Raw genomic sequence first — 144179 nt, 5'->3', positions numbered from 1 at the left:
TTGACTTTTCATAAAGAGGACCAAACTGAGAAGACAACAAAAAGAAAAATAAGTTTGGAGAAAACGCAAAAACTTAAACGTGGCAAAAAGTAGACATAGAGCTAACAAAACTTCAAGTAGCACGCAAGAAAACACTGAATTCTTTCTGGTGCCATATTGGAAAAAATGGCCCGTTCGCACGGTAAACAAATCATCAGACAAAAAAAACAAAAGTTAGGGTACTGTTACAAAGTTCTGTAAATTTTTCAGAAAACACCTTGTAAACACATTGGGCTCAACATATAAAAGCATTAACTTTCCATTGACAGATTAAAAACTACGCATAATGGTAACATTTTTAGATGAAAAACAAAAGCAGCAAAAACGAATCGAATTTTTTTCATCCCCCATCAAGATATGATTACATTCTTCAGCAAGACGATTTCAATGAATATATTTAGCCAGTAATCAAAAGAGTCAATTGGTAATTAAAGTAGAATTTATGCAGCACCGTTTCTCTTATCTTACGAATCGGATATTTCCTTCAACTGAAAAAAATATATATAATGAGTTCATTTGTGTTCTCTACAAAATTTCTCTGCCGTCTGATCTTTTTAGATACTGAAACCCAAAATAAATTTGTGTATTAAGTGATTTCAATTATTGATTTCCGTAACTCATCTAAATTACACGTTTTATTGAGATTAAGAAAACTGAACAAATCAAAAGCAAAAATCGAATAGGATTTTTTTAAAAAAAAAACACTAATTGACGTCTATTATCGTTAAAAAGATACCTTAATGTTTCGAAGAAAATCTATATAAACAAGGTTTCTTGAGATGATGTGACCATGTAACAGAAAACAAGCGAAATGGCACAGAAGTTTTTCAAAAAATCCATGTCTGTTTCGAAAACAATTGATTTCAATGGATAAATCAGTAGCCATCAAAAACTTACATCTCTAAATCTGTCATTGAAAACCATTGTGATCTGTAATTAAGGACACTAAGTGAAAGGAAACCAATATACGGCCAAAATTCTGAATTTGAAAGTGTTTTAAAAACAAATGGATCTAGAGTTATGGAAATCAAAAACAGCAACTGAAAAACGAAAATGAATTTTTTGCTCTCCACTATTGGATTCGCGCAGAAAACTTTTTGCTCTCCACTATTGGATTCGGGCATTGACAATTCTGTGTTTTAGCACACAATCATTACAATTACTAGCTATCTTGTAACATTGACGATAAAAAAATTTTTTGAAGAAAAAAAACGAAAATCTCACTCCACTTATGCAGCTAATTGAAAAAAAGAAAGACAATTTAAAGCTAACCCCAGTCGATTTCGAATGGTTATCTTGTAAGATTCTGACAGATTCTGCCAGAATCTTGCAAGATTATGCATACTCTTGCAAGATTTCTGCCAGAATCTTGCAAGATAACCAGTCATTCTGCCAGAAACTTGCAAGACAGTCATTCATTCTGCCAGAAACTTGTAAGATAACCATTTTTCTACCAGAATCTTACAAGATAATCAATTCTCTGTCAGAATCCTCTAACATATCCACTTTTTTTGCACAAGATCCTACAAGATGAATTGATTAATGCTAGTAATTCTGATAGCAGGAGATATGCACGAAATCTCTTCTAAAGTCCTTCGAAGCTCAAAAAAATGGCAAGTCGTGAGTAATTACATTTTTGGGGCATTGACAAGAAAAATTAAGCGTAAGGAGGTGAACTAAATGAAAGGAAGCTGTTTAAGATGCAAAGAATAATATCACACAATTTTTTCATCAGAAAAGGTAATATAGACGTGTAGTTTTGTAAATCTTGATAAAGTTGAAGGATAAAAGTTTTTAATAGTAATTTATTTTGGGTTAACAGTTCTCAAAGGCACACTTTAATTTGCTTTTTTCAGTTAATTCATATTTCCAGATTTAAAATCTATTCAAATGTATTATTTTTCTTAAAAAACACGCAACTGATTCTTAAGTAAATTTTTGGTCGAAATGAAAAGTGTTGCATGAATGAGAGCCAATAAGAGGACAGCTCGACTGGAACGAACCTGCAAGAATCTTGCAAGATGACCATTTTTCTGGCAGATCTTGCAAGATAACCGATTTTCTGCCAGGTCTTCCAAGATGACCATTTTTCTGCCAGATCTTGCAAGATAGGCAGTTTTTGAAAGATTCTGTCAGAATCTTGCAAGATAACCATCTGGTCTCGACTGGGGAATCGCTCTTTTTTGCTCTGAATGATCCCCAATTGACGGGACCACCAATCTCGCGAACATATCATAAGAAACGAAATTGCTCCTTTCCGATTGTAAAAGTAATCCCACTGAATACAATAGTTGTTTTGCTCTCAATTCGCTGCTATTAATTGAAGAATTATATTTTATACTGCTGAGGAGCTAATCACTTTGCAAGCAGCGAAGTATTGCTTCTTTTCTTTCCCGAGGTCAACTATGGTTTTCTTTGCACAAAAGTGTGATAACTTGCGTTCGGAGCATTACGCACTTTATTACATAGCGTCCTTTTTAATTTTTGCTATTCTTTTTATCGAGGTCTCATTGAAATTGGCTTTATTAAAAGAAAACTATTTTTCTAAAAATATAAAGAAGCTAGCAGATTCAAATCACACGTCAGAAAAGGCGTTGAGGAATTTAAAAAAAAAACTAATTTTCAAATCCCAGCAAAACAAATCGTCGCAATCGAAGAGTTTGTTGGTTTTTTTACATTTGTTTATTTTAATCTTTTTTGAAGGATCTGATCGCTTTATGGTTCGTGTTATCAGATCTTACACAACAAAACTTTTGGAAAGATGACAAATTATCTTTTATGTTGTCTAATCAGATCTCACAAGATGCGGATTCCACTTATGAGAATTTTTATTCTGTAAAATATGATCAGCGGAATTTTTATCGGATAAAATTTTATCAGATCTTACACGATAAAATTTCAAAAATCATTCGGGACCATAGAATAATTCCTACGATTTAATTACATTAAAAAAATTATTTAACAGTCATTTTTTAGTTGAACACAAAAACAGAAGAAAAGCCTTCAAAATCAACTGCTAATCGAATATTTGCTTGCATTTATGCCTATCAAACTCTCAATGCAGCTCAATTTTTCAATTCAGAGTTGAATGAAGCTTGCGTATTTTTGACTTGTTTTACATGCTTTTGAAAAAGACAACATTAATTGTATTAGGCACGTGGTATCATATCTAGCTTTAAATAACTTAACTTGAGCATGCATGCTAGGCAAAAAATTTTCTGGTTTCTTCTGACTTATTTGACGTAAACAATCTCTATAACATCAAAGAGAAAGTTTTAAAGTTATTCATACAGCTGAACAAAAACTAAAATTAGTTGGCCTTTTGGCACTTAAAATTATTGACGTCAAACATCATATACACGTGTGTTGAGGCCATAGTCTAGAATACATAAATTTAAAAAGATATTTTTTATTTGATAGATATTAGTATACACGACCATCTTTGCATTTTGAGACACAAAAAGGTTCGTTTTAATTACTACTTCTGACTGTTTTTTCATCGTTATTTTTTTAGTTTGCCGGAAGCATTTTGTTTAATAACTCAATAAGTGACTGAAAAAATTGTTTTCCGCAAAAATTTGTTTTTACCAAAAAAAACATATATTTGAACGTTTGATATTTGTAACTTGGTTCAATCTTGTATGTAATGTCTTCAAGCAAAATTGAGTAGGCTCATTTAGTATGGGCATATAATTGAGAAAGCATACCTTGATTGATGTTGATGTATTCAGCCTAAAAGAGGAATTTGGTTATTCCTTTATGTACTCAAAAAGATTTCCAAGAATGTAGCCCATTGTAAGTTACAACTGGGAATTGGGAAGTAAACGAATCAATTATGAGGCCGTATAGTTGCACGGAATCACGTTTACATTCGTATGAATACCCAGGATGAGGTCTCAGGCCAAAAGATGATGTCCAAACCGAAATGAAGGAACCAGGGGGTGTCGCACGCACAAACTACGCTGCCTCAAACACTAATTTATCATATTACGAAATTCTGAAAAAAGAAAACATGGAAGTCTGGAGATAGGCCGTTTCTGCCTGGGAGGGTCTGGAGATAGTATTGACTTTTAATCTGGGACCTCAGCCTGGGTTTCATGAACTTCGTTTGTGCGTCATAACAATGAAGATATCGAAAGAGGAATTAATTAGTACTTTATTGTTCCGTTTTGTATTGTTCCAGCTGTAGTATTTGATCAAATTGTTGACATAACATGACACAGCGGTCAACTTTCGGCCTTGTGGCCCTGTGTGCAGCAATCACACTTATCCCAACCACATTGGCGGGTGGTTCACATCGGTGTGTAACCGACAGTGAGTGTGTCTTCTTTCAACAGTTGTACGAAACCCAACAGACTTTTAACCCCTCCAGTAACATTTATGAGAAACCCGATGGTCTCAAGTGCTGCTCAGATGACCAATGTCACGACAACTGTGATTGGTAAACTTAAACTATTATAACACAGAAATGCTCCGTTCAATATCCAATAAAAAAAATTCATTTCAATTTCAGATCAAAAACGCTCATAGCATGTCTCAATCCAGGTGTAAGAAACGATTAGTTGTCACAATAATACTTAGCATATTCTTAGTAACCTTAATATCAATCATGGCTCCTTATACGATATTACAAGAATCTTATTGATGGTCTTGAAATGTTTTGTAGGATTCATTTCTGGTCTTTGTATCATCAGTATGAACCATATGTGATCTTTGTACGAATAGTCACAAATGATTTTCGTTTGACGTGTAACGAACATAAGTAATATTTCATGGTTGCGAATTTTCATATATCCATGGTTCTGCTTCTTAATGTTTTTTTTTTCGTGCTGGTGCTGCTATTGCATCACCAATAGAACGCTAAAAAGCGTTCCCAGAAAGCAATCCTCCTTAAAGATAACAAACGATGTTCATACTATTGTGATTGATAGTAAAAAATCTTGCTTTTCTTAGTTTTTGGCAGATCTGGGTAAACCGGATTACAATTTTAACAAAAGTGGAAAAAGCGGGCAGATCTGAGGTACAGATTAATGGCATTGACCTAATTTAGTACACTGAACATCATTTTTTTTCAAAAATTGCTTGCTTTGCGAGACACATAAAAGCTTTCTGAGCGGCCTGACTAAAGTATACGTCATCAATTTGTTTATTATTAAAAGTAACAATAACGTTATTATTTGTAGGTAAAAATTCTCTCTAAAGAGAAAAGTAAATATTTGTAAAGCGGCATTTAGTATGATATTTGAGATATAAAATTTTTCTTTTGGCGCAATGATTATTAATATAGCTTTTTTTCTCCATTTCCTTCTCCGGCTAGTTTTTCTAAGGTGACTTAATGTTTTTTAAAATTCATTATTTGTAAACGCGGTATGTTTAGATATCAATTGCATAAAATTATAAGCAATATATTTGAATTTATATGATTACTACGAATCAGATATGACTTTCTGATGTCGCTAGTCCTCCCGTGTTGAGGACAACGACGAAAAAACGACACTATTTTGTAAGAAGCTGTCGTTTTTAGTCGTTTTGTCGTCGTTTTCGTCGGTTTGTCGTCGTTTTCTTCGTTTTCATTAGTTTTCGTCGTTTTAGCCGTCTTCTACGTGTAAGAAATGATCGTTTCTTCGTCGTTTTTTCGTCGTTTCTTACGTCGTTTTTTTTCAGTTAAGATCGTCGTTTTTTGATCGTTTTTTCGTCGTTTAATTGCTCTTGAACTATTTTTTCTCTATTAGATCGTTTTGGCATAAAAGTATTATCGCCTGATAGCGCAGAGCGCAGTGCATCAGGTAAAAGTATCAGGAGTTCAATGGTTCGAATCCCAGAGGGTACCGTTTTTTCGTCGTTTTTTTTTGAAAAACGATCATTTCCTACATAAAAATAACGACGAAATAATGAACAAAACGACGATTACCACGTAAGGGCTTTGTTCGTTTTTGTCTAATGAAAACGATTAAAAACGACGATTTCTTACAAGTGAAAAACAAAATTCCTCAACACGGGCTTCTTTGAAGTTTTTGTCGTTTAGGCCGAAAACTGTCACGAATAATCATAGAAAGCAATCAATTATGCTGTATATTGAAACAAGAGCATTAAAATCCGGAACAGAACAGTAAAATCTAATTGCAAAAACAGTAGAAAATATTTTTAGGAGGCTCGTAAAAAATTTTGTTAGGTCACACACATATTTCAGTAAGTGATCATTTAAAAATTTAAGAAAAAAATTTACTGTTTTCTGTCATAATATTCCAATCTGTTCCCGGTCTTGCTGTTAAACAGCGTGTTTAATTGTGAGACAAAAAATTTCAATTCGCACCACTTTGTTTTGGTTATTTACAAACCGAATGCTTGAAGGCAGTTTGCCCCCTTTTTTGAAAATACTCAACAACAATTGTACTGAAACTACAACTTGTTTTTACTGTCGAATAGAGCATTTTCATTAATTTAACAGAATATTTGTTCCGACCCCCTTTTAGTGGTGAGGGAGGAACTATACACTCAAATGGGTTTTTGTTTTTGTTCAGTCAATTTATATCGATATATTCATAGCACAGAATTGTGAGTGGTATCATTAAAAAGCATGTACATCCTAGAATAAGGAAATAAAAAATTTTTTCGATTTTATTTACAGGGAGTCATCGACCATTAAAGTTTTGTGAACATTCAACTGTTTTTGTTCACTTTATCAGTAATTTTTGCTAAAATTTGGCATAATTTCGGTAATATAATTTAAAACAAGTTTAAACTTTTAACGGCAGAGTGTTATAGTTACCGTTAGAGGCAGAAAATCCGTTGCTGAATTCTTTTTATGAAGTTTTCTTGGGTAAAATTTTTCGATAAAAATTTCAGAATTTGAGCTTTTTTCATCGAAAATTGGCACTAAATATGCTTTTTTGGTCCACTTTGTTAAAGTTTGCCAGACGTAGTGACCTAGAAACCTCAACATAGATTTTCTAACATCCAAAAGAGCGCTAGTTGAATTTAGGTGCCCTATGAAAGTCTTCTGGAATTAAAATTTTGCCGTTTTTTTGCTTATTTATCTCGATAATTATACAATATGCATCTTTTTTATGCACGTTTTTTATGCTTCTTTTTTATACAATATGCACGTTTTTTTATATTTGAAGAACTTCACTCAATAATTCGTCTTATTCGAAAACACTTGGAATACTTGGGCGGTTTGTTGGGCGTGCGACACAATCGGGGATAGGCTCGATATTATCATATACACCTAGAATCAGAAACTTTCGATTTTTTTAGTGCTGCCTTCTTTCAAAAAATTTTGCTTTTGTTCTTATGTTAATTATGGACAAAGAATTTTTTATTCATGGCTCCATTAATGACAGCTCCCACTTAAGTAAACACGAGGCTGAATGTAGATAGGGTCTGTTTTCAGAGAACAATAGGGTTTTTATGGCTTTGATGAAAGTATTTATTTTAAGGAAATTTCAGTGATTTTATTGAATTTCTCAAGTTCTTATATTTTTTGTCAATTTTTGCGTATTGTCAGTAAATAGAGGTAAAACTATCTTCCCTATGGAGTACAATCTAATTTTTTTTTGCGGATTGTTTTAACGTTATATTTTCTTGCTTTTGGTACTACGGGTTTTCATACAAAATTTTAAGATTTTCGTGCATAATTGCCAATTTTTGCTGTTGTTTTTGTTACTTGGGTAAATTGTCACAATAGTTGACAGTCTAACTGAAAAAAACCTTACAACATTTGCACTTGAGTTTTTCCATTTCATCTGGTTTTAAGGGCTGCGACACCATTCTCTTGCAGAATTTGGTAGAATTTTTTATTTTTGCCCTCTGTTTGTTGTCGTATGCCAAATGTTTGGTAATGAAAGGTCTCAGTGGCCAACTATAGATAATTCATTGAATTTAATAGCTGATAACGGTAAATAGAAAATGGTTTTATTGACTTTCGAATTAAATTCCTAAACAGAGAGTAAAAGTATTCTTCAACTTATCCCTTTTTGTTCTTTTGTTCAGATTCGGGTTTGTTTTCGCATTTTACAATGTTGTATCTTTTTCGTAATTTCGCATTATTTAAAATTCTTATTAATGTTTTGTTGCATCAAACAAAAATTTCTCTGTTGTGTAAACGTTTTGACTGATGTCTTCAGGGCTTAGACAATTTGTTTCAAAAGAATTTTGTGAAATTTAGAAATTTTTCATTTTTTGTGATTCTTTTGCAGTCAATTTGTGATAGTCGTTTTACAAAAAAACTTTATGATGATCAAAGGAGAGGCAAATGAAGATTTTTAGTTCGCCTGGATAATTTTTTGAAAAAATTCAATGGTTTCACAATGTGGTTCCTAAATTTGTGTGTGAAATTTTTTAGTTCAGCTTGTACTTATTGTTATTTTGTGGTCCTAAGATTTTGTCTCACTACTAACAAGCACAATTAGTTGTCCAGTTTATTGCAAGACAAACTGTCAACTCTTTTAGTCGAAAGCTTTTGTTGTCTATGAAATTTGAAATTTTTTAAAAAAAAAGACAATAGATTTTTGAGAATTGCCAATCTTATTTCTGTTAACTTGTTAACTTGTAGATTAGCGTCACTAATGACAGGTCTCCTCATTTATCTTTTGAAATACAATTTGCTCTTCATAACTGTTTTATTTTCCTCAAATGGTCTTTTTGCTTGGTACAAACAGTTTTCATACAATATTCGTGATTTTTGCATTTTCGCCCCCTTTTTTGTAGGTTTTTGTTTTCTCTTCACAGTATTTCAATGATGGGCCTCATTTGATTCACAATTGTTTTACTTTAATAAAACGCAATCGACGATTTTCAGTGTTTATATTGAACAGCTTAATGTTAATTGGCTGGGACATCGTTTTCGGGCAAATTTTTTGTGCAACTTCTCCTTTTTGCCTGTAGTCGTCGTTCTTTTTAGCGTGGTATGACATATCCTGGACAGTGAAAGGTCTCAGTTGCTCTGTGGAGATATAAAAGAACCTGTCAATGATTTCATTTGATGCATAATGTTCCTAATCAGTTCGAATATTATTCTTGTCAAAAAAGCAATGTTTCATTAATTTTTGCCCTTTTGCTCATTTCTTGTCGACTTTTTACTAAGTCGCATTGAGGATAAGTTCCATATTTTGTTCTGATAAAGTACAAGTTAACCTTTTTAGTAAAAGTTTTATCTGATGCCATCTTGATTTGTTTATTAATGATTTTCAAAAAATGGTCTACGAGTTTTGCTCGTAATTAATATTTGAAGCTATTTGATTTTTATCGCCGTCTTTTCTGGTAGTCAATTTATGGTAGTCACAGGTCTCATAGGCCCTCTAAGGTAGATTGTTTTATCCATTTATTAGTTTGTTGAAGGACTTGTTGCCGTGTTAAATTTTTTTATCTCTTCCTCATTTGGTAGACAATTAAGTGAAAATGTAGATGAGCGCTGTCGGAACTTAATGTGCAAACGCACATTACCGAGCCTCCTTGTTTCCAAATGTTATCAATTTAAATTATTAACAAAAGTTTCATTGACTATGTTTGTAGCAAACCATTCTGCGCTCAGTAAATGTTCATATCAAAATTGGTAAGTTCATTTAAAATCCTGCATATTGGTAAAAAGTATTTTTTATGGTAACACACACAGATAGTTCGGATCAGTTAGTTTCTGAAATCGGATCTCACCAGAATTTTATCAGATCATGCACGATAAGCTGTCACCAAAACTGGAAATTTTAGCGTTACGTATCAGCTTAAAATATCTTAAAATTGGTTTAAAGATTGTAAAGTTTATCTTACCAAAAAATCAAAAAAGGGAGGTCCAGTTGATTTGAAGTAACAAAAGAATTGGAAATAAGCTAATTTTCGCTGAGAAGATCTCCATTTTGCTCAAAAACCTTCGTTTAGATGGATTTCAACATCAAGTTTTTTATTGTGAACTTTCCCAGCTCAAAGATTAAGTGGCTTTAAGGAAATAGATTGTTTTCATCACACACTCTAAATCATGATGCTTAGCTTAATTCCCTACTCTCTAATTTTCTTATGAACAGAAAAGTTGCTCTTTTAAAAGAAAAGCCAAATTTGTTTTCAGGGAAGTGGCTTTTGTGATAATCTTCTTCGTGGTCATTCCCCTTGTCAGTCTCATCTGTTGTTCAGTTGTGATTGGCCTCATCGTCTACTGCGCCGTAAAACAGAGTAAGTTGCAAAACATTGCACCGATTATTAACGATTTGGCATAACGGTTCCCAGATTTAGACCTCGACTTCTAAAGAAGTATCCTAAAAGAACTATTAGAAACGATCAGTTTCTAAATTGACAAACCAAAAACGATCGAAAACGATCAAAAACGATCAGTTCCTAAAATTAATTACAGGTCAAAAACGCTCGAAACCGATCAAAATGGTCACTTCCTGCACTAATTTGACCGTTTGTCATCGGTCTGGCCAACAGGGGAGAGCACCCCGGGCAAGTGGCCAAACATTAAATCCGAAAATCATGTTTCCACTTGATTTTCCACTTTAAAGTCCAGCGTCAACTGTGGGTAGAGCTAAAGTGCAGCATCAAATTTTGCTCGAGCAAAAATTCCAACATCAAACTTGGCTCAAGCGAAACTCCAGAAAAAAAAATGGCGTCGAGATAAAATGCAGCAGCAACAATTTAGGTCAGTCCAAACTAGAGATTAGATCTAAAGTCGAGCTAAAGTTTGCAGGTTTGCAGATGACACAGCAATTTTATGTCATGAAAAAACGAACAGTGTTTAGAAGCAAAGGCTAAAAAGATATTGCTGGAAGCTGAACAATATATGAAACAAAACAAGTTAACTCTAAATGAAGGGAAAACAGAATAATGGTTTTCAATAATGGTTTTCAAAAATGAAAAGATACCAACTGCCAATTGCGTTGAATTTAAGAGTCATTCATTGAAACCAACAGATGAATGCAGATACCTAAGTGTTATTCTTGACAAAGAGTTGAAATAGCAAAAACAACTTAATAATGTGATCAGTAAAATGGCTTCAGCTATCAGATCAATTTGTTCGGTACGCAATCAAATACTTTTAAAAGCTCGAATAAATCTCTTTAGATCACTTGTTTTATCGCATATAGAATTTAGTGCAATATTTTTTCAAAGTTTGCCGTCCTACTCAATTGACAGAATAAACAAACACAATAGATGGGGCATAAAAGTTTGCTTTTTTTGAACAAAATACTACAGTGCTCATAAAATACTTCTTGAAAAAAAAATACTTCCCGCAGAAATTCAAATAGCAAAAACTTCATTAAATATGTTTTTCGATATTGTCCAACAGACAAAGATAAAAGACCAACGAAAATTCAGAAAAATTGGAGACGTTGAAATTAAAGTTAATATGATTTTTTTCTCATAAAAAAAATGTAAATAAAAATTGAGTCAAAATTCATTTATAAGAAACTTTTTTAAGAAATGGAATAAGCTTACAAGAGCTCTAAGAAAAGAAAAATCAAAGAAAAAAGTTAAAAAATAATTAAAGGAAGAGATGCAAAAAAGACACGAACGAGCTCCAATTAACAAAAAAATTGAAGGCTTTAAAAGTTTTATAAAATAATTCACGAAAACTACACACTGAACCTTGTATTTTATTGTTATGATGTTTAGTTATTCAAGGAAAAGATGTTGTATGTTTGATTTATAATATTACAACATGTAACTTTAACCTTGGGGTTATTCGAATTTACATGTTTGAGATTTAAAAAAGGATTTTATGGACTCCTTGAGAAAAGACAGTGTCTTATTGCAACACTTTTTGGTCGAGCTTGGTCTTTTCGTAAAACGAGGGCTAAACCTGTGTTGTCGCGCTTTAGGAGCAGGTTTGATCTTTTGTATAATCTTTCTGTGACTAATAAGAAACCATACAAATCATATATGATCTGATATGATAACTAATAGTCATATATGATCTATTTGAAATCAAAGAAAGTGGCATGCTGGGTGACTGGGCCAACACGCTGACAGTTTTTGTCCCCTACGAACATTTTTGACTTGAGAAATTCCACAATGGTTGGATGATTTGAAAACCTATACGCTCATTGGTTGAAAACTTGATACATTTCGTCAAAAAGGTCCAACATCTTTATTTTGTTTTAAAAAGTTGTTACAGCGAGGTCAAGTTATGCTTTTCATTCATGTCTTCATGATATATTGACATGTCTTGATGATAAATTGACAATTGCCTGCCCGCTTGAAATATATGCTATGATCCTAAAGTCCGTACCTGTCTTTGGATTTGGATGAGCACGAACTATCGATTATCAAGACTTTTTATTTATTGCATCGTTGGTTGGCCTTATTTAGCTCTCATTTAAACTTCCTAATAACTTAGAGGAAAATCATAGCTACGAATAATAAAGCAGGAAAAGGCAGAAATAAAATGATTTAATTTTGCAGTAATTAGGTATCCGATTATTCAACTTCAAAAAAGCTTTGAGGCTTGAAAGGTTTATCTGCTTCAAAGCATGTTGCAATTTTAGGCATTTATTGCGTCAGGAGTTGGCCATCATAAAAATTGCTTGCACAGCAGCATCTCCATTGTTCACTGGACGAAATAATTAGGAATTAAACATAAAAAAATAAAAAATAATTAGGTGTTAACTTAAAAATAAAAAATAATTTTTCCTTTCTATTTGCACTTTTGTGCTTTGAAATATGTCACAGAAAATTTTTGCATATGCAGGGCATTCCATTTCTAACAGTTTAGTAGAAACCATCTGAACAACGCGGATATCATAAGAGAAAAGGCCAGAAAATGTAATCATTTTTTAGCAAAAACTTGAACTTTACATTGATCAGAGTTTGAAAATTTTCGTGAATTGTTAGCAGTTTTTGTCTTATAGCAAAGAATAAGCAACCACAAAACTATTTTTTAAATTAAATGTCTGAATTGAATCAAGTTTTTTTGGAAATAAAAATTTACAATTAGAAAATCTTGGTTCATAAACGATCATTGTTATCAGTTCAACCCAAGAAATCACCCATGCAACCACAATAGTTTCCCTTTTGGAAAAAACGTTTGAGGTAAAACTTCCTGTTCTGGGCAATCACATTTCACCCGCCATTGAGGTACAACTAGTATGATAATTCATTAAATTTGGGCTCCCCACTCATTGGGTGAGTCAAAAACTTATCACTATAGATTGTCCCAGCTCATGGATGACACACTATTCAAGGCCGACTCGCCTCTTAACTTCTGCAACAAGGATTCAAAGATCTGCTCCCGTTTCATATGTGTCTGTAATGTCGCATCCCTTGCAAGGAGCATGATTGCAGACCCCCGAATTGCTGTAACAGAGACTGATTGAGATAACCTACTGATGGCTACCGACAATCCCGCCAGCTGCAAATTTCTGTTGTCAGCCAGAGTAGCGATTCGTTTGAGGGTCTTACGAGCTGTCTCTGAAAATCCTCCAAACGTTTCAAAAGCCAGAGGAATGAATTGAATTCCAACTTCAATACAATTCTGGGCGTACTGTTCGTACTTCCTGTCCTCAGCAGCTGACAGTGCAAAACAACTTTTCTCCGACGCATTTATAGTGAGGCTTGACTGCAAGGGAGAAGTGACGGTAACGTCTAAAGCTGCTGGTTGACCAGCGTTCCATTCAGGTAAGAAGATATCGCCCGGTCTGGAGTTATTGTCGGGTAGTAAACTGTTCTGTTCAGAGATGGGTGACAAAAGAGCTCCCGAGCAAGCTGATATAATTTTGTCTCGTATACGATCTTGACGGGAGATCATATCACCGCGACCATGGCATGACACCGCATGGTCGCCGATTACATCTAGTCCCAGATTTACAAAAAGGACATTTTCTCTCGTTCTCGTACAATTTTACACCCAGTCGATATTTGAGAGCAACACGCAACTCATTGGAAAATAGTTGTAGTCCCAGAGCCGGAATGGGGGCTGCGGATAACCAGGCACCAGACTGCGGTAGAGAAAGAGATTGTAAGCGAGCTTTTTCTCATATGGAACTTTGTTTTCCTAACAAGTTGTCAAAGGCTGAGTTATCAAGTTCCTCCTGAATTTTTCTTTGAGAGGGATATGTCGTCGCAATTTTGCTCAATTCTTCAACTGCTTTAACAAATGAGATGTCTTCAGTTGGATTATGGCCTGTTAATTTTTCTACAAGAACAGAGGATTGCAAAAACAGATCCAACGTAAGCAGCCTGAAATTGATCTGCTGATCGTCCTATTCCTACACCGGTTTTTTTTATTGGAAGCCATGCTTGTTCCAAGAGGTGTCTGACAACAAAACTCCAAGAATTCCTTGAAAGGTTGCACGCTGAACCGAAACAATTTTTCGAAGGATTTTATTTGATTCCTCCAAAGGACAATTGCATCGCAAAGAGTAGACCATTTTGGGAGCACCAAGGCAAAAACGCAAAATACCAAGAGCACATTGAGGATCGTCTACATATGCTAAATTGTCTAGAAGTTCCTCTGATTGTTTTTAAAGCGTTTGAGTAAACAAGAGGAAACAGAAGCATCAAATCCTATAGCAACTCCTAAAATATCAATTTCATCTACACAGTTCCTCTTGATCAAACTGTCAATTTTTGTCATGCTTTCGATTGACCATAGCTCGCACTTATCCTTCCTGAGTTCCAAACCAAATTTTTCCCCTGATTCTGAGAGAATTTCTAACGCTTTACAAAGTTCGATCTCGGTTCCCACAATAGTTCCGTCATCAAGATATCAGCAATGTTGCAAGAGATTTGGTATTTTGCTTTCGATTTCTTCAATACGAGGCCAGATGGCCAATGAAAACAAACGTGGACCTAGTGGATCACCTTGTTGCACTCCTGTCTGACTGTCAACAGTTGAGCTATTGAAGAACAAATCACTATGTTTCGAGCAACAAAAGGATGCAAATGAATTGTACTAGGCATCAAAACTTTAGTTGAGCTAAGTAGATGACTGCGCTTTACTGAATTAAATGCGTTTCTGAAATCAATTTGAAGTATGCCCCCACTTTTTACTCTTTTCATTCTTTCTAAGGTTATTTTTGCGGCACTCTGCTCCCGGCACCTCCCTTGACAGCAACTCCCAACTGCTTTGAACCAAACAACTCAACCGAATGGCTGCTTCTTTTGCAATGCACTTGGCAACAAGGCGCCGGATAACTTCACCCACAGCAATAGGTCTAATGCCGGTTTCCTTTTTATTCAATGCTGTTAATGTAGCACTACAAAAAGCTGGAGCCAAAAAACTTGGGAGCTGGCCCCTGCTGGCCAAGTTCACTAATTTGGTTAGGGAACTCATTGCCCTCTTGGATTGATCAGAAATTGAACAATTGATTGCGTGGAGAAGATGCTCTGGGTACATTTTGGGCGGCCCAGCTGCTGTGAATTTCGAAAAAGACCGGAGCTGCAAAACAACCTATCCCTCAACAAATTGATAAGCTTCGCAGCTATAGTCTTCCAACGGCTCAAGAATTTCGATTTCCTCTGGATGCAGTTTTTTGAGTTCAATGAGTGTTTTTTTGTAGTCGGGTGCTACTCCCTCCGATGATAAAATTTTTGCCGCACGATCAAACTGTCCTTGAAGACAATCTGTTTTCACTCGGGAGGCAAGCACTTCAATTGTGCTGTTACTTTTATTTTTTGTTTGCTTCATTGAAGCCGCTCCGTACCAAAGGTCAGCATACTCACCCGATCTCCATCGCTCAAATCTATTCATCATTGAGTTTTCCTGCTGCTGCTCATGTTTTCTACCCCCTCTGTTGGAAGCACGCAAAACACATTTGCTAACTGCGAAAAACTTCTTCCAGTTATCAACACAATCAAGATTTGAGATGCAGTCCTCTATGCTGGACGTAATAATCCCGGACCATGGCATACGAAACTTCACGAGGATTTAGCGGATCGTTGGAATATTTCTACTGCAAATAGTTTTCAAATCTGGTAATTTGCTTGGATTGTCACTGGGGCCTGATGGGCCACTGCACAGTGTTGCAGATTGAACCAACTCGTCTGTGCGGGCAGATAGATTTTTCGGTATCTTTTTCATTGTTGACAAAAGTTGAGTGAATTGAGAATACGACCAAATTGATTTCGAGTACACCCATTCATCGTAATTTGGAACCCAATGCAAGTACCTCACCTTGGACCTGACCAAGTCGTGCTCCAAGATGGAGACTTCAAATAGGTTATCTTTTCTGTCGGGATAAAAAAGGATATTTCCAACTGGAATCAGGAAACGAGATATGTCGTCGTTTATTGTCAGTTCGGTTATCTGCTGTGTTAAACCAGTTGAGGTGTCTGACATAACGTTTTCTACTGAAATGCTAGTGGTTTGTTCCTGTGAGTAACTTTTGACGGGAGATATAGAAACTGGCACTTTTTCAATGATATTCAAAGAACATTAAGTAGGGGGGATGAATTGTTATCGTGGTTTGCTTCAGACTGGACCAGATCTTTAGCTCTTAGGTTGTATTTCATGGCCAAAACGCGATAACGATTCAACTAGCAAACCGCTCCATGAATTGTATGTTTCGATCACCTGAAAGGCGTCAGGGAGGATGGGGGGGGGCAAGGGTGGGCTGTAAAGTTTGGATTTAACCGGTTTTGACGACCTTCCTTGGCCTCAACTCGATAGTCTGGATAATCTCCCTTCAGACATCCACCCCACAATGTAATTTCGAAGAAAAAAAAGGAAGGGGTTTTAAGATGCATAGAGTTGCAAAATGTTGTTTACAAAATTTGTTTTTAAAGATGGTCTATTCAGAAAGTTGTCGATAAATCCAGAGCACGTGCTGTTATAAAAAAGTTAAATTAGAAAAAAGTTAATTTAAAAAATATATTGATTTCAAGTCGCTTTGACAGCCTTGGTTTATGATAGAACCGTGATAGCCATGATATGTATTTTGACCTGTTTCATAATAGCAAGTCAAGCGAAAAAATGTGAAGATAAATTGTCTGAATTTTCCGGCATTGTTTCAATTCTTATATGCAAATACGGTAATTGACATGATTGTTTGTAAATTTTAGGGGTGAAAATTTTGAAAGTTGTTTCTTAACATGAGACTTATTGTTGCTCCCAGATTTGAAACACTTAAAAAATAGCAGCAATTGTGCTGGCTGGGGGAATGGAAAATAGGGAAAATTTTTTTTACTTCAGTTTGCTTCTCTTCCTTGACTTTACAATTCGAACACAGGAGAGGTCATATTGGATTCAGCTCTACTGTTTTTGCAAATCTCTTTCTGAATCAAAATTGACGAGGTGAGAACAACTTCACGAGGTGACGAGAGGGATTTTGACAACTTAATTCTCTTATACTATCCAACACTTTGGCATTAAAATATAAATTTTGGTTCTTGTGGCTTTTGAAAGGTGTAATTTTTAGAAAGAGTTTTTATAATGAAAAAAACATCATGTCGCAATTAACGGCTGCTTTCCTTTTTTGATGATCTTCAAAATATTAAATGAGTGGCGAACGCATTAGAATGTACGTCAACTTCATAAATTTTAATTCAGAATTTAGAAAATGAACATTTTTTTTCGAGCAATTTGATTCCAAGATCCGAACAAATAAAAATCTCTTGAACCCTCTTTGTAAGATTCTGCCCCGTTTGACCATTTATAACCATGTTTCTTATCAAGGCTATCGTGGTTCGTTTCATTGGGAAAGCCGTGTCGGAAACAGAAGCAAATCTTGCATGATCTTGCAAGGGTCCTATGAATACTAAGAAGGCTTTATGAGCTCTTTGAGTCAGTCAGTGTAGCTATTCTGTGTAGTATATTTATGAAAAAAATTATATTATAAAATTTCACTTTTTCTTGATTGAAATACGTTTTTTTTCGCAAATAATTTGATTGGATTTCAGATATTTTGTTTAATTCTGTCACAATTCTAATAATTACACAGTGAGCTTGCAGTTGACTGGATTGCAATACACTTCGTCAACAAATAATTGAAGCTTAAACAGAAGAGGAACTTATTTGCCTGTTTTAGAAAAATAATTTGCATCGACGACGTTCTATATCAATTGATTTTGTTTTTTCCTTCTCAAAATATAAACTGAAGTTTTTTCGTGCCAAAAAGGTTAATCTTCCGTGATTCTTGCAAAAATCTAGCAAGATTTAATCCGTCTTGCTACATCTTGCAAGACTAACTCCTTTTGCAAAAATCTTGCAAGATCTTGCAAGATTAACGCTTGCTCTTGAGCTCTTGACTAGGGAATTCATATGCTCCAGGTTGAGGTCCTCGTTCAAAACTCCTGATGAAAATACCCTTCCAGACCAATTTTGCCTATGAAAATACCTAGGCAGACCAATAATGCTCATGATCCAGACATTGCCTCGTTCAAAATTTGGCGCGTTCCTGTGCTCGTTCGAAAATGCTTATGAAAAGACCTTTCCAGACCAAAATACGATATGATACAGACTTTGGCTCGTCATTTCCATTTTGACCTTTTGGGGACCATCTCCCACGTGCTGTAGGTTAAATGTGACTTAATATTGATTTTTTTAGGCTGCCAGAAAAAATCGCACAATTTTTCTTGTCGTCTTGGACGGTAAAGAGAGCTCGAGAACGTACAGACTGCGCTGGCTTTGCATATTGATTTTTTTTCGAGGGCCAGTTTTTTCTTCTAATTTTTTGTTTCAATTTAGACGGGGATGGTCGCTTTCTGTTGAATGTGAGTTCTTCTTGTCCACATTATTTAATTCGTTACTTAAATCTTCCGGCTCGAAAAGCTGTTATATCTTGCTTCCAGATAAGTTTTTAATCACACCCGCAACTCAAGTTCACTTCGAAAGCGCGTTCATATAGTTTTCGATTTTTAAGTCATCTGCTAAAACTCATGCTTATTGTTCCGACTCCACTTGTGGTTGAGGGAACTATATACTCAAATGGGTTCTTTTTTGTTCAGTCAATTTTGGCCGATCGATATATTCGTCGTAGAGAATTGTGATTGGTATCGTTGAAAAGCTCGTCCAGCCAATAATTTGAAATTAAAAAGATTTTTTTGATTTTTGTATTTTTCGAGGAGTTATTGAGGATTGAAATTTTGTGTGAACACGTGATGTTTGGTATGATTTCGTTCACTTTTAATGTAAATTTTCTTCAAATTCGGATCTTTTCTTTAAAAATTTCTCATTCAAAATTACATTTCACGTCACAGAGAGAAATTAATTTTTATTCCTATTACACGAAAGGTGATAAAAAAAGACAAGTTCTGGTCTCATAGGAAAGTTTACTTTAAAAAAATTTCGAATTCTATTTGAGAGCTGTTTTCTTTTTTGAAATTTTCATAATTTTTAGGTCACAGAAGGACTGGTCATTTTTCATATCGGTGTTTGGTTAATGATGAAAGACATTTACCGTAAAATGGCGCCTAATGTACAAAAAACACGTTTTCAAGGAATCGCACATGTTATTTATGGCTTCGACTCTGAGCTTTTGTAATTTTTAATGAAATTTTGATTTTCATTTGAGGTTTAACTGAATTTTTGGAGACCTATGGCGTAGATTAGTTGACTAAAAGTGCAATGGGTTTCGTAATGAGCATTAGTGAAGCTATTCAGTTCTTTGATTAGACATCTAACAGCTGTTAAGTCTGTATTTATAATTTTTCGAACATTTTTTTTAAATAATAACCGATCATAAACATATTTCTGTAAACTGTTAGTCAACCTCAGTACTGCCAGGATCCATTTCCTTTCTAATGCAAACAAAACTAATCTGTTCAGCTGTTTTATCTTCTAACTATTTTTTTTATGACTTCGTTGCCACAAGATTTCAAAAACAATTTTAAAATTTTTTTTGGATAATTTCGTATTTTTGAAAACTTTTGATATTTTTTCACATTATTCTAAATTGAATAGCTCCCGTTGGTTTAAGGAAGACATTCAATGGGTCATAGATAAAGTTTTCAGAGAAAAGCTTATGGTTTAAATTGCTTCGACACTTCCTTCTCGCACTTTTCTACTGATTTTTTGGTTTTTGCATCTATTTGTTGTTGTTTTCATAGTCATAAGACTTTTTGTGATATCTTATTGATTACCCAAGCATGACAAACATCTTTGTCCTTCTATAGATTCATTATTGAGCTTAATTCTTGACTTCTGTTGAAAGCTATTGAACTTATTGTCTATTAAGTCTTTATAAATAATTTTTCAAAAAATTTTTTTGAACATTAACCAATTTTAAACTTATTTACATGATTTGCAAGAATTTCTCAGTAATGCCCAGAACCCTTTCCTTTTTTCTACAGCAACCTAAATTATTTTGGTTGCCATTTTTTCTAACTCCTAGTTTTATGGCTTCAATGCCACAAGACTTCAAAAAAATTAAATTTTTGGATATTTTTGTATTTTTAGTTCCTTTTGAAATTTTATCACATTATCCTAAAAAAGGTGGCTCCCTTTGGTTTTGAAAAGACGTTAATTTAGCATAGATAAAGTTTTGAGATAAAGAGACATGGTTTAAATGGCTGCGACACGTTCTTCTCGCTTTTTTCTACTGAATTTTTGGTTTTTGCCTGTATTTGTTGTTGTTTTCTTACTCAATGGCTTATTGTAATGTCTTATCGTATCGACGAATTGTCAATGACAAACTTCATTGTCGTCTCACCGACGCATAACTCTTATGCTCCCATCGAGCGCTTTTATTGCTTTTCGCTAAAAGCAATTGAGTTTAATGGCATTGATACTAACGGTTTTCTCAGAAATTTCGTGGTTTTAATGTAATTGTTCATATTTATTGATATTTTGAAGTCATATTAAAAAAAATCTCAATCTGCTAAAAAATTAATGGATAATAGAAAAGTCATTGCCGAAAAATTATTTTTTAAAGGCTCCGACACTTTCTCGCTCAATTTTTGTTCGAAATAGCAGATTTTGCCTATTTTTTGAATCTTTCGAAAAGCGTAAAATGCTGACCGTTCTCAAAAGCTTTTAATTGTTTTTTCAAGGATTGATGTTACCCAAGGCAGTTATTTTATAGCGAATAGTCTTGAAGTTTACGATATTATACATTATCAATGATTTTTTAAACTTTTCAGTTTTTGTTGTTTTTTTCGTCACCGTGTAGCTTATTCTCATCATTGAGAGGTCTCATTCAATTCCTTGTATTCGGAAAAGTTCAGTAACCAGTGATATAATGTTGTAACTGATGTTTTGTTTGTGGACAATATGCGTTTAAATAAAAGTTTCAGTGGTATACTTGTGTTCCTTTTTCTCTTCTTTTAGCACATTCGCGTAATAACAGATCCCAATGATTTTCAAATGTGGCCCAAATGCACTTAATTAATCGTTCAGTGTAATTTTAGTTGCATCAGTATGATTGAAAATGGAAGGAAGAATACAGTATTCAGATAATAGCTAAATATTTTAATGGCTTCAATAATTTGTGTTTTGGCGAATTGTTTTATTTTTTGAGTTTTTCTGCTTCTGTAGTCAATTTCTATGGTTTATTCTAACCAAAGACAGGTCCTATTGGTTTCCTGATGAACGTTTAGCAAAATTATAAAGAGTTAATTTGTTAAAAGCTAATGATTTTTAAGACTTTACGAATTATTTGAAAAAAGTTGATTGCTTTTTCAATTTTTCCTTATTATTTCCTTGTGTCGACTTTGTTACCTAGTTTCATTATAGAAAATTGCCTCTGCTGTATAGTATGGACAAAGTAAATTTGTGCAGTTAAGGTTTTATCCGATTGCATTTTGGGGTTGTTACTGGGTGCGTTCATATTTAGATACATAGTTTTTGCCGTGAAATTTTTGTTTCTGCTTCTTTTATTGTTTTTTTTTCTCGTAGTTTTTTCAGTGAAAGATCTCTTCAGCGCTGTAATGAGACATGGCATTATGTAACTCAATGAGTAGTTAGGTTTTTAAACGTTTAAATTCAAACATCTTTTTTTAATATCTTCATCTGGTTAACAATTAAGTCAAAAGTGTAGATGAGCTCGGGTCGGAACATCATGTGCGAACGCACATTAACGAGCATCTTTGTTATAATAGCATCTTGAATGATTGGACAGAATCTTGAATCTTGAAAGAAGAACTTTTGATTCAGATCATCTCGAAATATGTTTGCTCTCAGGATCATTTCAGAATAAAATTTGCAGGAATCCTGCAAGATCGGGCAAGATAACGTTTGGCCTCGACGAGATTCCCTTCCGTTTTACAATTTTCAAAATTTGTTAAGTTTATTTGACGTTTTCGTTTTCTTCGAAGTTTACTTTGAAGGTTTCCCTTCCATCTTTACTAAGGATGTTTGTATACCAGCGGGTTTTATAAAAGAAGCATGTTATTTGATTGAGTACGGTGCAAATTGAACACTTTTATTTAATAAAATTTATCGAAAATGTAAGTTGTAAGTAATGTCTTGACACCTGTTTATTACGTTCTAAGTTGTTGTAGGCGCGCGGTTTGGAGTTCCAAAGAATCTCATCGATGGATCATAGTAAAACCATAAAAATTCAATCCGTGGTTCATCGGTGGTTCATTACCACCTTTTCTCTGATCATAGGAAATCCATCGATGGGAAATCACTAGATCATAGAAAAACCATAGAACCTGAATTTTCCCCTTCTGTAGGATCGGCTAGTTTGACTCCATTTTTCCATTTTTCCATTTCTCCATTTCTCCAGTTTGATCGTTCCAGCAATGGAGATGCTCTTTTTAGTGACACGTTACTGACAACAACAAAAAAGTGCATTTAGGGACACGTAATTCCATTTTATTAAGAAAATTGACAAACTTGTGAGATTTTCGAAAATTTCATTTTCATGGATATTCTATGATTCAAAGATGGAAATATGGATAATCTATGATCCATCGATGGAAAGTTTGGTTTTATGAAATTTAACTGACCCATCGATGAATCTAGAAGTTACTATGAAATAACAATGATCCATCGATGAGATGCACTGGGACTCCAACCCGGGCACTTGTGCACAACCCTGTGACTCTCAGCTATAGTATTTTCGATTGTTTTGAAATTGGAAATATATGCCACTGTTTTACGTGCCTCTTATTAAGCAAACATGGGCCACAGTGTCTAGTTCAACTCCCTCGATAGTTAACAACCTGTCAATAAGAACGAGAAGAAAGAAAGCCTAATTGATTTTTAATGAAGGAAAAGTATTACTTATTGTGGATCACCAGTTCAATTTTCAGATTTACTGCTACCCGGATCATAGTAAATCAGCGCTGAATCAGAGTATTCTCAGTCTGTATTTTTACTATGAACAGATTATGATTATGTCACTTTTTACACTGTTCAGACAAAAATCATAGTAAAAAAAACCGGCTCTCTGAAAACACGCTGAACAGTTTTTGACATCCATTCCGTCGTTAAGATTCCCTTCTGCGGATGGGCGATGCAACTTTTTGTGCTCAAGTGTTTGCCATTTATTTATAGTCCCGGACCCTAGTCCCATAGCATATCAGTCCTGAAACACTGTATTCCATTTATATATCGTCGGCCCAGAACTGTATCTGTTTTCGGAGCTAACACTAAGACATTCAAACAAAAATCCATTACAATCTGAAATAAAAACCATAAAAATCTGCAATTTTGGTCCCAATTTGGCAGTTTCCAGGTTCCCGGCGTGTATTTTCTGGTTTTTGCGTGTTTTTACTGGTTTTGGCGGGTTTTTTTGCTAATCTTAATACGTTTCTTGCAACGTTTTAAGATTGTAAGTCGTCGTCATGCTCAAAAGGGGCATCGCCCAAAATTTCAAATTTTTTTCGAAATTTTCACAATTTTTCATGATTTTGCTATGAACATCATGGGAATCAAAACCAAGGATGTACAGTTTTTTTTCAGAAAAAAAGTATCTATGCGAATAGACTGCACATAATGGGGTAGCAACATACTCTTAGGATACACTGAAACAGTACTGGGCCGACGATATACAATTGGAATAAAATGTTTCAGTACTGATTTACTATGGGACTAGGGTTCGGGTACCCAGATCACAACTACCCAGAACAATTAAGCCTCTGAATTGAGTCCAAAGTAAAATTTACTAAATGAATTCGAGTTTACACCGTGGACAAGGAAAATGTTAAACATAAGTTAAAATTACAAAAGTATATTATTATTTACGCCATAATTTTGTGTGAAAACAGTAAATTTTTTTGATCTATGAGTTTGCTTTTATATTCCACAGACAAGAAATCAGGTGGAGTTGTTCACCCCACTGCGCACTATAACAGCCCACCATATCCAGGCACCCATCAACCATACCCAGCCTACCCTGTTCCTCCCCCCGCGTACCAGCAACCCCCACCCCCCGCTGCTGCACCTTCTCAACCAACAACAAGCTCAGGAGCTGCGCCAGTTACGACAGACAACCCGAAAAGTTTCGGATTTGTTCAGAGCTGATATGTAAAAAACGAAAAGATTCGCTCGTGAAAAAAAAGCGACTAAGCGAATAGTGAACGTAATTAATATTCAGGCTGCCATGACTGTAAATTTTAACATCATTGTAAATGTAGCATATATTGTAGATTGAACAATAAACTTGCTGAACTTTGCTAACTAATCGAAATCCAAAAAGAAATCAAGTGCGTGTTATTAGCTGGAAAAAAAATAATATTTAGCTATAAAATATAATGCATAGATACTGTTAGGCATGCTAATTTGTGACAAGTATTATTTTTTAATGAAATCTGATGATAGCGCTAATCTTTTATGTATAAAACAGCTGAAAGCATCTTTCACAATGAAAGCATCTGCTCAGTGTAAAGCGAATCATTTTTTGGACGGGCAATAATTGCAGACAGAATCTCAACAGAATCCAAATGGGTGCTTTAACAAGAAAAGATTTAATGGCGTTGCATTTGAATTAAAAAATCTGTAAAATTTGTAAATTTAGTTTGTGTCTGTATAATAATTTTTACATAACACAACCATACTGCAATCAGATTAGAAAAACAATTTACCTAACTTTACTTCTATTCATCAGGAATACAAGGGTTGACAATGTTTTAGCTGATATACAGTTCTGAATCAGTCATCTTTTTGCTGATTTTGTCCTCTCTAATTTTGTTATTAATTTAGGGAGGAACTATATACTCAAAAGGGGTTTTTTTACTCAGACAATTTTGGCCGATCGATATATTCATCGCAGAGAAGTTTGAGTGGTATCATTAAAAAGCTCGTCAGCGTAGAATTGGAAACTAAAAAGACTTTTTCGAATTTCACTTTTTTCGAGGAGTTATCGAGGATTGTAATTTTGTGTGAAAAACGGGATAGTTGGAATGATTTTGTTCACTTGTAGTAGAATGTTTCTTCAGATTAAGATCTTTTTATAAATATATTAAATCAAAATTCCATTTCACGCCACAAAATCAATCAATTTTGAGTTCCTAATAGACGAACGAAAGACGATAGAAAGACTAGTTCTGGATTCATAGGGAAGTGTACTATCAAAAAATGCAAATTCTATTTGAGAGCTCTTTTTCATATTTTTTTTTCTCAAGTTACCTAAAGACGAGTCGATTTTCATATCAAGGTTCCGTTAATGACAACATAATATACAGTCTAATGAAACCCAAAGAACAAAAATTTCGCTTTGAAGGTATCACCCGTGTTTCTTTCTTTGGCTTGGAATTTGAGTTTTCGTTATTTTAAATGAAATTTTGATTTTCTTTTTACTAAATTTTTCTTTTTGTTTTACTAAGTTTTTGTTTTACTAAATTTTTTCTTTTTGTTTTAATTCTTTTTTGTTTTACTAAATTTTTGGGGTCCTATTGCATAGACTCATTAACGAAAATTCCAATAGGTTTCCAAATGAGCGCTAAGTGAACCTATCTAGAGCTCTGAGTGGACATCTAATGGCTCTTAAGACTTTAAATCTGATTTTTCGAGAATTTTGTTTTAACATTAACTGATCATAAACTTGTTTTCGTGAATTGAGGGTCAGTCTCAATATTGACAGGACCTCCATCCTTTCTACTGCAACCAAAATTAATCTGGCTGAAGGGATTATGTTCTTACTAATTGTTAAATGACCTCAATGGCACAAGATTTCAAAATTTTAAAAAAAAAGTTTTTTTGGATATTTTTGTAATGTTGGTTCTTCTTGAAATCGTATCACATTATCTTGATATTGATATCTCCTCCAAATATTCTTGTCCTCCAATCAAGTCCTAACAGAGCGTATTTATTGACTTCCGTTCAAAGCTATTAAATTTAATGCCTGTTTAGACTTTTAAAATGATTTTTCGAGAAATTTATTTAACACAAACCGATCTTAGTCCTTTTTTCGTGAACTGTATGTTAGTTTCAGTGATGACCGGAAACGCTTCCGTTCTACTTGATCTTGATTGCCTGTATTTGTTGTTGTTGTTTTCATAGTCAACGTCTTATCGTAAAGTCCTGTTGATGAGTTGCGAATGACAAACATCTTTGTTGTCTCATCTAGGCGTAACTTAGCGTACTTATTAGCTTCTTTTGAGGGTTATTAGATTTAATGGCTTTGAGACTACGGGTTTTCTCTAAGTTTTCTTTGTTTTAATGTACTTGTTCATGTGTGTTGAATTATTGGAGTCAAATTGTTAAAACGAGCGATCCCATTGCCGTTAAAAAATTAAGTGGAAGTAGAAAAATTTTTACTGAAATGACCATTTGCTAATGACTTCGACATTTTTCTCCCTCATATTTTTTAGTACGCTGTTGTTTTTCCGTTTTTTTTTGCATTTATTAGATAGCCGTAAAATGCTGACCAGTCTCACAAGCTAGTAAAAGAGGATTGAATGAGAGTTTTACCCAAATCAGTCGGTTTTTAGCGAATAGTCTTGAAGTTTAGGATAATATACATTTTGAAGATTCTTCAGGATTCTTCATTTTGAAGATTCTTCATTTTGAAGAAGTAGTAGTAGTAGTAGTAGTAGTAGTAGTAGTAGTAGTAGTAGTAGTAGTAGTAGTAGTCGTAGTAGTCGTAGTAGTAGTAGTAGTAGTAGTAGTAGTAGTAGTAGTAGTAGTAGTAGTAGTAGTAGTAGTAGTAGTAGTAGTAGTAGTAGTAGTAGTAGTAGTAGTAGTAGTGGGGGACAAAATCCAACCTCTCCTCCCCGCGGCGTCCCCTGGGGTAAGTGGTGCAGCAGCTGTCCCTAGGGCAGATGCTTAGTAACACCGAGCTAACGAGGCAAGGGTCCTCTAGTTGGTGGCGCGACTAGTCGTATATCAGCCTGAAAACCCAATGCAATGAGTTCAAAATCGCTGAATGGCTTTGGGACATTGTCAACAAGTGCTGGACTGAAGAAAATCTTCCACAAGACTGGAAGTTAGCAGAAGTTGTCCCGCTATACAAAAGCAAAGGAAAAAGATCTGAGTGTGGGAACTATCGCCGAAATTCACTGCTCTCGGTACCTGGAAAAGTTTTTGCTTCAATCATCCTGAATAGATGCAAAGACGCACTTGATCAAGTGCTAAGAGAAGAACAATGCGGATTCCGAAAAAGCAGGGGCTGCACTGACCAATTGTTTGCGTTGAGGCAAATACTAGAGAAATGCATGGCCTTCCGATTGGACGTCAGTTTTTGTTTCATTGACTTCCGCGCTGCATTCTATTCGGTGGACCGCGAGATGATTTACAAGATAATGAAACATTACGGGCTCCCACAAAAAGTTGTGAATGTCATCCGCAACAGTTACGAAGGCTTCAAGTGCTGCGTCAAGGCAGAGGGCGAGAAGGGCCAGATGTTCGACGTAAAACTGGTGTTCGCCAGGGTGATGTATGGTCGCCTATTCTCTTTGGCCTTGTGATATACTATGTGTTGGCTAATTCAGTTCAAGGAGGAATCGACATTGGACGCTGTCTTGCTGATTTGACTTCTCCGATGATGTTGCCCTATTGGGCGTCTCTGATTCCGAAGTTCAAGCAAATCTACATAGAATTGAATCTTTAGCCGAGGCTGTTGGCCTAATGATCAATGTTGGGAAGACAAAGAATATGGGTGTTAAAAGGGAAAAACCCGGAGCCAGTGTACCCATTGCTCAAAGGAACGTGGAAGTTCTTACAGGAAACCGCAAAGGCCGTTTTGGGACTCTCATTGAGGCCGGAAACCAATCCCGACTACTCATTGGCAAAGAGGTGCTGGTGGGCAAGAAGAAGAATGCGGGCTGGTTCGAGACACTAGCTGGTGAGAAACTGAGACTGAAAAGTTCAGCGGAGGCTGAGCTTGTGAGAGTTAGCAGCGACGAGAGGTCAGTGGTTGCTGATCTAGTGTCTATGGCGAATGCATCTGCGGTCTCTGATGACGATAGTTGTGTATGTTCAGGTTGTAAACCTCGCTTCGACACTGCAAGAGGCTGCAAAGTGCATGAAGCCAGATTCTGCAAGTCTAAGAATTCGAAGAGGGTCGAAGACAGCGCGTCAAAGTTTGTTGGGCTAGAGAAAAGCTTCACTTGTCAGAAGTGCACTAGGAAATTCGCAACTGTGAAAGGCCGACGAATTCACGAGTCACGATACTGCGGCAGAGAAAAGGCTGGAAGATCTCTCATTTTCTCCTCCAATGTCCACGATCGAGATGGAGTGGAGTTCGAAATTCTAAAAGCTTTCAAGTATCTCGGTTCTTTCGTGAGCTTGCAACATGGTGACCTAAAGGAAATCAGTGCCAAGCTGGCGGAAGGGAGACAGCGATTTGCGAGCTTTCAGAAGCTTTGGAGGAGCAAACAACTTAGTATTCCCTTAAATGCAAGTTATACAGAGCTCTCGTGTTATCAGTGGTCTTATATAGCTCTGAAACGTGGACCATGAATAAATCAACGCAACGGAAACTTGAGAGTTTTCACACCAGTTGTCTGCGAAGGATACTATGTTTTTTCATATCTGGAGAGGGTGACAAATGAAGAAGTACTGGCTAGATCACGTATGTCGACACTTTCTGCAATGGTCATGATTAAACGGTTGAAATGGTTTGGCCATATCTTGAGGATGAATGACGATCGTCTAGCGCTCCGAGTTTTCAACTGGGAGCCGACAGTAAAATATCGATACGCTAAACGAGCTCCAGGGGGTCAACGCAAGACGTGGATGGATCAACTTGAAGAAGATTGCTCAAGGAACAACATGAGCTACATCACCTTACGACAGAAAGCGAAAAGAGAGTCTAAATCCCGCTTCAACAGTTTTGTCGAACAGCATTTCCTGGATTAAATAAAGCCAAATAAGCTCAAACTTATATGCATTTTATTAATTGTTTGTACTTATTGTCATTGTTCCTTTATTTCTTTATGGAATTTAAGTGTTCAAACAGTAGTAGTAGTAGTAGTAGCAGTACTAGTAGTAGTAGTAGTAGTAGTAGTAGTAGTAGTAGTAGTAGTAGTAGTAGTAGTAGTAGTAGTAGTATTAGTAGTAGTAGTAGTAGTAGTAGTAGTAGTAGTAGTAGTAGTAGTAGTAGTAGTAGTAGTAGTAGTAGTAGTAGTAGTAGTAGTAGTAGTAGTAGTAGTAGTAGTAGTGGTGGTAGTAGTAGTAGTAGTAGTAGTAGTAGTAGTAGTAGTAGTAGTAGTAGTAGTAGTAGTAGTAGTAGTAGTAGTAGTAGTAGTAGTAGTAGTAGTAGTAGTAGTAGTAGTAGTAGTAGTAGTAGTAGGGGGGCAAAATCCATCCTCACCTCCCCGTGGTGTCCCCTGGGGTAAGCGTTACGGGGCTCAGTCCCGTAAGCTGAGCTAACGAGGCAATGGTCCTCTAGTTGGTGGCGCGACTAGTTGTATTATCTCCAACAAACCTATAACAAGATTTCAACTGATGAGAAAGGCCCCGAGTCCCGGGTAAGGGGTGCTTAGAATCTCCCGCGGAAAAAATTGAAGATTGGATCCCTAAATGTCCGGACGCTTGCTCATGCTGGTTGTCTGCAGACGCTTAAAATGGACTTTTCAAAGTACGATTTAGACATTTAGGAATTCAAGAAACCAGACTTGACGAACAGGAGATTGACCTTGGAACGCACAAACTCTTCTTGACCAACTCACTGAGTTCTTCCAATTGTTCAAAACAAGCAGGTGTGGGTATTGTGGTTAAGAAGACACTGCTTGTTTGCATAATCGAAAACGTGACTGTGAATGAACGCTTGTGCTACATCAAATTTGCTGTGCAACAAAGAACAAATTTGATTGTCATTGTGTGTTATGCGCCGACAAATGAAGCGGATATTCAAACAAAGGAAGATTTTTGGAACACACTAACAAGTTTGACAAATGGCTTCAGAGAAAGGGAGCGCAAATGTCTTATCGGAGACTTCAATGCAGAGCCAGGCAGTGATAAAGAGAATGAACATCTATGCATTGGCTCTTTTGGTTTCGGCGAAGAGAACGATAACACAGAAAAATTTCTGAGTCTCTGTGAGGCAAACAAACTACTGATTGGAGGAACATGGTTTCGTCACCGTTTGGTGCATAGATACACTTTCAACCCGCCCGACAAAAATTGTCGGAAGAAAATGTTGGATCATGTATTGCTATCAAGTCGGTATCGCAGTTGTTTGCAAGATGTCAGAACAAGAAGAAGAAAACTTACTTTGACTGACCATGAATTATTAACAGCACAATTAGATCTTAAACTGCAGAACTCTAAACTTTGTAAACCTGCAAAAATTGACCCGAGGAAATTGCATGACGAAATGGTCCGAACCGAGTTCAACAAAATTGTGAAAAGAAAAATAGCACGAGAATGACGACATTGACGACGTTGAACAATCGTGGCTCATCTTTCGCAGTGCTCTTAACGAAGCTGCCTCAAAAGTTCTTGTGCAGGATAGAAAAGAACACAAGCCTTGGATATCTAAAGAGACAATCGATCTAATTGTAAAGAGAGGCAAGTTACAGTTAAAGAAAAACTCAAGCAAAGCGGAGACTTTGTCTGAGTCCAATTTGAATACTGACACTAAATCTAACAAAGCAGAGGCTTTGTCAGAATTTGAAGACTGTTGCAAACTTGTGCAAAAAGCTGTGCGGGCGGATAAACGAAAATGGCTCAATGAAAAGGGTAATCTGATTCAAGAACTTGCGGATAAAGGTAGCATCAAGGAAATGTTTGGCGAAACACAACTTGTTTGCAGAAAGTGGTGTCCACAAACAACAAAGCTCATGTCTAAAGACGGCCAAGTGTTAGGAAGAAAGGAGGAGAGGTTGGAAAGATGGACAGAACACTTCAAGCAACTCTTGAATCCGTCCAATAGATGCAAAGCTTGTCCATCACCAATTTTTGAAGCCGCAAAAGACCTTGAGATTGATCTTGGTCCCATTCGCTTGAAGGAAGTTATTGATTTTGTAAGAAAACTGAAAAATGGCAAAGCTAGTGGACCAGATGGAATATCAGCTGAAATTTTAAAAGCTCATGACGGCATTGCGCAGGTGCTTTGGAACATAATAGACAAGTCGTGGGAAACAGAACGTCTACCAGAGGACTGGAAAGTTGCGCAGATTGTACCACTGTACAAAATTAAAGGAAAACTAACAGACTGTAGCAATTATCGTGGCATCTCCCTACTGTCAGTGCCGGGGAAATTGTTTACTGCAGTAACTTTAAACAGATGCAAGGAAGCTCTTAAAGGTATTGAGGGAAGAGCAGTGTGGTTTCAGGAAGAGCAGATGTTGTACCGACCAACTTTTTGCGCTGAGACATATCATTGAAAAAGCGTTGTTGTACCAAGTTGATCTTAGTCTCTGCTTTTTTGACTTAAGAGCGGCCTTTGATCATTTGAGAGAGACCGCATGTACGAAATACTGAGGCATTATGGACTACCCGTAAAATTTGTGAACATTCTCAAGAATAGCTATGACGGCTTCAAATGTCGAGTCAAATCTGAAGGAGTGGTAGGGGATACCTTTGACGTCAGACCTGGAGTTCGTCAAGGTGACGTATGGTCTCCATTCCTGTTCGGACTTGTCATCAATTACGTATTGGCAAACTCGGTGCGTGGTGGAATAGACATTGGCCAATATGTTGCAGACCTTGACTTTGCTGATGATAATGCCCTTGTGGGAAATTGTGATCTGGATGTTGAGGAAAACCTACATAGGATTGAAGAAACTGCTCAGAAGGTTGGTCTCCTGATTAACGTTAGCAAGACCAAAAACATAGGAGTATCGTTTCAACGCCCTATGGCCTAAACATCAGTACAGCAAAATGAAGTCGAGATTTTAACAGGATGTTACAAAGAACAAACTGGATTCCTCAGGGAGATAGACAAAGTCTGGAGTTTATCCATTGGCACGGAGGTGCTCGAGGGAACGAAGAAAAAAGCAGGCTGGTTAGAAAACCTGAGAGGAGACAAGATCCGTTTGAAACATTTGACATGCGAGACTAGTCTCAATGGACCGCCGGAACCTACAAACTAATCGAAAGTATGCTTGAAGTGTAGGCGATGTTTTGATACTGTGGTTGGACGAAAAGTAAACGAGTCAAGATATTGCAAGAAAGCTGAAGAAAACACAAAGCACGAGTTAGTGAAGCCTATTGGCGCAAAGTTCGAAAACCTTGAAAAGAGCCTAAGATGCAATAGATGCCAACAAAAATTCAAGTCTGTTAACGGTCGAAAAGTACATGAAGCGAGATATTGCGGTAAACTGAAAGCCAGAGTTACTAAAAGTTTTTCTAGCAGTGTGAAGGACGCTTCGGGTACTGAATGTGAGAGCGTTCAGGCTTTCAAGTACCTAGGATCCCACGTCAGTTTACAGGACGGTGATGCAAGAGAAATTATCTGTAAATTGGCTCAAGGTAGGCAACGCTTCAGTGATTTTTAGAACATCTGGAAGAACAAGCAATTAGCGACGACATTGAAGTGCAAGCTTTACAGAGCGTTCATCCTGTCAGCGGTGTTGTAGAGCTCAGAGACATGGACGATAAACAAAGCGTTGGAGAAAATACTGGATAGCTTTCCCCTCAACTGCCTACGTCGTATACTTTGTTTGTCTTACATGACAAAAATAACTAACCAATCTGTGCTCAACAAAACACAGCTGCCGGCCATATCAAAAATTATCATGATTAGACGCTTCAAATGGTTTGGACACGTCCAAAGAATGGAGAACGACAGACTGCCAAGGAAAGCTCTGGAATGGAACCCCACTGAGCATTATCCAAACGCCATGAAAGCTGTTGGAGGACAGCGAAAGACATGGCTAGATCAACTACAAAACAATTGCAAAAGAAACAAGATAGATTTTCCAGTGGTTCAAGTAAGAGGTAAAAGCAATTCAAGATCAGTCTTCAACAAATTCGTCAACGAAAAGTTTCTAGTTTAACTAATAACTAGATGCTGATTTAATTTAATGATTGTTACATTCATATTCTTGTCTTAAATCCATGTTTGATTGTCTTGTAATAGTGCCTTTATTTCTTAATGGAATTCAAGTGTTGTATCAGTAGTAGTAGTAGTAGTAGTAGTAGTAGTAGTAGTAGTAGTAGTAGTAGTAGTAGTAGTAGTAGTAGTAGTAGTAGTAGTAGTAGTAGTAGTAGTAGAAGTAGTAGTAGTAGTAGTAGTAGTAGTAGTAGTAGTAGTAGTAGTAGTAGTAGTAGTAGTAGTAGTAGTAGTAGTAGTAGTAGTAGTAGTAGTAGTAGTAGTAGTAGCCGTAGCCTAACTTGAAAATGGCCCATTTTTGGCCCATTTTCAAGTTTGGCTACAGAATCTCAGTACCCAAATTCAAGTGCCCATTTTCGAGTTAAAATCGTCGTACCCGAATTCCAGTTTTGGGATGCCCATTTTCAAGTTTTCAAAATGAGACCAAATTACAGTTTGGCCCGATCCCCATTTTCATGTCTACTCATATGACTAGTATGACTCGACAAAAAAATGGGTATGGTTGATTTTTTGTTGCGGCCAATACAATAGTTTAACTTAAAACACTTAAATTTAACTTAGAGACATAAATCCTTCTCTAATTTTTGAAAAACTAATATATTGTTTTTTTAAAAAAACTTTTGTTATTGGACAAATTTTCTGCGGGGCTGTCAACTGGGGAAGATCCCCTATTTTTTGATCCACCTGAAAATTTTTTTTGCCTTTTTAAAACGAAAGTTTTATTGCTGAAATTCACACGTATTCAGTCAGGTGATATACAATGTGGAAAATGATATCTGCTATTTTTTTTAGCAGAAAGTAAGTTTTACTAAACTTTATGAAGATATAACTAAAAATTATATTAACAATTGTCTGCGATTCGATCAAAGTCGCATTTGTTACCTATTGAGTCGAGTAGGAGTTGTTTTGAAAAAAAAGTTGAGTGAATAACGACTTTAAAATTAACTAAAAAAACTCAAATTGAAGAAATTAGAAGATCATCTCGAGCTGAAGTCTCAGCTTGAACTTGTCGTTACGCAAAACATACAATTTTAGCTTCTGTCACTTATGTGAGCGATTTCTAGCTCAATATGCCATTGAAAGTTGTTTTTTGCGTTATTTGATCTCTATTTATATTTACTTCAATGTAAGTCTCTCGAGACCTTATTATAACGTTCTTGATGCCGACTAAAATTTTTTTTAAATTGTGTAATAAATTCAGTAGAAATAAGGTTCTGCTGTTTTAAAAGCATAGAAAGGCTAATAAAATTGACCATTTACGATTTTCAACTTGAATATTCCAACTTTATAATTTTGGATTATAATCAATTCCTGCAGGGATCCACTATTACAAGTGATAGGGATGTTGCAAAATCCAGTTTTTAACAGAAAGTGTGCTGAGTTTTAAAATGAGATTCATTTGAGTTCTTGAGGACCAAGACCTATCTTATCTCGAACTGAGTTCAACATTTTACGTTCTTGCAGTAGACGCTGCAAGAGGCCCGTAACGTGCCTAAACGATCAAAAACTGGCAACTGCTTTGGTTTTGCATATCTGCATAACTAGAATTCTTCAAATAAATAGATGAGTGGGTATAGTGTTTAAAGAACTAATTCAAAATGTCCAAAATGGCTACTCATCGATGTCATAAACATGTTCAGTCCGAAAAAAAAATTCAATTTGTAGTTTCGCAAAACGTTTTTTTTCTGCGACCTTCATGTGACACCAATCTTCTCCAAGCCGTTTACAGGCGGAATTGTTAACTATCCCGTGGATGAGCAGGTGTTTTGAAAAAAATGGAGGGCCCAAAGACTTTGACTTCAACCAAAAAAAAATCAATTTGAAAAAAAAAAGTAGGGGATCATCTCGAGTTGAGGGCACTGACCTTCAACTCGGGGTGATCCCCTTTTTTGACCCCCCTAGAAATTCCATTTCATATCCGTTATTTTAAGCCCATGTTTGTTTACGGTAATTAACTCCTAAATAGGCGATAGACTTAGAGAAAATTGAAATCCGAAAAAAAAATTTAAAAGCTCCGGATTTTGCAACTCTAAAACACTTATTTTTTATTACTATATTGTGATGCCAATCCTCTGCAAGCCGTTCACAGACAGAATTGTTAACTATCCCGTGGATGAGGTGTTGTTTTGAAAAAAGGAGGGGCCAAAGACTTTGACTTTTCGCAAAAAAAAATCAATTTAAAAAAAATAGGCGATCATCTCGAGTTGAGGGCTCCGGCCTTCAACTCGGGATGATCGCCATTTTTTTGACCCCCCTAGGAATCCTTTTTTTGTCCGTTATTTTAAGCGCATGTTCGTTTCCGGTAATTGTCCCCTAAACAGGCGATGGACTTAGAGAAAATTGAAATCCGAAAAAAAAATTAAAGCTCCGGATTTTGCAGCTCCAAAACACTTTTTTTTCTTATATTGTGATACCACTCTTCTCCAAGCCGTTTCAGACAGAATTGTTAACTATCTCGTTTAACTCTGAGGTTTATTTGTTCAATTTTAGCTCTGAAGGTGGTGTATCTCTCCTCTACGGTCATCTGATACGATTCTTTTTTTTTTAGCTTCAACTCCTTGAATAGTGCACTGATTGGACTCATTTTTTTATTTTTTTATTATATTGTGATAACAATCTTCTCCAAGCCGATCACAGGCATAATTAATAACTATCCCGTGGATGAAGAGGTGTTTTGAAAAAAAATGGAGCGGCCAAAGACTTTGACTTTAAGCAAAAAAAAAATCAATTTGAAAAAAAAAATAGGGGTTCATCTCGAGTTGAGGGCTCTGGCCTTCAACTCGGGATGATCCCCTATTTTTTTACCCCCCGAGAAATCCAATTTTATGTCCGTTATTTTAAACCCATGTTTGTTTCCGGTAATTAATCCCAAAACAGGCGATGGACTTAGAGAAAATTGAAATCCGCAAAAAAATTTACAAAAACACCAGATTTCGCAACTCTAAAACACTTAATTTTTATTATATTGTGATACCAATCTTCTCCAAGCCGTTCACAGGCAGATTTGTTAACTATCGCAAGGATGAAGAGGTGTTTTGAAAAAAAATGGAGCGGCCAAAGACTTTGACTTTAAGCAAAAAAAAATCAATTTAAAAAAAAAAATAGGGGATCATTTCGAGTTGAGGGCTCTGGCCTTCATCTCGGGATGATCCCCTTTTTTTTGACCACCCGAGAAATTCCATTTTATGTCCGTTATTTTAAGACCATGTTTGTTTCCGGTAATTAATCCCTAAACAGGCGATGGACTTAGAGAAAATTGAAATCCGGAAAATTTTTTTTTAAATTCCGGATTTTGCAGCTCTAAATCATTTAATTGTTATTATATTGTGATACCAATCTTCTCCAAGCCATTCACAGGCAGAATTATTAACTATCCCGTTGATGAAAAGGTGCTTTGAAAAAAATGGAGCGGCCAAAGACTTTCACTTTAAGAAAAAAAATCAATTTGAGAAGAAAAATATGGGACCATCTCGAGTTGAGGGCTCTGGCCTTCAACTCGGGATGATCCCCTCTTTTTGGCCCCCCGAGAAATCCCAGTTTATGTCCGTTATTTTAAGCCCATGTTTGTTTCCGGTAATTCACCCCTAAACAGGTGATGGACTTAGAGAAAGTTGAAAATCGGAATTTTTTTTTTTTAAAAAACTCCGGATTTCGCAACTCTAAAACACTTAATTTTTATAATAACGTGATACACATCTTCTCCAAGAGGTTTACAGGCAGATTTTTCAATTATCCCGTGTATGAGGAGGTGTTTTGAAAAAAATGGAGGGGCCAAAGGCTTTGACTTAAAGCAAAAAAGATCAATTTGAAAAAAAAAATAGGGGATCGTCTCGATTTGAAGGCTCTGGCCCCGTAGAAATCATTTTTTCTTACCCCTGTAGCAAACAAAACGTATTTCCGTTATTTTAGGCCACTTTTTAACCTGTAACTGATCCCTAATCAGGCAATGGACTTCGAAAGATATTGAAAGCACTCAAAAGCATTCTACTCATACCAAAATTTTTGGCAAAATTTTAATGTCTTTAAATAATTTAGGCTGGATTTTTCCGTACGAACATCCATGAGAAGTTCGAGGAATTGGTATGACAATTATTTTTATGTTTAATAGAAAAACGTGGCGACCAGACCAATAGGGCCACTTTGGCATTTTTTTTTCGAACCCAAATTCTAGTTTTTTGGTTTCTCAAAGTTTTCCCCTTGTATTATTAATATATGTGCAGTTTCATCAACGTAAGTATTTTTTTCTCCATAAAACTGAATTGTAACAATAAACAGTATTTCAGAAATGACATCAGAAACAGTTCTCAAATTCGTTTTTCTGTACCTTGAACTCTTATTTTTTTGTTTCAGATTTTTTTGCTTCCTTTTTTTTCGAAGTTATTATTCTTTCTGCTTCAAAAAAAAAATTTGTAGGAAAACAACTATATCGCAAAGGTACTGAAAAGTTTTCTTGCATGAAAATGATCATTTTTGTTTATGTTGTTCTCTTTGAATGGATCTCATCTTTTTCAGTTTGACTTCAACAAACTGCGATGTACCCAAATTCAAGTTTTTCACAAAAAATCAAAATCAACTGAAAACAACAACAAAACGGTTTTTCCAGTGAAAAGTTGTGTTTAAAAAATTGTTTTCGGTAAGTTTTGTGACCCAACAAGCAAACTGAAAACATTAGAAAGAAAAAAAAAGTTGCAAAAATGACCTATCAACTTTAATAATTTTCTGCTGCTTGACAAGAGTTTGACATAAATTTCAGAACTCTATTTTTCGAATTGGGAGCTGAAAATATCGAGATCGCTGACTCTTAACATGTTTATTTCAAAACATTTTGAATCACAATCCTCAGTAGCATAAATTTTGAATGGCCTTATTTTTGCTGAGTCTCGTCGGAAATTGCTTCTGGTGTTCGAAATAGTTTTTCATTTTTTCTTATGCTATTTGAATAAAAAAATCGGCCCTTTTAAACCCGGATAGCTTTCTGAAATTGAGGTTCAAAAAATATTTTGCTGAGCTCATTAAAATTAACCGTCTTCCAGATATTCGCATCCGGCCAAAAATTATAAAAAATTCGTACCCAAATTCAAGTCGAGAATTTTAAAAACCTTTTTTTCTCGGTTTTTAATAGATATTAGAATCCAGCAAAAAGTTACCTGTCTTGTATGACTATTTTTAGTCGACATGCAAAATTTCAGACTCCAGGACTCATTTTTGAGTTTTTGCCTCATTCCAATTTTCTTGCAGTTCAGTGGTCACTCGTTTGGGTCACTTTCATTTTATGACCTAAAAATAAGCTCGTTTCCAGGCACTAAACGCAACTGCACTACAAGACCAAAAATGCCAGAACTTAGTCATACAGCACCGAAATTGAAAGAAAAAATCAAAAATATAAATTTTTGATGAGGAAACAGAGTTTTCAATTTCCCTTACTGTTTGGCCGCGGATGTCACCCTAATCCGCTCGGTCAATAAAACAACAAATAAGAGAGCTAGAATGATTTAAAAAATTGTTCTGGAAAGCTCTCAAGCGTGACTATCAATCTACGGTGAGAAAAAGTAACTTCTATATGTGAAATTGAGAGAAAAGTGCAGTTTTTTCAAAAAATAATTAAATTTTTAAATTCTAATAAAAACCAAAGAAATGCTTTTCAAATAGGGCCATTTTCAGTTTTGGCTAGATTAACATCTTGGCTAACGGAAACAAGCTTTATCTGAGCTCTGGGAACAGAAATCAGATATCTCCGAGCAAAACCGTAATCCGCGGATCGCTTACCCCAAATTCAAGTTGGCCGTAGTAGTAGTAGTAGTAGTAGTAGTAGTAGTAGTAGTAGTAGTAGTAGTAGTAGTAGTAGTAGTAGTAATAGTAGTAGTAGTAGTAGTAGTAGTAGTAGGAGTAGTAGTAGTAGTAGTAGTAGTAGTAGTAGTAGTAGTAGTAGTAGTAGTAGTAGTAGTAGTGGTAGTAGTAGTAGTAGTAGTATTAGTAGTAGTAGTAGTAGTAGTCCCTAGGGCAGATGCCTAGTACCACCGAGCTAACGAGGCAAGGGTCCTCTAGTTGGTGGCGCGACTAGATGTATATGAGCCTGAAAACCCAATGCAATGAGTTCAAACAAAAATGGCCCCGAGTCCCGGGTGAGGGGTGCTAAGAATCTCCCGTGGAATAGAAACCTCAGAATTGGAACCCTCATTGTCAGGACACTGGCTCAATCAGGTTCATTAGAAAGCCTGAAAATGGACCTGAAGAAGTACAATTTGGACGTCCTGGGAGTGCAAGAAACAAGACTGGAGGAGCAGGAATTAGATCTTGGCGACAACAAGCTCTTCCTCACTGACTCCTGGCTATCGACTGCAAAAGCGAGACAAGGAGGAGTTGGTATTGCAGTGACGAAAAGACTTGCCGGTAGCATAATTGAGCAAGTTGCTGTAAGTGAGCGAGTGACCTATGTGAAGTTTGCAGCTCAGAGACGAGCTAACCTCGTTGTGATTGTGTGCTATGCGCCCACAAATGAAGCTAACGACTTAGCGAAAGACAATTTTTGGAATCAGTTGAGCAGCTTGGTATCCAGTTTCAAACAAAGGGAGAGAGTCTGCCTCGTCGGAGACTTCAATGCAGAACCTGGTCAACAATCTGATGTCAACGTGCCTTGCCGAGGCCCCTTTGGAATGGGCGAGGAGAATGATAACTCAGAAAAATTGTGGTCCTTTTGTGTCTCTCATGACCTGTTGATTGGTGGAACCTGGTTTCGACACCGGTTAGTGCACCGGTATAAATTTAACCCACCTGAGCAACAGATGCGAAAGAAGATGTTAGATCATATCTTATTCAGTTCGAGGCACAGGAGTTGTTTGCACAACGTTAGGACAAGGAGGGGAAAGATCACTCTCACCGATCACGAAATGGTCATTGCCGAAGTGCGATTCAAAGTAGTGGCACATAAGCCACGCAGTCAACCGAAAGTGTGCTCTGCCAAGTTGCGCGATGAAGTCACGCGTGAAGCTTTCTGCGCAGAAGTGAAACGCTATCTCGATGAGAGCGATATTTTTGAAGGCGTAGAACAATCTTGGGCAAATTTTCGAACGGCTCTTAATGCAGCGGCAACAAAACTACTCATTCCCGAAAAGCGTGTGCACGAACCCTGGATTACAGTTGAAACGCTGGCTTTGATTAGGAAACGGGCCGAGTTACAGTTGAGGGAGCATAGTAGCGCGGAGGCGCTGCTAATGTTCTCTATACTGCTGCAAAGAAGTACGAAAAGCGTTAAGATCTGACAAAAGACAGTGACTGAAAGACAAAGGTGAAATAATACAAGATCATTCAGTTAAAGGTGACCTGAAAGAAGTGTTTGGGGAGTCAAAACAGTTATGCCGGAAGTGGAGTCCTCATATAAGTAAACTAGTTTCAACCACAGGCGAGCCTCTGAAAACAAAGGAAGAAAGGTTGGAATGTTGGACCGAGCACTTTAAGCATCTGTTAAATCCAACCACGACAAGCGGCAATTCTGTATTGAGAATAGTGGAAGCATCCGAGAGTCTTGAAATAGACCTAGGTCCAATTCGGTTTGATGAAGTTCTAAATGCCGTGCGTAAACTGAAAAACGGTAAAGCAAGTGGACCAGACGATATTTCTGCCGAAATGCTAAAGTCGCATATTGGAATCGCTGAATGGCTTTGGGACATTGTCAACAAGTGCTGGACTGAAGAAAATCTTCCACAAGACTGGAAGTTAGCAGAAGTTGTCCCGCTATACAAAAGCAAAGGAAAAAGATCTGAGTGTGGGAACTATCGCGGAATTTCACTGCTCTCGGTACCTGGAAATGTTTTTGCGTCAATCATCCTGAATAGATGCAAAGATGCACTTGATCAAGTGCTAAGAGAAGAACAATGCGGATTTCGCAAAAGCAGGGGCTGCACTGACCAATTGTTTGCGTTGAGGCAAATACTAGAGAAATGCATGGCCTTCCAATTGGACATCAGTTTTTGTTTCATTGACTTCAGCGCTGCATTCGATTCGGTGGACCGCGAGATGATGTACAAGATAATGAAACATTACGGGCTCCCACAAAAAGTTGTGATTGACATCCGCAACAGTTACGAAGGCTTCAAGTGCTGCGTCAAGGCAGCGGGCGAGAAGGGCCGGATGTTCGACGTAAAAACTGGTGTTCGCCAGGGTGATGTATGGTCGCCTATTCTCTTTGGCCTTGTGATAAACTATGTGTTGGCTAATTCAGTTCAAGGAGGAATCGACATTGGACGCTTTGTTGCTGATCTTGACTTCGCCGATGATGTTGCCCTATTGGGCGTCTCTGATTCCGAAGTTCAAACAAATCTACATAGAATTGAATCTTTAGCCGAGGCTGTTGGCCTAATGATCAATGTTGGGAAGACAAAGAATATGGGTGTTAAAAGGGAAAAACCCGGAGCCAGTGTACCCATTGCTCAAAGGAACGTGGAAGTTCTTACAGGAAACCGCAAAGGCCGTTTTGGGACTCTCATTGAGGCCGGAAACCAATCCCGACTACTCATTGGCAAAGAGGTGCTGGTGGGCAAGAAGAAGAATGCGGGCTGGTTCGAGACACTAGCTGGTGAGAAACTGAGACTGGAAAGTTCAGCGGAGGCTGAGCTTGTGACAGTTAGCAGCGACGAGAGATCAGTGGTTGCTGATCTAGTGTATTCGGCGAATAACAGATCATCTGCGGTCTCTGATGACGATAGTTATGTATGTTCAGGTTGTAAACGTCGCTTCGACACTGCAAGAGGCTGCAAAGTGCATGAGGCCAGATTCTGCAAGTCTAAGAATTCGAAGAGGGTCGAAGACAGCGCGTCAAAGTTTGTTGGGCTAGAGAAAAGCCTCACTTGTCAGAAGTGCACTAGGAAATTCGCAACTGTGAAAGGCCGACGAATTCACGAGTCACGGTACTGCGGCAGAGAAAAGGCTGGAAGATCTCTCATTTTCTCCTCCAATGTCCACGATCGAGATGGAGTGGAGTTCGAAAATGTAAAAGCTTTCAAGTATCTCGGTTCTTTCGTGAGCTTGCAACATGGTGACCTAAAGAAAATCAGTGCCAAGCTGGCGGAAGGGAGACAGCGATTTGCGAGCTTTCAGAAGCTTTGGAAGAGCAAACAACTTAGCATTCCCCTCAAATGCAAGTTATACAGAGCTCTCGTGTTATCAGTGGTCTTATATAGCTCTGAAACGTGGACCATGACTAAATCAACCCAACGGAAACTTGAGAGCTTTCACACTAGTTGTCTGCGAAGGATACTATGTTTTTCATATCTGGAGAGGGTGACAAATGAAGAATTACTGGCTAGATCACGTATCACGACACTTTCTGCAATGATCATGATTAAACGGTTGAAATGGTTTGGCCATATCCTGAGGTTGAATGACGATCGTCTAGCGCTCCGAGCCTTCACCTGGGAGCCGACAGAAAAATATCGACATGCTAAACGAGCTCCAGGGGGTCAACGCAAGACGTGGTTGGATCAACTTGAAGAAGATTGCTCAAGGAACAACATGAGCTACATCACCTTACGACAGCAAGCGAAAAGAGAGTCTAAATCCCGCTTCAACAGTTTTGTCGAACAGCATTTCCTGGATTAAATAAAGCCAATTAAGCTCAAACTTATATGCATTTTATTAACTTGTTTGTACTTATTGTCCTTGTTCCTTTATTTCTTTATGGAATTTAAGTGTTCAAACAGTAGTAGTAGTAGTAGTAGTAGTAGTAGTAGTAGTAGTAGTAGTAGTAGTAGTAGTAGTAGTAGTAGTAGTAGTAGTAATAGTAGTAGTAGTAGTAGTAGTAGTAGTAGTAGTAGTAGTAGTAGTAGTAGTAGTAGTAGTAGTAGTAGTAGTAGTAGTAGTAGTAGTAGTAGTAGTAGTAGTAGTAGTAGTAGTAGTAGTAGTAGTAGTAGTAGTAGTAGTAGTAGTAGTAGTAGCCGTAACGGTTGTCGAAATTGGAACATCAGTTTATGCATACTGGTTTTTCATTAATGCAACTTGACAAGTTTCCGAAAAAAATAATTATTTAGTTTGGATATACTAACTTTTTGACAAAATTCGCTATCCTGGCAACATTGAGAACCTTTTGTTTTCAAGGAGCAGCTACAAAAATGAGGCCAATTTTACTTTATTTGTCGAAATTTATTGTTAAAACACTATTCGAAATGTAACGGTGCATTGTTTTTTTTAGATAAATTTGACTTCAGATAAATTTGACTGCACTGTTTAGATAAATTTGACTTCTTGTTTTTTATGTTATTTGCAGAGCAGAAAGACTTCAAACCTCAATTATTGACAAACCTCAGTTAAAGGCAAATGAAGTCCTATCAGTTTATACACTAAGGTCAGTGGAAAGGTTTTTTTTGGTTCAATGCAGTTGTTGGAAAGTTTCGTGGAAATTTTGAGTTATGCCTGAATTTGTTGTTAATTTGTAGTCTTTTGAATCAGATGTCAGCACCGTTTCAGTGCATTTTTTGTAAGAAGTGCGCTGATTGCATCATAGCTATGTAAGATAAGCGCTGCATGCGCTGAAATGCGCTGAAAATTTGAGAAGCCGCTTAAAATTTTAAAATTCATCGCATCTTCACCACAATTTCTTAAATAACATCAGCGCGTTTTGAATACAATTCTTGTCACAGTTTTAGCACTTTTTTCAACGCATTTCGTAAAAAATATTTGTATGTAGCTCCGCCGTAGCCGATCCCCAGCCCGGATGACAAAGGATGAGGGAAACACACACAGAATATACCGGAAAATCTCAAAAGTTGGTTTTTTCAATCAACTTGAGACAATTTTCCGGCAGTACTTCTGCTATAAAAGGATGTTTACATTCAAAACCGACCAAAATCGAAGTTTCTTACGTTTAAAACCGACGAAAAACGACGCTTCTTTCGTTTAAAACCGAGGAAAACCGACGTTTCTTACGTTTAAAACCACCGAAAACCGATGCTTCTGACGTTTTGAAACCGACGAAAACCGACGCTTCTTACGTTTAAAACCGACGATTCTTACGTTTGAATACCGACGAAAACCGATCAAAAGGAGGAGAAAAACGTAAGGGCTTTGATCGGTTTTGGCGAAGTAAAACCGACGAAAACCGACGCTTTCTTATGTTTGATTCCGACGAAACTCTCGACGCGGATATGCCCAGGGCTCGGGTCTGTTTGGTCTGGCCTAGGGTTAGTCTTGGGTCTGTTTGGTCTGGCCCAATGTGACCAAAGTATTCTGTATGGCGCATGACTGAATTTGGGAATTTGGTTCTCTTCGCTCTTGCCTGTATTATCAAGTCAATATTTGATGTAGGAGTGAATAACCTCAACATTTTAAGAGATTAAAAATATTTATTGCCTGTTATTCATATTATCAAGTATAATGTTTGCAAAACAGCTTCTGCTTTCGTAACGTATCAGTTGTAAGCCATGGCAACACATGATGATAGTCCTCAGAAGTTACCTCTGACAAGACAGTTCCACATCAATCTAACTTCTGATCGAAACATCGCAGAGTGAAGTGACATGCGATTAGACTGTCGCGTGCTCAAAATTTTCCGTGAGATCGAAGTTCGCTATAAATTATCCTGACCAGACCACTCAAAACTTATGTCTCTTTCGATACATTTCAGTGCTGAAATCATCTCTTATCAAACCAATCTTATCCAAAAAGGTCCTTTACAGATCATTGTTGAGTATAGATGCTGATCTTCGCTCGAATTATTGCTAAAAAATGTGCAGACTATTTTGCGCACGAGACTGCCTCTTACCAGAGTAGTCCAAGACTGATTTATGAAAATTTATTAAATTTTGCGCAATGGCTAGAGAAACTATGGGAACAGAAATCATAGCAACTTTCATTTGAGCACCAAATGGTTACTATACACTATCGTACCGAAAAGCTACATCCAGCATGGTTTCTGCTTTTAAAGCATGATTCGTGCTTCATAAGCATGATTTGCGCAAAGGCGTGCAAAAGGTGTGTTAAATCCCATTTTCTCTGGTTAAACAGAAAAGATCGTTAAACAGCTTTCTCTTTTCACTGTTTGCCAAGTTGTTACGCTACTTCAGATTTTCATGGAGAAACAAAAACAAAAGCAACTCAACTTGAAATCAAGATCCAGTGACAGCAGGCGTACAATCGCTCTGTTAAAAAATCAAGGCCAAAATATTGAGCGGAAGGCCCCCAAAATTTTCAAAAAGATCCGAAAATTTAGTTAACGCCTCAATGGAGCCTCAATGGAACGTATTAGACTGACTCATAACACTTTCTCTTGTTGGGACACAATTTCCAGAGGTACAGTTAACCGAAATCTCAAAAAGAATTGTGTTTTTTTTTCGAGAAATGCTGCAAAAAGTCAGTTTGAAGAAAAAGGGCAAGTGTATTCGTTCAAAACGGTTTGTCAATATGCTCAAACGCTAACTTCTTTTAGGATACAATACGATCAGATGGACGGAAAATGATTGTTAAGTGTCCAAATAAGCTAAACGCTGCCGGTTATTTGGAAGTTTTGTTAAATTACAAAAAAATGCTTTTTCATTGTTTTTCAATAAGAGAGTGCTCCTGTGCATAAATCAAAAATAATCGGCAATTTTATCCGACAGAAACATGGGAAGGTACTATAATGTCCAGCATAGAGTCCGTATCTAAATCCAATCAAAAGTTTTTTCGCTACATTTAGAAGAGAAATCGTCAGAATGTTTGAACGAAACTGAACCAGATGTCATTAGAAGAAAACTATATTAGACGTTAGAAAAACTAATGTCGTAGTGACGCGTTGTAGGAGAAAAAATTTTAATTCAAAATCATTTATTTTGTTGCGTTTTTAATGCTCTTAAAAATCCTCAGGTGTACGTAGCTTTTTGGTACCATACTGTATATAAAAAAACTACAGATAAATAACCTTAAATTTTTCCAAGTTCATGTCAAATTCTTATTTATTACTTACTAGTAGTTACTAAAATTATCACATTTTTGATTAATTGACACAAAATTAACATTAAGAAGAATGTGCTGAATATGTAAAAAGTTTGTAAGAATGAGTTGAATGTGCTCAAAGTGTAAATAGAATTCCTGAATAAGTAAAACAGGAAATATATTTTTTTCGAAACCTGTAATATAATAATATAACGGAAGGGTCAAAGTTTACAAGCTATCAGAATGATCAGGAATATATATATATAATAAAACAATCAAAATTGTACAAATCCTCTAGCTATTGATTTATGTTACCCATTAAGCTGTTCGTTCTTCTATATATGAAAATAAGACACCAGTGATCCTAATTGTCTGTCTATTTGTAAATTTTTATATTAAATTTGCAAGAACCCTGTTAAAGTTCTTTTGAAAAGAATGTTTTACCCACGCTCGTTATTCTCACTTTTGTAAGCTCTACATAATTTCAGCATTTTTCAACGCATTCCCTACAAACGTTTAGCAACATTTTCAGCTAATACCTTCATAAAACCAATACTTTATTGGTTAAAAATCGGCACATTGATTGCCTTGAGAGTGAAATTGCTTCAGCAAAATTACATCGAACAAATGGAAAATGGAGAACGATCTCATACTGAGCAAGGCTCAAAAACCCAGTGTGCAGTCCTACGTTTTTATAACTTCGTGCCTTAAAAGCACAAAATATATGAAGAAGGAAGCAGGCGATAGTTCAAAACTACGTCAGCGTTGACTTGGGTCTAAAAAGTATCTGCTATATAGAAGTGGCTCTTAAATTTGAGAAAATTTGAAAATTATTCTGGCCGACACAAATAATCTAATCGCGTTGAAATTTAAGTAAAGAATAAACTCAAAAAGAAATTTTGTAGATTTAGATAAATTAAATGTAAATGGAGTTATAATTGTCACGAGCAATTCATTAAAATTTGTAGCATAAAATTTAACTATTTTTATACTATTTGACTAAAATTTTTGAAAAAAAAAACAGTTTTTCTTTGTTTCTCAAAATTTTGTTAATAAACATTTAATAGTGTTTAACGGTCTTGCTGTTTTACGTCTCCAAGGCGTCTCTCTACCTAACACTAACAGATTTTTGGTAAAAAAAGAACCGTTTGGGCAATCTAGAGTTCTCAAAAAAACAAAGATCAGTTTTGAAAATGTTAAACTAAAAGCGACAAAATGTATTCTCTTCTAAATTCCATATTTTTTGCTAACAAGTCATCTCATTTCATCAGAGATAAGAATTACAGTGTTTTCATAAATCGGGGATTTCAAAGAATTTGATTTAACAGATTTCATAGAAGGAATTTCAAATCATTCGAATTCATTATCTAAAAAAATGATCTTTTCCTATTTTTTTTTAAAAAAATTTTATTCCTTATTTTATCAGATCTGTCATTCTGACTAATAACCTTTAGCATAAAGCAAATAAATACAATTCAGAGTTAGAGAGCTTATGGGTTAACTTTCTTGAATATACTTGATATACTTGATTCAATTTTTTTGAAAATAAGAAAACATTTTTTTTCAAATCTTTATTTTTTGAAAATGCTCTTCCAACTGCTCTAATCAGCTCTGAACAAGTCTGTGGGCTATTCGGAAAATATAAAAACTAAACATTTTGTTGGTTGATAACCCTCGCATATAAAACACGAAGATTTAAACAAACAATTGCAAGATGGAAACGGAAATTATCAATTCTTTTTCAGTTCACATAAAAATTATAGAAATTTTCAAATTTTTATTAAAAAAGCTCCGCAGAGTGAAAAGGCCCAGTGTTGTTTACTGCAAAGTTGTCAAAAATCTTATAAAATTCAAAAATAACACATTTTTTGTTGCAAAAAGCGGCTTTGACTAGGTTAGAGAATAGAAAACGGTTTAATTTGTTTAAATAGTCATACATCTGAGATATTTTTTAAAAAAAGTGTTTTTGGCGAGATTTTTTTTACAAATTTTAGTGTCAATTTTGGATTGTCAAGTTTTAGTTTAGAAACAATTGCCTAATGAAGTCCACACCAAGATTTTCAAGTAAAAAACAAGGCTTAAAAGAACGAAGACGAGCCATAGGTAAAGATCAGTTGCCAAAAAGAAGTTTTAAAACAAGATTTATTTTTGATGTCAGGGTCCGTATTTGTGTATTTCTGTTGTTGTTCGAGTGTTCGCTTTTGTAGTTGTATGTATTTGTGCAAGTGCATGTAATGTGCTTGGTATATGCGTGTAAACTGATTGCTTCATTATGCTCATGAAACATCAAAAAAGACAGAATTTTCCGGAAAATTTCGAAAAGCTCCCTTTCGAAGTTTACTGCCACAATTGCCTCAACAAATCCACGACTAGTTAAAGAAACAAAAAGACCCAAATGAAGGGTATTTTTTGTTGTTGGGGTTTGTATTTATGTGCTTGTGTGTCTAATATTTTTGGTGTGTGTGTGTTCTTGAGTTTTGTCAGTGTCCGTGTCTTTCAAATTTTACAACACTCACCTTTAAGACGTTCAAAGACGAATGCTGTCTTATTTATAACGAGTCACCAAAATAGCTCGGCGTGCTTATGAATAGTATGGTAATGCTGTTGCTAATACAATTGATGTTAGAAAATTTATAGTTAAAAGCAAGGAGTGTTGCGTTTTCTGCATGATGTGGATATAAAGGCATCAAACAGTCTTAAATTTATCTCAATTGTTGCAGAATTTTGAGTAGCCATATCATCGGATGTTATCGGCATCAGATTCATTGGTATTGGGCGCTAATTTATCACTATATGAAAACTAATATCATTAAAAATTGCTAATGAAGAAGTTTAAATAGAATTCCTGAATAAGTACAACAGGAAATATATTTTTTTCGAAACCTATAAATTAATAATATAACGGAGGGGTCAAAGTTTACAAGCTATCAGAATGATCAGGAATATATATATATATATATATATATATATATATATATATATAATAAAACAATCAAAATTGTACAAATCCTCTAGCTATTGATTTATGTTACCCATTAAGCTGTTCGTTCTTCTATATATGAAAATAAGACACCAGTGATCCTAATTGTCTGTCTATTTGTAAATTTTTATATTAAATTTGCAAGAACCCTGTTAAAGTTCTTTTGAAAAGAATGTTTTACCCACGCTCAGTATCCTCACTTTTGTAAGCTCTACATAATTTCAGCATTTTTCAACGCATTCCCTACAAACGTTTAGCAACATTTTCAGCTAATACCTTCATAAAACCAATACTTTATTGGTTAAAAATCGGCACATTGATTGCCTTGAGAGTGAAATTGCTTCAGCAAAATTACATCGAACAAATGGAAAATGGAGAACGATCTCATACTGAGCAAGGCTCAAAAACCCAGTGTGCAGTCCTACGTTTTTATAACTTCGTGCCTTAAAAGCACAAAATATATGAAGAAGGAAGCAGGCGATAGTTCAAAACTACGTCAGTGTTGACTTGGGTCTAAAAAGTATCTGCTATATAGAAGTGGCTCTTAAATTTGAGAAAATTTGAAAATTATTCTGGCCGACACAAATAATCTAATCGCGTTGAAATTTAAGTAAAGAATAAACTCAAAAAGAAATTTTGTAGATTTAGATAAATTAAATGTAAATGGAGTTATAATTGTCACGAGCAATTCATTAAAACTTGTAGCATGAAATTTAACTATTTTTATACTATTTGACTAAAATTTTTGAAAAAAAACAGTTTTTCTTTGTTTCTCAAAATTTTGTTAATAAACATTTAATACTGTTTAACGGTCTTGCTGTTTTACGTCTCCAAGCCGTCTCTCTACCTAACACTAACAGATTTTTGGTAAAAAAGAACCGTTTGGGCAATCTAGAGTTCTCAAAAAAACAAAGATCAGTTTTGAAAATGTTAAACTAAAAGCGACAAAATGTATTCTCTTCTAAATTCCATATTTTTTGCTAACAAGTCATCTCATTTCATCAGAGATAAAAATTACAGTGTTTTCATAAATCGGGGATTTCAAAGAATTTGATTTAACAGATTTCATGGAAGGAATTTCAAATCATTCGAATTCATTATCTAAAAAAATGATCTTTTCGTATTTTTTTTTAAAAAAAATTTATTCCTTATTTTATCAGATCTGTCGTTCTGACTATTAACCTTTAGCATAAAGCAAATAAATAAAATTCAGAGTTAGAGAGCTTATGGATTAACTTTCTTGAATATACTTGATATACTTGATTCAATTTTTTTTGAAAATAAGAAAACATTTTTTTTCAAATCTTTATTTTTTGAAAATGCTCTTCCAACTGCTCTAATCAGCTCTAAACAAGTCTGTGGGCTTTTCGGAAAATATAAAAACTAAACATTTTGTTGGTTGGTAACCCTCGCATATAAAACACGAAGATTTAAACAAACAATTGCAAGATGGAAACGGAAATTATCATTTCTTTTTCAGTTCACATAAAAATTATAGAAATTTTCAAATTTTTATTAAAAAAGCTCCGCAGAGTGAAAAGGCCCAGTGTTGTTTACTGCAAAGTTGTCAAAAATCTTATAAAATTCAAAAATAACACATTTTTTGTTGCAAAAAGCGGCTTTGACTAGGTTAGAGAATAGAAAACGGTTTAATTTGTTTAAATAGTCATACATCTGAGATATTTTTTAAAAAAAGGATTTTTGGCGAGATTTTTTTTACAAATTTTATTGTCAATTTTGGATTGTCAAGTTTTAGTTTCGAAACAATTGCCTAATGAAGTCCACACCAAGGTTTTCAAGTAAAAAAACAAGGCTTAAAAGAACGAAGACGAGCCATAGGTAAAGATCAGTTGCCAAAAAGAAGTTTTAAAACAAGATTTATTTTTGATGTCAAGGTTCGTATTTGTGTATTTCTGTTGTTGTTCGAGTGTTCGCTTTTGTAGTTGTATGTATTTGTGCAAGTGCATGTAATGTGCTTGGTATATGCGTGTAAACTGATTGCTTCATTATGCTCATGAAACATCAAAAAAGACAGAATTTTCCGAAAAATTTCGAAAAGCTCCCTTTCAAAGTTTACTGCCACAATTGCCTCAACAAATCCACGACTAGTTAAAAAACCAAAAAGACCCATATGAAGGGTATTTTTTTGTTGTTGGGGTTTGTATTTATGTGCTTGTGTGTGTAATATTTTTGGTGTGTGTGTGTTCTTGAGTTTTGTCAGTGTCCGTGTCTTTCAAATTTTACAACACTCACCTTAAAGACGTTCAAAGACGAATGCTGTCTTATTTCTAACGAGTCACCAAAATAGCTCGGCGCGCTTATGAATAGTATGGTAATGCTGTTGCTAATACAATTGATGTTAGAAAATTTATAGTTAAAAGCAAGGAGTGTTGCGTTTTCTGCATGATGTGGATATAAAGGCATCAAACAGTCTTAAATTTATCTCAATTGTTGCAGAATTTTGAATAGCCATATCATCGGATGTTATCGGCATCAGATTCATTGGTATTGGGCGCTAATTTATCACTATATGAAAACTAATATCATTAAAAATTGCTAATGAAGATTCGTCTGCGAAACACCACAGACACTTTGACAAATTTTTTGCTCAAAACTTTTTGCTCAAATTTTATTTTACTTCGCTAAAATAAATGAAGAGGCACCCAAGGACAAAAAACTCTGATTTTTCTCCAATGAGACGGGCTTGTTGAATCTTTTCGATTGAAGTTTGACTGATTTTAAGAAAAAAATTACACTATAAATATGATGATATTTCTTGAGAAAAACGCCCTTCATCCGGCTGGCACAATCTTCAGAAACTAAGAAGAGGTCCAGTGGAATCTCTACTGTCTAAGAAAACTATTTAGAGCTTCAGTTTTGAGCGTTATTTGCTAATTTGTTTGGATTCAACGAATTTTTTTCAATATAAGCGTTATTGTGATCTATTTTGCTTTTTAGTTTAGTTGTGGAACATCTACATACTTTAAAAAGCCACGATGAGATTATTCCTTGATATCATCGTGGCTGCCTAGAACCCCGCGACTTTGAGTTATTGTTGTGCAGTCTTCTTTTGAGATCTGTTTACTTCTCGCCGAATTTTTTACGACAATGAGAGGTTAAATGTGAGCAGGGCTTATAATCATGCTGGAGAAAAAATGATTGAAGTAATACCGAAATGATTGATTATACGCATATTACAGCCCCCTCTTCTTAAAACTTCACATTAATGTTTTCAGAAAAACTTTAAAGTAACAATTCTGCTCATAAAAAGATCAGTTTGAAATGTGGGGAATAATAAGAAAAAAGACAGCTGAGAACAGGCCGCTGTGGCCTAATGCTGTTCCGCTGCGATTACGCAGGAACCACAATTATTTTTTTATTATTAGAACACAAGTGGCTGTCCGCCGTCATCTTCTTAGTGATGTAATACATTTTATAAAATTAATTTTTCTTCTCAAAGCCAACTATTATTAAATACTTGCGTGCTCAAAAACAGCTTTTAAAATAATAAAAAATTATAGTTTGACGTCATTCTTATTTTTGACAGTAAACACGAAAAATTGATGATCACAATGCATAAACATTGTGCTGATTGTATTCAATTTTGTCAGAGAAACTATTCAACACAGTCATTCAACTGTAATTTAACACAGCATACCGATATCAGGTGAGTTTTTCATGAAAATCACCTTTTTTAAGAAGTTTATGGGTATTAATATATCTAGGTATTTTTGCAAAGAAGCGAAAACTTATAAATTTAAACATTAGTGATATTTCCAAAAACTTAAATTTGCGATCTTAAATAATGACTGGGTTGAGCTCCCTTTGGTTTCCATCGATGAACATCAATGGTTTTCTATGATCCAGCTAATTTCAGGGATGATTGTCTATGACCAGAGAAGAAGTGGTAATAAACCACCGATGATCCATCAGTGAAGTGTCGATCGAAGTGTATACTAGGACCCATCGATGAAATTCAATGGGAGCCCAGACCGGGTGTTTAATATCCACACGGTTTATGTGCAGATTAAGAAGTTGTTTAAGAATTTCCGAGGAACTAAATAACTTTGGGTGCAGTTACATAACTTAGGATTTTGATTTTAAATAAACGTGCTGCCCTGACAAATCGGAATCAAATTCCTCTACCTTAAGCGTGTGATCAAATCATTAATAAACTGGCGGCAAATCAATAGTTGTGGGATTCCACGAAATTTTTTTGTCATGGTGGAATCGGAGTGACTGAAGAAGTTGAAATTCCCCCGGCAGAATGAGTGGTTCCCAGGTCGAGGTGGCCAGACCGAAGTGACCCCTGATCAGACGAGTTTCGAGCGCACACATGTTCCCGGTGCGCTCGAATTACATGGTCTGGAAAAGGCATCGAGCGCACTTTTGTCTGGACAATGGTCTGGAACTTGCCTGATCAGAGGCCACTTTGTTCTGGGACAGTCTGATCAGAGGTCACTTTGGTCTGGGACGGTCTGATTAGAGGCAGTTTTAAGCGCACACTAGTCTGATCAGAGACCAATTCCAGCGACATTTTTTTCACGTTTTTTTGTTTTCTTACAGACTTTTGTTGTCTCGGGTAAGAGACAACAATAAAACAGCATTCTGATCGGAACTTCATCTGAAAATCCGATGGGTTTGATCAGAACCAAGGGATCCAGCTGATAACAACTGCCGGTCACCTCAAGAAAAGATTTCGAATCAAAGTAGATCAAGACGTTTTTATGCAGAGCTGTCTAAGTTCATTTTTTCAGTTAAAAGCATAAAAAAAAATGGCATTCTCAGTAATTTTTTTTTGATCATTTTTTTTTCGATTTACTTTCATTAACAATACTTTCAGGATTGGTTTTTTGTTAGTTGAATATAAGATTGATAAAATGATAGACGAAATGAATATATTATAACGATATTGAGAGATTTGTTCATGTTTAAAATCATTCTCTGATCAGACTATTTCGAACGCACTTTATTTTGCAAGACGATGCCGCACCGTCTTGCAACATAATTATGTTGCAAGACGGTGCGGCATCGTCTTGCAAAATCTTGCAATATAACCATTCAAAGTTGGGGTTCGGTCTTGTCAAATGTTTCTCTTGGGGATTATTTTTTAAAATCTGAAACATAAAAAACGAAAAAAAGCACGTTTTTTAATTAGTTTTTATTATTAATTATAGAACATTTGCTTATAAATACACAAAGATTTATTTTCTCTTGAGCAATTATTTCTTCTAAAGTTTGTAAAGTAAAAGATTACTCCTTCTGTCCTGTAACGATCTCAGTGGGTCAGTAAAAAATCCGGATCTTTTCCGTTTGTGCCCCCCTAGTAAGTTATGCTCCCCCCAGTGACAGAGCACGTGACATTAGATAGTAAATCTTTATGTGAAAATATTGCACGTGCGTCTGGGGGTTACAAATAATATGCACCCACTAAGCTGGGGGGGGGGGCACAAACGGAAAAGATCTAAAAACCTTTTCATTCCTTTGTTTATTGAATCTATTTGTATCAATTATAAAAAGCAAAAATCAAAGAGCAGAACAGTTGGTAAATGCAATTTGCTGCGTAAATCGAAATCCAAACAAAGTTTTGGTTAAAAAGGCCTCAGCAGGCTAAAACTGAATTGAGCAATGAACTTTCCAGACTTACAAACACCACTGAGGACATGCGAAAACAGCTAAAGCAAAAAAACGAAATCGTACAAGAACAGAAACAATTAATCGACAAGCCAGTTAAAATGATCTCAGAACAAAACCATGTTATTGAGAAACAGAAGCAGCAGATAGAATTGAACGATAATGCAGATGCGTACCAGTGTCGAATGATTGATCAATTCCAATCTGAAGTCGGATATTTACGGGACCAGAACAGTTCGCTATTGGAAATATTAATGGATCACAATATTCAAATTTTTTGTGAGCCGTCGGAGCCAAAGTTTTTTTTCCGAAATATATTAACAGAAACACTAACCATCTTATAATTTCAGACAGCACATAAAACAATACGACAATCTGAGTTTTTTATGATGCTGGGATTCGTATCCCACTGCCAAAATCATTGATTTGGGACAAACAGTCAAACAATATTCGTCAGGTGCGAAATGTCAATAAATCATTTTTCATGCGGTTCATAATAGTATTGATAAGGGTGTTTCAGGGGTGGCCGCAGCATCTCAATTATGTGAAACTGTTATAAAAGCAATTAAAAAGTTGAAACCTCACCGAGTTCTACTTTCTGAAATTCCACAAGTTAAAAATGGCCATTATGGGCGTGATTTGAATAATACTGCAATTGAGAAGTTCATTAAGCAACTGGGAAATATTGCTTTGGAGCTGAATAGAACATTTAAATGGAATAAAGTATAGATTTTGAAATGCAACATAACAACATCGCAAATAAATAATGATGGTGTTTACTTAAGTTCGGCTGAAGTACAAAAAAAAATGTCAAGAGTATCCGGAACTATTATCAACAGCATTATATTACAGTATCACAAAACAACATTGCTATGCGACAAATTCAGCGTTTTTAATCAATCCTTTGGTTTTGTGACTTAATGTTTTTCTGTCAGCAAAAAATGAGCAATTCCAAACAAATAGTTTTTGCTTTTTTACTTAGCACATCAAATGAAAAATTTATATATTCGGTTATGTCACACAACCAAAAACTTGATTATTATAAGGTGAAAATTAGGATTTGGTTTTTTCGTTTTTTAAATATTTGCAAAATATTTTCTTTACACTTCATGTGCTTGCTCCTAAGTGGTGATATTCATCAAAAGCGGGCCCTTTTCTCACATTCGTGAATCGGACATTCTGATAGACATAGTTAGAAATGATTGCAAAAATCTAATTATTTGCCTCTTCAATGCACGCAGTTAAAAAAACAAATATGACCTTTTCCCTGAAAATGTTACAAATTTAACTCAAAACACAATAGTGATCCTTACTGAAACTTGGTTGAAGGAAACAAATAAAAAATCAGAGATTTTTTTGAGTCCGAAACACAAAATTTACTCAAAATCAAGGTAATCAAAGACAGGAGTAAATAAGGGTGGGTGTGTTGCCATCTGGGTTTCTAGGGACATAACTTCAAAACATCAAAATGATCTAAATGTACTCAATGAAAGCTTTTTTGAGTCCTTATGGGCAGAAATATCTGGGCTATTGAATGGTAAAATCCTATTTAATGCTTCGTATTGTCCAAATAAAAACTTGGGAAACTATTTCATCGATGAATTAACTTCAGAATCTTCCGCGGCTTACTCAGTCACTGACGAAGTTTTGCTTTTTGGCGATTATACACTCAATTCAACAACAAAAATCCATTTTATTGGATGAATTTGCGAGTACTTTTGGACTTACTTTATCAAACACAGAAAAACCAACACGAGCCATCAGCCCCGGCGTAAAACTAATCGATCATGGGTTTTCCAGCAAAAACGAAATTCACGAGGTTCAGATTTTTCCCCATCATTTTTAATCAATCACTTGACTGTTTCGTACACCACCAATTTTTTTGTTGAACCTAAAAACAGGAAGCAAAGTTCTATCAGTAGAAACAAAAGAAAGTTCGATGCAAACAAACTAAGTCTTGATCTTTCAAATCAGGACTGGAGTAATTTATATCGACGTGAAGATGGAAATAGCATGTACAATGCTTTCATAAATGTTTTCAGCACTCCTCTAGTGTTTCACGCCCCGCTTATAAAGAGCTCTCGACCAGAAAAAACTGCTGAATAAATTTGGCTAACAAAAAAACAGAGAGAAGAAATCACGAAAAAACAAAGACATTTTAATATCTGTAAAAGCAACCCATCGGAGCAAGCGCATACCATTTTCAAATATCAGAGAAACTTGGTTAATAGGCGTTTAAAAACAGCCTAAAGCGAGTTTTGCAAACAATTTTTCAATGAACTACCAACAAGTAAGGAACAATGGAGTTTCATCAAAAGAAAGAATTGGCGAAGAAAGGTAGTGTCTCGTTACAGACAAACTAGTCGATGGTGAAATAGAAGTAGATAATGAACTCGATATTGCAAATTGTCTCAATAGAAAATTTCAAAAATTAGGCTGATACAATGGACAAGTGCTCCAAGCCGAAAATCGAAAATCGTTTCGGAAAATCAAAAATCGGAAACTCAAAACTAAGACCCCAGTAAACTTCTTAGAAAGTAATTAGAACTTCTTAGAAAATTTTTAAACTGCATTTCACCAAGTTCTCATTTCCGCACAAGCACATATGTGAGCGCTCCAATTATTTCTCGCATAGAAGTTAGGGAAAAGTTCTGCTTCAGAACAGTCACACAAAAGGAACTCTTTGATGTCATTGATTCACTCGACAACAATAAGTGTTCAGGTCCAGGCGTTTTTAATTCTTGAGCAATCAAGGCAGCAAAGTTTGCAATCGGAACCCATTTGCAGTTTGTTTTTAACCCATGAGTTAGTCAAAAAGTTTCCCAGAAAATTTGAAACTTGCTTTCATTAGTCCGGTCTACAAAAAAGGGATGTAAGAATTTGTGAGAACTATAGGCCTATCTCAATTACTCCAATGTTTGCAAAACTCTTTGAGCGCATACTTCTCAATCAGGTTAACGAATTTATACAAAAAGAATGGATGTTAAAAACAATAGTCTTCTACAGGTGCTGTTTTACACTTAATCCAAGCATTACAAGAAAACTATAACAAATTAAAATTTTCAGTTGCTGTTTTTATTGATCTAGCTAAAGCATTTAATTCAATATCGCACGAATTTTTTCTCAAAAAGATTGAAGTTTACGGTTTTTCAGAAAGTGCAGTGTGTTAAGATAAATGATGTTTACTCAGAATGGTTGAAAACAAATCAGGGTGTTCCAAAGGGAACGCTTTTAGGGCCACTAGTTTTTCTTCTCTACATTAATTATTTTCGAGAAAAAGTACAAGGAAACTTCGACATAATTCATTTTGCTGATGACACAAATTTCAATTTTAGCAGAAACAAGTTTTCTTATAAGTGGTAATGTCTTAGTAACAAAAAACAACAGAACTGAACAGCTAATTCTCCTAAAGTCGAGCAGTCGATCATTACAAAAATGAAGAATCCAAAAATGGAATAAACTTCCGCGTGAAGTCCGGACTATCAGAGCACGCTCACAGTTTAAACGCGTGTTAAAACAGCATCTGCTCCAACAATTCAAACTTGTACCGTTGGAAAAGAACGATGGTGGCTTCAAAAGTTAATTTTACCTTTAAAAAACCGGAACAACTAACTTCGACTTTTGACGATGTACTAATTTTTTATATAAAATTTTAAACTTGTAATATTTAACCCCTGGGTTATATTTTCAATTTACTTGTTTTAAAAAATAAATTTGTTCTTGACTTTCCCTTTCTGAAAATAGTTCTAATTTAATACGAGAAAAATTTCTAATAATTGAGCCGCTATTCTCTCTCGAATAAAAATTATACTTTCAATATAAATTGAGAATACGCTCGTTTAAACCAAATGAAAGATTTTCAGTTGTGCTGAAAGCTTTTGTGTTAGAGTTTTGTGTTTAAAATTTATTTAATCGTTTTTGGTTTTCGCGGCATTTCTGTCGTATCATTTCTCGTATCCGGAAGATTTTTTAATGCAGTGTTGCATTGAGTTCTGAGCATGAGCGAATTTTAAATTCGCAATTAATTTGCTTGTTATTTATCTCAGCAAAATGAGATGTCAAATTTTTATAAACTTGTACGAAAGGCAAATGTGAAAGTACAAGTTGTTTGGAATCATTTATTCTTGTTCTAAAGAAATGATGATGTGCAAAATTTAGGGAACCAATCTCTGATGACAACTTGCAGTTTTTGTTGTTCCTGTACGTGTAGTATTTGTTCTAATTGTTTTGCAAATAAACTGCAATTCAATACTCGTTATGTATACCAAGTATTTATAAATGGGCTGATAGCCTTAGTTTTGGTGCTTTTTCAATAATTTTTTCCACTCGTTAACTACTGAAAATTAAATGCAATTCAACTCTTGTTAACTGTATCAAATAATAATAAATGGTCGGAAAGCCTTAGTTTTGGTGTTTTTCCAATAGTTTTTGCACTCGTTGACTGAATTCAAATGCAATTCAATAATCGTTAACTGTATCAAAAAACAATAAATCGGCTGCAAGATTTAGGTTTGGTGCTTTTTCAATAGTTTTCCACTCTTTAAAAGCAATTTAAGTGCAATTCAATACCATTTAACGGTATCAAATGTTGATAAATATGTTGAAAACCTTAGGTTTGGTGCTTTTTCAATAGTTTTCACACTCGTTAACTGCAATTTAGCTGCAATTCAATACTCTTTAACTGTATCAAATACCGATAAATGGTCTGAAAACCTTAGGTTTGATGCTTTTTCAATAGTTTTTCCACCCGTTAAAAGCAATTTAAGTGCAATTCAATACCATTTAACGGTATCAAATATTGATAAATATGTTGAAAGCCTTAGGTTTGGTGCTTTTTCAATAGTTTTCGCACTCGTTAACTGCAATTTAGCTGCAATTCACTACTCGTTAACTGTATCAAATAATGATTATTGGGCTGAAAACCTTAGTTTTAGTGTTTTTCAATACCTGCTCTGCTCGTTAAGCAATTTAACTGCAATTGAATACTCGTTATGTATACCAAGTAATGATATATGGGCTGAAAACCTTAGTTTTGGTGCTTTTTCTATAAATTTTCCACTCGTTAACTCCTGAAAACTAACTGCAATTCAACTCTCGTTAACTGTATCAAATAATGATAAATAGGCTGAGAGCCTTAGTTTTGGTCTTTTAACAATAGTTTTTCAACTCGTTAACTGCAATTTAACAACTATTCAATTACCGTTAACGGTATCAAATATTGATATATTGGCTGAAAGCCTTAGTTTTAGTACTTCTTCAACAGTTTTCCACTCGTTAACTGCAATTTAACTGCAATTCAATACTCTTTAACTGTATCAAATACTGATAAATGGTCTGATAACCTTAGGTTTGGTGCTTTTTCAATAGTTTTTCCACTCGTTAAAAGCAATTTAAGTGCAATTCAATACAATTTAACGATATCAAATATTAATAAATATGTTGAAAGCCTTAGGTTTGGTGCTTTTTCATTAGTTTTCGCACTCGTTAACTGCAATTTAGCTGCAATTCACTACTCGTTAACTGTATCAAATAATGATAAATGGGCTGAAAACCTTAGTTTTATTGCTTTGTTAACACTTGTTCTACTCGTTATGCAATTTAACTGCAATTCAATACTCGTTATATATACCAAATTATGATATATGGGCTGAATGCATTAGTTTTTTGTGCTTTTTCAATACTTTTTCCACTCGGTAACTGCAGTTCACTACTTTTTAACTGTATCATATATTCATAAATGGGCTGAAATACTTAGTTTAGGTTCTTTTTCAATAGAGTTTCCACTCGTTAACTGCAATTTAACTGCAATTAACTACTAGTTAACTGTATCATATAATGATAAATTTGCCGAAAGACTTAGTTTTGGTGCTTTTCAATTTTCTTTCTACTCGTTAACTGTAGTTTAACCTGAATTGAATACTCGTTAATTGTATCAAATAATGATAAATGGGCTGAAAACCTTAGTTTTAGTGCTTTTCCAATACTTGTTTTACTCGTTATGCAGTTTAACTGCAATTCAATACTCAATACTCGTTAAGTTTACCAAATAATGATATATCGGCTGAAAGTCTTAGTTTTGGTACTTTTTCAAAAGCGTTTCCGCTCATTAACTGTAATTCAACTGCAGTTCACTACTTGTTAACTGTATCATGTAATGATAAATAGGCTGAAAGCCTCAGTTTTGGTACTTTTTCAAAAGATTTTCTATTCGTTAACTGCAAATTGACTGCAATTCACTACTCGTGAACTGTATCAAATAATGATAACTGGGCTGAAAACCTTAGTTTTATTGCTTTTTTAATTACTGTTCTACTCGTTATACAAATTAACTGCTATTCAATACTCGTTATGTATACCAAATTGTGATATATGGGCTGAATGCCTTAGTTTTTTTGTGCTTTTTCAATAGTTTTTCCACTCGGTAACTGCAATTCACTACTTATTAACTGTATCATATATTAATAAATGGGCTGAAAGCCTTAGTTTTGGTACTTTTTCATTAGCGTTTCCAATCGTTAACTGCACTTTAACTGCAGTTCACTACTTGTTAACTGTATCATGTAATGATCAATGGGCTGAAAGCCTCAGTTTTGGTACTTTTCAAAAGATTTTCTACTCGTTAACTGTAATTTGATTGCAATTCACTACTCGTGAACTGTATCAAATAATGATAACTGGGCTGAAAACCTTTGTTTTATTGCTTTTTTAATACCTGTTCTACTCGTTATGAAAATTAACTGCTATTCAATACTCGTTATGTATACCAAATTATGATATTTTGGCTGAATGCTTTAGTTTTTTGTGCTTTTTCAATACCTTTTCCACTCGGTAACTGCAATTCACTACTTATTAACTGTATCATATAATACTAAATGGGCAGAAGACTTAGTTTTTGGTGTTTTTCATTTTTTTTCTACTCGTTAACTTGAGTTTAACCTCAATTCAATACTCGTTAATTGTATCAAATAATGATAAATGGGCTGAAAAACCTTAGTTTTATTGATTTTTCAATACTTGTTCTACTCGTTATGCAGTTTAACTGCAATTCAATACTCAATACTCGTTAAGTTTACCAAATAATGATATATCGGCTGGAAGCCTTTGTTTTGGTACTTTTTCAAAAGCGTTTCCGCTCGTTAACTGCAATTTAACCGCAATTCACTACTTGCTAACTCTATCATATAATAATAAATGGGCTCAAAACCTCAGTTTTGGTACTTTTTCAAAAGATTTTCTACTCGTTAACTGCAATTTGACTGCAAATCACTACTCGTTAACTGTATCAAGTGATGATAAATCGTCTGAAAACCTTATTTTTGATGCTTTTTTCATTACTTTTTTTCGCTCGTTAACTGCAATTTAACTGCAAGTCAAAACCTTAGTTTTGGTGCTTTTTCACTCGTTAACTGCAAGTCAGTATCCGTTAACGGTATCAAATATTTATTAATGGGCTAAAAGCCTTTTGTTTGTTGCTTTTTCAATAGTTTTTGCACCTTCAATTTAGCTGCGAATCACTAATCGTTAACTGTATCAAATAATGGGCTGAAAACCTTAATTTTAGTGCTTTTTCAATACCTGTTTCACTTGTTATGCAATTTAACTGCAAATCAAAAACTAAGGCTGAAAGCCTTAGTTTTTTGTGCTTTTTAAATAATCTCTCCACTCGTTAACTGCAATTTAACTGCAATCCAATACTCGTTAACGGTATCAAATTTTAGTAAATGGGCTGAAAGCCTTAGTTTTGATGTTTTTTCAATAGGTTTTCCACTCATAAACTGCAATTCAACTGCAATTCAATAGCCGTTAACGGTATCAAATTTTAGTAAATGGGCTGAAAGCCTTAGTTTTGATGTTTTTTCAATAGGTTTTCCACTCGTTAACTGCAATTTAACTGCAATTCAATACCCGTTAACGGTATCAAATTTAAGTATATTGGCTGAAAGCCTTAGTTTTGGGGCTTTTTCAATAGTTTTTGCACTCGTTAACTGCAATTTAACAGCAATTCAATACTCGTTAACTGTATCAAAAGTTGATAAAGGGCTGAATGCTTTAGTTTAGGTGCTTTTTCAATACTTTTTCCAATCGTTAAATGCAATTTAACCGCAATCCAATACTCGTTTATTGTATCAAACAATGATAAATGGGCTGAAAACCTGAGTTTTGGAACTTTTTCAAAAATTATTGCACTCGTCATCTGCAATTTGACTACAATTCACCACTAGTTAACTGTATCAAAAGGTGATGAATGGGCTAAAAACGTTAGTTTCGGTGATTCTTCAATAGTTTTCCCACTCGTTAACTGCAATTTAACTGCAATTAAAAACTCGTTAACTGCATCAAATAATGATAACTGAGCTGAAAGCCTTAGTTTTGGTGATTTTTCAATACTTTTTCTACTTGTTAACTGAAATTTAGCTGCAATTCAATACGCGTTAACTCTAACAAATAAAGATAAATGGGCTGAAAACCATAGTTTAAATGCTTTTTCAATACCTGTTCTACTTGTTATGCAATTGAACTGCAAATCAATACTCGTTATTTTTAAAATAATGATATATGGGCTAAGAACCTTAGTTTTTGTGCTTTTTAAATGCTTTCTCTACTCATTAACTGCAATTTAACTGCAATTCACTACTCGTTAGCTCTATCAAATAATGATAAATGGGCTGAAAACCTTAGTTTCAGTGCTTTTTCGATACCTGTTCTACTCGTTATGCAATTCAACTGCAATTCAATACCCGTGAACGGTATCAAATTTGAGTATATGGGCTGAAAGCCTTAGGTTTGGTGCTTTTTCCATAGTTTTTGCACTCGTTAACCGCAATTTAACAGCAATTCAATACTCGTTAACTGTATCAAAAGTTGATAAAAGGGCTGAAAGCTTTAGTTTAGGTGCTTTTTCAATACTTTTTCCAATCGTTAAATGCAATTTAACCGCAATTCAATACTCGTTAATTGTATCAAATAATGATAAATGGGCTGAAAACCTGAGTTTTGGAAATTTTTCAAAAATTATTGCACTCGCTATCTGCCATTTGACTACAATTCACCACTAGTTAACTGTATCAAAAGGTGATAAATGGGCTAAAAACGTTACTTTGGGTGATTCTTCAATAGTTTTCCCACTCGTTAACTGCAATTTAGCTGCAATTCACTACTCGTTAACTCTATCAAATAATGATAAATGGGCTGAAAACCTTAGTTTCAGTGCTTTTTCGATACCTGTTCTACTCGTTATGCAATTTAACTGCAATTCAATATTCATTATGTGTACCAAATATTGTTATATGGGCTGAAAGTTTTAGTTTTTTGTGCTTTTTCAATACTTTTTCCACTCGTTAACTGCAATTTAACCACAATTCAATACTCGTTTATTGTGTCAAATAATGATAAATGGGCTGAAAACCTTAGTTTTGGTACATTTTCAAAAAATATTCCACTCGTTAACGGCCATTTGACTGCAATTCACCACTAGTTACTGAATCAAATGGTGATAAATGGGCTCAAAACGTTAGTTTCAGTGATTCTTCAATAGTTTTTCCACTCGTTAACTGCAATTTAACTGCAATTAAATACTCGTTAACTGCATCATATAATGAACAATGAGCTGAAAGCCTTAGGTTTAGTAATTTTCCAATAGTTTGTGCACTTAGCTGTTTGTGTTAAGTTTGTGCAATGTAACTGCAATTCAATATTCATTATTTATACCAAATTTTGTTATATGGGCTGAAAGTTTAAGTTTTTTGTGCTTTTTCAATACTTTTTCCACTCGTTAACTGCAATTTAACCGCAATTAAATACTCGTTTTTTGCATCCAATAATGATAAATGGGCTGAAAACCTTAGTTTTGGTACTTTTTCAAAAAATATTTCACTCGTTAACAGCAATTTAACTACAATTCACTAATTGTTAACTGTATCATATAATGATGAATGGACTGATAGCCTTAGTTTTGGTGCTTTTTCAATACCTTTTCCACTCGTTAACTGTATATTAACTGCAATTCAATACTCAATAACTCTAACAAATAATGAAAAATGGGCTGAAAACCATATTTTGAGTGCTTTTTCAATACCTGTTCTACTTGTTATGCAATTTAACTGCAACCAATACTCGTTATTTATAACAAATAATGATATAAGGGCTGTGAACCTTAGTTTTTGTGCTTTTTAAAGATTTTCACCAATCGTTAAATGCAATTAAAAACTCGTTAATGGTATCAAATATTGATAAACGGGCTGAAAGCCTTAGTTTTAGTACTTTTGCGATAGTTTTTCCACTCGTTAATTGCAATTTAACTGCAATTCACTACTCGCTAACAGTATCAAATGATGATAAATGGGCTGAAAAATTTAGTCTTGGTGCTCTGTCAATGTTTTCCTACTTGTTAACTGCAGTTTAACAGCAATTCAAAACTAGTAAACTGTATCAAAAATTAATAAATGGGCTGAAAACTTTAGTTTTGGAGCTTTTTCGTTACTTTTTCAACCGTTAATTGCAATTTAACTGCAATTCAATACTCGTTAGCCGTATCAAATATTGATAAATGCTTTGAAAGTCTTAGTTTTGGTACTTTTTCAATAGTTTTTCCACTCGATAACTGCAATTTAATTGCACATCAAAACTCGGCGACGGTATAAAATTAAGGGAAATAGGCTAAAAGCCTTAGTTTTGGTGCTTTTTCAATACTTTTCCCACTTTTTAACTGAAATTTAAGTGCAGTTCAATACTCGTTAACTGTATCAAATAATGGGAAATGGGCTGAAAGCATTAGATTTGGTGCTCTTTTAGTATAATAGTTTTTCTACTAGTTAACTGCAATTTAACTGCAATTCAATATTCGTTAACTGTATCAAATAATGATAAATGCGCTGAAAGCCTTAGTTTTGATGCTTCTTCATTACTTTTCCACTCGTTACATTTTAACTGCATTTCTTAGCTATATCCAATAAAGAAAAGTTTGGCTGGAAGCCTTCATTTTGTGCTTTTTAAATATTTTCTTCGATCGTTGATGGCAGTTTAGCTGCTACTCAATACTCGTTAACTGTATCAAAAAAAGATAAATGGGCTGAAACACTTAGTTTTGGTGATTTTTCTAAATTATCCCACTTGTTAACAGCAATTCAATTGCAATTCAATACTCGTTAAGTGTATCAAATAATGAAAAATGGGCTCAAAGCCTTACTTTTGGTGCTTTTTTATTGGTTTTAGCACTCGTTAACTGCAATTTACCTGCAATTCTATAGTCGTTAACTGTATGAAAAATTGATAAATGGGCTGAAAACCTTAGTTTCTGAGCTTTTTCAATAGCTGTTCTACTCGTTATGCAATTTAACTGCAATTCAGTAGTCGTTATGTGTACAAAATAATGACATACTGGCTGAAAACCTTAGTTTTTTGTGCTTTTTCAATACTTTTTCCTTTCGTTATCTGAAGTTTGACTGCAATTCAACAATCGTTAACTGTACCAGATATTGATAAATGGGCTGAAAGTCTTATTTTTGTACTGTTTCTATAGTTTTTCCGCCCGATGACTGCAATTTAACTGCAATTCACCTCTCGTTAATTGTATCAAAAATGATAAATGAGCTGAAACGCTCAGTGTTAGTTGTTTTTCATTACATTTTCCACTCTTTAACTGCAATTTGACTGCAATTCAATTTTCGTTAATTGTATCAAACGATGGTAAAGGGGCTGAGACCCTTAATTTTGGGGCTTTTTCAATACTTTTTTCACTCGTTAACCGCAATTTAACAGCAATTCAATACTCATTAACTATACCAATAATGAGAAATGGGCCGAGAGCCTTAATTTTGATGCTTTTTGGAAACTTTTTCTACTTGTTAACTGAAGTTTGACAGCAATTCAATAATCGTTAACTGTATCAAGTATTGATAAATGGGCTGAAAGCCTCAGTTTTGGTACTTTTTCAATAGTTTTTCCACTCAATAACTGCAATTTAACTGCAATTCACTGCTCTGTAACTGTATCAAAAATTGGAAGATGGGCTGAAAAGCTTAGTTTTTTACTTTTTCAATAGCTATTCCACTCGTTAACTGCTATTTAACTGCAATTCACTACCTGTTAACTGTATCATATAATGATAAATGAGCTGAAAGACTCAGTGTTAGTTCTTTTTCATTACTTTTTCCACTCTTTAACTGCAATTTGACTGCAATTGAATTTTCGTTAACTGTATCAAATGATGGTAAAGGGGGCTGAAAGCCCTAATTTTGTGGCTTTTTGAATACTTTTTTCACTCGTTAACTGCAATTTAACAGCAATTCAATACTCGTTAACTGTATCAAATAATGATAAATGCGCTGGAACCTAAATTTTGGTACTTTTTCATTGCTTTTCCACCCGTTAACGGCAATCTAGCTTCATTTCAATACTCGTTTACTGTATCAAATAGTGGTAAATGAGCTCAAAGCCATAGTTTTGGTGCTTTTCCATACTTTTTCCTCTTGTTAACTGAATTTAACTGCAATTCAATACTGGTTAACTGTATCAAATAAAGATAAATGGGCTGAAAGCCTTTTTTGTGCTTTTTCAATACTTTTTCTATCGTTAACTGCAGTTTAACTGAAATTCAATAGTCTTTAACTGTATCAAATAATGATAAATGGGCTCAAAGCTTTGGGTTTGATGCTTTTTCAATAGTTTTTGCACTCTTTGAATGCAATTTAGCTGCAATTCACTACTCGTTAACTGTATGAAATAATGATAAATGGATTGAAAAATTAGTTTTAGTAATTTTTCAATATCTGTTTTAGTCGTTATGCAATTTAACTGCAACTCAATAATCGTTATTTGTATAAAATAATGATATATGGGCTGAAAACCTTAGTTATTTTTGTGCCTTTTGAATTTTTTTCCACTCGTAATTTAACCGCAATTTAACCGCAATTCACTACTACTAAACTGTATCAAAAATTAAGATATGGGCTGAAAACCTTAGTTTTGGTTCTTTTTCATTAATTTTTCGCCCGTTAATTGCAATTAAACTGCAATTCAAAGCCCGTTAACTGTATCAAATAATGATAAATGGGCTGAAACAATTAGGATTGGTGCTTTTTGAATAGTTTTTGCATTGGTTAACTGCAATTTAAATGCAATTCACTTTTCGTTAAATGTATCAAATGATGGTAAAGGCGCTGAAAGCTTTAATTTTGGGGCTTTTTAAATACTTTTTTCACTCGTTAACTGCAATTTAACAGCAATTCAATACCCGTTAACTGTATCAAATAATGATAAAAGCGATGAAAGCCTTAATTTTGGTGCTTTTTCATTGTTTTGCCACCCGTTAACGGCAATCTGACTTCATTTCAATACTCGTTAACTGTATCAAAAAGTGGTAAATGAGCTCAAAGCCTTAGTTGTGGTGCTTTTTCCATAATTTTTCCTCTTGTTAACTGCAATTTAACTGGAATTCAATAGTCTTTAACTGTATCAAATAAATATAAATGGGCTGAAAGCTTTTTTTTGTGCTTTTTCGATAATTTTTCTATCGTTAACTGCAGTTTAACTGCAATTCAATAGTCTTTAACTGTATAAAATAATGATAAATGGGCTGAAAGCTTTTGGTTTGATGCTTTTTCAATAGTTTTTGCACTCTTTGACTGCAATTTAGCTGCAATTCACCACTCGTTAACTGTATGAAATATTGATAAATGGATTGAAAAATTAGTTATAGTGATTTTTCAGTATCTGTTCTACTCGCTATGCAATTTAACTGCAACTCAATAATCTATATTTGTACAAAATAATGATATATGGGCTGAAAACCTTAGTTATTTTTTGTGCCTTTTCAATACTTTTCCACTCGTAATTTATCTGCAATTTAACCGCAATTCACTACTGTTAAACTGTATCAAAAATTAACAAATGGGCTGAAAACCTTAGTTTTGGTGCTTTTTCATTACTTTTTCGCCCGTTAATTGCAATTAAACTGCAATTCAATACTCGTTAACTATATCAAATAATGATAAATGGGCTGAAACACTTAGGATTGGTGCTTTTTCAATAGTTTTTGCATTCGTTAACTGCAACTTAACTGCAATTCAATTTTCGTTAACTGTATCAAATGATGGTAAAGGGGCTGAAAGCCTTAATTTTGGGGCTTTTTAAATACATTTTTCACTCGTTAACTGCAGTTTAACAGCAATTCAATACTCGTTAACTGTATCAAACAATGATAAATGCGATGAAAGCCTTAATTTTGGTGCTTTTTCATTGCTTGTCCACCCGTAAACGGCAATCGAACTTCATTTCAATACTCGTTAAGTGTATCAAATAGTGGTAAATGAGCTCAAAGCCTTAGTTTTGGTGCTTTTTCCATAATTTTTCCTCTTGTTAACTGCAATTTAACTAGAATTCAATAGTCTTTAACTGTATCAAATAAATATAAATGGGCTGAAAGCCTTTTTTGTGCTTTTTCGATAATTGTTCTATCGTTAACTGCAGTTTAACTGCAATTCAATAGTCTTTAACTGTATAAAATAATGATAAATGGGCTGAAAGCTTTTGGTTTGATGCTTTTTCAATAGCTTTTGCACTCTTTGACTGCAATTTAGCTGCAATTCACTACTCGTTAACTGTATGAAATAATGATAAATGGACTGAAAAATTAGTTTTAGTGATATTTCATTATCTGTCCTACTCGTTATGCAATTTAACTGCGAATCAATACTCGTTATTCGTACAAAATAATGATATAGGGGCTGAAAACCTTCGTTATTTTTGTGCCTTTTCAGTAATTTTCCACTCGTAATTTAACTGCAATTTATCCGCAATTCACGACTAATAAACTGTATCAAAAATTAATAAATTGGCTGAAAACCTTAGTTTTGGTACTTTTTCATTACTTTTTCACCCGTTAATTGCAATTTAACTGCAATTCAATACTCGTTAACTCTATTAAATACTGGTAAACGGACTCAAAGGCTTTGTTTTGGTGCTTTTTCAAAACTTCTCAACTTGTTAACTGCGATTTAAGTGCAATTCAATACCCGTTAACTGTATCAAATAATGATAAAAGCGATGAAAGCCTTAATTTTGGTGCTTTTTCATTGTTTTGCCACCCGTTAACGGCAATCTGACTTCATTTCAATACTCGTTAACTGTATCAAAAAGTGGTAAATGAGCTCAAAGCCTTAGTTGTGGTGCTTTTTCCATAATTTTTCCTCTTGTTAACTGCAATTTAACTGGAATTCAATAGTCTTTAACTGTATCAAATAAATATAAATGGGCTGAAAGCTTTTTTTTGTGCTTTTTCGATAATTTTTCTATCGTTAACTGCAGTTTAACTGCAATTCAATAGTCTTTAACTGTATAAAATAATGATAAATGGGCTGAAAGCTTTTGGTTTGATGCTTTTTCAATAGTTTTTGCACTCTTTGACTGCAATTTAGCTGCAATTCACCACTCGTTAACTGTATGAAATATTGATAAATGGATTGAAAAATTAGTTATAGTGATTTTTCAATATCTGTTTTAGTCGTTATGCAATTTAACTGCAACTCAATAATCGTTATTTGTATAAAATAATGATATATGGGCTGAAAACCTTAGTTATTTTTGTGCCTTTTGAATTTTTTTCCACTCGTAATTTAACCGCAATTTAACCGCAATTCACTACTACTAAACTGTATCAAAAATTAAGATATGGGCTTAAAACCTTAGTTTTGGTGCTTTTTCATTACTTTTTCGCCCGTTAATTGCAATTAAACTGCAATTCAATACTCGTTAACTATATCAAATAATGATAAATGGGCTGAAACACTTAGGATTGGTGCTTTTTCAATAGTTTTTGCATTCGTTAACTGCAACTTAACTGCAATTCAATTTTCGTTAACTGTATCAAATGATGGTAAAGGGGCTGAAAGCCTTAATTTTGGGGCTTTTTAAATAAATTTTTCACTCGTTAACTGCAGTTTAACAGCAATTCAATACTCGTTAACTGTACCAAACAATGATAAATGCGATGAAAGCCTTAATTTTGGTGCTTTTTCATTGCTTGTCCACCCGTAAACGGCAATCGAACTTCATTTCAATACTCGTTAAGTGTATCAAATAGTGGTAAATGAGCTCAAAGCCTTAGTTTTGGTGCTTTTTCCATAACTTTTCCTCTTGTTAACTGCAATTTAACTAGAATTCAATAGTCTTTAACTGTATCAAATAAATGTAAATGGGCTGAAAGCCTTTTTTGTGCTTTTTCGATAATTGTTCTATCGTTAACTGCAGTTTAACTGCAATTCAATAGTCTTTAACTGTATAAAATAATGATAAATGGGCTGAAAGCTTTTGGTTTGATGCTTTTTCAATAGCTTTTGCACTCTTTGACTGCAATTTAGCTGCAATTCACTACTCGTTAACTGTATGAAATAATGATAAATGGACTGAAAAATTAGTTTTAGTGATATTTCATTATCTGTTCTACTCGTTATGCAATTTAACTGCAATTCAATACTCGTTATTCGTACAAAATAATGATATAGGGGCTGAAAACCTTCGTTATTTCTGTGCCTTTTCAGTAATTTTCCACTCGTAATTTAACTGCAATTTATCCGCAATTCACGACTAATAAACTGTATCAAAAATTAATAAATTGGCTGAAAACCTTAGTTTTGGTACTTTTTCATTACTTTTTCACCCGTTAAATGCAATTTAACTGCAATTCAATACTCGTTAACTCTATTAAATACTGGTAAACGGACTCAAAGGCTTTGTTTTGGTGCTTTTTCAAAACTTCTCAACTTGTTAACTGCGATTTAAGTTCAATTCAATACTCATTAACTGTATCAAATAATGATAAATGTGCTCAAAGCCTTAGTTTTGGTGCTTTTTTTAAATTTTTTGCACTCGTTAACTACAATTTACCTGCAATTCTATACTCGTTAACTGTATGAAAAATTGATAAATGTGCTGAAAACCTTAGTTTCAGTGCTTTTTCAATAGCTGATCTACTCGTTATTGATTTTAACTGCAATTCAGTACTCGTTATGTGTACAAAATAATATATATATTGGCTGAAAACCTTAGTTATTTTTCTGCTTTTTCAATACATTTTCCTTTCGTTAACTGCAATTTAACTGCAATTAAATACTCATTAATTATACCAATAATGAGAAATGGGCTGAATGCCTTAATTTTGATGCTTTTTCAATACTTTTTCTACTCATTAACCAAAATTTGACAGCAATTCAACAATCGTTAACTGTATCAGATACTGATAAATTGGCTGAAAGGCTTATTTTTTGTACTTCTTCTATAGTTTTTCCACTCGATAACTGCAATTTAACTGCAATTCGCCACTCTTTAACTGTATCAAGCAATGATAAATGAGCTGAAAGACTCAGTGTTAGTGCTTTTTCAATACTTTTTACACTCGTTAACTGCAATTTGACTGCAATTCAATTTTCGTTAGCTGTATGAAATAATAGTAAAGGGCTGGAAGCCTTAATTTCGGGGCTTTTTAAATACTTTTTTCACTCGTTAACTGCAATTTAACAGCAATTCAATACTCGTTAACTGTATCAAATAATGATAAATGCGCTGAAAGCCCTAATTTTGGTGCTTTTTCAATACTTTTCGTAATTTAACTGCAATTTATCCGCAATTCACTACTAGTGTACTGTAAATGGGCTGAAAACCTTAGTTTCAGTGCTTTTTTAATAGATGATCTACTCGTTATGCAATTTAATTGCAATTCAGTACTCGTTATGTGTACAAATTAATGATATATTGGCTGAAATCTTAGTTATTTTTCTGCTTTTTCAATCCATTTTCCTTTCGTTAACTGCAATTTAACTGCATTTAAATACTCTTTGACTATACCAATAATGAAAAATGGGTTGAAAGCCTTAATTTTGCTGCTTTTTCAATACTTTTTCTACTCATTAACTGAAATTTGACAGCAATACAAAAATCGTTAACTGTATCAGATATTTATAAATTGGCTGAAAGGCTTACTTTGGTATTTTAGTACTTTTTTTATAATTTTTCCGCCCTATGACTGCAATTTAAGTGCAATTCACCAATAGTTATCTGTATCAAATAATGATAAATAAGCTGAAGAACTCAGTGTTAGTGCTTTTTAATTACCTTTTCCACTCGTTAACCGCAATTTGACTGCAATTCAATTTTCGTTAACTGTATCAAACAATGGTAAATGCACTGAAAGCCTTAATTCTGGTGCTTTTTCATTACTTTTCCACTCGTTAACTGCAATTTAACTGCAATTCAATACTCTTGAACTGTATGAAATAATGAGAAATTGGCTCAAAGTCTTTTTTTTGTGTTTTTCAATATTTTTTCTATCGTTAACTGCAGTTTAACTGCAATTCAATATTCATTAACTCAAGCTAAATTGACTGCAATTTAGCTGCAAGTCACTACTCGTTAACTGTATGAAATAAGAATAAATGGTCTGAAAACCCTAGTTTTAGTGATTCTTCAATATCTGTTCTACTCATTAACCAAAATTTGACAGCAATTCAACAATCGTTAACTGTATCAGATACTGATAAATTGGCTGAAAGGCTTATTTTTTGTACTTCTTCTATAGTTTTTCCACTCGATAACTGCAATTTAACTGCAATTCGCCACTCTTTAACTGTATCAAGCAATGATAAATGAGCTGAAAGACTCAGTGTTAGTGCTTTTTCAATACTTTTTACACTCGTTAACTGCAATTTGACTGCAATTCAATTTTCGTTAGCTGTATCAAATAATAGTAAAGGGCTGGAAGCCTTAATTTCGGGGCTTTTTAAATACTTTTTTCACTCGTTAACTGCAATTTAACAGCAATTCAATACTCGTTAACTGTATCAAATAATGATAAATGCGCTGAAAGCCCTAATTTTGGTGCTTTTTCAATACTTTTCGTAAGTTAACTGCAATTTATCCGCAATTCACTACTAGTGTACTGTATCAAAAATTAATGAATTGGCTGAAAACCTTAGTTTTGTTGCCTTTTCATTAATTTTTCACCCGTTAATTGCAATTTAACTGCAATTCAATACTCGTTAACTGTATCAAATAATGATAAGTTTGCTCAAAGCCTTAGATTTGGTGCTTTTTTAAAGTTTTTGCACTCATTAACTGCAATTTACCTGCAATTCTATAATCGTTAACTGTATGAAAAATTGATAAATGGGCTGAAAACCTTAGTTTCAGTGCTTTTTTAATAGATGATCTACTCGTTATGCAATTTAATTGCAATTCAGTACTCGTTATGTGTACAAATTAATGATATATTGGCTGAAATCTTAGTTATTTTTCTGCTTTTTCAATCCATTTTCCTTTCGTTAACTGCAATTTAACTGCATTTAAATACTCTTTGACTATACCAATAATGAAAAATGGGTTGAAAGCCTTAATTTTGCTGCTTTTTCAATACTTTTTCTACTCATTAACTAAAATTTGACAGCAATACAAAAATCGTTAACTGTATCAGATATTTATAAATTGGCTGAAAGGCTTACTTTGGTATTTTAGTACTTTTTTATAATTTTTCCGCCCTATGACTGCAATTTAAGTGCAATTCACCAATAGTTATCTGTATCAAATAATGATAAATAAGCTGAAGAACTCAGTGTTAGTGCTTTTTAATTACCTTTTCCACTCGTTAACCGCAATTTGACTGCAATTCAATTTTCGTTAACTGTATCAAACAATGGTAAATGCACTGAAAGCCTTAATTCTGGTGCTTTTTCATTACTTTTCCACTCGTTAACTGCAATTTAACTGCAATTCAATACTCTTGAACTGTATGAAATAATGAGAAATTGGCTCAAAGTCTTTTTTTTGTGTTTTTCAATATTTTTTCTATCGTTAACTGCAGTTTAACTGCAATTCAATATTCATTAACTCAAGCTAAATTGACTGCAATTTAGCTGCAAGTCACTACTCGTTAACTGTATGAAAAAGAATAAATGGTCTGAAAACCCTAGTTTTAGTGATTCTTCAATATCTGTTCTACTCGTTATGCAATTTAACTGCAACTCAATAATCGTTATTTGTACCAAATAATGAGATATGGACTGAAAAACTTAGGTTTTTGTGCATTCTTAACTGTATGAAATAATGGGAGATGTGCTCAAAGCCTTAGTTATGGTGCTTTTTCAAAAGGTTTTCCACTCGTTAAATGCAATTTGTCTGCCATTCGCTACTCGTTAGCTGTATCATATAATTGGGCTAAAAACCTAAGTTTTGGTGAATTTTCATTACTTTTTTCACTCGTTAACTGCAATTTAACTGAAATTAAAAACTCGTTAACTGTCTCAAATATTGTTAAATGAGCTCAAAGCCTTAGTTTCGGTGCTTTTTCACTACATTTCGCACTCGCTAACTGAAATTTAACTGCAATTCAATAATCGTTAACTGTATAAAATAATAAGAAATGGGCTTAAAGCATTAGTTTTGGTGCTTTTTCTTTACTTTTTACACTCGTTAACAGAAATTTAACTGCAATTAAATACTCGTTAACTGTATCAAATAATTAGAAATGGGATGAGAGCAGCCTTAGTTTTGGTGTTTTTTTAAAAGTTTTTCCACTCGTTTCTGTCGTATCACTTCTCGTATCTGGAAGATTTTTTAATGCAGTGTTGCATTGAGTTTTGAGCAAGAGCGAATTTTAAATTCGCAAATAATTTGCTTGTTATTTATCTCAGCAAAATGAGATGTCAAATTTTTATAAACTTGTACGAAAGGCAAATGTGAAAGTACAAGTTGTTTGGAATCATTTATTCTTGTTCTACAGAAATGATGATGTGCAAAATTTAGGGAACCAATCTCTGATGACAACTTGCAGTTTTTGTTGTTCCTGTACGTGTAGTATTTGTTCTAATTGTTTTGCAAATAAACTGCAATTCAATACTCGTTATGTATACCAAATATTTATAAATGGGCTGATAGCCTTAGTTTTGGTGCTTTTTCAATAATTTTTTCCACTCGTTAACTACTGAAATTTAACTGCAATTCAACTCTCGTTTACCGTATCAAATAAAAATAGATGGGCTGAAAGCCTTACTTTTGGGGCTTTTTCAATACATTTCCCACTCGCTAACTGAAATTTAACTGCATTTCAATACTCGTTAACTGCATCAAATAATGAGAAATGGGCTGTTTTAGTATAATAGTTTTTCTACTAGTTAACTGCAATTTAACTGCAATTCAATATTCGTTAACTGTATCAAATAAAGATAGATGGGCTGAAAGCCTTACTTTTGGGGCTTTTTCAATACTTTTTTTCACTCGTTAACTGCAATTTAACTGCATTTCACTGCTCGTTAGCTGTATCAAATAATGATAGATGCGCTGAAAGCCTTAAATTGGTGCTTCTTCATTACTTTTCCTCTTGTTAACTGCAATCTAACTTCTTTTCAATACTCGTTAACTGTATCAAATAATAGTAATTGTGCTAAAATTTTTTTTTGTGCTTTTTTAATACTTTTTCTATCGTTAACTGCAGTTTTACTGCAATTCAACACTCTTTAATTCGATCAAATAGTGATAAATTGAGTGAAAGTTTTTTAGTTGATGCATTTTCAATAGTTTCTGCACTCGTTTACTGCAATTTAGCTGCAACTCACTACTCGTTAACTGTATGAAATAAGGATAAATGGTCTGAAAACCTTAGTTTTAGTGTTTTTTCAATATCAGTTCTACTCGTTATGCAATTTAACTGCAATTCAATACTCGTTATGTGTACCAAATAATGATATATGGGCTCAAAAACTTAGGTTTTTGTGCATTCTTAACTGTATGAAATATTGAGAAATGGGCTCAAAGCCTTAGCTTTGGTGCTTTTTCAAAACTTTTTCCATTCGTTAAATGCAATTTTTCTGCAATTCGCTACTCGTTAGCTGTATCATAGAATTGGGCTGAAAACCTAAGTTTTGGTCAATTTTCATTACTTTTTTCTTTCGTTAACTGCAATTTAACTTCAATTAATTACTCGTTAACTGTCTCAAATAATGATAAATGAGCTCAAAACCTTAGTTTTGGTGCTTTTTCATTACCTTTCTCACTCGCTAACTGAAATTTAACTGCAATTCAACAATCGTTAACTGTATCAAATAATTAGAAAGGGGCTTGAAGCATTAGTTTTGGTGTTTTTTTAATAATTTTTGCGTTAGTTAACTGCAATTTTCCTGCAATTCATCATATTATAACTGTGTCAAATAAAAATAGATGGGCTCAAAGCCTTAGTTTTGATGCTATTTCAAAACTTTTCAACTTGTTGACTGCACTTTAACTGAATTTCAATACTCGTTAACTGTACCAAATAATGAGAAATGGGCTGAAAGCCTTAGTTTTGGTGCTTTTTCAATACATTTCCCTCTCGCTAACTGAAATTTAACTGCATTTCAGTACTCGTTAACTGCATCAAATAATGAGAATTGGACCGAAAGCATTAGATTTGGTGCTCTTTTAGTATAATAGTCTTTCTACTAGTTAACTGCAATTTAACTGCAATTCAATATTCGTTAACTGTATCAAATAAAGATAGATGGGCTGAAAGCCTTACTTTTGGGGCTTTTTCAATACTTTTTTTCACTCGTTAACTGCAATTTAACCGCAATTCACTGCTCGTTAACTGTATCAAATAATGATAAATGCGCTGAAAGTCTTTTTTTGTGCTTCTTCAATACTTTTTCTATCGTTAACTGAAATTTAACTGCAATTCAATACTCTTTAACTCTATCAAATAATGATAAATTGAGTGAAAATTTTTTAGTTGATGCTTTTTCAATAGTTTCTGCACTCGTTTACTGCAACTCACTACTCGTTAACTGTATGAAATAAGGATAAATGGTCTAAAAACCGTAGTTTTAGTGATGTTTCAACATATGTTCTACTCGTTATGCAATTTAACTGCAGTTCAATACTCGTTATGTGTACCAAATAATGATTAATGGGCTCATAAACTTAGGTTTTTTGCATTCTTAACTGTATGAAGTAAGGAGAAATGGGCTGAAAGCCTTAGTTTTGGTGCTTTTTCAAAAGTTTTTCCACTCGTTAAATGCAATTTGTCTGCAATTCGCTACTCGTTAGCTGTATCATAGAATTGGGCTGAAAACCTAAGTTTTGGTGAATTTTCATTTCTTTTTCTATTCGTTAACTGCAATTTAACTGCAATTAATTACTCCTTAACTGTCTCAAATAATAGTAAATGAGCTCAAAATTTTAGTTTTGGTGCTTTTTCATTACCTTTCTCACTCGCTAACTGAAATTTAATAATCGTTAACTGTATCAAATAATAAGAAAGGGGCTTAAAGCATTAGTTTTGGTGCTTTTTCAATAAGTTTTCCATTAGTTAACTGCAATTTAATACTAGATAATAAGTTAACTGTATCAAATAATGATAGATGGACTGGAAACCTTAGTCTTGATGCTATCTCAAAATTTTTCAACTTTTTAGCTGCACTTTAACTGCAATTGAATTATCGTTAACTGTACCAAATAAGAGAAATGGGCTGAAAGCCTTAGTTTTGGTGCTTTATCAATACATTTCCCACTCGCCAACTGAAATTTAATTGCAATTCAATACTCTTTAACTGTATCAAATAATGAGAAATGGGTTGAAAGCATTAGATTTGGTGCTCTTTTAGTATGATAGTTTTTCTACTAGTTAACTGCAATTTAACTGCGATTCAATATTCGCTAATTGTATCAAATAAAGATAGATGGTCTGAAAGCCTTACTTTTGATGCTATTTCAAAAATTTTCAACCTGTTGACTGCACTTTAACTGCAATTCAATACTCGTTACGTGTACCAAATAATGAGAAATGAGATGAAAGCCTTAGTTTTTGTGCTTTTTCAATAGATTTCCCACCGCTAACTGAAATTTACCTGCTATTCAATACTCGTTAACTATATAAAATAATGAGATGTGGGCTGAAAGCATTAGTTTTGCTGCTTTTTTAAATAGTTTTTCCACTAGTTAACGGCAATTTAACTGCAATTCAATATTCATTAACTGTATCAAATAAAGATAGATGCGCTGAAAGCCCTAGTTTCGATGATATTTCAATACTTTTCAACTTTTGGACTGCACTTTAACTGCAATTCAATACTCGTTAACTGTACCAAATAATGAGAACTGGGATGAAAGCCTCGGTTTTGGTGCTTTTTCAATACATTTCCCACTTGCTAACCAAAATTTAACTGCAATTCAATACTCGTTAACTATATCAAATAATGAGATGTGGGCTGAAAGCATTACTTTTGCTGCTTTTTTAAATAGTTTTTCCACTAGTTAACGGCAATTTAACTGCAATTCGATGTTCATTAACTGTATCAAATAAAAATAGATGGGCTGAAAGCCCTAGTTTTGATGATACTTCAATACTTTTCAACTTGTGGACTGCACTTTAACTGCAATTCAATACTCGTTAACTGTACCAAATAATGAGAACTGGGATGAAAGCCTCGGTTTTGGTGCTTTTTCAATACATTTCCCACTTGCTAACCAAAATTTAACTGCAATTCAATACTCGTTAACTATATCAAATAATGAGATGTGGGCTGAAAGCATTACTTTTGCTGCTTTTTTAAATAGTTTTTCCACTAGTTAACGGCAATTTAACTGCAATTCAATGTTCATTAACTGTATCAAATAAAGATAGATGGGCTGAAAGCCCTAGTTTTGATGATACTTCAATACTTTTCAACTTGTGGACTGCACTTTAACTGCAATTCAATACTCGTCAACTGTACCAAATAATGAGAGAAAACCTTAGTTTTGGCGCTTTTTCAAGTTATTTCCCACTCGCTAACTGAAATTTAGCTGCAATTCAACACTCGTTAAGAGGTAGATGTGCTGAAAGCCTTAGTTTTGATGCTATTTCAATACTTTTCCACTTGTTGACTGCACTTTAACTGCAATTCAATACTCGTCAACTGTACCAAATGATGAGGGAAAACCTTAGTTTTGGCGCTTTTTCAAGTTATTTCCCACTCGCTAACTGAAATTTAACTGCAATTCAATACTCTTTAAGAGATAGATGGGCTGAAAGCCTTAGTTTTGATGCTATTTCAATACTTTTCCACTTGTTGACTGCATTTTAACTGCAATTCACAACTCGTTAACTGTACCAAATATTGAGAACTGGGATAAAATCCTCAGTTTTGGTACTTTTTGAATACATTTCCCACTTGCTAACCAAACTTTAGCTGCAATTCAGTACTAGTTAACTGTATCAAAAAATAAAAAATGGGCTGAAAGCATTAGTTTTGGTGCTTTTTTAATACTTTTCCACTTGTTGACTGCATTTTAAGTGCAATTCAATACTCGTTAACTGTACCAAATAATAAGAACTGGGATGAAAGCCTTAGTTTTGGTGCTTTTTCAATACATTTCCCACTCGCTGACTGAAAGTTAAGTGCAATTTAGTGCCCGTTAACTGTATCAAAAATGAGAATTGGCTGAAACCATTAGTTTTGATGCTTTTTCAATAGTTTTTCCACTAGTTAATTGCAGTCTAACTGCAATTCAATACTCGTTAACTGTATCAAACAAAGATGGATGGGCTGGAAGCCTTAGTTTTGATGCTATTTCATTACATTTCAACTTGTTAACTGCACTTTAACTGCAATTCAATACTCGTTAACTGTACCAAATAATGAGGAATGGGATGAAAGTCTCGGTTTTGGTGCTTTTTCAATACATTTCCCACTTGCTAACCGAAATTTAAGTGCAATTCAGTTCTAGCTAACTGTATTAAAAACCAGAAATGGGCTGAAAGCATTAGTTTTTGTGCTTTTTCAATAATTTTTCCACTAATTAACTGCAATTTAACTGCAACTCAATACTCGTTAACTGTTTCAAATAATGAGAAATGGGCTGAAAGCATTAGTTTTTGTGCTTTTTCAATAGCTTGTCCACTCATTAACTGCAATTTTATTACAACTCAATATTCGTTAACTGTGTCAAATAAACAAAGGTGGGCCGAAAGCCTTAGTTATGATGATATTTCAATTATTTTCAACTTGTTGAGTGCACTTTAACTGTAATTCAATACTCGTTGACTGTATTAAAATGAAAAACATGCTCAAAGCCTTAGTTTGGTACTTTTTCAATAGCTTTTCCACTCGTTGAACACCAATTTAACAGCAATTCACTATTTCTTAACTGTATCATATAATAATAAATGGGCTGAAAACCTAAGTTTTAGTGCTTTTTCAATACTTTTTCCACTCGTTAACTACAAATTAACCGCAATTCAATACTCGTTAATTGTATCAAATAATGATAATTAGGCTGAAAGCCTTAGCTTTCGTGCCTTTTCAATACCTGTTCTACTCGTTAATTGCAATTTAATTGCAATCCAATACTCTTTAAGTATATCAAATATAATAAATTGGCACAAAGCCTGAGTTTTAGTGCTTGTTCGAATTTTCTTTCCGCTCGTTAACTGCAATTCAATACTCATTAAATGTATCAAATAATAATAAATGGGGCAAAAGCCTTAGTTTTGGTGCCTTTTCAATACTTTTTCCTATCGTTATCTGCAGTTTAACTACAATTCGATACTCTTTAAGTGTATCGTGTAATTTTATATATACTGAAAGCATTAGTTTTTGTGCTTTTTCAATAATTTTCCCACTAATCAACTGCAATTTTACTGCAATTCAATACTTGTTAACTGTATCAAATAATGATGGATGGGATGGAAGCCTTAGTTTTGATGCTATTTCAATACTTTTTATTGTTAACTGCACCTTAACTGCAATTCAATACTCGTTAACTGTACCAAATAATCAGAATTGGACTGAAAACCTTAGTCTTGGTGCTTTTTCAATACATTTTTCACTCGTTAACTGTAATTTAACTGCATTTCAATACTCGTTAACTGTTTCAAATAATGAGAAATGGGCTGAAAGCATTAGCTTTTGTGCTTTTTCAATAGTTTTTCCACTCGTTAACTGCAATTTTATTACAACTCAATATTCGTTAACTGTGTCAAATAAACAAAGTTAGGCCGAAAGCCTTAGTTTTCATGATATTTCAATTCTTTTCGACTTGTTGACTGCACTTTAACTGCAATTCAATACTAGTTTACTGTATCAAAAAATGATAAGCGTGCTGAAAGCTTTAGATTGGTACTTTTTCAATAGCTTCTGCAATCATTGAACTGCAATTTAACTGCAATTCACTACTTGTTAGCTGTATCATATAATGATAAATTGGCTAAAGCCTAATTTTTAGTGTTTTTTGCATACTTTTCCCCTCGTTAACTACAATTTAACCGCAATTCAATACTCGTTAATTGTATCAAATAATGATAATTGGGCTGAAAGCCTTAGCTTTGGTGCTTTTTCAATACATGTTCTACTCGTTAATTGCAATTTAACTGCAATCCATTACTCTTTAACTATATCAAATATAATAAATTGGCAAAAAGCCTGAGTTTTGGTGCTTGTTCAAAATTTTTTTCCGCTCGTTAACTGCAATTCAATACTCATTAAATGTATCAAATAATAATAAATGGGGCGAAAGCCTTAGTTTTGGTGCTTTTTGAATACTTTTTCCTATCGTTATCTGCAATTTAACTACAATTCGATACTCGTTAAGTGTATCGTGTCATTGTATATATACTGAAAGCATTAGTTTTTGTGCTTTTTCAATAAATTTTCCACTAATTAACTGCAATTTAACTGCATTTCAATACTTGTTAACTGTATCAAATAATGATAGATGGGATGGAAGCCTTAGTTTTGATGCTATTTCAATACTTTTTAATGTTAACTGCACTTTAACTGCAATTCAATACCCGTTAACTGTACCAAATATGAAGAAATGGACTGAAAACCTTAGTGTTTGTGCTTTTTCAATGCATTTTCCACTCGTTAACTGAAATTTAACTGCAATTCAATACTCGTTAACTGTTTCAAATAATGAGAAATGGGCTGAAAGCATTAGCTTTTGTGCTTTTTCAATAGCTTCTGCACTCGTTGAACTGAAATATAACTGCAATTCACTACTTGTTAACTGTATCATATAATGATAAGTGGACTGAAAGCCTAACTTTTAGTGTTTTTTCCATTCTTTTTCCACTCGTCAACTACAATTTAACCGCAATTCAAAACTCTTTAATTGTATCAAATATTGATAATTGGGCTGAAAGCCTTAGTTTTACTGCTTTTTCAATACTTGTTCTACTCGTTAATTGCAATTTAACTACAATGCAATACTCTTTAAGTATATCAAATAAAATAAATTGGCACAAAGCTTGAGTTTTGGTGCTTTTTCAAAATTTTTTCCGCTCGTTAACTGCAATTCAATACTCATTAAATGTATCAAATAATAATAAATGGCGTGAAAGCCTTAGTTTTGGTGCTCTTTCAATACATTTTCCACTCCTTATCTGCAATTTAACTACAATTCGATACTCGTTAAGTGTGTCGTATAATGGTATATATACTGAAAACCTTACTTTTGGAGCTTTTTCATTACTTTTTCAACTCGTTAACTGCAATTTAACTGCAATTCAACACTCGTTAACTGTATCAAATAATGATAAATGGGCTGAAAGCCTTAGTTTTGATGCTTTTTCAATACTTTTTCCACTCGTTAACTGCAATTATCATTATTCCGATGTCAACAATGAGAAAACAAACAAGATCACATTAATTTGTCCTCTCTTTTTCCATTTTCTGAAATTTGATTTGCAGAAGATTGCGCCCATTTCGGTTCAGATTAATTGGTTATTTGAAAGAATATTTTTTTCATTGGAGTTTGAGTGTTATTTGTGCCTCAAAAACAAATATAAACAGGGAAGTGTAGTTTAGATTGACATTTGAATATTAGATTGACATTAAGAAAAACATTTGTAGTTTTACCCTTGAACTAAAAAATTAAGTCACAATGATCTCAAAAAAGTTGCGCAGAATTAGAAATTTGGGCTTCCGAAAGATTTAATTCGTATCTACCTTACCATTAATTTATTACATGGTCAATCTATTCAGCTGTCACCATTAATTAATTGATGTTAAACGAAAAGAAATAACAAAATGAAATGACGAAAAACTGACATTATTTAATAAAACAAATCTTTAAAAATCTCGCAAACAACTATTTAAATTGGAAACTAAATTCCTATTTCAGGCGGTTTTGAATGACCAATCAGAACTTAACTCATATGAAAATTTTAAGGGAGTTTTGTCACATTTTTTACAAACAGTGACGCTGATATAAAAGCGAACTTCCTAAAAGACATCTTAGAAAATATTCAACGTAAACAGGGCACGTATTTCGTGTCGAATATGTTAAGAACTTGAGGACTTTAAAGTCTTTGATTAGGCACAAGCACCCTCTTGGAGAAACTCAGATTAACAATGAAGAATAACTATTTCCAATTATATATTTTGTTTATTGAAACGAATAGATTGGATGGTGGAGCAAACCCGCTTTACCATTTCTATATATGATTTTTGCAACGCAAACGGCACCTAGTTGATATTTTCAAAATTTCGATTATTGCGCAGCGAATTTGAATGACGTAGTCAACATTAGGATCTATCACAAAGTAAAATTTAGTTCGTGAATCGACAGGCACAAATTGATTTCAATCATATAACAATAAGTGGATAAAAATTTGAGCCAAATAGTAAGCATTAGGTAAGTCGTGCATTTAAATATTAGAGAAAATTAGATCTATAGATAATTAATGTTAATCTTGCGTGAATATAATAGCTAATTTGTTATAGTTTTGTAACTTTAAAAAAAAATCGTGTTGGCTGGGTTCTTTTACTATGTCAATTGGTGTCCGTTTTGCTGGCATCTTCTGCGTCAACAATGTTAAGAAGCAGTCATCAAAAGTAGGTGAAGTAGAAAGATTTTACCAAGTTGTGTTGCTGAAAGTGATCAACAGTGACGGTTAACTTGCCTCCATTTTCCAATGTTTTGTTGAGCATCATTTTGCATTCCACCGACATTGGAATCTCTTTTTCTCATTAGAATCCCTTCTTCTTGTCGTGATAAGTTTCAAGTTTACCGGGCTTGATTTAAAATTTTGACTATTAACTATCTTTTTCTGATCGTTTTTTTTCGCTGGGTTATAAAACGGTCCTCGTTAGTTGTACATCAAGTCGTAGTTTTCATTCTTGGTGGTGGAAATGACGTTGCTTGATAGTTCAGTTTATATTTGATTTCATTCTGCTCTGCCATTAACTATAGTACACTTCCCGTGTCGAGGTTTGGCGGTGAATTTTCGAAGGAAATGCGGTGAAATGCGGTGAAAAAAAATTTCACCGCGTATTTCTTACATCTTTTTGCGGTGAATCGCGGTGAATTATTTATTTTCATCGCGTTCTCAGTATTCTTACAAAAAAGAAATGTACCCACACGGGTTTGAACCTCTTACATCCTGCATGCCTTCAACTGCTTAGTCGACTGCGCCAACTGTCACATTCATCTTAGCTATTTCTTGTGAATTTAAATCAGATTGAGTAAACTTTGGAAATCATATGCGGTAAATTTTTGTAAGAAATGCGGTGAATTTTTGGAAATGCAGTGAAATGTGGTGAAATATTTATTTTCACCGCATTCACCGCAATCACCGCATTTCTTGCAAAAATTCACCGTATTCACCGCATTCTTACATTAATTTGCCACAAAAGTTGATGCGGTAAATTGTAAGAATTGCGGTGAATTTTGCGGTGAATTTTTGTGAGAAATGCGGTGAAATGTGGCGAAAAATTTATTTGCACCGCATTCACCGCAATCATCGCATTTCTTACAAAAATTCTCCGCATTCACCGCATTTCTTACAAAAATTTACCCAAAAATCTCGACCCAGGTTGGGAGTTGGGCATGCATTATAGCCGCGTACCTGACACATTTCGTTTTGATCAAGAAAAGGCAATCAAATTCAATTCAGGTCGAACTTTCAATTAAGTTAAATGATCTAAGAAATGTCTGGCTTTTGAAAATTTTGATTCGTATAGCTTTTACTATTTGTATATGACGTGGCCACGCTATTCAGCAGGCATAATTAACAAATTAACCTTTTTGTGTTCGTTTCCGTTATAAGAACCTTCCGGAATCCAGCTTTGTCCTGGATTCTATTAGTCCCCTCTGATTTTTGGAGCCTTGGTGGGCGCAATCTCGCGCGTTCTGTATAAGTTGTGTACCATGTGAATACTGAACTGAAATTTACTTAACAATTACAAAACATCTGGTTTATACACTAACACGAGGAATTATTTCCGATATTGTAATGATTATTAAATTGACTCGTACCCGCGGGAATCTCTTTGTTAATTAATTACAAAAACAGGACCAATTTACAGGATACTGATAGTATTGAAAGTTCACAGCATTTTATTTCGAAATAGAGTTCAACTGTTTCCAAAATAACACCGTTGGACATGTCCAGTCAAAAGTTCAGATGTCGTTTAGATGGGTGAGAACATTTGAGAACATTTGAATACTTCATAACTCACAGAACAAAATACTCTTACAATTTGACGGATTTGGTCCAATTAAAATTTGTCCTCAAAAATTGTTTTTGCTGCAGAACGGTTACAGCGTGGTCCCTTGAAAACTTTCCAACAATCATCAAACTTAAGGTCAGTTTCACAGTTTTAAATTTTGTTTAGCATAAGAAGATCATTTCGAACCAAAAGAAAACTGATTGGAAATAAATTGTGGCAAATGAGACTCTGATTGTAGTCACCATCGTTAAAAAAATTTTATTCAAAGCCCACTTGAACGTTCGTCCTTGCATCTTTTCTTGTGTTCTGCAATTTGGCCAATTCGAGAACCATACACTTGACGCGTAAAGGAGAATTAACAAAAAGTAATATTTGTATAAACTTGTTTTTACTCTCGTTATTGTAAAAAAGGAACGTTTCTCTTCAAGAAAAAAGCTTTTGTTGTGCCTGCGATAGCCATTGATTGACTTGACTGTCCCATTTCAATTTATTAGTAATAAATATACCAAGATCCGTCACCGAAGTTTTACTTGTAATTTCTGTATCATCTACATAAAAGTGGACACTACATTGATCTAACTTTTTCACATCAAAGCATACAGCTTCAAACTTTGCATTGTTGAGTTCCAACCTGTTTTTTTAACCACTCTATAGCTTTGCTTACATCATTTTGTACCAAAAATAAATTCATTTGACTTCCAATAATTTTTGTTTCATCGGCAAAAAGATATGTGCTCTCTTTTTTCCCGATTTAAATATACTTTTGGCGCGTTTGGTTTTACCTGATTTTTCACGTAGTTTTACCTGAAGGTTTTATGATTCAACCAGTTCAGGTAATATTGCCTCACCTTAAATGTACCTCCGTTTACATTAAATCCACCATAAAATTACCTTAAAAATTTGAATTCTCACATTAATTTAAGTGAATTTAAATCAAGGGAAAGCAAATTTACTTTAACGATTCAGGAAAGTAAAGGTGCTTTACAGGTAAGTTTACTATAAACTCTTTTCGATCGTTCTCATATTTCTTAATACATAGCGTAGTTAAAGCATGTACATACTCCGTATCGAGGATTTTTGTTTTATGAAACAGGTTTAAGAAATATGCTGAACAGACTAAAAAATTCTAATCTGATACATTTTTTTAACAGTTATTGAGTCGATTGCAGCTGCTATTTCAGCGCTATTGTTACAAAAAAAACAGCTATGAATCACTTTTAAGAAGATCTTTCTCACAAGCCCCCAACTTTTTCTCCAAACTAATTTCCATGAAACCGAGCTTTTCAGAGTTTTCATAAATCTGAGTTTTTCTGAAACAGCCACACGACAAGCGACTCAATTCCTTTTTAACATTTTGAAAACGAACTATGATTGCCAAAAATAAGTCATCGCGAATGTGTTTATTTTCAGAGATGACTAACGTCTTCAGTTTGATTACTTCACTCATCTTTTTCGTGGTCATGGCTCCCACTTTATGCGTGGGTGGTGGATCCCATCTCTGCAATAATGATTACGACTGTGAGTGGTACATGGCCTTTTTACAGGACGATGACAAACCAGAGGGCACCTCTTGTTGCACTGACGACCGATGCCACGAGAGCTGTGATTGGTTAGTGCAATTACTTGTATTTGTCCTGGTTATTCAGATCGCACCAGGTGGAAAGTGTTCAAGGTACCAAAAATTTTTGTTCGTTCCAGAATTTTCATTCGTTCGAAAACTCTCATTCGTTCATGCTTTCATCGTACGGCTAACATGCTTGCTCCTTTTCAGACTTTCGGATGATTGAGTCCAGACTATCTTGCGTTTCAAACCATATCCATGCGCTCCAAAATCAAACTGATCGTTGCTTTCTGTTCCGTTCAATTCTTTGTCCAGTTTCTGGACATTCTAAGTATCAATTATCAAACCAAGCAACACAATGCATTGCCGGGCACACCTATAATAATACACAAAGTTGCAAAGCTCTCCTTGACATGATTTAACGTGGCAACACTTTGAGCCGGAGTTCAAATAGTTTAGCTAGTTGAGATACTGATTGTACCAATAAAAATTGCAGAGTATAGCATGACATCCCTTTGTCCGGTCAATTGGCCCTGAACAAATTTATTTCCTGTCAGGGAAAGCAAACGCTATACAGTGCCAGATCTCGAAGTTCGAAATTCTGGCGTGCGTCTCGAGCCACTACTTGATTCTCGATTAATACAAAATTTCATCTCAGTGACTTCAACAGGACCTACTATCGATGTCGGCGTGCAGTGCACACAAGGACATTTTATTATTCTGACAAAATCACAGAGAAAGTCCCGCATTAATCAAGAACCGCGTCGCGGTTCAAAATATAAGCCGGATTTTCGTATTAATTTTAGCAGTCACAAAACGGTACTAGGAACACGCACCTTGCAAGTTTTAAGATGCCTTCAGTTTTAAAATATTTCACTGTGTTTGGGAAGCTCCTAACTTCAGAATCTGGCACGCGAATTCAAAACATGTGCGCGTGAGTGTTTCAAATTTAGATTCTGCTTAGGGAGACGTTTTGGTTTGTGATGGTCTTCATCATTCTGCCACTCATTGTGTGCATCTGCTGTGCTGGCATAATCGGACTGGTGGTCTACTGTGCCGTTAAACAAGGTACCCTCACATACATTTTCAACATTCCCTACAAAATTTGTTCACGTTTTGTGCTGAAAAATCTAATGGAAACCAGCTTTGAAAATGAAAAATTATTTGTGCCGGACATCGCAGTCCACAAAATCCCGATAACTATTGGAAAAACTTTGTATTACCAAGCGACATTACAATTCAATTGTAGGTATTTTGCGCATAAATATTCATCGCTACAAAATTCAGTGTTTTTTTCCCGTTACAAGTTATTTTTATAGCCCCCTAATGTTGTAATTTGTCATCAACATTGATGCCCAGTGGATTATTTGCCATATTTGCACTATTTACTATCTGTGCCCGATACTGATTCGACATGGTTAAGAAAAGTCATGCAAGTATTCAGCCATAACAACATCAGAAATCGTGAAGAACAGTCAATTTAACAAAAACTAGAAACTGGAAACTGATTAATTTATACTAAACCAATGTAATCCTTTATCAATTCAATAATCGAATAAATCTCACAAAGTTCCTAAGGCGGCCAACGTAACATTCTTATTCACCATATGAGTGTTTTTAATGAGGAGCTTAACGATTGGGTTAAACCCGTCTAAAGTTAACGGATGGCGAGCAGTTTCTAAGACCATTGCCTTAGACAGCCGACCGTTGGCGCGGAGTTCATTTTTTCCGTTAACAAAAGGACAGAGTGTCTTTAGAGGGCTCGACGAAAGTATCTCCTTGCCTTTTTGTAAAGACAAAATCTCACTTCCAACGTTCTGACTTTGAGCAACGCCGATGAGATACTTGTAAGCCAGTGTGTGATGTGCGAGCGATAAGCTACTGCTCTGTTTTTTCAAACGATCGAGGAGGAAGAGGCAGTAGGCTGCAACTCTAACCAGACGATTCCAATTTCTGAAGCGTGCAATGTCGATGGGACATTGAATTGCTGAGTGCAGATCTGTTTGCAACGCATGAACGATGAGAACGTTGGAATTTCGTGCTTTCAAGATGTCCTGACTTGGCCAGTCACTTTTTGGTAACTGTAGAAAGGAAGGACCGTTGAGCCATCGAAAACTGCAGTTCATCTGTTTAACTTTATAGCCTCTTGAGCCATCATCGGCTGGATTGTCAGCTGATGTGATGTAATTCCAGTCATGAGCTGTTGATACATCAAGTATCTTCGCCAACCTGTTAGCAACAAATATGCGATGACGTATCTATGGGGTTCTGAGCCAATAAAGAACTGTTGTACTATCGGACCAGAAATCTTTTTCATTAATGTGAATGTCGTGCTCTTCTGTCACGAATTGTGCGAGCTGAGCTGCGTAGACGGCGGCTTGCAACTCGAGATTTGGAATTGTCATTCTTTTGATTGGAGCTACGCGGGCTTTTCCCATGATGAATTTCACTTGAACGGTTTCATCAACGTATTCAATCCTAAGATAAGAAATTGCTGAGAGTGCATACTCCGACGCGTCTGAGAATGTATGGAGAGCTGTTTCCTTTATTGTTTTAATAATGAATAAACAGCGAGGTATTGAAATTTCGCAGAATTCCCGTAGTTCATTTTGCAGTTGAGTTAGATCTGCAAATTCATTGAGGTCCAATGGTTTGTCCCACTTTGGTCTATGATTCCAGGCGGCCTGTAGACTTGAGTTGAAAGATTGGCCTTGAAAGATGCTGGATGCGTTAGTCACCCGTCGAATTTTTCCGGGCTTATTTTCGTTTGAGACCGGATGAAGAGGTAGATAAGAAACTGACTTTGCGTTTTCGGTACAAAGATCAATTTTTACAACATATCCGTTCTGCAAGTCCTTTTGCAAAGTCTCTTCATATTTTTCTCATAATACTGGCTTCGTGGAAAGCTTTGCTTTTAGCTGCTTCAACTGTTTCTCAGCGAGCCATCTGTTATTCGCAAATTTTGCGTTCTCTTTCCACAAGAGACCAACTTCTTAATGACCATCCTTGAATCTGGTTGTGGATTGTAAAATTTCTATAGCCTTTTCATCGTTCTTGGACAGTGCTTTTTTCTTTGATGCAATACCATAATTTTCGATCTTCATCCAAGTAGATTATTTGCCATATGTGCACTATTTACCATCTGTGCCCAATACTGATTCGACATGGTTAAGAAAAGTCATGCAAGTATTCAGCCATAACAACATCAGAAATCGTGAAGAACAGTCAATTTAACAAAAACTGGAAACTGGAAACTGATTAATTTATACTAAACCAATGTAATCCTTTATTAAGTCAATAATCGAATAAATCTCACAAAGTTACTAAGGCGGCCAACGTAACATAATTAAAGTAACGGGGGAGTTGCAAGCTCTGTGCCCACTAAGTCGGGAAAGAGGAGATATATGATGTCTTTTGAAGTGCTGTGTCCGTGCCATCAAAAATTTTCATCCGCTCAAAAAATTTTGTGCTTTCATACAAATAATTTGCCCACTCGTACAAATTTGACTAAATTGAGACAATTTTCTCCTAGTGATTTTTGGAAACTAAGCCTTGGATAATGTTTTAAAATTTTTTGACTTACTTATAGGGCTATACCGCAAGTTTTTCTAAATTTATTTTGTTTGTAGAATTGGCAGTGCATTCTGTTTGGGTGATAAACAAAAAACAGCTTTTTCTACATTGAAAGCAAACATTTTAAATTTAAAACAATTTTATTTTTTTTTATAAAAATGAATACTAAAGAAGAAAAACTTACAATAAACAACGAAAAATATAAACTACACATTATAATTACAGTTTCTACCTAGCTCACTTATTGTCACAGTCGTCTCATGATTAAAAAACCGCTTTATCCGAATGCTATGGGCCAAATTTTGTAAATGAAGCTCATTTTTCATTTTTCACTGAATTGAGAAAGATTGATCGTGGGTTTTCTCTGCAAAGAGCTGTCCAAGTCTTCGTGGTCAGATTTGAGTGGAGACAGTTCTAATATGAGTTTAAAATGGAGGTAAAAAATGCTAACCGTGTATCTGATTCTTATTTTCATAGCAGACTCCACTCTGTGCGCTGCCTTTTGAGCACAACTTTCAAATTACTTGCCATCAGTGAGTTCTAATCACTCATAATATTAAAACAGAATAGAGGTACCATTCCCTTTCATTTAATTATAAGTATACCTCAGTGTTATGATCAGAGAAAATGACACTACCGGACAATGATCTGTGAAGCTGGGCTATAATAATGTACAGTTGAGGCACTTGAGTAGTGGATAAAACAAGGAAACCAACCACCAGTAAAATTTGACCCTTTCTCCTAACGCTAATCGCGCATGTCGAATCGGGCCAAATTTTACTGCTTGTTGGTTTCCGTTTTATCCACTACTACATATTCACTCTAAATCTAACATTAATTTATGAAATGGCTTAATTCTAGAAAATGATATAAGCTCGTTTGCAAATTCACCACTTTTTCGTTTTTTCACAATTTTATGTTAAATGTTTCAGCATATTCCTCGAATCTATCTTTGGTATGTGTAAATCTATAATTATGTAAATAAATACATAATCTACACTTAAAACTTTAAAATCTAAATCCGCTGATGTGTTGATTTTCATTACACATAATACAAGTTATATATAGACTAGGATCATTATAATGTATATTCATATGATTAATAAAATCTCTATTCTTAAAGTAACCCTTACAGATATAACATTCAAATAAACTATCTAAACATTTATCACAACATTTTATCCATGATATATCTTTACAACCACCACATTTTACTGATGTAGACATTTTTAAATTGTATGTTTTCAAAAATGAAATTTTTGTCTATAGAAATATAGATGTCTAAATTAGAAAACGTAAACTTTTGTTATATTTGTGATTTGGCCTTTGCAACAAGGAAACAATTTGTCAAACACAATCTAAGTGATGAACACTTAAACAGGGCGAGAAAGGAGTATGAGTATGAAGTGGAAGATGAAGTCTTGGAGAGGGTGTATAATCCAGATGAAGATGATTATGATCTCAAATCTAAAGATAATACTAAGGATATTATTAAACCCAAAACTGAAACTAAAGCTAAAACTAAAACTGATAGTGAAACATCGGTGAAACTGCTTCGCGGATCGTCAAAGACCCATGGTGATAATAATATCTACACCAGAATTAAGTATGAGTGTAAAAAATGTCATGAAGAATTTAGGAATAAAATAGCGCTAACTACTCATTCATATAGTCATAATCGCAAGTATCTAGAAAACACAGAATACTTTGATATAAACTCTAGCCAGAACATGAGAGAGTTTTATATTACTGATAAAGCTGGAAATTACATTGAAGACAGACGAAGCCATTAATAACTCTTCAGAAGAAATTAAAAACTGTTACCAGTATAGAAAAGTTAAGAGTTTTAAATATAAGATCACAGCTGGGTGCGAATACAGAAAGAGAGCCAAAGAAGAAGTTAAAACTACTAAAATATTTTTCAACACTGACTATATTATTAATAACACAATAAATGCAAATGGAGACTTCACACAATGGTTAAACATTGAAAAGGAAATATATGAAGGTTATGGCTATGACTTCGAGTTTCTCGAATTAAGAAGTATTCGGATAAATATTGAAACAACTAAAGCATCTATAGGTAGTTATATAGATTTACCCCCCGATCTCAAAAACTCTAAATCAATATTGAATATACGCAATTTCAAATATAACTACTTGCAACTGGCTATTACTGCTTGGCTGTATCCTGCTATTGATCCGTGAAGTGGCTTTCTCAATAATGCAACACGCGAGAGTAAATAAGTAAATAATCTAATTGAAGCACGATGAAGATGATTTTGCGTATATAATGAGAATACAGAAATTGTACAATATTAATATTTGGGTATACACACCTTGTGGTGGGGGCAAAGTAGAAATTTTTAAGCCATTGGATGATTTTGATAAAGATAGAAAAGATGTCAGAATATTGGTTTGGGGGAATGGGCTAACAGAACACTGTGCTCTAATTAAAAACATAGAAACCTTGTTAGATCGACCAAATAAAAATAACATTAAACATTATTATTGTGATAGACGTACATATTGGTTTGATGCACAAATTAAATACAACAAACATGAATGTAACAACTCTTTCAAACTTTCAAACCCGAGGTTTTTTGTCCTAGGGAGAAGAAAATTACTTTTATAAATGAACACAAACGTCAGAATGTAAAAAATATTATAACTGCTGATATAGAATGTTGCATTGTTGAAGTCGCGACTATTGGCTGTAAGTATGTAATAGCTGAACACATACCAATAAATGTGGGCTAAATCTAGCAGTGTAATTTCAAATACTATTTCGGTCTTGATTGTATCAAAAGATTTGCTAGTGATCTATTAGAAATAGAAACTGAGAGGAAATTCAAGCGCAACAAACATATGATATTTATTGAAGGAGATAAATTACATCATGAAACTAATAACACTTGTCATATCTGCAGTAAAACATGTATTAATAAAGTAAGAGATCATTGTCATGAAACTGGTAAATATAGAGGACCAGCATGTAGAATATGTAATCAGAGGTACAAACAACAAAACTTCATTCCCATAATATTCCATAATGGCTCTGGTTATTATTTTAATCTACTGTATAGTGAATTCTTTAAACAGAAAAAAGATAAAAAAGTAGATAACATACCACTAGCTGCTTGTAACTCTAAGATGTTTAGCATCAGTTGCCTCAAATTCTTAGATATTTATAACTTCTTAGCTATTTCTCTAGATCAAATGGCAAAGATATATGGATGTAAAACTAAAACATTATATCCATATGATTACTTTGGTTTGGCGTCGTATGATAAAGATATAGGTAATCTAAAATAGAAGACTTCAAATCCTCTCTCTCTCGAATAAATTACAAACACAAGAAGAAGTCGATATCTTTAATAAAGACAACAGTCATAAAACTGGTAAAGATCTAACTATAGAGTTTTTACAAAATGATGTGGAAATATTAGACTACTGCATGAATGAATATATTCAACTAAGTATGAAAGAATTCAAGCTCACTCCCCTACACTATGTAAGTCCCCAGGCTATAGTTTTGATTGTTGGTTAATGTCAAGCGGTGTAACATTAGATACATTACAAGATAAATAAATGGTAGATGATTTTGTTGAAGCAAAGAGAGGTGGCATATGTGGTATAATGGGAGATAGGATAGTCAACAATGGTGAAACAGGGATGAAGTCCCATAACAGAAATATCTGGTACATTGATGCAAACAACCTATACGGCTATGCAATGATGCAAAAGCTACCTTATAAGGGCTTCCAATTTACTTCTACTACTCTTGATACTATATTAAGTACTCCAGATGATAGTGATCATGGTTATTATATAGTTTCCGATATTGATTATACTGATACATGTAAGGATAGAACAGAGCAACTAGCACTAATGCCCAATAAGAGAAAGATAAATGATAATGAATTGGGATACGAGAAAGAGAGAAAGGCAAAACAAAACAAAGATATTAATCTTAGACCAAAACAACAAAACAGAATACATGGTTCATTATAGGATGTTAAATTTCCATGTTAAGATGGGTGCATCAGTAACTAAAATTCATAGAGTAATTAAATTTAAACAAGATTACATATGTAGAGACTATATTCAAAAGAATACTAATAAAAGAGCAACAGCTAAAACTGAAGCTGAAAGGGATGTAAGGAAATTAATGAACAACTCACTAAATGGAAGAATGTGCATGAATCCTCTGCACTTCCTTCAAAGTAAGTTCTTACACGATGACGAAAAGATAATGAAAAGTATAAGAAAACCAACATTCAAGAATATAACTAGATATAAGGATTATAGCCAAATTGAATCTATAAAGAAAAAAATAGAATCAGATTCTCCAGTATATGTAGGAGTTACTATCTTAGAATTAAGTAAATTACAAATTTATGATGTATTCTATAACATTCTGCAACCATCTCTCAAAGATCTACAATTCCATTATATGGATACTGACAGTTTTGTATTAAGTTTTAGCGAGGTTAATGTCGACAATGAACACGTGGACCTATCCAATCGCGAACCTCCAATTAAAACTAATAAAAATGTTCCAGGCAAATTCAAACATGAATTAGATAGTTAAATTATAGAAGAGTTTATAGCCCTGTCACCAAAGACATATAGTTTCGAAGACTATCCTAAGATTACTAAAGAGAAAGGAATAAAGAATTGTAACAAGGCAAACATGAGGAGTATTATAATGCACTAATGTATAACACAGAGAGAAGTGTAGATGAATGTAGAATACAAACAGTTGGTGATAACATGAGGGCAACAAAAACAAGTAAGATTAGTCTAAACACAATTGATGATAAAAGATTTTATGTAAATAATAATAAAGCTATCCTCATGATGAGAATCTATATCTATTCAAAAGAGACCTAGTAAAAAAAAATCTGCAAAGCAGCTGGGGAACCACGGCCAAAGCCCCTTCCCCGATTAGGAATGCATCATTAGATGGAGACCAAGACCTATTGGTTAATAATATTCTAGAACTAACAATTAATGATGATGGAAAGTTAATTGAAGCTGCAATTACACTATATAATGATTTCTTATAATTATAAAAAAATGACTAAATTAAAAACACTTATAAAATTGAATAATCTAGAAAAAAAAGGGAAGAAATAGATTAGAAGATAAATTAAAACAACAAGAATATTACAGTGAAATAAAAGAGCTATTTGATCCAGTAACTAAAACTTTAAATGTAAACAATGAAGCAATGCAAACTCTTCAAAACCAAACATTAGCAGCACTCGAGGACAATACTAATACTTTATAGAGTGTGGAGCACCAAAGACAAAGACAAAGTAGCGTTCTTGATAATCTGCGAAACAGTTTCACTGATCAAGCCTCACCTATTTCACCTGTAAAATTAAAAGATGATAGAGGTAAAACATTTGATGCAGACAATGATATGATTGATATTTTATTACTAATGGGTAAGCAAACAAATAAACAATTCGAATTAAAATCAGTTGATCCAAATTCAAACAAATTAAATATAAATGGTGTTGATGTATCCCTAGTCCCTGATGGTATAAAAAGGAAAGGTAAAGACCATGATTTTTCTAAGGGTTTTGCTTTATTTATTACTATTAAAGATGTAACCAAAAGACATAAAAAAGGCGATGAAAACAAAATAAAACAATTTCTAAGGGATATCGGTTATAAACAAAGAGATACTAAAAGTAATAATTCGAAAATTATAAGAAGAGTGCTTGCTAATATCGGCGAAGCCACTTCTCATGTTATATCAATAGTAACCTCCAGTGAAGATAAAATATATCGTCGTGATACTAGTGATTGTGAACAAGTGATAGTAGAAGAAGAAGAAGAGGAAGAAGAAGAAACTGATTATGAGACTGATAAACAAATAGAAGCTAGTGGTCTTAGCAAAGCCGACCCAAATAACTTAATAGAAAGATTAGAATTATAAGTACTGGAAACAAAAACTGGTCATGATGGATTACATGATGAAATGCTAGATATATCTAAGCAACTATTATCTATGAATATTATTAATCAAGAGCAACTAGATAATTTTATTTTTAACTATGGTAAATAAATAATGATGGAAAAACAACAACAACAACAACAACAGAACAACAACAACATCAACAACCATTAGCTAAAGAAGTATTCAGTCCTCAATTAACAAAGTTTAGAAGAGAAAGAATAATACCATTATATGAAGATGAAACATGGTCAGCTGATTTAATTGATAAGTCATCTCTAATTAAATACAAAAATAATTATAAGTTTATATTAACAGTTATAGATATTTTCACAAATTAAGCATGGGCTATTCCATTAAAGAATAAATCTGGTTTATCTATAACTATTGAATTTAAAAGTGAAAATCCACAGGGTGGCTTTGAAAGTCGAAAACCAGAAAAGTTATAGGTAGATAGAGGTAGTGAGTTTTACAATAAAACATTTAAATCTTTACTTAAAGAATATGAAACAAAACTCTATTCTACTTACAGTGATTTGAAGGATGTGTTTATAGAGAGATTTGATAGAACATTACTACATATAATTAATAAACCAATGTTCATCAATGGTGATGGAAACTGAGTAAATATACTAAATGATGAAGTCATAACATATAACAATAACATTCATTCAACAATTAATATGACACCAGTTGATGTTTCTAATAATCCTGATAAAGTTATACACTATGTTAAATCTACCAAAGCAACACCAAAAATTAAAGTTGGTGATTATTTTAGAAATGCTGATAAACGTAATATCTTTTCTAAAGGTTACACTTCTAATTGGAATAAAGAACTCATTAAAGTTAATGGAGTTTTAAAGACACAACCACTAACATATAAAATAGAAGATATTATTGGTGAGATAATAGAAGGTAAAAATTACGAACAGGAATCCTTAAAATCCGAGTTTGACTTTGAATCTAATGATAAAGTTTTAGAATCATTAAATACATTTCTTAATGAAAATAATGACAAGAAACAGATTCAATCAGGCTAAACACCAATCGGGAACCCGCTTCCCGGGTTAACATCAACAAACAACGTAACACTAAGTAAGGCTCGTGGGTTATTCCTAGAAGATAATGATAATATTGATATGAAGGATACCTTTAAAATTACAAATGTTCATATTCCGATAGATGAAAAAGATGTTGTTAATAAAGAGTATGGTGACAATAACGTATTATCTTCTAATAATAAAACAGATATTTTAAGTAAAAACATAACTGAGCTAAGAAAAGCTGAATTTGATAAAGTCCCAAATAAAACATTACAACTAAATGAAACACAAGTTAATGATGAACTAATTAATGAGTTTATTGAATCAGCAAATGAAGTCACAAATACTGTTAAGCTTTGTAATAAAGTTGCCGCTGATACTATCTCTAAACATAATCGATTAAAACAAGAATTTGATAATAATAAGTTTAATCAAAATTTTTTTAATATACATTTAGATGATATGTTTACTAACGGTCTAAGAGAAATGAAAGAGTTCAATAAATCTCTTAGAAAAGTTATAGTACAATATATAATTGCTATACTTTTACAAAGTATGTTAGTTGATAATAAAGACAAAGCAAGACTTGAGATGCATTATGGTTTTAAACAAAAAGATATAATGAAAGAAATAAAAAGAATTTTTACTAATGAAAATATGCAAAGCTATGACGGAGTCCATGACCAATCCAACAGCACCGTGTGAGGGATTACTATGTCCAGATTTGTCATCAGTATCAGAATGATTAATAAACGAAAAGAATCAAGCTAATAATAAATTTAACAACAATATTAACATTGTAAAAGATAAATTTAGAAATTATTATGAAACTGAAACTAATAACTATATAAGAAGTTAAGTAGATATAAAATTTATATTAACGTAGCTGAGACAACAGAAATACCATTATCATCAGTAGCAGCAACGGCAACAACAACATCGGTTGCATTAACAGGTATAGGAATACCTTTATTCTATACCAACAGCTTTTGCTACAGCAACTGTTTGTGGTTCATTATCAAAAACAATTAATACTAAAATATGAAATAAAATTATAAAGTTTTCACAAATGTATATTTTAAGTAAACAGTTTATTAACAGTTTGAGTTTGTTATTTAACATCTTGAGTTTGTTCATTAACATTATTATTTTCAAAACCAATTATTATATATTGTGGTCTTTCCGTCCCACTTTCCATACCAAGATCAAACAAGAAGTTAGTAGCGTTGGGTACATTCTTATAAAATGTTTTCCTTTCGTAATAGCTAAAGTCTACATTATTCTTTTTATTTAAACCCTTTTGCACAATAATTCTATTATAATTACTAGGATCAATACTAGGTACACACCATGATATATCTCTAATTTCTATATTAGCATCATTAGCAACTGCAACAGGATTAGCATTAGTTCTATATAGAGCTCTATCAATATTAATTCTTATTAAAATTTGTTTAAATCCTAAACCATATATAATATTTTCTAAATCATTTACGAAACCAAATAGATCTCTCATCTTAACCATCATATACAAATGACCTCTTTCTGCAACAACATGATCACCTTTGAGTTGACTATTCCTATTATCTATATTTCTAACAAACCCTATCTCATATTCATCATCAGTACTAGTTAATAACTTATACATCAATAGGTTAGGATGACAATGATCTATATATTCAATAGTCCTACCACCACTAGTTTCAAGCTTAACTGAACTAAACAATGCCATCATACCATAATTAACTAATCTGATATTAGCATCATTAGCAAATACACCACCAGCATCATCTGATACAAAAAACTCTATCTCTAGATATGAATCAAGTAAATTTAAATGATTCTCTTCTCTATTGAGAATGATACTAATAATAGTATTAACCGTATTCATTGTTGCTAGATTATTAGGTTTATATTTTATAACCTTACTTTTGTGTATATCATTATTATAACCATAAGTTGTATCCAAATTAAAGTGCATTCTTATAATCCAAAAATTTAACTTTAACTATAACTATCACTATAATTATAACTATAACTATGACTATAACCAAAGCTATAATTATAGCTATGGGATTTTGCCCATGTTTCACCATAAATATAAAATAATATTTGAATACAAAAAAGGCAGATAACTTAATTCTATATGAACTACGAAAGTTACATGAAACTCTAACTAAAACTAAAGAAGAGCATACACCTAACTTTAGAATTATAAAGCCAACAGAAAAGTTTAACTTTAATGAACCTATACTTAACTCATCAAAATTAGGTTCAATTAGATTATCTGATTATATTTCGGTGTTTAATGTGAATAGAAGGAACAATCAATTCTTATATGATACCCAAGGTGAAACATGGTCAGATACCCGTATTTTAACTTTTATTCCAGGTGCATATGAATTAATCGAAATAGCAGAATTAATAAAAGAAGAAACTAATGGTAATGTTATAATAGAACCTGATAAGAATACAATGAAAAGTTTAATGGAAATAAAACAAGGTGCAATTAACTTTGACATAGAAAATTCAATAGCTCCATTACTAGGATTTAGAAAAATAGTTTATAAAAAAGGTAAATATACCACTCGGAAAATTGTTGATATTATTGATTTTAGTACTATTAACATTCATTGTAATGTGATATCTGGTTTTAAAGATAATGGGAATAACACAGACATACTATATACTTTTACTCTAACAGAACCACCAGGTTACTTGATAAATATTATACCAACTAAAACCTTGTAACAAAATGTAACTAAAGATAGAATAGAATATATAGAGTTTCATATTAAAGATGAGAATGGAAGACCTATAGACTTAAATGGTGATGTGTTAAGTTTTATTTTACATCTGAAGTAGTCAGCTGGGCGAAGCACCATCTGTGTTAACACAGCTGGTCGAAGACACATCAGTGAAGCTGCTTCGCAGATCTGGTGTAACCAGCAACTTCGTTGATCTAGTCTAAAATATAGATGTAACTGTAGATATTGATATAAACTTAAACTAAACTACAAAACTCTCCGATCCCAATTAATTCTTATTTTACCATGAATATTTTTATTTTTAGTTATATCAATGACAATATAATTATAAGGCTCTTTCCATACCTTATTACATATATTAGTAAAATCATTATAACTAAGTTCAACATTATTAAAGAAATCTTGATATATCGATGCTAGGACTTTACCTCTCTGTTCAAATAAAATAAATAGATTACAATTCTCTCTAACACTCTGTCTATCTATTGTAAATAGATTTTGATTACGATAAACCATATTGCAATTATTATGTCTACCCCTACAAAATTATTCATTAATGACCGGTTCTTTGGCTGTAACATCGTCGAATTTCGTTAGTTTTTCTAAGTCTTTTGGTAGTTGATCGGGAGAGGGTAAATCTCTTATATCTTTAACAAACTCAACATCTGCTTTATCGTCAACAGAGTTGCGACTTCGTCGATTATAACTCTCTACACCTTCATATTGATCACCAGTAGGACCAATGATATATAACTTATCAAAGTATATTCTAACCAGAATTAGTTTTTTTAATAAGAATGTCTTGCCGCATTCACTAGGACCAGATATTATACATCTAAAGTTCTCTGGGAGTGTAGCTTCTGTAATTATATTATCATCATCTAGTCATGATTGTAGATCTTCATTTATGTTTACAGAGATATTGTTACTAATATCAACGAAGTTGCCACTACGTGGAACAGTATAACTGCTTGGTTTACCACAGACGGAGTCTGTTCGCAGATATTCTTTTTTGTTAGGTTTACCCCTTTGATGTTTTTCATCAAGTAGATATATAAAATTATCATTAACATTATCATTAACATTATCATTAACATTATCATTGTCATTATCATTATCATTAACGTTATCATTATCCTTAACATTAACATTATCATTAACATTATCATTATCATTAACATTATGATTAATATTATCATTATTAGCAAAGCTACTTCGTAGATTTTTACTACAACCTAAACATAAACACTCATTATATGTTAATTCTAGATCCTCTATCAATAAGATAGACAAAATGCACCACAATAAGATTCATCATATTGTTGTATTCTTTCATTAGAGCCTAGATGAACATATTCTTCTAAAAATAATGTTGGGGTCTCAACACCAAAACTATCAAAGTAATACACAGGTCCACCTTCTCTTTTTATAACTAAAACCCGAAGTGTACAATCAGTTGGATGTAGATTCACAATAATGTTGACGTTAGGTTCACTTGTGTTATCTAGAGTCTGATCTGTCATTACTATTTCAATTGGTGTTAGACTTACATATTTTCCTTTATCTTTTATTCTGATATCACTCATAGCATTAATATCAATATTAAAATTATTATTGAATTCCTGAAAAGTTAGGATAAGCATTTTTAATAGGTATAAAAATGGAGACAGCTAGCGCAGTTATAATTTTTATTTTCCTAATGGGAATTTGTTATATAACATATGATTCAATACCAAGTAAATACACAAAACTAGAAAAAAGCTTTGTTGGATTTATGAATAGGAGTCTAGTTAGATTTGAATATGAAAAGTCACCAATATATACCATTGTTTATGGTGAAACTGTTACAGGCAAAACATATTTTATTAGACAATACTTAAAGTTATACTTAGATCCGCGAAGCTGTTACACCGATCAAAACCAGAACAAAAATCAAAACCAAGAACAAGATCAAGCTAAAAATACAATTATAGTATGTAAAGATGATAGAGATTGGATAGATCCTGAGACTGGTGAGTTTTATATTGGATTTAATACATGCGATATAAATATGATCACATCAAAAAAAAGTCTAAATTCAAAGATAGTGTAATTGTTCTTGACGATATGGTTGATAAGTTAAGTAAGGATATAGCTTATTATTTCACAGAAGGAAGACATTATAATATTCATATGATTGTAATGTGTCATAAACCAGCTCAAATAATTGATACAGCAAGAATGAGTTGTGATACTATATATTTAACAACTTATAATGGAGCTGATCTATTTAAAAATTTTAATAAAATAAATAAAACATATCTTCAATAAAAGAATTAATGAGTTAAAACTATTATAATTGTACAGATGGAATGTCTGACGAACTTCGTTATGGTATAATTAAATATAAAAGGAAAGAGAACACTTTTATTATCATTGATAAGAATAGAACTATGATATATGACTCGAGAGTTGGTTTCCTTGATTTAAAAGCTCTTAGTTTAAAAGATAAATTGGAAAGTGAACACAGTGAAGAAAATAAACTTATAGCATATATGAAACCACTCATGATAAATGCTACAGATAGAAATACCATTAATCATGATAATTATCAGTTCTATTTTAATAAACTTCTTACAATAAAATGTATTAAAATACAGAACGATGTTTTAACACAAGAAATGATTAAAGCAGATGGTTTTAGATTAATATCAACTATTTTTGGAATTATAAGTCCGGTTTTTATGATATATAATTATATATATCCAGATAAAACAGTAAAAACTGCTGGAGTTGTAGCAATGGGTGCAAGTAGTATGTTAAATAGAGCAAGTACTTTAGTTAATTATGGTTACGGAGAAGATGCAAAGCATGCTGGAGAACCATGAGCAAAACTCGTTCACAGATGATACAATAGAAAAGCTACAAGAAGAATGTATAGATGAAGAGATGGGAACTTTAAATAGAAAAGGACAAAAATATTTAAACAGACTATATGTATATAATGAAGAATTTAGAGAAGAAATTGTAATTTTTGTTAGAGATAAAACGGAATTAGACCTTGAAGTGATTTTAGATAGAAAATATAAAATTAATGCACTCAATACGTTAGGAAAGGAATATTCAACTAAGTGTATCTGTCTGAAGATAATACTAAAGAATTAATTGAAATCTTGGCTAAATTCGCGAGTATAAACATAAACGTGGACTCCCTTTTAATTTAGCTTTTCATTATTCAATATATCATGAATATAAAATTAGTAAATGTGCATGTGGTGATAAAACATTAAGTGGTATTTGTATGAAAACTGATTGTTCTTTTAAAGTTGAATCTGGATATAACTCTAGCTCTAGTATTTACTCTAACTCTAACTCTAGCTCTAACTCTAACTCTAACTCTAACTCTAACTCTAGCTCTAACTCTAGCTCTAGCTCTAGCATTAACTCTAATTCTAGCATTAACTCTAACTAATACTCGGACTCTAACTCTAGCATTAACTCTAACTCTAACTCTAGCATTAGCTCTAACAAGAACTCTAACTCTAACTATAACTCTAACTCTAATTTTAACACCAAAGTCTTGCCTAGAAGTTGTAATAAATGTAATTCTGTTAAACCGCTAACTGATTGTGATGAGAGTAAGTATACATGTAGAAATTGTACTTCAGCTGAAATTAATTGTCTAAATTGTCCTTCTGTTGCGAGATATGATGGGAAGAGACAACATCCAGATGTAGAATTAACTAGAGGATTTAGTAGAAATTTAACTGAGAGATCAGCGGATCCCGGATCTGTTATCGGCGAAACTGGGGAAAGTTGTTCGTGTAAATTTTATAATTTTGTATCATTTCTTATTAATAATGGAATAAATATAGAAAAAGTAAAAGAGAATATAAATTTTTTGAAGAGTATAGATAATTTAGAATAAAAAAAACAGAAACTTAAAAAAATAAAAATTTATTAAAAAATTTGGATAATTGAAAAAATTAATTAAAAAAGAGGGATTTCACTACTTAAGCGCGATAAATAGTGATTTTGTACTGGGGCATTACTTTGATAGGGGCGATTTCGCTCTTATAGAGTGATACGCTCTTAAAAGAGGATTTCACTCTTAATTTGAATTTTTACAAAATTTTTTGTTTTTTGGAAAAAAATTAGTTCTTTAAAATGAAAAAATATGTCAAATTAGCTTTCTTTCATATTTAGCAACCACTAATAGAACAAGAAGTCAACAAGCTTGGTATAACATCGCATTACACATCGAATGAAAAGTGCATGCCCTTGACAAAGAAAGCCACCTCCACTAACAGAATGAAATCAAACAAGTGAATATTTTGAATATAAGATGCCCTTACAATTAGCTAGTAAGGTGAGTATTTATTAAATTTTTTTTTATTATTTAATAAATTATACAAAGAGTTCAATTTAATAGAAGGATTTAATTAATATTTTTTTTTAAACAGGTGATTACTTGGGAAAGGATAACTAATTTTAAGTTAAAAATCATATAAGAATATTCTAGAAAAAAAATGTTCTAGAGTTCTCCACGGCACTTTTTGGCTATTCATCATGAGTTTCACTCCAATAGCGAAATTTCGAAAATAAAATTTCTTTAAATATTGGCTTGTATTATTTAAATTTCTTTTTATTTCATAATCACTTATACAAAGTAATCAAACTATTAGAAGGGTTTAATAATTATTATACTTTAAAACAGATAATTACTTGGGAAAGCATGACGGAGTATTCTAGAAAAAGAATGTTCTAGAATTATTTTACATGAGAAGACCATTTTCTACCTGTCACTTTTTGGCTATTCACTTCACTACAAAAACAAGCGAAAAATTTTAAACAATTTTCGTCATTTGACGAGACTTTAATAACTGGAGCTTTATCAAGCACTTCTTTATCTGATGAAAATCTAAACGAGTTCACTAATTTAACAACTCAAATGATTACATTTTGTAAGGAGAACAAATGCATACCCGACAACACAGCGGAACATGAAAGTGATATTGGAAAACTAACTAAAGCAGAACTCTTCCAGTTATTCCTCTCCAAGTTCAAGAAGGACCAACTAAATTACGAGCATCAGGAAACACTGAACAAGTTTGAAGTGAATGTGCCAGAATAATTATCTTTTCGTGATAAACTCAAGAATTCATTCATTGTTGGTGAATTTGAGTCTTATCTCACCACAGTCAATAACATGGAGGGAAAATTGAGCAGTTTATATCTTCTGACAATTTCTGACAGAGGATACATATGGGGGAAACTGAAACAAAATCATCAAGAAAACAATAAGGATATTCCGTGGAAACAACTACTGAACGATAAAAGATATTCCTACTCTACTGTCCAGAGTTATATCAACTTCTCTCAAGCATGTGAAAGCCATCCAAGGATCCTAGTCTCAACAGACTACTACTCAGAATGGAAAAGTTCCTAACAATGTGTTTGGCAGAAGTTCAGAAGGATAGCCAGCTACAATCTAGGTGCATGACAGAACTACAATTTTCATAAATGATAAACAAGTGATTGGTTATCGAGAAATATATTTAATATTAATTTTGATATCGATATCCCTACAAATGATACATTAATATTGATATCCTCAGTGTTAGTACCTTGATATATTCAACTGATTTTTAAGAGTTCAGTCAGCTTAATAATTAAAATTAAAAGTGTTCAAGAATTCTGTAGTTGCACCCTCCCCCACAGTTGCCAATAAGAAAGGTCGAGCAATAATGTCGTAGCGTGGTAAAGGCGAGTCAACATTTTAACAAGACCTCTCAAGACCCGGCTCAAAAAAGTACCCAGGTACATAGAATCACTCAGTTAAACATCATAGATCAATTGTCTCATGGGTAAAGTTAAGATTTTAAAGAAACTTGTTTCTTATTATCGATTTCTAAGCAATTTTGAGTTATTTTCAGTCCATCTGATTCTATTGAAAAAAACATTGTGAGATGATTAACCTTATTTATTTCAATATAGTTTGGTATTTTAGATATGGAATTAGGCTTAAAACAAGCTTTGAGAACTTTTGGATATTAGCGTATGAAATACATAAATTATACTAGCTATGTACATTTTTGTACACAAAATTGTGCGTGTATTATGTATTTAAAGTGGTGAATATAGTAATGGATAAAACAAGGCAACCAACAAGCAGTAACATTTGGCCCTATTCGACATGCGCGATTAGCGATAGGAGAAAGGGTCAAACTTTACTGGTGGTTGGTTTCCTTTTTTTATCCACTACTCACTTGTCAAACATCTAAGTTAATTTGGTTCTTAATGACAATATAATTCAACAAGGAATTGATATTGACGTATCCAACCACGGAAGCTAGATAACATTTGATAAAATGACAAAACTAAACCAGAAGTGAGATTAAATTCTAAAAAAGTGATATGCAATGATAGCATGAAACAATGATAATTATTGGAAAAAAATTGAAAAAAAAATCCGTGTGAAAAATCAAAACTGTGAGTGAAATCCCTCAATTGAAGTGTATCAGAATCTTAATCTGGAGTCCCATTTCAGAGCTGTGACATTGAGGCGCATAGAACTGTGACATAGAAATGAAAGCGTCAAATCATAATCACCCTTGCATAGAGTGTGAGCAGGATTAAGGACACGGTAGCGCAACAACCAGATGAGGCAGGACGAGTTTTGGCAAGTTAGAGATCGAAGCTGTTTGAGCTCGAAAGATATCGTAGAGAATATGATAAATTAGTTTTAGGACATTCAAGCGAAACGAAAAGCGTGAAGATGTTTACAAGTTTTTTAACGAGAGAGAAGATATATGAGTACAACTTCATAATTACACAAAAAAATACATCAATTGAGATCGTTCAGAATTTTCATTTACCAATCAATCTTAGTAGAAAAATATTAAACTTTCACAAACATACAGCTCAAAATTGATTCACATTCATTTCCTAAAATGTCAGCTGCAGTTGTCGTTATAAACCAAGTAAACTTGTATCCTTATTGAATTTATTAAAATAAATTAGGTTTCTAAGCTCCAAGATATTATATAAGCACTTTTCTATGATCCAAATCACCCATTCAGATTGTTGCCGCTTGGTAAGAATCTGGACTAGCTCATTAGTTAGCCTCGATTTTGTTCTAATTTCTGTCGGGCCAAAGATTTTTTCAGCAGATCTGCTGTCATTTCATCTGTTGGTGTGTAGATCAAAATAATTGAGTTGTCATCAATTCGTTCCCGGATGAAATGTTACTTCGTGTGGATGTGGTTTGATGGTTTGTGAAGCACCGGTTATTTGCAAGCTCTATGCAACTCTGGTAGTCCTCTACTATGTTTTTGGGCTCACACTGTCTGTACCTCAGTTCTCTAAGAAGACCACGCAAAAAGATGGCTTCTTGAACCATGGCAGCTAAACCCTTGTATCCTGCTTCAAAATATGAGATTGACAATGTTGGTTGCTTTCTGACGTTCCAAGTGACAGATCCACCACAGTCAACTGGCTTGAAATAGTATGCTGTGGTTGTTCGTCTGTCATTGTCATCTCCACTTCAATCTGCATGTGTTTTGCTATTCGAAGTGCTGTCGCTGATTGATGGGAAAAAGAGTCTAAGAGATTCACTATGTACTTTTCTTGATCTGATATTATTCCTTGATCTGTTTTCAGAAATCGCATTCCAAGCAACCCTTCATGATCTCCTCTGTCTTCCTTTTCAAACTCGGATTCTAGTGAAAAATTCAATACGCGGATCCCTGATCGAATACTTCCTGCAATGCCTAAGCCATCAACCCACGTTAGAACAATCCATTTTTCGTCTTTTTTGTTTTTTTAGAAGACAACAATTGGGTTTACTTCTCTCAAAGCCATGCCGAATGAGAAAATTTGCAAACCCCTGATAGCAATTTTTGACAGCTGCAGTCCATTTATTGATTATTATGCATACTAACTGGCTTGTTTGCTTTGCTGTATAACATTTCAAAACCTTTTATTTACTCTAGATAGATTCTTTTTTCTAATTTAGGATGAATTTATTATACTTTACATCCATTTGTTTTAAAAAGAGGTTTTTGATAGCTGATAAATCTAGTATACTATTAAAAGTTTCGGGCTTGCTTGTGACAGCAAAATATCCGAGTATTCAATTCCCTCAATTTGTTTAAAACATTTGCTATATAACGGGCTTTTCTCTTATCGATATTTTCGTTTGAGTCATGTTTTGATATGTGCACCCATCGGCCAGGAATAATAATTTGTCCTTTATTTTTTGAACTAAGTCTCAAGTTTTCATTTCAATTAAACTTTCTGTCCCTTAGTGCTTCATGGCGTTTATCTTTTTGTTTCAAACTAACTGCGGTTTCAAAATTTTTAGGCTTGACGAAATTTTCTGTTGTTGTGCTTTGTAAGGCATGGGGTAGCTTTTACCAAACCTTTCCGGAGGTGCTCTTGATCTATCAGCTCCCTGATGTGCTTTATTTTTTTCCGCTACCTTTCTGAATCTTTGCATTTCACTGTACTGTGACCAACTTTTATTGTCCTTTAGTCGCCTGAATGATTTGCAGTTTGACCTAATTTATTATCAGTTGAGGTCTTGGGGTGGCTTTATTTTTTTTCTGTTTTAAGTTTTTGACAGGTACTGCAATTGTAGAAGGCGTTCGTTTTATGTTTTCCACTGAGAATTTGGAATTGAAATTTTCATTACTGTTCGGTTTTGGCTTAACGCTAGAACTTGGTTCTTCTTGTTTAATTTCTTTTTCAACTTCAGTTTGTGTATTGTCCTCAAATTCTTGAACAATCTCTCTCTGTTTCAGTTATTTCAACCTCTGAACTTCACGCACTTGAGTTGATTGTATCCTGAGGTTCTTCTTTTATTTCGACTAAATAAGGGTATAAAATGCTGTCTTCTAAACCTCCGGTTTGTTCTGACAACCTTATAGATGGTTTTCACTGAACTTCATGTTTCAAATTTTAGAAGTAAAATTTGACTAGTTTCGATTTTCTGCAACAAATAATTTGTTGTGTTATCAGATTAACCAGTGTTCAGACTCCTTGAAGCTTTTGAATCAAATTTTGATTTTTTTATTGGCGTCACGGTTTTTTTGGATCTGCTACACAACCGAATGTTTCTAGTTGGTCGCCTCTGCGTTTTATTGAATTGCTCATTTTTGGAACAAGCTTTTTAAAGAAACTTTCCCAAAGCACGAGTTTCCCAAGTTTCAAGCAAATCTGAAGCCCAGGAAGCTTCATCTTTTGTTTTTGCTACTTTTCTTGATTTGAATTGTCCAACTCTTTTGTGCCACAGTTTTGGTTGACGTATGTTCCACTTAAAATTGGAAATTGATGCTTGAGCTCTTTTCTGTTGGTGAGAAGAACAATTTTTCTCTTTTAGCTTTCTTCTCTTCTGAGTTTTAGCACTGACTTAACTTTTGTGTGAAATAATGCATGTTGCGTTTGAACTAATCTTGAAAATGAAATTTTGTTTGGTACTCTGGTACGTGAAGAATTTTTCCAAAAGTCAACTTATATAGCTCATCTCTAGTGTCTCCATATTCTACTTCAACATCTACTATTCCTTCAACTTCTGTTTTCCGTCCATCTTGATTGTTAACTGTGGTTTCTAGTTTTCGCAAAGTTTTAAACCAAGTTTTATATTATCATGTGATCAGTACTGCCTCAATCTACTCCTAATGTAGTTTTTGGAACTTCAAATGAACTTTCAATGCTTATAGATGCTAATTCTTTATGATGACCTTTTTTGGTATCTAGATACAGTTGCTAGATGACGTTTAGCCTTGAATATACTACATGCAGCGTTGTTTTTTAAAACACCTAGAAACTAAATGTGAAGCTTTGTTACATACAAAAAACAATCCAGGGTTTTTGAAACTACTAGGCTCTAAAACCGTTCTAGGATGTGATTCGAAAAAAAAGTGTATACATTTTGATGAGAAGCACCTTTTGCTGCCGCGGCAACGTGCTGATCCTCATCGATATCATCTCTCTCTCTCTCTCTCTCTCTCTCTCTCTTCCTCTCTCTCTCTCTCTCTCTCTCTTTCTGTATCTCCTCAAACTTGATGAGACGCTTCCTCAGTCCCACAAAATTTTCTGCGGGATTGAAGTTGTCCTGTGGCGCAAAATTCTCTTATCGCTCTGGATGGCCGTTCAATATCTTCAATATCATTGCATTAAACAACGTCTCAGAAAGCTCTTTTTCAGCAAGATGCAAGCGGGTGACTATTTCTTGCGCTCAGATGAAGTACTGGTCAATGATATTGTCCTCGAGGAGTTGTAGTCTGGCAAAATACCTCATCAGAATTTAGACTGAATTTCTCGTCTCATCGCTTCTGAACCGTTGACGGAGAATTTGCCAGGCTTTCTGTCAATCAGCGAGACATTTCATGTTGACAAAGTTTTGCCAAATGAACGTGAAGCTGCTGACATCTAGTGAGTTCCCAGGTTGCAACTAATCTGGTTTTTGCATTCTCATGTACAGTTGTAGATCTAGCTTGAGTCTGCGCCTCGTATTCTTGCATAAGCGCATCATTGGCACGTTCCCTCAGTGGTGTTTTCCTCAAAGTTAGTTCAACGGTGTCTTTGAGCAATTAAAAATGGCACTTGTTTTGTGCAAAAGCATAGACAGGAGTACGCAATGTTGGGTAATCTTCTGCTATCACACTGAGGGTCAGCAACTTCAACATTGGACATGCCTCGAATTCTCGCGTTTGCACGTCATTGGCGTCTTCACTCAGTGATGCTGGTATGAAAGTTAGTTCAACTGTGTCTGTAACCAATACAAAGAGACCTTTGATTTGTACAAAGGCATAGACACGAAAACCTAGTGTTGGGTAGTCCTCGGCTAGCACAATGAATATCATCAAGTTCAAACTGTTGGCGGATGGTTCCATTATGAAGTTTAAACTTCAGATTTCCTACCATAACTTCCAATTGAGTTTTTATTCATGAGGAATATCTCAGATTTTTGATCTGACAACTGTCGTCAACTAAGGGGAAAAATTGTCAACACTTACACTTACACTTCAACCAAAAACTCTATTGGCGTATTAATGGTCTCATGGCTGCGCCCATAACCTGATAGCAGTATTAAGTACACGGTAGCGCAAAAACCCAGATGAGGCAGGACGAATTTTGTCAAATTAGTGAGTGAAGATGTTTAAGCTCAAAAGATATTAAAGAGAATAAGATAAATTAGTTTTCGTAGAATCAAAAGAGAAGAGAAAAGTGAAGATTTTTAAAACGAGGTAAGATTTTTGAGTGCCACTTCATAATTACACGCAACAATTTACTTAACTTGAGATCGCTAACAATTTTGCATTTACCAATCAATCTTAGTAAAGAAGTTTTTCACAAACTTGCAGCTCAATAATGATTCATATTCAATTTCTACAATGTGAGCTGCAGCTGTTCTTATAAGCTTATCTTCTTATCTTTCTAGTAAGCTTGTTTTCTTTTTGAATTTATTAAAAAAACAAAAAAAAAACAGATCAAAACTGCTTCACTTCTTCTGAGTTTTGCCACTGAATTAGCTTTTGTGTGAAATAATGCACGCTGCGTTTGAACTAATCTTGAAAATGAGATTTTGTTTGGTACACTGGTACTTGAAGACCTTTTTCAAAAGTCAACCTATATAGCTCATCTCTAGTGTCTCCTTATTCCATTTCAACATCTCCTATTCCTTCAACTTCTGTTTTCCGTCCATCTTGATTGTTAACTGAGGTTTCTAGTATTCGCAAATTTTTAAACCAAATTTTCTATTATCTTGTGATCAGTACAGCCTCAATCTACTCCTAATGTAGTTTTTTAAACTTCAATTGAACTTTCAATGCTTATTGATGCTAAGTCCCTATGATGACCTTTTTTGATATCTAGATACAGTTGCTAGATGACGTTTAGCCTTGAATATACTACATACAGCGTTGTTTTTTTAAAACATCTAGAAACTAAATGTGCGGCTTTGTTACATACAAAAAACAATCCAGGGTTTTTGAAACTACTAGGCTCTAAAATCGTTCTAGGATGTGATTTGAAAAAGAGTGTATACAATTTGATGAGAAGCACGTTTTGCTGCCGTGACAACGTGCTGATCCTCATCGACATCATCTCTCTCTCTCTCTCTCTATCTCTCTCTCTCTCTTTCTCCCTCTTTCTGTATCTCCTCAAATTTGCTGAGACGCTTCCTCAGTCCCAAAAAATTTTCTGCAGGTTTGAAGTTGTCCTGTGGCACAAAATGCTCTTATCGCTCTGGAAGGCCGTTCAATGTCTTCAATATCATTGCATTGACCAACGTCTCAGAAAACTCTTCGTCAACTAAGGGGAAAAATTGTCAACACTTACACTTACACTTCAAATAAAAACTCTATTGGCGTATTAATGGTCTCATGGCTGCGCCCATAACCTGATAGCAGGATTAAGGACACGGTAGCGCAAAAACCCAGATGAGGCAGGACGAATTTTGTCAAATTAGTTATTGAAGATGTTTAAGCTCAAAAGGTTTTAAAGAGAATAAGATAAATTTGTTTTCGTAGAATCAAAAGAGAAGAGTGAACACGAGGGAAAATTTTTGAGTGCCACTTCATAATTACACGCAACAATTTACTTAACTTGTGATCGTTCACAAATTTTTATTTACCAATCAATCTTAGAAAAAAATATTTCACAAACCTGCAGCTCAATAATGATTCATTATCATAAAAATGTTAGCTGCAGTTTCACTATACACCTAGTAAGCTTGTTTTGTTTTTGAATTTTTTAAATTAGATCAAAACTGCTTCACCTTCAATTTCTAGTTTGTTAACTACAGTTGATGTTACAAACCAGTTAAATTTGTTTTATTTCTGGGTTTTCTCAACTGCAAACAATAGTCATAGTTAAAGTTACCAAATATCCTCACCGCAAAAAGGCTGCAAGAAATGGAAGCATAGCGCTAAATGCACTGAGAGCATCGAAAAGAAAACTCCATGCTGAATACCGCAAACTGCTCAGAATTTCAGCGCTAGTGAGAACAATTTTCTATCGAAGCATATATTAAATGAAACTATGTGATATTTGGGGAGTTATATTCGTTAGGAAAATTTCCCAGCTTTTAAAACAAAAGTCACTGAATTGCAAACATAGCTGCAGTAGTTGAAGCAAAAGCCCTATTAAAAACGACTTTCTGTTGATGATTACTGTTTACTACTCTTAACTTGTTTTGTTCCAACAATTTCAGTGGGGCCAGAACTTAATGCACAAACGCACTTTTTGTTCAGTCTGTTTTGGCCTTCGATAAAAATTTAAAAATTGTACGAAAATTATTATTGGGTTTTTCTCTAAAAACCCAAGATTTTGGCTTTTGTTAGTCAATGTTTTCATATCCATTGGGAAAAAATACGTGCTCCTAATGGACGAACAACAATAGTAAGACTAGTTTTGGTGTATTTGCTATTTTCTGAAAGCCCAAAAAATACGACTGTAATCAGTCGATTTTTTAGAAAAAATTTGACACTTTTTTTAAACTTTGTACGTTAATTATAGAAGGGAACAGTTCAAATCCAGGCGTTCCAATGAAAGCTCCAATTGGCATTGTAAGGAGTTGCCAGGAGGCCTATTCTGTTGTTCAGTCGAAAGCTGATGGTCGTTTTGGATATTAAAACACATAGTCTCAAAATAAACAATTGTTAACAATTTTTTTGAGGTCCACTGTAGCTAAAGTTTAAAAAAAAGGTCGCGTCGTCTTTCTTATTAATATTCAAAGAAATTGAATTGTATTGGGGCGCTTTCTTTTTTTCAGATCTGTTCCCACATTTTCATGATTTTTGAAGTCAACTTGGAGTAGTGATTTTGGTCACGCCGAAACAGGAGTTAGAGCGAAAAAGCGAAATTTTTGCGCTCTAGTTTTAAAGTAGAGTGAGAAAACAGTGTTTGAACAAAAATTCGCTTTCTCGCTTTTTTGTGGTTTTTTTGTCACAAGCAGCAATTTCTCTTCGATTTTTACTGTTTTTTTTTTGTTTTTTTTTTCGATTTTTTGGGTTGGATTTTTTCTAAATGGTTTTCCCAATCCATTAATAGTCCGTTTTTTGTCTAGTTTTCTGTTGAGTCAATGAAAACTCTTTGAGTTGTAAGTCAGGACTTGTCCTGCTATGTTTTTTAAATTAATTTTTGTGGTTGTGCGTTTTGAGTAATTGTTTTTCTGCTTTGATGCATGGAGCTTTAACAACACTTTCTTGATTTTGTAGTATGTACCCGTCTTTGAGGTTCTTTCTCTTGTCGTTCTTTATGTATTCGTAAGGTAAATGCTGGATAACTGCCGTCTATAGATGAAAAAATACTTGTTTACTGATTTTAGTTGAATTATTTCCTAGTATAGCAAAAGTTTTTCCTAGTATAACAGAAGACTTTTCCCTAGTATAAAAAAAAGAATATTTCCTAGTATAACTGAAGACTTTGGAGTCAATTGTTTTAGAAAAGTATAAAGGCGTACTTTTCCTGTACTTCTTTTCTACTTGCTACATTCTCATTAATTACCGATGGCATATCAACGTTTTGGTATAACACATTAATTTAGTTTTTGACTTTTGTCTTTAATTGTCGTTCTTTTAGATGTCGTAGGTACTTTTTTTCTGGTATAGCTAAAAATTTTCCTGACTTTGAAGTGATAAGTAATTAATAAATTATATACGTATTTTTATTTGCTTTCTGCTGTTTCTGTCTACTTGCTACCCAGACTTATTAATAACACATCGCATATCAGGGTATTAGTTTTCAAGAAAATAACGATGGTAGAGATCGAATGCTTTTAGTGTATTGCTTGTTTCTTTAACGGTTTTCTCGCAAGTAAAAATTTAATTTTTGATTTTTGTCTTTATTTTTTGTTTTATTGTAGTCGTTTGAGATTTTGTGGTTGAGAGCCGCTCTTAACAGCTTCTTATGGAAAAAACAAGGAACCAATTCTTTCCATTTCATTGGGTAGCAAAAGTTTTCAAGACTTAGGAATCAAATATTTTTTGAAAACAGACTTATTTTCTAAATTTGCCCTTTGCTGTCCTTTTTGGTCTACATTTTAAACAGTCTCATTATATAGAGGTCGTATTTCAAATTTTTGGTCCTGACTTAGGGCGTATTCGAACAAATTTAAGGTCTTGAATGCATTGCAGTTTGTTGTAACGACTTCATTGTCATTATGTAATTAGGTAACTTCTGTCAAAAGAGATCATTAAATTTGGATTTAAATGTTTGGTGTTGTTAATTCATTTTTTTTTGTTTCTCTTGCCTTTTGTTTACTTTACAGGCAGCTATCTTTGGAGCTCAAATGAAGCACTATTCAGTTTGCATAGTGATTTGGAGGTAAGTGGATACAGAACTTTTTTGGATAGTATATGATTTTTTTAAGGTTTTCTACCTATTCCTCTATTGGTATACAATAAATTCAAAAAGGAAAAAATTGGTCAAATAAAAAAAAGTCACAATGAAATAAAGCAAAATAGTTGACGCAAATAATAGCAGGTCTCATCTGCCCACCAATGTGTCATTATTTATCTTTCTAAAATATTTGAGATTGAAGCTTTTTTTTTGTTCATAGACCAATTATTTTGATCAGTATGTGAAACTTTTTGAAAGTTGCATGATTTTTCCTTAATTGTCAGACAATTAAGCCAAAACTGTGGTTAGAGGCGGTCAAAAATTTCTGTGCAAACGCACGTTACCGGGTCTTTTTTTGCAGCAAACAACAGACCGATTGCTGACCTCGAACTTTTCACAGAACTTTAGCTATTAGTTAAACAACGTATATAATCCACAAAATGTGTATCATTACCGCTTTTGCAGAAAATGAGATCACAATTCAAATAAATTCAAGCTCCAAAACTTTTTTTAGCTGGAATGGCTACATATTCATCCCTTTTTTGTTGCACATAAATGTTTCTAGTTGCATATAAAATATTTTTCAAAAATAGTGTGAATTAATCTGAACAGGGAGTCACCCAAATCAATCCATATTCATAATCTTTCCCCTGTGAATTTAAGTCTAAGAGATTGAGTTTTCTAATGTAGTTTCTCTAGAAAAAAGTTTTATTTCCATCTCTGAAAGTGGTGAGAAAAATGTACCCCTAACAACCACCCTTCGCACTTCAATTTACTTCTAAATATCGCTTCCTAAAATTGGCGGTCTTTAACGTTTAATTTTTATCACCGCTTCTCGTTGGTAGCGCTGAGTTCGCGACAATTCTTACAAACTTTCAACGCATTTGTTCTCCATTTCGTTTTTTGGTTCTCATTTACTTTCACAAAACTTATTTTAGAAGTAGGTGACAGATGGCTCAGCGGAATAGAAATCAAATATTTTTTGAAAACAGACTTATTTTCTAAATTTGCACTTTGCTGTCCTTTTTGGTCTACATTTTAAACAGTCTCATTATTTAGAGGTCGTATTTCAAATCGTTGGCCCTGACTAAGGTCGTATTCGAACAAACTTAAGGTCTTGTATGCATTGCAGTTTGTTGTAACGTCTTCATTGTCATTATGTAATTAGGTAACTTTTGTCAAAAGAAAACATTAAATTTGGATTTAAATGTTTGGTGTTGTTAATTCATTTTTTTTGTTTCTCTTGCCTCTTGGTTATTTTACAGGCAGCCATCTTTGGAGCTCAAATGAAGCACTATTCAGTTTGCATAGTGATTTGGAAGTAAGTGGATACAGAACTTTTTTTGGACAGTATATGATTTTTTTAAGGTTTTCTACCTATTCCTCTATTGGTAAACAATTAATTCAAAAAGGAAAAATTTGGTCAAAAAAAATAAAGTCACAATGAAATAAAGCAAAATAATTGACGCAAATAATAGCAAGTCTCATCTGCCCACTAATGTGTCATTAATTATCTTTCTAAAAAATTTGAGTTTGAAGCATTTTTTTATTCATAGACCAATTATTTTTATCAGTATGTGAAATTTTTTGAAAGTTGCATGTTTTTTCCCTAATTGTCAGACAATTAGGCCAAAACTGTGGTCAGATGGGGTCAAAAATTTTTGTGCGAACGCACGTTACCGAGTCTCTTTTTTAATAATTAATTTTTCAGCAAACAACAGACCGATTGCTGACCTCGAACTTTTCACAGAACTTTAGCTATTAGTTAAACAACGTACATAATCCACAAAATGTGTGTTATTACCGCTTTTGCAGAAAATGAGATCATATCTCAAATAAATTTAAGCTCGAAAATATTTTTTTTTTAGCTCGAAAAGGCTATATATTCATCCATTTTTTGTTGCATATAAACGTTTCTAGTTGCATATAAAATATTTTTCAAAAAAAGTGTGAATTAATCTGAACAAGGAGTCACCCAAATCAATTCGTATTCATAATCTTTCCCCTGTGAATTTAAGTCTAAGAGATTGAGTTTTTCTAAGGTAGTTTCTCTAGAAAAAAGTCATATTTTCATCTCTGAAAGTGGTGAGAAAAATGTACCCCTAACAACCACCCTTCGCACTTCAATTTACTCCTAAATATCGCTTCCTAAAATTGGCGGTCTTTAGCGTTTAATTTTTTCACCGCTTCTCGTTCGTAGCGGTGAGTTCACAACAATTCTTACAAACTTTCAACGCATTTGTTCTCCATTACGTTTTTTTGATTCTCATTTACTTTCACAAGACTTATTTTAGAAGTAGGTGACAGATGGCTCAGCGGAATAGGAATCAAAAATTTTCTGAAAACAGACTAATTTTCTAAATTTGCCCTTTGCTGTCCTTTTTGGTCTACATTTTAAACAGTCTAATTGTTTAGAGGTCGTTTTTCAAATTGTTGGCCCTGACTTAGGGCGCCTTCGAACAAATTTAAGGCCTTGAATGCATTGCAGTTTGTTGTAACGACTTCATTGCCATTATGTAATTAGGTAACTTCTGTCAAAAGAAAAAATAAAATTTGGATGTAAATGTTTGTTGTTGTTAATTCATTTTTTTGTTTCTCTTGCCTCTTGGTTACTTTACAGGCAGCTATCTTTGGAGCTCAAATGAAGCACTATTCAGTTTGCCTAATGATTTGGAAGTAAGTGGATACAGAACATTTTTTGGACAGTATATGATTTTTTTAAAGTTTTCTACCTATTCCTCTATTGGTATACAATAAATTCAAAAAGAAAAAAATTGGTCAAATAAAATAAAGTCACAATGAAATAAAGCAAAATAATTGACGCAAATAATAGCAGGTCTCATCTGCCCACCAATGTGTCATTATTTATCTTTCCAAAAATATTTGAGTTTGAAGCATTTTTTTATTCATAGACCATTTATTTTGATCAGTATGCGAAATTTTTTGAAAGTTGCATGATTTTTCCTTAATTGTCAGACAATTAGGCCAAAACTGTGGTTAGATGGGGTCAAAAATTTCTGTGCAAACGCACGTTACCGGGTCTTTTTTTAATAATTATTTTTGCAGCAAACAACAGACCGATTGCTGACCTCGAACTTTTCACAGAACTTTAGCTATTAGTTAAACAACGCATATAATCCACAAAATATGTATATCATTACCGCTTTTGCGGAAAATGAGATCACAACTCAATTAAATTCAAGCTCGAAAACTTTTTTTAGCTGGAATGGCTATATATTCATCCCTTTTTTGTTGCATATAAACGTTTCTAGTTGCATATAAAATAGTTTTCAAAAATAGTGTGAATTAATCTGAACAAGGAGTCACCCAAATCAATTCATATTCATAATCATTCCCCTGTGAATTTAAGTCTAAGAGATTTTTTTTCTAAGGTAGTTTCTCTAGAAAAAAGTTTTATTTTCATCTCTGAAAGTGGTGAGAAAAATGTACCCCTAACAACCACCCTTCGCACTTCAATTTACTTCTAAATATCGCTTCCTAAAATTGGCGGTCTTTAGCGTTTAATTTTTATCACCGCTTCTCGTTGGTAGCGGTGAGTTCGCGACAATTCTTACAAACTTTCAACGCATTTGCTCTCCATTTCGTTTTTTGATTCTCATTTACTTTCACAAGACTTATTTGAGAAGTAGGTGACAGATGGCTCAGCGGAATAGAAATCAAATATTTTTTGAAAACAGACTTATTTTCTAAATTTGCACTTTGCTGTCCTTTTTGGTCTACATTTTAAACAGTCTCAATATTTAGAGGTCAAATTTCAAATCGTTGGCCCTGACTAAGGGCGTATTCGAACAAACTTAAGGTCTTCTATGCATTGCAGTTTAATGTCATTTTGTAATTAGGTAACTTTTGTCAAAAGAAAACATTAAATTTGGATTTAAATGTTTGGTGTTGTTAATTCATTTTTTTGTTTCTCTTGCCTCTTGGTTACTTTACAGGCAGCTATCTTTGGAGCTCAAATGAAGCACTATTCAGTTTGCATAGTGATTTGGAAGTAAGTGGATACAGAACTTTTTTGGACAGTTTATGAATTTTTTAAGGTTTTCTACCTATTCCTCTATTGGTAAACAATTAATTCAAAAAAGAAAAATTTGGTCAAATAAAATAAAGTCACAATGAAATGAAGCAAAATAATTGAAGCAAATAATAGCAGGTCTCATCTGCCCACTAATGTGTCATTAATTATCTTTCTAAAAAATTTGAGTTTGAAGCATTTTTTTATTCATAGACCAATTATTTTTATCAGTATGTGAAATTTTTTGAAAGTTGCATGTTTTTTCCCTAATTGTCAGACAATTAGGCCAAAACTGTGGTTAGATGATGTCAAAAATTTCTGTGCGAACGCACGTTACCGAGTCTCTTTTTTAATAACTAATTTTGCAGCAAACAGCAGACCGATTGCTGGCGTCGAACTTTTCACAGAACTTTAGCTATTAGTTGCTATTAGTTAAACAACGTACATAATCCACAAAATATGTATTATTACCGCTTTTGCAGAAAATGAGATCACATCTCAAATAAATTTAAGCTCGAAAACATTTTTTTTAGCTCGAAAAGGCTATATATTCATCCCTTTTTTGTTGCATATAAACGTTTCTAGTTGCATATAAAAAATTTGTCAAAAATAGTGTGAATTAGTCTGAACAAGGAGTCACCCAAATCAATTCATATTCATAATCTTTCCCCTGTGAATTTAAGTTCAAGAGGTTGAGTTCTTCTAAGGTAGTTTCTCTAGAAAAAAGTCATATTTTCATCTGTGAAAGTGGTGAGAAAAATGTACCCCTAACAACCGCCCTTCGCACTTCAATTTTCTTCTAAATATCGCTTCTTAAACTTGGTGATTTTTAGCGTTTAATTTTTATCACCGCTTCTCGTTCGTAGCGGTGAGTTCACAACAATTCTTACAAACTTTCAACGCATTTGTTCTCCATTACGTTTTTTTGATTCTCATTTACTTTCACAAGACTTATTTCAGAAGTAGGTGACAGTTGGCTCAGCGGAATAGGAAGTTGTTGACATTGTGAGTGGTTCGAGTGCGTGTACTCTTTTTGTAAGAAATACGGTGGATGCTGTGAAAATAAAAATTTCCCCGCTATAAACCCCATATCTTAAAAAATTTCAACGCTGTAACGCGTATTTTTACAACATATCAACTTTTGCACCGCATTCATTGCCAAAAAATGCGGACGCTTTGCGTTGAATAATTTTTTTCACCGCTACTTACCGCAATTCTTTTATTATTTTGTCGACAAAACCTCGACCCGCGATTACGGACCCGTGTTTATTTTCCTGCATATTCTTAATTTTTTTTCAGAATTCTTTCAAAATTTAAACAATTTTCCATTAAAAAGTTGTTAATTCTATAAGTCACTTTTTGAGATTTCCCAAAAATCGACTTAGAGAATTAACAACTTTTTTATGGAAAATTGTTTAAATTTTGAAAGAATTTATACTTTCAGTATAAAAAGCTTATGAACAATTTTCAACAAAACTTATATTTCAAATAGCAGTTAAATCAGTCTAATCGTCTTCTCTAGGAGCAAGATTGTTTTATGGCATAAAAGTAATTACCGGTGCCAATTTACTGGATTAAAGTTTCTCAGGAATTCCGAATTTTGAAATTCAAAACGTTTAACTTTTAATTATTGCCGAGTTTATATAGTCTCTCTTCAGAAGTTCAGTCGAAATTTCATTGAAATTTTACATTTGTCGCTGTTCCGTTTCAATTATCTTTAAAGAAATAGAGATTGATTGGTGGGATCTTTCTTTTCCTTGTAGCAAATGCCCAGAACAGCCAGCAAGTTGGAGTTGTCTATAACACTGGAGGAGCGTACCCCTACCCCCCAGTACCAGCACCAACTTTGCCCAGCTACCAAGGTGCCCAGAATGACGCTACACTGAGTTACTCAAGTCCCCCAACATACGCAGGTAGCTCTACTGGTGCTGCCGGACAAGCTGCCCCTTTGCCACCAAAACCGACCGTAGCTGGGGATTTTGGTTTTGTTCAGGGCTAAATATTGACAGGAGTTCCGAACAATGACACTATATGATGTATATAATTGACTACAGTGACAAAAGCAGCTTCCTTTCTCCCTAAAAACGAAAACATTAACAACATTAATTTCAAAAACGGTCATAACATTTATATAATGAATTATCAAAATTGATTATGATAGCGGACCTTCAAAGGCACGAGAATTTCGTACTTTTGGTAGGGGTAGGTTTAATTTCCAGATGGATCTAGAAATTTTTTTCATAGGGAGAAGGAAGCCATAAAGTTGCGTGAAAGACAATTTTATTTCAATAATAGTTTGATGAGATTAGATGATCGAGATACCCATAATTATGAATTACCAACTAGTACCCGTACCGAACCTCCAGAGTTGACCAGAGCTGGAGCAGGGTAATTCCAGCGCTAGATGCGCTATCAGAGTTGAAACAGAGCTCCCCCAGTGTACGAGACTCTGGAGGCTGTCTTCACAGAGTTGATCACAGAGTAGGTCTACTCTGGTGTTAGTTTTGACAGAGTTGATCAAAGAATAAAACAAAAAAATATTGCTATAATATATTCATTTCATAAAAAATGATGTTCGAAGTATTAAATTTATCTAATGAAAAAGCCATTCTCAAATTATTCCGAATGAAAAAAGCCCAACCGCTGTGAAAAAAATAGCATACCGTTAGAGCATATTTCTGACTCAATGGATGAACTTATACAGCTTTCTATAATAATAGTCATGTTAATCAAATTTTCCTCTTAAGCTGACCAGCATTTTCTTTCAGCTGGACCTCTTTGGTTCTAATCAAATCCATCAGACTCCATATTTGCCTCTAATCAGAATGTTGCTTTTTTCGCCTCTTAGCAGAACCAACATCTCTGAGCCAGCTCTGTCAAGAGTTGTCCCAGAGTCAGCCTGCTCTGAGCCAGCTCTGTCAAGAGTTGTCCCAGAGTAGGCCTGCTCTGAGCCACCTCTGTCAAAAGTTTTCACAGGGTAGGCCTGCTCTGAGCCAGCTCTGTCAAAAGTTGTCCCAGAGCAGGCCTGCACTGAACCTGCTCGGTAAATAGTTGTCCAGAGTAGGCCTGCTCTGGGTCCAGCTCTGTCAAGGATAGCCCAGTATACTCTGGGAGCTCTTCTGCCAAGAGTAACCACATACTTCTAATCTGGAGCAACTCTGGCATCCTTAAAAAGTGACTTGATCAGACTGTGATCTAGCTCTGAGAGTTTCCCTGAATTACGATGTTCCAGTTCTGATCTGCTGTGGAGGTAAGGTACGGGTAGTAATCTTGTTTTTAGTTGAAACTTCAATAACAGTCGTTTTGATGATTGAACTTTGTTAATGAACTTTGAAGAACTTAATTGATGTAACCATATGCAGTAAACTAATTCACTAGGAGTTGTTTGACCATAAGCAACTTTTGCTACCCTACGGGGGGTCCTGGACAACGCTTACAAGTTCGTGAAATCTAGTTACTAATTTTCGTAAGTAGAATTCACGTGAAATCTACTTGCTTTTTTTGCTGGACTATTCGAAACGTAGCTTTATATGTACTGTAAATAATTGAATGTAATTATAAATTACAATGTAAGCGTTGTTCGTGCGCATGATAATTTTAACATATTAGCAAGATTTCGCACATCTTGAATTTTAAGCTAGCGGTCCGAAAAAGGTTAATTTGACCGGCTTAGAAAACAACCGATACACCTTTTAGCCAACAATTAGCCAATTTTTAGACGACAATTATTTTATGATTATTATCCTCCCACACGTATTTCTAATTTGAACTACATTAGAATTAATTAGGAAGAATGTAAAAAATTAAACATATAACTAGACACTTAGAAATCATCCTCCAAATATAAAGAAAGACGACATTGATCTAGGCTTCAAAACGCGCGAGAACTTGAAGCTAATTGTCCCTGAAGGCAGATAGACTCAAAGTAAGTAAACATTTTTCAACACCATTAAAATAAGATAGAAAAGTTTATCAATTTTACTTCTCTTGAAATTATCAGTTTCACTCCTTTTTCGGCGAATTTTTGTGTGCGTTTTAGCAGTTGAGCTTCCGTTCGAAGATCTAAATTCCAAAATGCCTCAGCTTTGACCCTGTCAAAAGTTTTTATAGCTGATTCGGTAGTCTCTGTCTCACAAGTTAAAAGAGAACTTTCTTTTGAAATTGGAGCAACGTCAGAACCTTGGGTTGATAATTTGAGGGCCAAGGTCACTTAAATTACTCCTAACAATGGAGTAGGCTTTTATCAGAAAAATCCGTCAAATCCTTCCTTCTCCTCCACTTTATAAGAAGGTATAAACTTTCAAAGATTATCTCATCAGCTTCGGTTAGTTCAATTAAACGTCAATCCAGGTTTTTAAGTCACATTTGTATGCCCTTCTAATGTCAACTATCTTAAATTTCGATCAAACCTAAAATAAAGAAAACTTTTTACCAGAAAAATTCCTCAAAACCCTTTTCAGCTCCACTCCATGTCAAAATCCGTGATACATATAAAAGTGTCTTCTGCAGCTTCAGTGCATTATATTCAGCGTCGATCCGGACAAACTGTTTTGTTTTGTAGGTTTTGTATGCTTTTCTCATATTATCGATCAATTTTATCAAACCTAACATTAAAAAGTTTTTTCATAAAAACCCTCACCTCACACACTTTCAGCTGCAAAAAAATTCACTGTTTTTTTTCTAATTCTTTCTAAACTAATTCTTTCTCTGAGATTTATATATCTCTTATCTTATCTAACGTGCATAACGTGAGCTATTCATAAATAAATAAAAAGAACTACATAAGTTAAAATTTGCTTCGTCGACGTTGACACGGCGAATTGACCTTGGTTCTCAATCTGTCAACCCACACCTTTCGAATGGAACCAAAATTGGGGATATTGCTCATTATGGTTGATCAATCTCGGTTTTATGAAAAAAACTTTTTTCAATGACAGGCAAATGAGGAAAATTTTCCAATATGGCTCATTGTACAAGATATCCCTCAAGATTCAAATGAGATGCTTCAACCGAAATAAAAATCTCGTTTTTCAGAGTTCGTTGATTTTTTCAATTCAAAATTTTTTTGATGACTTTGCCTAACTAATGAAAATATGGAGTAATTTCCATTTGAATTGACTACTTACTAAAGTCAGATTTCTGAAGGAAGCTAATCTTCACTTTAATTGATTCTTGGAGGCTTCCTGTTAAAAAAAATTAGTCGGGACTGCCATAAACTGTCACTTCCTGGCGAGCGCTGTTTCTTGGCAATCATTTTGTCCCAGAAGTGCTTTTGCTGCCAAGAATTATCGGCTGAGCAGAAAAAAAAACTTGAGAAAAGTTCTGAACAATCATATTTGATTTAAGCAAGCATGGGTCGTGGATATCGTTTACAAATTTGTGAAGCTTACTTCCTAACTTTTGTAAGTAGAATTGACTTGAAATCTACTTACGATTTTAGCTGTAAAATTCAAATCCTAGCCTTGTATGTACTTTAAAAAAATTGTGTGTAATTAAAAATTACAATGTAATCCTACTTCACGCGCATGAAAATTGAACATAATAGCAAGATTTAGATAGGACTTTAAACTAGTGCGCCGAAATACGCTTGGCCGACTTTCAAAACAGCCGACACAAGTTTTACCCAACAATTATCTCTTAGCTGAAAAATGCTCTACGATTATTATCCTCGAGCACGTAGTTTTAGTTTGAACTAAACTAATATTAAATATAACCAATATCAAGATAGAGGCGTTAATCAAGATTTTTAGGTCAGTTTTGTATGCCCTTCTAAAGTCAACTATCTTTAGTTTTGGTCAAACCTAAAATAAAGCAAGCTTTTCCAGAAAAATTTCTCGAAACTTTATTCAACTTCAATCTATATAAAATACGTTATGCATATAAAAATGTCTTCAGCAGCTTCAGTCCGCTCGATTCAGCGTCGAACTAGAGAAACAGGTTTCTTTTGTATGCTTTTCTCATGTTTTCTTTAAGTTTTATCAAGACTAATATTAAAAAAAATTTTCATAAAAATTCCTCACCCCACCCACTTTTAGTTTGAACTAAATTCACTGATTTTTATTTGTCCAAACTAATTCATTCTCTCAGTTTATTATATTTCTTATCTTATCTAATAGGCAAAACGTGAAGAGTTCATAAATGAACAAAATGAGTTACAAAAGTTCAAATTTGATATGTGGATGCTGACACGGCGAACTTACCTTGGTTCTCAATCTGTCGGGTGTCAAACCCACAGCATTCGAATCAAACCAAAATTGTGGATATCGCTCATTATGATTGATTGTCCTCGGTTCGATGAAAAACTTTATTCAAAAAACAAAATACACAAATGAGGAATTATTTCCACGCTGAAACTCTTTGCAAAATCTCACTCAAGATTCTTCAATTGATATAAAAAACTCGCTGTTCAGAGTTCGTTGAATTCTTCAATTCATGATGTTTTGATGACAGTGACTTACTATTGAATGTTTAGAGTAATTTCCATTTGAATTCACTACTCACTATAGTCAGATTTGTGAAGGAAGCTCATCTTCAGTTCCGCTGATTCTCGAAGACTTCTCGTAAAAAATCAATCGGGAGTGCCATGAACTGTCCGATTCTGGCTACCACTATTTTCTGGCAATCATTTTGTCCCAGAAGTGCTTTTGCTGCCAAGAATTATCGGCTGAGCAGAAAAAAAAACTTGAGAAAAGTTCTGAACAATCATATTTGATTTAAGCAAGCATGGGTCGTGGATATCGTTTACAAATTTGTGAATCTTACTTCCTAACTTTTGTAAGTAGAATTGACTTGAAATCTACTTACGATTTTAGCTGTAAAATTCAAATCCTAGCCTTGTATTTACTTTAAAAAAATTGTGTGTAATTAAAAATTACAATGTAATCCTACTTCACGCGCATGAAAATTGAACATAATAGCAAGATTTAGATAGAACTTTAAACTAGTGCGCCGAAATACGCTTGGCCGACTTTCAAAACAGCCGACACAAGTTTTACCCAACAATTATCTCTTAGCTGAAAAATGCTCTACGATTATTATCCTCGAGCACGTAGTTTTAGTTTGAACTAAACTAATATTAAATATAACCAATATATAAAATTAAACATATAACTCTAAACTTAGAATTAATCCTCCAAGGTAAAAAGCGATGTTGATATAACTGTGAAAGGGAAGTCTGTTACCTTTGTCCAATGCAACCACTATTCATTGTTGTTACAACGGCTTTTGTTAATTTTAATTGTTTCGAATTTGTCGGTTTCACTCCTTTTTTGGGGAGTTTTTATGACCAGAATTTTGAGCGCGTTTCAATTGTTGAGCTTCCTATCAAGGTTCTTAATTCTTAAATTGAGGGCGCTTTTCTGGTCCGATCTTTGACCCTGTCAGAAGCTTAACTAGCAGATTCGGTAGTCTCTGTGTCACTAGTTATAAGGGAACCTTTCTTTTGAAATTGGAACACGGTCGATATCTTGGGTTGATATTTTATATGAAATTGTAAAGTTTTAAAGATTGTCTCAGCAGTTTTAGTCAATTCAATTAGGCGTTAATCCAGATTTTTAGGTCACTTTTGTATGCCCTTCTAAAGTCAACTATCTTTAGTTTTGGTCAAACCTAAAATAAAGCAAGCTTTTCCAGAAAAATTTCTCGAAACTTTATTCAACTTCAATCTATATAAAATACGTTATGCATATAAAAATGTCTTCAGCAGCTTCAGTCCGCTCGATTCAGCGTCGAACTAGAGAAACCGGTTTCTTTTGTATGCTTTTCTCATGTTTTCTTTAAGTTTTATCAAGACTAATATTAAAAAAAATTTTCATAAAAATTCCTCACCCCACCCACTTTCAGTTTGAACTAAATTCACTGATTTTTATTTGTCCAAACTAATTCATTCTCTCAGTTTATTATATTTCTTATCTTATCTAATAGGCAAAACGTGAAGAGTTCATAAATGAACAAAATGAGTTACAAAAGTTCAAATTTGATATGTGGATGCTGACACGGCGAACTTACCTTGGTTCTCAATCTGTCGGGTGTCAAACCCACAGCATTCGAATCGAACCAAAATTGTGGATATCGCTCATTATGATTGATTGTCCTCGGTTCGATGAAAAACTTTATTCAAAAAACAAAATACACAAATGAGGAATTATTTCCACGCTGGAACTCTTTGCAAAATCTCACTCAAGATTCTTCAATTGATATAAAAAACTCGCTGTTCAGAGTTCGTTGAATTCTTCATTTCATGATGTTTTGATGACAGTGACTTACTATTGAATGTTTAGAGTAATTTCCATTTGAATTCACTACTCACTATAGTCAGATTTGTGAAGGAAGCTCATCTTCAGTTCCGCTGATTCTCGAAGACTTCTCGTAAAAAATCAATCGGGAGTGCCATGAACTGTCCGATTCTGGCTACCACTATTTTCTGGCAACCATTTTGTCCCAGAAGCGCATTTGCTGCAAAGAACTATCGGCTGAACAAAAAAAAATATTTAAGAAGATTCCTTAACAATCATATTGGAATTAGGCAAGCATTGTGGCAGCCTCCCTTCTTGACATTAGTGTTCATTATAATCTTGCGGCATATCAAAACCCCCCACCTGAAAGAGAAAATCGAAATCATATTCCTAGGTCCAACTGATTTACAAAAAAATCATATTCCTACGTTATTGCTTCGGTTTTCTACACGAATTGAAATTCCGATAACGCAGTTTTGAGGGTATTTGTAAAATAAACTAAGGTGTTCCTATTTTCGTTTTGCCTGAAGAGCTCTTGATTTGGACCGGTTGACGGGGGAGACATCAAGAAATCGACAACAGAAAATCCGACGAGCTATCAGAACTGCTTTTCCATCCAGGAAGTGCTCAATCCCGGCTCAGGAAAAGTTTGTGTTACTGGCGTCTTTCGTGCAAGTGCGGATAAATATAATTGAGAAAGGAGTTCTCAGCTGATGCTTCCCTCACAAACTGTTGTGCTGAGTATTTCTGGACGATACATGTATCTGTAGCAAAATGTGTACTAAAACCCTAGTCGAGACCTGGAATTATTAATAGACCGTCCTCGACAGATTTAAAGTAAGAAAAGACTGTCCTCGACAGATACTGGGTATGAAAAGAATTTGTCTGGACCCAATGTGATGTCCTGGACTTTGGTTGGAACTCGAAGAACCGTCCTAGCATTTGGCTGGAACTAAATCATACGTCCTGGAATTTGGCTGGACAATAAATGTGTTCTGGAGTTTGGCTGGACAATAAATTGTTATGGAATTTGGCTGGACAATAAAAAATGTCCTGGAATTACGCTCGCGACCGTTATAATGACTTGTTTTCATTTTCCTTTAAAGCTAAGTACATGTAGCGCAATTGGTTAAGCGTTGGGTAAGATTGGAGAAGGTCATGAGATCGAACCCAGATGTTTTCGAAATTTTTTAGTTTGCCTTATTTTTGCATATGAAAAGAATTTGGCTGGACTTATGGAAAGAATTAGCCTCGAATTTAACTAGGGTCCTCGGCCGTGTAATTTAATTCAATATTTACCCCCCGACCTGGAGTTAATAGGTCTTTTCATAAATTCCAGGTCTCGACTAGGGAATCTTTCGCTTTTTACCAACTGAACTGAAGGCAAAAACTAATACGGTGTTTGCTATACGTACTCGATATTTCAAGTTCGTCCAGAAGCAAAAGACTCCACCGTCCTCTTCGAGCTTCAAATATTTTTTCTGTTTTTCAATTTCTGTCATCTAACAATTGTTTCATCCCATATCCAAAACCTTCTCAACACTTTTAACTTCCGCTTATGTTCAAAAAAAATACTCTCAGAAAAAATAGTCATTATAGTAATAATAAATAATTTATGTAAAAAATAAATGAATCTGCTTTGATGAGTTACGGTTTTTGAGCTCAACCAGTGCAACTGTTAATTTTTAACCAAATTAGAGAATTCAGGATAAGGTCTCCCAGGGGCTAGAAAGTGGCCTTCCTTAGAAATTTGATCAGCTTCATAAAAATCCCTCACTAATGATCTCCACAAAAACAATTAAAAAATGTAATATTAATTTCACATTTTATCTGTTTAGCTAAAAAACATAAATATCTTTTGAATCTGTTGAGCTGTTTATCGGCCTGCTGAGCTCAACCGAATCCACTATTAACATTTACTCAAATAAGAAAAACAAATTTTTTTATAAGAAAAAATTTTAATTCTAAAATCCCTCATCTGAATTACATTGTCGGGATAAACGCATTTTTTTTGCTTCTGTCGAAGGGTCTACAGAACAAATTTTGAAAAAGAAATAATGGGACAAGAAAGCCCCCTTTCGTCTTCTGTTTTACTGAGATAAATCACTCTTATTGATTTTCTCCTCCCAGTCGATGTGCCCTGACGTTGCTCTAGACGATCTTTTTTCCGAACTAAATCGCAGTCCCTGTGTCACAAATTTACAAATCTAGTTTGATTCAGGTCCAATGCAAAGAAAACGCAGAGGTCCAATAGTAGTAGATAAAACAAGGGATTCAACCACCAGTAAATTTTGTCCCTTTCTCCGTACGCTAATCGCGCATGTCGAATTGGGCCAAATTTTACTGTTTGTTGAATCCCTTGTTTTATCTACTACTATATATTAGCTCTAAATTCAATAAAAAATCAATTAAAATCAAAAATAAAACAAAAAATCAAAGCAAAATTTACATTTCACTCTTTAAGAGTGATTCACTCTTATTCGGAGTGATCCCCCAGTAGAAAGATCCCTCTTTTTCGCTCTTAAAGAGTGATTCCCTCGTTTTGATCTTTTTTTATTTTTTTATACTTTTTATTTCAAATTATCTATACTTTTCAATAAATTTATATTTTCTTTTACTTGTTCTATATTTATTCCATTATTAATAAAAAATGATACAAAATTATAATATTAACACGAACAACTTTCCTCTGTTTGGACAATAAAAAAAGGACTTACAGCTCTAGCACTTTGTCTTTTCTCCGCGAAGCGGTTACACCGATCTAATAAGCTTCTACTAAATCCTCAAATTATTTCTTCATCTGGATGTTGTTTCTTCACATGAACCCGTATCCCATCATATCTCACAACAGAACTACAAATGGACAATTAACTTTAGCTGAAGTACAACTTCTACATGTATACTTACCCTCATCAAAATCAGTTAGTGGTTTTATATAATTACATTTATTACAACTTCTAATTAAGACTTCTGGGCTAAGGTTAGGGTTAGGGTTGGGGTTAGGGTTAAGGTTAGGGTTAGGGTTAAGGATAAGGTTAGGATTAGGGTTAGGGTTAATGTTAGGGTCAAGGTTGGGTTTAAGGTTAGGGTTAGGGTTAGGGTTAGGATCTGAGTTAGAGTTAGAGTCATAGATAGAACTAGAACCAGAACCAGAACCAGAACTAGAACCAGAACCAGAACCAGAACTAGAGCTAGAACTAGAACTAGAACCAGAACTAGAGCTAGAGCTAGAGCTGGAACTAGAACTAGAACTAGGGTTAGAACTAGAGCTAGAACTAGATTCATTTTTTAAAGAACAACCCCATGGAGAAAAATTATTTGCACAAATACCACTTAATATTATATTACCACAAATACATTTATCAGTTTTATCTTTATGACATGATTCATAATGATATTTTAAAACAGCAATGTTTCCATTTTTATAGTTACACTCTAAATATTGTAAAAGCATTTCTAATAGGGTAAACTTTAATATTTACCTAATCATTTCACAGGGTAATATTTAGCCGTGATTTCAATTAAATCTTTAGTATTATCTTTAGATGTGATACACTCTGCTAAATATTTTTTTCCTAAAGTTTTGAGTGTATTAGTTTTACATCTCTTATCTAAAATCAAATCAAGGTCTAACGCTTTTTTATCTCTCACAAAATATATAATCTCTTCTCTAATTTCTTCATTATTTCCATATTGTCTAGTTAAAAACTTTCCTCCCTTTCTGTTCAAAAGTCCCATCTCTTCATTGACGAAATCACAGCTACACTGATTTATATGTTCCTCTTGTATTGTATTTTGTAGATCATTATAACCACTTCGTGGATCATTATCCAACTCTTTTCCATATCCAATGTTAACTAATGTATTTACTGTACTCAACATTGTGCTTGCTCCCATTGCTACACTCCCAGCATTTCTTGATGTTATATCAGGATAAATATAACTGAATATAAACAAACCCGAGCTTATAATTCCACCAATAGTTGAAAAACTTTTTATACCCTTTCCCATAATCAATTCTTTAGTTAGAACACCATTCTGTGTTTTAATATTATTTAAAGTAAGAAGTTTATTAAAATAAAACTGATAATTATCATGATTAATAACATTTCTATCTGTTGCATTAATCATTAGTGGTTTCATATATGCTATAAGTTTATTTATATATTCTCTTTCCAAATCATCTTTTAAACTAAGAGCTTTTAAATCAAGGAAACCAACTCTTGAATCATATATCATTGTTCTATTAGTATTAGTAATGATAAAAGTTTTTTCCTTTTTATTATATTTAATTATACCATAACGAAGTTCATCTGTACGACATTCCATCTGTACGATTATAATGGTTACTATTTAACTCATTAATTATTTTATTGAAGTCATGTTCACATTTATATATCTCATTAAAGTTTTTAAATAGATCAGGTCCATTATAAGTTGTTAAGTAAATAGTATCACAACTCATTCTTGCTGTATTATTTATTTGAGCTGGTTTATGACACATTACAATCATTTGAATACTATAATGTCTACCTTCAGTAAAATAATAACCTATATCCTTATTTAACCTATCACCCATATCATCAAGTACTATTACGCAATTTTGAAATTTATGCATATTATTTTTTGTGATCATATTTATATCACATTTAATAAACCCAGTATAAAACTTATTAGACTCAGGATCTACTCAGTCTCTGTCATCTTTACACACCATAACTATATTTTTAGCTTGATCTTGGTTTTGGTTTTGGTTTTGGTCTTGGTTTTGGTCCTGGTTTTGGTTTTGGTCTTGGTTTTGGTCTTGGTTTTGGTTTTGGTTTTGGTCTTGGTCTTGGTTTTGGTTTTGGTCTTGGTTTTGATTTTGGACTGAGTATAACTTTGAGTATTGTCTAATAAAATATGTTTTACCTGTTCCAGTTCCACCATAAACAATAGTATTTAATGGTGACTTTATATATTCAAATCTAACTAGACTCCTATTCATAAATCCGACAAAGCTATCTTCTAGTTTTGTGTATTTACTCGGTATTGAATCATATATTATATAACTAATTCCAATTACAATAATAAGAAAAAAAAGTATACCGCCTTTATCCATTTTTATATATTAAATTTATTATATAAAAATGCTCATCCTAACTTTTGAGGAATTCAATAATAAATTTAATATTGATAATAGTGCTATGAGTGATATCAGAATAAATGATATAGGTAAAGATATAAGTCTAACACCAATTGAAATTGTAATGAGAGATCAAACTCCAAATAACAGAAATGATCCACAAAGTGGCTTTGCCAATCTGCGAAGCAGTTTCACTGATCCTAACTTCAACATCATTGTAAATCTACATCCAACTGAAGGTACACATTGGGTTTTAGTTATAAGAAGAGTAGATGGCCCCGTGTATTACTTTGATAGTTTTGGTGTAGAAACCCCACCATTATTCTCAGAAGATTATGTTGATCTAGGCTCTAATGAGAGAATACAACAATATGATGAATCTCATTGTGGGGCTTATTGTTTATATATGATCTATCTTATTGATAGAGGATTTAGAATTAAAAGTGCATTGAATATTCTAGTTAATCAATGTAAAAATCCAGGAATATATAATGAGTGTTTTTGTTTAAGTTGTAATGTTAATCAGGGAACCTGCTTCGCAGATGATAATGATAATGATAATGTTAATGTTAATGATAATGTTAATGTTAATGTTAATGATAATGATAATGTCATTGATAATGATAATGATAATGCTAGTGATAATGTTAATGATCTACGAAGTAGCTTTGCTAATAATGTTAATGATAATGATAATGACATTGATAATGATAATGTTAATGATAAAGATAATTATAATGATAATGACATTGATAATGATAATGTTAATGATAATGATAATGATAATGATAATGATAATGACATTGATATTGATCTACGAAGTAGCTTTGCTAATAATGATAATGATAATGTTGATGATAATGTTAATGAGAGAGATAATTTTACATATCAGGGAACCCTCTGGGCTAGCCACGAGCAAAGCTCGTTCGCAGATCTATTTGGTGAAAAACATGGCGAAGCATGGACGAAGTCCTATCAAAAGGTTAAACCTAATAACAATGGTGAAACATGGACGAAGTCCCATAGTCCTAATAACAGTATCTCTGTAAATATAAATGAAGATCTACAATCTTGGCTAAATGATGATGATATAATTACTGAAGTCACATTCCCAGATAACTTTAGATGTATAATATCTGGTCCTAGTGAATGTGGTAAGACATTCTTATTAAAAAAAACTGATTCTAGCTAGTATATATTTTGATAAGCTATACATCATTGGACCTACTGGTGATCAGTACAATGGATTTGAAAGAATAAACCCAAAAACAATGATAGAATTTATTTAAAATATAAAAGATTTACCATCTCCTGATAAACTACCCAAAGACTTAAAAAAACTAATGATATTCGATGATGTTAGAGCCAAAGAACCAGTTATTAATGAATACTTTTGTAGAGGTAGACATAATAATTGCAATATGATATATCTTAATCAAAACCTGTTTTCTCTGGATAGGCAGAGTGTTAGAGAGAACTGTAATCTATTTATTTTATTTGAACAGAGAGGTAAAGTCCTAGCATCGATATATCAAGATTTCTTTAATAATGTTGAACTTAGTTATAATGATTTTACTAATATATGTAATAAGGTATGGAAAGAGCCTTATAATTATATTGTCATTGATATAACTAAAAATAAAATATTAATGGTATACTAAGAATTAATTGGGATCGGAGAGTTTTGTAATTAAGTTTATGTTTATGTTTATCTCTATATCTATCTGTGAATCAGCTTCGCTGATATCTATATCTACACCAAATGGACCTTTGGTCAGCTGACTACGTCATATCAACAAAGTTGCTAGTTACACTAGATGTAAAGAAAAACTTAATACATCACCATTAAAGTCTATAGGTCTTCCATGCTCATCTTTAATATGAAACTCTATATATTCTATTCTATCTTTAGTTATACTTTGATATAAGATTTTAGTTGGTATGATATTTATTAGATAGCCTGGTGGTTCTGTTAGAGTAAAAGTATATAGTATGTCTGTGTTATTCCCATTATCTTTAACACCAGATATCACATTACAATGAATGTTAATAGTACTAAAACCCTTAATATCAACAATTTTCTGAGATGTATATTTACCTTGTTCATATACTATTTTTCTAAAGCCTAGTAATGGGGCTATTGAGTTTTCTATGTCAAAGTTAATTGCACCTTGTTTTACTTCCATTAAACTTTTTATTGTATTCTTATCAGATTCTTTTATAACATTACCATTAGTTTCTTCCTTTCTTAATTCTGCTATTTCGAATAATTCATATGCTCCTGGTATAATAGCTAAAATACGGGTATCTGACCATGTTTCACCCTTGATATCATATATGAATTGATTGTTTCTTCTATTCACATTAAAAACCGAATTATAAACAGATAATCTAATTAAACCTAATTTTGATGAGTTAGGTATAGGTTCACTAAAGTTAAACTTTTCTGTTGGCTTCCTCATTCTAAAGTTAAGTGTATTCTCTTCTTTAATTTTAGTTAAAGCTTCATGTATATTTTGCAGTTCTCTTAAGATTAAACTATCGGAGAAGCCGCTTCGTGGATCAGTCATTTTTTATCTTATAAAAATGGATTTTCATTTGGATACAACTTATGATTATAATAATGATATACAAAAAAGTAAGATTATAAAATATAAACCAAATAATCTGGCAATAATGAATACGGTTAATACCAATATTAATATCATACCCAATAGAGAAGAGAATCACTTAAATTTGCGTGATTCCTATCTAGAGATAGAGTTTGTTGTATCAGATGATGCTGGTGGTGTATTTGCTAATGATGCTAATATCAGACTAGTTAATTATGGTATGATGGCATTGTTTAGTTCAATTAAGATTGAAACTAGTGGTGGTAGGACTATTGAATATATAGATCATTGTCATCCTAATCAATTGATGTATAAGTTATTAACTAGTACTGTTGATGAATATAAGAGTGTTTTTGTTAGAAATCAGGGCAATAGAGATAGTCAACTTAAAGGTGACCATATTGCTGCACAACGAGGTCATATGTATATGATGATTAAGATGAGTGATCTATTTGGTTTCATAAATGATTTAGAAAAGATTATATATGGTTTAGGATTTAAACTAATATTAAAAAAAATAATAATGATAGAGCTAATTATTATTTAGAGTTAATGCTAATCCTGGTGCAGTTGCTAATGATGGTAATATATAAATTAGAGATATATCATGGTGTGTGCCTAGTATTGATCCTAGTAATGATAATAGAATTATTGTGCAAAAGGGTTTAAGTAAAAAGAATAATGTAGACTTTAGTTATTATGAAAGAAAGACATTTAATAAGAATGTGCCCAATGCTACTAACTTCTTGTTTGATCTAGGTATGGAAAGTGGTGTGGAAAGACCACAATTTATAATAGTTGGTTTTGAAAATAATAATGTTAACGAACAAACTCATGATGCAAGTACACTTGATGTAATGAATGTTACTGAATGTTATTGTAAGATTGGTAGCGAACTTTATCCTCAGGATAGAAAGAAAATTAATTAAGGTACTAATAATTATAATGAGGCTTTTAAAGAGATTGTTAGCTTTAAAAAAGATTATAATGGGCTACCACATAATATAAAACCATATATAAATCATAGAACATTCAAAAGTAGTTTTAGAATATATGTATTTGATACTAGATATCAAAGTGATCATATAGGTCCACAACCAATACAACTTAATTTTAAATTTAGTGCTGCAGTTGCAGATGTTATATGTCATGCATTAGTATTAACTAGAAAGGTTATTAGTGTGAATAGTGATGGTACTAAGATGCTTGATATAGTTTCGTAGACACTAATCAGTGAAACTGCTTCGCAGATAGCCGGAGGCTTATAATCTCATAGACATAGTCTTAGTTATAATTAAGTCATAGTTATAATTATAACTATAGTCGTTGTCATTATTTCCTACTAGTCTTAACAAAACCCTTGGCATAAATAATATCTAATTTCTTTTCATTGTCTAGAGATAGACCCTTAGCTTCAAGCTTAATCTTAGCCTTGGGCCTAACCTTGGGCTTGGGTTTAGGCTTAGGCTTAGGCCTAATAACAACAAAAGAATTATACTTTTTAACTTCCATTTTTTTTATATAGAAATGAGTCTTTTAAATAAGTTCAAAACTAATTCAGATTGTGTTGGAGGTAGACATTATAGTGTTACTAATAACATAAGAGGTTTTTTTAATTCGAAATGTACTAAAATGTTAAAGGGTAATTGTGTTAAGTGTAAGAGAAATAAGTCAATGACTGCTAGTGATGCAACAATAGAAGCAGAGGGATTGAAGTTTTCTTTAAAAGTGTTGGTAGGGCTACAGTTAACTTTGGAAAGAAGATTGCTAATAATCCAGTAAGAGCATTAGAAAGAGCAAGTAAAATAGGAAGTGCGGCTGCAAGTAGAAACCCTAGAGCTCCTTTATCAGCCACACCTGATTTAATTAAATTTGCAACTACTGATGAAGGTATAAAGGTAATACAAAAAGGAAGAGGGTTATACTTAGGTACTAAGAAGAGATAATTATTTGATTATGATTATGATTATATTATATTTATGATTATGATTATGATTATATTTATATTATGTTTATGATTATTGATCTGCAAAGCAGGTTTCCTGATAAATATTAATACTAAAATTATTATTACTAAATACATTATTATAACTAACCAATAACAATTTTAGTTTAAAAAAACACTCAGCTGGTTTTTCTTGTTCTTCTTATAATCCTCATATACCTTAATTAATTCATTATACTCATCATTATCTATTTTTTATCATTCATTGATTTAGTATATAGTCTATTAAACTTATCACTAAACTGTTTACTTAAAATATACATTTGTGAATACTTTAAAATTTTATTTCTAATTTTAGTATTAATTGTTTTTGATAATGAACCACAAACAGTTGCTGTAGCAAAAGCTGTTGGTATAGAATAAGCTAGTCATATACCCGTTAATGCAACTGATGTTGATGTTGCAGTTTTTGCTATAGATGATAATACTATTTCTGTTATCTCAGCTACGTTAATATAATTCGTATATCTACTTAACTTCTTATTGTAGTTATTAGTTTCAGTTTCATAATAATTTCTATTATCTCTTATAATGTTAATATTCTTGTTAAATTTATTATTAGCTTGAATCTTTTCGTTTATCAATCTTTCGGATATTGATGACAAATCTGGATATAGTAATCTTTCACTCGGTGCTGTCGGGTTAGTCATAGTTTCGGTTATTTTAATCAGTGAAAATTTTTTCTATTTCTTTCGTTATATGTTCTTGTTTAAAACAATAATGATTCTCCAGACTTTCTTGTTCTTTATTATCAAGTAACGTACTTCGTAAAAGCATAGCAATTATATATTGTACTATTGTCCTTTTATTCTTTAAAAGGGCTTCATCTATAAAAGAATTAGTCTTTTTATTAACTTCTTTAACTTCTTTTAGCCCAGTAGTAAACATTTCATCTAGTTGAATTTTAGTGATATTCTGAGTAAAGTTATTATTATCAAATTTTTGTTTTAATTGATTATATTTAGAGATGGTATCTGCAGCAACTTTATTACAAAACTTAACAGTATTTCTGACTTCATTTGTTGATTCAATAAACTCATTAATTAGTTCTTCATTAACTTGTGTTTCATTTAGTTGTAATGTTTTAGTTGTAACTTTATCAAAGTCACCCTTTCTTAGTTCAGTTATGTTTCTACGTAAAATGTCTATTTTTTTAGAAGAGGATAATAAGTTATAGTCACAATACTCTTTATTAACAACATCTTTTTCATCTATCGGAGGATGTACATTTGTAAGTTTTTAGGTGTCCTTCATATCAATATTATCATTATCTTCTAGGAATAACCAAGTGTTAAGTTGTTTGTTGATGTTGATGTTGATACGAGAAGCGGGTTCCCCGATTGATGTTTAGCCTGATTGAATATGTTTCTTGTCATCTTTGTATTTGTTTACAGAAAGATTTGATCCAGCTTGCTGGCTTATAAGTGTAAATTCTTCGAATATCAGGGAGCCTGCTTCGCAGATGACCGAAGGTCTATATTTAATGATTCTAAAACTTTATTATTAGATTCAAAGTCAAACTCGGATTTTAATAATTCCTGTTCGTAAAATTTAACTTCTATTATCTCACCATTAATATCTTCTATTTTATATGTTGGTAGTTGTGTTTTTAGAACTTCATTAACTTTAAACAATTCTCTATTCCAATTAGAAGTGTAACCTTTAGAGAAGATATTACGTTTATCTACATTTCTAACATAATCACCAACTTTAAGTTTAGGTTTAATATTCTTAAAACTAAATTGTTTTTAACTTTATCAGGAATATTAGAAGCATCGACTGGTGTCATATTATTTGTTGAGTGAATGTTATTGTTATATGTTACAACAGCATCATTTAATATATTTACCCAATTACCATCGCCATTGATGAACATAGGTTTATTTATTATGTGTAATAATGTTCTATTAAATCTCTCTATGAAAACAGCCTTTAAATCACTATAAGTAGAAAATAGTTTTGTTTCATATTCTTTAAGTAAAGATTTAAATGTTTTATTGTAAAACTCACTACCTCTATCTACCCATAACTTTTCTGGTTTTCTAGGTTCAGAGCCACCCTGTGGATATTCACTTAATACTATTTTAAAACCATTAGTTATAGATAAACCAGATTTATTCTTTAATGGAATAGCCCATGCATATTCTGTTAACATATCTATAACTGTTAGTATAAACTTATAATTATTATTGTATTTACTTAGAGATGACTTATCAAATAAATCAAGTGACCATGTTTCATCTTTATATAATGGTATTATTCTTTCTCTTCTAAACTTTGTTATTCGAGGACTGAATACTTCTTTAGCTCGTTGTTGTTGTTGTTGTTGTTGTTGTTGTTGTTTTTCTCTCATTATTTATTTACCTTAGTTAAAAACAAAATTATCTAGTTGGTCTTGATTAATGATATTCATAGATAATAGTTGCTTAGATATATCTAGCATTTCATCATATAATCCATCATGACCAGCTTTTGTTTCTAGTATTAAAAATTCTAATCTTTCTACTAAACTATTTGGATCTGCAAAGCAGGTTGGCATGCCACGGACAGAGTCCGTTCCTTGATCCAGATAGTGGTGGTAACTTTGTTGGTTAGGGTTGCTATTTAAACCCCTGCCAAATACATCATCTTTTACCCCTATTATACGTTTTATTGTTCTATATCTAGCGCTTTTCTTATCCTCTTTTCCTAAATCAAATCTAATATCCTTTAAAAACCTTTTAATTTTTTTTTCATCTTCCTCAATTTCACCATGTTTTATATTAGGGTTAGTAAGAAAGTTTATAACTCATCTGACAATTCATATATATTATCCTTAACTATAAATGCATTTTCTTGGTAAATTAGTTTAACACCGTTCATTTCAAATTCACCAATAACTAAAATTCCGAACTTTAACTTTAATTGGGGATTAGATTGAATTGACATTAAATTAATAATTTGAGCCGTGTCTTTATCTACTAACATTCGTGGTTTATCTCGAGCTTCCTCTAGAGCTTTGCCATTGGACTTCATTAAAGCTTCATTAAACTGGGAGCCAGCTTGCTGGATAATCTTAGTTTGTTTATCTAACTCTTGATTTTGCCAATCTATTGCTCTTAATGTTTGTTCACTTAATGCTAGATTGTGTTCAGTGTTTGCATTTAGTGTTTTAGTTAAAGGATCAAATAATTCTTCTATTTCTCCATAATATTCTTGTTGTTTTAATTTATCTTCTAACCTATTCTTTCTGTTCAGTTTTTCTAGATAGTTTATTTCTATAAGTTCATCTAGCTTAGTCATTTTATATGTATTGAAAAATTATAATAAGAGTAAAAAATGGATAATGAAAATTCTATTGATGAAAACTACTCTGAGTTAAACAAATGTTTAGCTTGTGGAAAACAATATCGGGCTATCAGGGAACTTGCTTGGGGAACCAAGGGTGGAGCCCCTTTGCAGATGACTACGTCCATCAGTGAAACTGCTATGCAGATCATTATATAATCTAATCTAGGCTTCAATTAACTTTCTATCATCATTAGTGGTTAGTTCTAAAATATTATTTATCAGCGAAGCTGTTTCACAGATTAACAAGTCTTTATTATATTTATTATCTAACTCTGTTGAATTAATCAGGGAACTTGCTGCGCAGATCTTTTTTATTAAATCTCTTTTAAATAAATATAGTTCTTTATCACGTGGATAACTTTTTATATTTTTTACAAAAAACCTTTTATCATCAAATATATTTAAACTAATCTTACTTGTTTTTGTTGTTGTCATGTTATCGCCAACTTTTTGTATTCTACATTCATCTACTGTTCTCTGTGTATTATTCATTATTGCATCATAATAATCTATGTGCCTAGCATTATTATGCTTCTTTATTCCTTTTTCTTTAGTGTTTTTAGGATAATTTTTGAAGCTATATGTTTTGGGGGACAATGCTATTAATTCCTCAATAATCCTACTCCCCAGCTTGTGCTTAAACTTGCCGGGGACTTTATTATTAGTTTTTATAGGTATGTCTAGATTACTTAAGTCCATATGCTCATCACTAACTTTACCTTCACTATAATTTAATACGAAACTGTCCGTATCCATATAGTGAAGTGTTAGATCTTTGAGGGATGGTTGTAGAATATTATAGCATACATCAAACATATGTAATTTGCTAATTTCGAGTATTGTTACTCCTAAATATACAGGTGAGCTATATTCTATTTTTTTCTTTATATATTCTATTTGGCTATAATCTCTATATCTAATTATATTCTTAAATGTTGGTTTACTTACACTTTTCATTATCTTTACTTCATCATGCAAGAACTTGCTTTGAAAGAAGTGTAGAGGATTCATGCACATTCTTCCATATAATGAGTTATTCATTAATTTCCTGACATCCTTTTCTGCTTCAGTTTTAGCTGTTGCTCTTTTATTAGTAATGTATTGTATATATTCTCTACATATATAATCTTATTTAAATTTAATTACTCTATGTATTTTTGTTACTCTTAACATAGAACTTTAACATCCTATAATGAACCATATATTCTGTTTTGTTGTTTTGGTCTAAGATTAATTTCTCTGATCTTGCCTTGCCTTCATCTCTTTCTCTGTAACCTAATTCATTGTCATTTATCTTTCTCTTTTTGGGCATTAGTGCTAACTGTTCTGTTCTCTCTTTACATTCATTATTATAATCACTATCACAAACTATATAGTAACCATGATCACTATCATCTGGAGTATTCAATATTGTATCGAGGAACCCGCTTGGCTTTCCAAGGACGAAGTCTGTTCGCGGATCTAGAGTAGTAGTAGTAGTAGTAAATTGGAAGTCCTTATAAGGTAACTTTTGCATCATTGCATAACCATATAGGTTGTTTGCGTCTATGTACCATATGGTCTTACCATCACTGTTATCTATATATCTATCACCCATTATTCCACATATACCACCTCTCTTTGCTCCAACAAAATCATCTAGCATTTGAGTATCTTGTAATGTATCTAATGTTACACCGCTTGGCATTAACCAACAATCAAAGCTATAACCTGGGAGACTTAAATAGTGTAGGGGATTGAGCTTGAAATCTTTCATGCTTAGTTTAACATATTCATTCCTGCAATAGTCTAAAATTTCGTCATCATTCTGTAAATACCCTATAGTTAGATCTTTACCAGTTTTATGACTGTTTTCATTATTAAAGTTATCTACTTCTTCTTGTGTTGGTAATTTATTATGTAGTGAGGATTTGAAGTCTTCTACTTTTAGATTACCCATAAGATTATTATAGGTAGCATTGCTACTATACGACTCTAAACCAAAGTATTAATATGGATATAATGTTTTAGTTTTACATCCGTATATCTTTGCCATTTGATCTAGAGGCATAGCTAAGAAGTTATAACTATCTAAGAGTTTGAGACAACCAATGCTAAACATCTTAGACTTACCAGCAGCTAGTGGTATATTATCTACTTTTCTTTTATCTTTATTTTGTTTAAAGAGTTCACTGTATGGTAGGTTGAAGTCATAGCCAGAGCCATTATGGAATATTATGGGAATGAAATTTTGTTGTTTGTACCTCAGATTACATATTCTACATGCTGGTCCTCTATATTTACCAGTTTCATGACAATGATCTCTTACTTTATTAATACATGTTTTGCTGCAGATATGACAA

The 144179-nt window shown here is 33.6% G+C and overlaps 3 protein-coding genes across 3 annotated transcripts; all 3 read left to right on the top strand.

Moving 5' to 3' along the window:
• The first annotated feature begins 3343 nt into the window (after positions 1-3343).
• LOC142344100 (uncharacterized) lies at positions 3344-24948 on the top strand. The gene is made up of 4 exons (XM_075395586.1): positions 3344-3503; positions 4223-4480; positions 10097-10200; positions 24159-24948. The coding sequence occupies exons 2-4, from the start codon at positions 4254-4256 to the stop codon at positions 24371-24373; spliced, it is 546 nt and encodes a 181-aa protein (XP_075251701.1). The 5' UTR covers positions 3344-3503; positions 4223-4253; the 3' UTR covers positions 24374-24948.
• A 2552-nt stretch (positions 24949-27500) lies between these two features.
• LOC142345033 (uncharacterized) lies at positions 27501-31620 on the top strand. Its single transcript, XM_075397117.1, has 3 exons — positions 27501-27522; positions 29890-30440; positions 30742-31620. Exons 1-3 carry the CDS (start codon positions 27501-27503, stop codon positions 31618-31620), a joined length of 1452 nt encoding a protein of 483 aa, XP_075253232.1.
• A 21098-nt stretch (positions 31621-52718) lies between these two features.
• Positions 52719-122647, top strand: LOC142344099 (uncharacterized). The gene is made up of 4 exons (XM_075395585.1): positions 52719-52837; positions 87663-87861; positions 88778-88881; positions 122295-122647. The coding sequence occupies exons 2-4, from the start codon at positions 87665-87667 to the stop codon at positions 122528-122530; spliced, it is 537 nt and encodes a 178-aa protein (XP_075251700.1). The 5' UTR covers positions 52719-52837; positions 87663-87664; the 3' UTR covers positions 122531-122647.
• The last annotated feature ends 21532 nt before the right edge of the window (positions 122648-144179 follow it).

The sequence above is a fragment of the Convolutriloba macropyga genome, chromosome 8, assembly GCF_964194025.1.
Source record: "Convolutriloba macropyga chromosome 8, txConMacr16.3, whole genome shotgun sequence".
NCBI lineage: Eukaryota > Metazoa > Xenacoelomorpha > Acoela > Convolutidae > Convolutriloba > Convolutriloba macropyga.
The sequence above is the reverse complement of the archived record's forward strand: the minus strand, read 5'-3'. Positions and strand labels throughout refer to the sequence as shown.

Coding starts and splice junctions, on each gene's coding strand:
- LOC142345033 (XM_075397117.1), top strand. CDS start 27,501: ATGCATGGCCTTCCGATTGGAC. Junction 27,523..29,889: donor GCATGGCCTTCCGATTGGAC/GTCAGTTTTTGT, acceptor TTAGACATTTAG/GAATTCAAGAAACCAGACTT. Junction 30,441..30,741: donor GGAAGAAAATGTTGGATCAT/GTATTGCTATCA, acceptor GTTCTTGTGCAG/GATAGAAAAGAACACAAGCC.
- LOC142344099 (XM_075395585.1), top strand. CDS start 87,665: ATGACTAACGTCTTCAGTTTGATTACTTCACTCATCTTTTTCGTGGTC. Junction 87,862..88,777: donor TGCCACGAGAGCTGTGATTG/GTTAGTGCAATT, acceptor GATTCTGCTTAG/GGAGACGTTTTGGTTTGTGA. Junction 88,882..122,294: donor CTACTGTGCCGTTAAACAAG/GTACCCTCACAT, acceptor TTTTCCTTGTAG/CAAATGCCCAGAACAGCCAG.
- LOC142344100 (XM_075395586.1), top strand. CDS start 4,254: ATGACACAGCGGTCAACTTTCGGCCTTGTGGCCCTGTGTGCAGCAATC. Junction 4,481..10,096: donor TGTCACGACAACTGTGATTG/GTAAACTTAAAC, acceptor ATTTGTTTTCAG/GGAAGTGGCTTTTGTGATAA. Junction 10,201..24,158: donor CTACTGCGCCGTAAAACAGA/GTAAGTTGCAAA, acceptor TATATTCCACAG/ACAAGAAATCAGGTGGAGTT.